Source organism: Anastrepha ludens, chromosome 4, assembly GCF_028408465.1.
Source record: "Anastrepha ludens isolate Willacy chromosome 4, idAnaLude1.1, whole genome shotgun sequence".
Classification (NCBI taxonomy): Eukaryota; Metazoa; Arthropoda; class Insecta; order Diptera; family Tephritidae; genus Anastrepha; species Anastrepha ludens.
The window spans coordinates 26004169-26148347 of record NC_071500.1 but is presented as its reverse complement, the minus strand read 5'-3'; the positions used below and the strand labels follow the sequence as shown (position 1 = coordinate 26148347).

At 37.2% G+C, this 144179-nt stretch overlaps 7 protein-coding genes across 15 annotated transcripts in view; 4 read left to right on the top strand and 3 right to left on the bottom strand.

Moving 5' to 3' along the window:
• Positions 1-25490: 25490 nt before the first annotated feature.
• On the bottom strand, positions 25491-63847 carry LOC128861290 (la-related protein Larp4B). 7 transcript variants are annotated; one of them, XM_054099320.1, is made up of 13 exons: positions 62660-63847; positions 59345-59592; positions 46460-47342; positions 46093-46342; positions 45869-46009; positions 44889-45128; positions 44183-44801; positions 43452-44119; positions 42032-42653; positions 40967-41842; positions 36713-37723; positions 35591-36585; positions 25491-30477 (listed from the first exon to the last, which is right to left on the bottom strand). In XM_054099320.1, exons 2-12 carry the CDS (start codon positions 59355-59357, stop codon positions 36371-36373), a joined length of 5538 nt encoding a protein of 1845 aa, XP_053955295.1. In that variant the 5' UTR covers positions 59358-59592; positions 62660-63847; the 3' UTR covers positions 25491-30477; positions 35591-36370. The 7 variants fall into 7 exon arrangements, with proteins under 7 accessions (XP_053955295.1, XP_053955297.1, XP_053955298.1 ...); XM_054099322.1 differs by lacking the exon at positions 59345-59592; XM_054099323.1 differs by lacking the exon at positions 59345-59592 and having other exon boundaries at positions 46460-47339.
• A 2824-nt stretch (positions 63848-66671) lies between these two features.
• LOC128861287 (chitooligosaccharidolytic beta-N-acetylglucosaminidase-like) lies at positions 66672-70778 on the top strand. The gene is made up of 3 exons (XM_054099307.1): positions 66672-66828; positions 67002-67636; positions 69449-70778. Exons 1-3 carry the CDS (start codon positions 66746-66748, stop codon positions 70543-70545), a joined length of 1815 nt encoding a protein of 604 aa, XP_053955282.1. The 5' UTR covers positions 66672-66745; the 3' UTR covers positions 70546-70778.
• A 2290-nt stretch (positions 70779-73068) lies between these two features.
• On the top strand, positions 73069-113830 carry LOC128861285 (tyrosine-protein phosphatase non-receptor type 4). 2 transcript variants are annotated; one of them, XM_054099305.1, is made up of 14 exons: positions 73069-73364; positions 73628-73903; positions 87674-88120; positions 101125-101232; positions 101314-101406; positions 101474-101615; positions 103916-104124; positions 106558-106710; positions 106812-106963; positions 107037-107387; positions 107459-108156; positions 108230-108854; positions 111733-111910; positions 111996-113830. In XM_054099305.1, exons 3-14 carry the CDS (start codon positions 87977-87979, stop codon positions 112089-112091), a joined length of 2949 nt encoding a protein of 982 aa, XP_053955280.1. In that variant the 5' UTR covers positions 73069-73364; positions 73628-73903; positions 87674-87976; the 3' UTR covers positions 112092-113830. The 2 variants fall into 2 exon arrangements, with proteins under 2 accessions (XP_053955280.1, XP_053955279.1); XM_054099304.1 differs by having other exon boundaries at positions 107013-107387.
• Positions 113796-120513, bottom strand: LOC128861286 (cell division cycle 5-like protein). The gene is made up of 6 exons (XM_054099306.1): positions 120301-120513; positions 119969-120234; positions 119779-119909; positions 118938-119715; positions 117814-118870; positions 113796-114076 (listed from the first exon to the last, which is right to left on the bottom strand). Exons 1-6 carry the CDS (start codon positions 120343-120345, stop codon positions 113930-113932), a joined length of 2424 nt encoding a protein of 807 aa, XP_053955281.1. The 5' UTR covers positions 120346-120513; the 3' UTR covers positions 113796-113929.
• A 631-nt stretch (positions 120514-121144) lies between these two features.
• LOC128861283 (uncharacterized) lies at positions 121145-133113 on the top strand. Of its 2 annotated transcripts, none has more exons than XM_054099301.1 (5): positions 121145-121313; positions 121382-122096; positions 122258-124856; positions 127873-128596; positions 132258-133113. In XM_054099301.1, exons 1-5 carry the CDS (start codon positions 121260-121262, stop codon positions 132582-132584), a joined length of 4419 nt encoding a protein of 1472 aa, XP_053955276.1. In that variant the 5' UTR covers positions 121145-121259; the 3' UTR covers positions 132585-133113. The 2 variants fall into 2 exon arrangements, with proteins under 2 accessions (XP_053955276.1, XP_053955277.1); XM_054099302.1 differs by having other exon boundaries at positions 121147-121253.
• A 15-nt stretch (positions 133114-133128) lies between these two features.
• LOC128861284 (uncharacterized) lies at positions 133129-140607 on the bottom strand. Its single transcript, XM_054099303.1, has 3 exons — positions 140426-140607; positions 140068-140334; positions 133129-135303 (listed from the first exon to the last, which is right to left on the bottom strand). Exons 2-3 carry the CDS (start codon positions 140327-140329, stop codon positions 133247-133249), a joined length of 2319 nt encoding a protein of 772 aa, XP_053955278.1. The 5' UTR covers positions 140330-140334; positions 140426-140607; the 3' UTR covers positions 133129-133246.
• A 2246-nt stretch (positions 140608-142853) lies between these two features.
• LOC128861413 (innexin inx5) overlaps positions 142854-144179 on the top strand; it is a 1906-nt gene continuing 580 nt past the window's right edge. The window contains exons 1-3 of the mRNA XM_054099542.1: positions 142854-143506; positions 143598-143737; positions 143812-144179. The exon at positions 143812-144179 is cut by the window's right edge and continues 580 nt beyond it. Of these exons, the coding sequence (XP_053955517.1) occupies positions 143029-143506; positions 143598-143737; positions 143812-144179 (986 nt within the window). The 5' untranslated portion in view covers positions 142854-143028. The remainder of the gene's footprint in view (positions 143507-143597; positions 143738-143811) is intronic.

Sequence of the window (144179 nt, the reverse complement as noted above, 5' to 3'; positions counted from 1 at the left end):
AAATTTCGTGAAATAATAAAGATTACCTAATCAATTTGAATTTTCTTTGTTTCGCTATTTCAGCCCCTGGCTTTTAGTATGGGCTTGACAACGATACGTACAGGACGCGTACGGTATTTTGGACAACTTGGGAGAAAAACTAATTAGCTTTTATTTTGAACCAAATTTAATGAAACTTCACGAACGTTTTACACAACATTAACTTATCATATATCTTCTTCTTCTTAATTGGCGCGATATCCTCTCAGATATTGGCCGAGTTTAACAAAGCTCGCCAGTCGTTTCTTTCTCGTGTTAACCGGCGCCAGTTGGGCACACCAAGTGAAATGAATACACTAGAAGCGTGTCTTCCATTTATCACAACATGATCGATCTGGTTTCGCGTTTTTCGATCAGGAGACAGCCAGATAGCTTGGTGTATCTTCTTATGCTGGAATCTGGTGCTGCAGACTATCATGTTACTGACCTCAGCGAAGTCGATCATCCTTTGTTCGTGACCGGATGTTTCGTTGTGCAGGCCCTCCTTGTCCACCCTGGCGTGGATTTTATATCATAAATCTATTTATGTATAAGTATATATCTGTCTATAGTATATCTATAAGTATAAAATATACCGGTACAAATTGCAGCCTTCAGAGAAAAAATGGTGTTATGAGGATAATTATTGGTTTCTCGCTACACTACGCTCTAACGTAGTAATCCAGGTCATTAAGGTCTGGGGAGTTAGGCGGTCATAAGTTCGGTGTGACGTGGTCATACAAATTTGCAGCCATCCAATCTTGTGAAGCCATCGCTTTTTGTGAAAGAGCAGAGCCTTGCTGAAAGATCTAAAGGCTGTCACCGCGTGCAATATCAATCCACGTTCGAAGATTTGCCACTGTCTGCCGGTATTAGAAAAAACCTTTTTCTATCATTTGTGGTTTCATGTTCGAAGTTTCGAACCGACGCACTCCCCAACCCGTTTGGCTACAGCAGTCGCCAATATTTTTATTCACAATCAGCTCCCACAGCTTTCATTATTAGTAGTTTGAGCGGGCGTTTTGAGGCCCGAGGTACAGCGGCCAAGCGTTCTGGAAGAGGGTAGGCACACCATACGATGCTGACCACCTATTCACATGCCCTCTCAAAACCACTCACCTAACACTCTTCTCACTCTGGATCCAACCTGTCGAAACAGCGCGTTTCCTGTGCTTACCGTTAGATGAGTATGTGCCCATTTACACAGGGAAATTTTTGGAAGAGAAACATTTTGTTCGTGGGAGAAGGACGAACAGGGAAGAGAGAGGGGATTTTGTCTCCCGTACTGGCGACACGCTTTTGTAGGAGAAAGTTCTGAGTTTTGTGTTCGTTTTTAATCAAACGGAAGAAATTGACGATGACAAACGTTCGAACGCTGCTTGGAGAAATGCAGGATTATTTAAATTATTATTTATTTATTTGTGTTGAATTCTAATTTTTCCGCCCATTGCTAAGTACTCAAGTTAATTTTAAGCTAATTTTTTATGTATATGTGAAGCATTTTTAATATAATTTTTTTATTCAAGTATAAAAATATTTGTATGTAGGTATATATAGGGTTTTTAATAAGGGGTGTTATTTTGATATTCAAAGAAAAATGCTATTTTTTAATATAAACGATCGGATGTTTATTTCATTATAAAGAGGAAGGTATGCCGTTAATAGTGAAAAATAGTATCAGACAAATGACCACCACGACCACGCTTACAGGACAATATCCTTTTCATGAAATTTTCCATAACCGAATTGCAAAGTGGCTGCCCTATGTCCTCGATAGCCTCACGAATTCCATCTTTGACGTCTTGAATCGACCCTGGGCTGTTGGCGTAGACCTTCTCTTTCACGTGGCCCCAAAGAAAAAAGTCACAAGGTGTTAAATCACAAGATCTCGATGGCCAATTGTGATTACCTCTTCGAGAGATAACACGGTCCGGAAACTTTTCCCGTAAAAGATCAATGGTTTCGTTGCTTGTGTGGCACGTAGCGTCGTCTTGTTGAAAATAAACGTTGTCCAGATCAATACCATCCAATTCCGGCCACAAAAAATCGTCAATCATCTCTCGATTGCGCAATCCATTCACATGTAACACCTGTTATTGGAAAACCCTTTATATATCAGGTCAGTCCATAAGTTCGTGCGTATTTTACCCATTATTTCACTTTTGTACGATTTTTGCATACAAAAAATTATTCGCGGAATATAACGGAACTATTTATATTTTCTTTGATATATTGTGCATTCAACAAGTGATTTTAATCGCGGACAGAAGCACGTGTTGTTAAAAAATAAAATGGAATCTTCGAACGCGTATAAGAGGCATATTTTGTGTTTTTTATGAAAGTGGTAAAAATGCAACAACTGCTGCTGAAGAAATAATCACTGTTCACGGAGAGGATACCGTGAGTATAAGGACTGAAAATGCTCAAAGCTTGGAAAATGGATTCCGCATAGACTTTCCGTCGCCAACCTTCAGCAGAGAGTGAATATGTGTTCTCAGCTGCTGCAACGGCTTGAAAATGAAAGTTGTTCGAACCGTATCGTTACTGGTGATGAAAAATGGGTAATTTACAATAATCCTTTTCGCAAACGCCTATGGTTTGATAAAGATGAAACACCAGAACCGACCCCTAGAGATGGTCTTCACTCCAAGAAGATTCTCCAGTCTATTTGGTGGGATATGACCGGTATTGTTTATTATGAACTTCTGGCACCAAACCAGACGATAACTGCTGATTATTATTCCCATCAGCTATCAAACCTGAATGAGGCACTTAAAAAAAATCGACCGTCTTTAATGAATAGACGCAAAGTTTTTTTTTCACCACGACAACGCAAGACCTCATACCGCAAGGCAAGCTGAACCAGCTCGGATGGGAGCTAATGCCGCATCCACCATACTGTCCGGATATTGCACCTTGTGATTATCACCTGTTCCGGGGACTTCAATCCCATATGAGTAACATGAACTACTCCTCAAAAGAAGCTATAAAAAGGGATATCGAAGCGTATTTTGGCTCCAAGGACAAACAATTTTTTTAGCAGGGAATTAAAAATGTGCCTAAACGTTGGGAAGACATTGTAAATAATGAAGGGAAATATATTATTGATTAATAAATACTTTAAACATCTTTTTTATTAATTTTAAAACCACCTTTAAAAAACGTACGAACTTATGGACTGACCTGATATATATATTGTATATTTATGTAAACCAAAAAAAATAAATAAATAAATAAAAGCAAATTTATTATTTAACCAGTTTGCATTCTTCATTGAAATATTTAAGAAACTGTTGACGAATATTCTCCGCTTTACATGTTAGCGGGCTGTGGAATATATCCGAACCAAGAATGCTAAAGATGTAAATGTCAAAATGTTGCCGAAAACAATTTTGTCCGTGTGATCGCGAATGAAGCATGAAGAGACAGTTTTCAGTGTCTGCCTTCCAGATGTCCCCGTGTGTAAATCGGCACTTAGACGATGACGATCGGTGACTACACCGAACCAAATTTACATTATTGGGCATCAAACCACCAACACGCTTACGTAGAGTGCGAACTGAAAATATCGCAGCTATATCGGTCAGTGTTAATGATGACCATCAATTATCGATTCGTCGCCGTTCGCAGCAATTGGGCCTCTGTTACTCAAAAACGTGGAAAATTTTGCGAAAGGATTTAGGTGTAAAGCGTTTTAAAATACAGCTGGTGCAAGAATTGAAGCCGAACGACCTACCGCAACGCAGAATTTTTGGTGAATAGCTCTTGGAAAGTTGGTCGAAAATCCATTTTTTTATCGAAAAATTGTGTTCAGCGATGTGTTTTGGATCAATGGGTACGTAAATAAGCAGAATTGTCGATTTTGGAGTGAATATCAGCCAGAAGAATTGCAAGAGCTACCAATGTATCCAGAAAAGGTCACAGTTTGGTGCGGTTTATGGGCTGGAGGTATCATTGGACCGTACTTCTTCAAAGACGCTGCGAATCGTAACGTAACTGTGAATGTTGAGCGCTACAGTGAAATGATATACAACTTTTTTTGCCCAAAATGCAAGAGCTTGACTTGCTTGACATGTGGTTTCAGCAAGACGATGCCAATATGCCACACAGCACGCGTAACAATGGACTTGTTGAGAGGCGAGTTCGGTGAACATTTTATTTCACGATCGGCACCTGTCAATTGGCCATCCAGATCGTGCGATATAACGCCTTTAGATTATTTTTTGTGGGGCTATGTTAAAGCTCATGTCTATTCAGACAAACCTGCTTCAATTAACGCATTGGAAGACAACATTAAAGCATTTATATGTGAGATACCGGGCGAAGCATTGGAAAGAGTATGCCAAAATTAGACTAAGCGGATGGACCATTTGAAGCGGATGAACATTTGCATGAAATAATCTACAAGCATTAAATTATATGGACTGTACTATCGATTTAGGTAAAAATTTCATGCATTTTTCTGAATTGAACGTGTGTTTTTTTGAAAAACTTTCCTATAGCTCTTAAACAATCACCCTTTATATATATAATTGGCGTGTACACCCTTTTTGGGTGTTTGGCCGAGCTCCTCCTCCTATTTGTGGTGTGCGTCTTGATGTTGTTCCACAAATGGAGGGACCTACAGTTTCAAGCCGCCTCCGAACGGCAGATATTTTTATGAGGAGCTTTTTATGACAGAAATACTCGCGGAGGTTTGCCATGGCTTGCCGAGGGGCGACCGCTATTAGAAAAATGTTTTTCTTAATTTTGGTGTTTCATCGAGATTCGAACCTACGTTCTCTCTGTGAATTCCGAATGGTAATCACGCACCAACCCATTCGGCTACGGCGGCCGCCGCATGGGAGTACTCAGCGAAATATTCGCACTGAAGACAACATGGAGAGGACGTGCAACAGAGTGTTACAACAGTTCCATCTGTCTGTACTCGTTGACGTTTCGCCGAATCGAACATTTTCAGAGCAACTTTGCGAAAAGCTTTAAAGTTGCATCTTAACGCAAGGCCACCAACAGCGACATTGGGACACACTGTAGGTGAAAACACTATAAATGAAATAAAAGATAGACATTTCTTCTTGTTTTGGTTTTTTCTGTTTTAATTTAAATTTATTTTATTAAAAACTAATCAATAATATATTAGGTATATATCTATACATTTTCTGTTTTACACATTTTCACTTCAAATAAAAATTATAGAAAAATAAACATGACTTTATTATAGTAGTTTGTTTTTATTTCATGTATATTTTCAATATTATTTTTATATGTATTTGTGTTTACATTTGTTTTATTTGATATTTATGCTGCACAAATTATTTTTTCCAACAAAAAAAAACAAAACAAAAAAGTACGGAATTCATAATAAAACGCACTGTTAGCGTTTGTGTTGTCTAATAGTGAAAATAGCTGTAATGTTAAAATTTAAAGCTGAACATACAGATGTTGGTTGTTTGGCAATGAAAAGCAAAAATATTTCAAAAATATATTAGGCTGCATATTCGCGATCACAAAGTAGACGTTGTTAATCAATTAATTTAGCATGCCCATATTTATGCAGATATGTACATATGTACATACATACACATGCACCTGTGCATTCATAAATATGTAATGCGAAGAATTAGATTTTGGTTTCATTTATCTGGCGTTTTTTTTTTGTGTTGTGTGAATTGATTTCAGTAATAACTATTAGTTTGTTTTTGTTGTTTTATTGGCTTGAATATATGCATGTATGCACGTGTTGTGTGTGTTTGTATGTTTTATTATTTGTCTCTTACATTTACCACTTTCAATCGTTTGCATGTTACTTTTAAAGTTTGCTCAATATATTGGTATTTGATTTGTTCCTCCATCCTTGTTGGGGGCCTACGAGTATTCAGATACTCTTAGTACAGCGTCTAATTTCCTTTAGATTTTAGTATTTCAGTTATTTACTAAATTTACTTTTCTATTACACTCTTCCTCTCCCATACATGCACACACACGCACCTTACGTTTGCCCATACTACATATTAATGATACATACATATTTAGGTTTGAATTCTTTAATAGACATACATATGTATGTATGTATGTGTGATTACACATACACACTTCATTTGACGCTGCATTATTTGTAACAAAATTTGTTGCATAATTGTTTTAATTTTTTTTTTATTTCATACCTACTTAAACATTATCCATACACATACATATGTATGTATGTACATATGTGCGAAGGTGTGTATTATTTATTATTATCTTTTTTTTTTGTTTTAGCTTTCGATAGGGAATTTTCAATACGTACTATAATTTCCACAATGGTGTCTAGTTCGCCTGCAGCTCTACTCGTTCTCGTACGTACATACATATGTACATATGTGTGCTCACAATGAATTTCTGTTTCAAAATTCTGTTTTCCTAAGCATTACTGTTACTGTACATTTTTGTTATTTTTATAAAGCATTATTAGAATTTTTTCAATACATAGTTTGATTTGAACGTACGATTGTGTATGTATGTATGTATGTGTGTTTACGCATTACTCAAACTATACTATACCGTTGCAAATAATGACTACCCCTTCGCCGCGCCATTTTAATTTAATTAGAATATGTAACTAAGTGTGTGTGTGTGTGTGTATACATATATCTACTTTTTATATTTATAGCAGCTTCTCACATGCTACACATACCATACATATGTATGTATATGTGTTTATATGTACATATGTATTTGATTGTGAATTGAATTTATTTATTTTACTTAATATTTGCATATTGTGAATTTTTTCCTTACATATCCCTTCTAGTTTATTAGCGTTCATTTATATTATTTTATTATATTTTATATTATAAATGTAATTTGTTTGTGTAAGTCAATATTTGAGTTACATCAAATTTTAATTTTGTATTCTAAATTTTATATTATTTTTGTTTTCTAAGTAATTTGTTGATCTATTCTAAATATAACGCCCAGTGCACACGCTCAATCATACACTCAGTATAATTTTTTATAATATTTTTTTTTTTTTGTATTTACAGCTACCACTCACACTCATTTGCTAATATCGAAATTAACAACATTTATGTAGAGAAAATAATGTACAACAATAAAAACAAATATTTTCATATGCTTACATAAATATGTATGTACATATTTTACAAATAACAAAAGGTGTTCAATTGTTGATACGAATCTAATAAAATCATAATACGAATATAAATTTGAGACTCACGCGGCCCATGTATCAGGTCAGTCCTTAAGTTCGTGCGTATTTTACCCATAATTTCACTTTTGTACGATTTTTGCATACAAAAAATTATTCGCGGAATATAACGGAACTATTTATATTTTCTTTGATATATTGTGAATTCAACAAGTGATTTTAATCACCTTGTGATTATCACCTTTTCCGTGGACTTCAATCCCATATGAGTAACAAGAACTACTCCTCAAAAGAAGCTATAAAAAGGGATATCGAAGCGTATTTTGGCTCCAAGGTCAAACAATTTTTTGAGCAGGGAATTAAAAATTTGCCTAAACGTTGGGAAGACATTGTAAATAATGAAGGAAAATATATTATTGATAAATAAATACTTTAAACACATTTTTTATTAATTTTAAAACCACCTTTAAGTTTTCGAATTCAGCTTAAATTTTTAAGAAGAACGTTTGAAAGTATACTGCCGCCACATCTAAGCTCATCATTGTACTCATTGGAGACCTACACTAATCAAACGGTGGCGCAAACTTGATTTTTCATCCCACAGTTAGAGCCTTGAATAATTTTATTTAGGTGGTCACGGCATGTCGTCTCCGCAGCTCAGATCATATTTAAAGGGTTATATACAGTTAGAATTTTGAAAAAATAGATTTCTTTTCTTAATGTACATATATTTAAGTATACACACAGAAAATTTAATATCGTTCCGCTGAATATTTTCGAAGTTACACGCAAATTTGAAAAGGCGCTCCAGAGTGCTTGAAAGTACAAGGCCGGAGCGGCAGCGCGTTTTTCTCAAAATGGTGTTTTCAAAAGTCGGTGATCAACATTACTCAAAAACAGCAAAACCGTTTAGTCTAAAATTTTAACACGAGCTTCGTAAATATATTTTTTAGTAATTAATCGAAGATTTTTTTTCACAGATAAACACGTTTTTTTATAAACAATTTAAGGCCGAAGTTTTGGTCAAAAATCGATTTTTTTTTTTTTTTGAGAAACCACCATTTTGTCAAAAAACTTTATTTTGCTTATTCCTTCGATTGGTTACTAGATTTAACATTACTTTAACGAAATCTGTTTGGTTTTTTAATTTCAGAGGATCCAATTCAGAGATATAGAGGTCACCGCAGAACGTCTTTTTTGAGAGGAGCTCCCGAGGATCAGCTATAGCTCCTTTCCAAATAAGTATTTTTTACTAATACTAAGTCTTAAATACAGTTAAAAGGTAACATTATATGTGTACAAATTTTTAGATCAATAAGTTTAAAAGTTTTCTCAGAAAAAATTGTGGAAAATTCGCTTTTTTCGGCCTTCTAGCTGTATTTAACCCCTTAAGAGAAGCATTTGCACTACAGGCGTCCGCCGTAGTCGAATGGATTTGTGCGTGACTACCATTCGGAATTCGGAGAATGTAGTTTCGAATCTCCGTGAAACACCCGAATGAGGAAAAACATTTTTTCTAATAGCGGTCGCCCCTCGTCAGGCAATGGCAAACCTCCGAGTGTATTTCTGCTACGAAAAAGCTCCTCATAAAAAGTATCTGCCGTTTGGAGTCAGCTTAAACCTGTAGGTCCCTTCATTTGTGAAACAACAGGAAACAACATCAAGACATACGCCACAAAAAGGAGGAGGAGCTCGGTCAAACTCCCAAAAAGGGTCTAAGCGCCAATTATATAAATATGTATTTGCATTACAAAAGCAGCAGTGTTTCTATTGACCAAATAGGCTAAATGTGACGCTCAGGAACAAACACAAGTGTTTACTCAATAATGTTGTTGCATACAACTTAAATTTGAAGCTTCGAAGTTATTTCAAGAACACCCTCAAGAGGAATGGAAACGAAACGATGTACCAGGGAAGACTTCGGGAGAGGAAAAGTAATGTTATCTAAAAACATGGAATTGCTGAGGCTGATATCACTAAAATCATCAAATTCGAAAAAAAGTTCAAATTGAATTCGACGGCAAATTAAACTGGAGTAAACCTGCATTTGAAAGGAAACACCAGGAATGTACCTGCACTGATACACAGATGACTCGAAGACACCAGAAGGTATAGGCGCTGGAATATATGTCCCAAAACCAAGCGTTCTGTGACGATGGGTAGCTTGCAAAGCTTCTTCCAAGCGGAAGTGTATGCCATCTGTCTATGTGCAAAGATAAACGTTGACAGAAATTTCCAGAATGAGCGAATTGCTATTCTGAGCGGCGGTCAGACGGCACTCAAGGCTCTATCATCCTGTCAGATCAAATTCTCACTGATCCTTGAGTGTATCGAGAAATTTAATCTACTAGGAACGCACCATCGCATCCGGCTGATCTGGTTCACAGGACACAGGGGTATAACTGGGAACGAAGTAGCGGACACGTTGGCGAGAGAGAGACTGCGACCGCGCCATTAATAGAAACCGGGTCCTTCCTTGCTATAAGACAACACATCATCAAGGAGAAGCTTAGGAGTGAAAAGCTAGGACTAAGGGAGGTTTGCTGGTACCATACTATGGGCATACGCCAGGCAAATTCCTTATTGGGAGAGTACAACCAAAAGAGGTTTAAAAGACTAATAACCCTACCCAAGCATAAGCTGAAAATACCCACGAGCACTCTCACAGGCCACTGCAGACTGCATAGTCATCTGCACCTGATCGGGAAACGATCCACTGATTCTTGTCGTTTGATATAGCGCATAGCACCTTAGACTTGAACGCAGCGCGAAGAAGGCTGAGACATCTTGGCCAAGGGCAAACAGAAGAAAGGCACATAAGTTTAATAAGAGAACTGGGTCTAGATGAGGATGAATAGAAGACACAAAAGGTCATGAGTCGAAGTGCAAACCTTTGTAGAAAATCCAATCTAGTATAATCTAAGACAGGGCAAGTCCATCCATCCACCGCTCAAAAGTCGAGTGTAGGTTGAACGCAGGTTTATTCAGCTCCGCGACTACTAAAATGTTTTTCTAGCTGAACTGATGGCAATAATAAAAGCCTTGGCACAAGTACAGTGTGATGCGATATCTGGAGATAAAATCTACATTTTCATTGATAGCCAGGTGGCGATTCCTTACAAAGCAGTCGACTAACTCCAAGATAGCCATGAAATACCATACATCTCTTAACGAGATGGCTGAGTCATGTCATCTAAAGGTAACATGGATTCCTGGTCATTGCGAATTGGATGAGAATTTCTGGACCGATGAAATAGCAAGACTTGGCACCAAGTTAACTGATAAGTAGAGAGACAATGACATAGGCATACCCTTAGAGACTTGTAAGCTACTTATTTTTTGGAAATTTTGGGAAAATTGGAAGAACAGCGAATGAAATATGATGTAATGAACCCACTTGCAGTATCGCCCGGCAATTGCAACCGACTCTCAATGTTAAACGCACAGAATCTCTGCTAAGCCAAAATAAGCATAGTCTTAGCTCACTGATTTATCTTAAAACGAGGCACTGCCTAATTGGCAGACACGCTCAGAGGTCTGTCCTTCAAACACACGACCTCAGCAGCTGTTTAAATGAGAAAGAGGAAGATATAATCTGCCACTTTCTGTGCCACTAACCTGCACCATCCATATGTATGTGGATGCACCACCTAAAGTAAACAATTGTTTAAAGAGTTGGAAGATCTCAGTACTGTGGAAATCAGGAATCTTCTAAACTGTTCGAAAAGCCCACACTGGTTTTAGGAGAGATAAAGACAACTTCTCCATGCAGCATCACTACGGGCTATGAGCCTGCTACCGCTACAACCTAACCTAATCTGAACTAGGTCAAGAAGGATATACAATAGGGCGGGTCGATTTAAAAATCGCTCATTGCTCTGTGAAAATCGTATTCTAGGGATCAAAATAAGAAACTTTCCCGAAGGAGCCATACCTCTAAAACGAATTCTGATATCCCCCAATTTCAAAATATCACCATTTTTGGCCTTTACATGAAAAAATCAGCTAAATGGCTATGTTTTTTCTTTATTTTTATTTATTTATAATAATATCTATTTTTTCTCTTAAAAAATTTATTTAGCCAGAACATATGTTTTGATCCCTAGAATATGATTTTCACAGAGCAATGGGCGATTTTTTTGCCTCCCCACAAAAGACACTAAAAGTTCGACCCAAATTGGGGGACATCAGAATTCGTTTTAGAGGTATGGTTCCTTCGGCAAAGTTTCTTATTTTGATCCCTAGAATATGATTTTCACAGAGCAATGGGCGATTTTTTTGCCTCCCCACAAATCGACCCGGCCTAATATACAAGTATACGTAGAGCGACATACGAGATCTTCAAGCGAAAGGTATAGAGAACGTTTCTGCGCTAAACTACTTTCGTAATCGGCTGTAATTTTCATTTGGACTTTTTTTAAAGCCCTTTATTAAATTCTTTCAAAATTGAAAACAAATGGTTGGAACAATCGCCATGAGAACCCCTTGGATCTTTTGTGAAATTGTGTAGAATCCAATAAGCAAATCATTAGAAAAAATCACCTTTGTGTAACCGCCGCCAAAATCAGCCAAGGACCAGTCGGCTGATAGCCTATCTTGCTGCCTACGCTTCTCACAATAGACATAAAATGAGCTCTCTACATCGTACAAGCGTCTAACTACAATCTTAACCCTGCATAAACAATGCGACTTTTTATTTATTATAGTTATTAGTTGTGACGACTAATATTGGGCTGGCAGAGTTAACGTTAGACGATCATTAACGTAAGACATCGGTTATATTTAAAATAAGAGCGGTTATCATCCACATGAAAAATATATATTATATTAGGGGTTTGGCCAAACTTCTTCTCCATTTTGTGGTATGCATTTCTAAAGGATCTAAAATTGTTGGCCCCCTCCGAGCGGTAGGTGGTTTTATGAGAAGCTTTTCAATAGCAGAAATGCACTTGGAATTTTTTCATTGCCGTGTCCACAGTAGGCATCGAAACCAGAAGGAATGTTCGTTATAGATAAAAGCAAACGACTACGGCGGTCGTTGAAGAAGGTCGACCACAAATTAAGACGCAAAATGTTAAAAAAATGGGCTGTATCATACCAGTGCAAGACGAAGTCGGAAGACGAGAAGTTATTCACTAGAGAATCAAACATAGAATTTAAAAAATCCTTCGGCCCCGTTTGTACTGGGAGCGGACGTGGAGGCTTCTAAGGATCTATAATAAGCAATTCTTGTTAATAGCCGGTGTCTTAAATGGACACTATCCATTTGAAATGCACTCAATAGTATTCCACATAACGTGTAGTCCCTTCTGCAGTAGCTGTGTGGAGGATATTGATGCGGAATTATCTACTCCTCAGGTGCACTGGTTTCAAAGTTCACGGCAGGACATTCACAGAGGAGGTGTTGTATCGACTCAATTTCTTTTTTATCTTCACAACTACTCCAGAAGTCTTTATGAGGTACACCCATTCTACTGGATAGGGTGCCAATAGTGCAGTGATCTGTTATAACACCTGTGAAGACGCTGATAGTTGATCTATTGAATTCAAGCAGACATTTTGTTCTTTTAAGTTTCAATTTTGGCCAGAGCGCTTTGTAGACCCTGCAGTTACTAGTCGCAGACGACCTTCTATTGGTTATCCGCGACTACGCTCAGATCAATCGCAGCGTATAACTCGTTTAGAAGAATGCTTATGTCCTCTACCACTCGCTGAAGGTCAAGCTCAGAACCTATCCTTGCACACTCATCCGTTCTTTCATTTCCCTCCACTCCAGAGTGGCCGAGAACCCAACAAAGTGTGTTGTGAGAGTGACCACCTGCATTCTTAACTGTCTCCTTTGACACTTTCCTCTTTTTTTTCTTCCCTCTTTCATGTTTAATGATACCGTAATGTACGTTATCCACTGCAAGTAGAAGTGGGGCCCCCTTCAATGTGTACTCTCTACTTACAGCCTTAAACTTTTTTCCAGCAAGGCTTTTAACAACCGATAATGGAGCGAAGCTTCAGTGAAGTCGCACCTGGGTATAGCGCTCGACACTTCCTTGGTGAAATCAAAAAAATTTCTCGGACCATTGGATGATAATCTGAAATTAGTGCCTATGAATCTTTAAATTAATTTAATGGTTAAAATTGTCACACTTAAAGGAACGTATGCTCCAAATAATCGGTTTGTATGAGAGATGATTTTTGTCATCATTCAATCGGTAAAAGTCTCCAGATTTTTGTATGTATGTACTTTTATGTACAGCTCAAAATCATACCTCAATGGCCTTACCTTAACAGTAGTTTTTGAGAGTTCTTATATATGTAGACACGGTATGCGCTGATAATGGCTTAAGCAAGGCGGGACCCTCTGTGTTCACAAAAACCAAGTGCAAAAATAATGAAGCAAAAATATTAAGAAAAATTAAAGATTCGAAAGCCAAAACTGGTTGGGTTGTTAAAACCTTCTTTAAGAGAAAGAAGCTGGAGCTTACAATTTCCTTTTTCAACGGCCTTGCAAACCATAAAAAATCAAAGTAATGAAGCAAAAGACAAAAAAAAATCAAGCCATGCGAGAAAATAATAATTTCAGTTCTATTGTAAAACTCAAATATTGTTTTGGTTTGTTTCTACATTCCAAATATCACCAAATATGTATTTTTTTTTTTGGTTTAGTCCACACTCAATTCTGCACTCACTCGCTTCTCGGGCACTCGTATATTGCAGCATTAGTAATTATTAAAAATTAATTACATAGTAGGCACTTTAGCAATTACTTTTATATTTTGTCGGTATTCGTATTCATATAAGTACTTAGATAAGTATTTAAAATAATTCTTCAAAATACATACATAAGTGGAAGATAAATTTTTGTTTTTTAATATTCTTGTATATATTACAAAATCTAAATACATTATTTGTCCATAGCCTAAAAGAAATCTGGCCGTCGATTGACCCATCATCTGACCGAAAGTGTTGATGCATTTTACCATAAAATTTCAAGGGTGATATGAAAAATCAAATATTTTATAAAAGTATATATATGCACATGTGGTTGCATAGATGTGGTTTTGCATCAGTTCATTCTCTGTTTACCATCCTTCACTCCAGTAAAGCCCAAAGTAGCGGTGGTATAACCATAACGCCATAAATTTGCTGATCAAACCAACACATGGGCAACACTGTAACCATAATTCCGTAGTCATAACCATAACCATAGAGACCAATTGAATTTTGGTTTTTCGCCGTAAACATAAGCAGTTGATTGGGTTGCAACATCATTTGCTACACTGTTGTTATCTTTTCTTTAGGTTCTGCACTTCGAAATGCACAAATGTGTGACAATATATGTAAATATCAGCTGCTTATGGCTATGACATCAATAATTGATGACATAAATATCGTTAAGGTTAATACTACGGTTAGGGTTTTTGAGTTATGGTATGGCACCTCCACTTTGAGCTTAAATTCCGGTACGGGATTGCGGCTATTGATTACTTCTGATCAGCTGTGTATTCGTATGTACGAAGCGGCAAATTTTTGCAAGTAGTTTGCGTGGATTAGTTATTCGTACGGGTTAGAGATACGAAGATGCAGTCAGTTGGAAAACATTATTTTCTTGTAAAGTACACAAAGACGCCTTATGTTTTCGATTTTAGATGCATGTATGCGTATGTGTGTATGTATACTCGTATGTATATGTTTATGTTCATGAGTAGTACTTCTGTTCAAGAGCTAAGATTTACAAACAAGCGGATGTTCATATTAAAGTAGTTGTGGATTTGATGCAAAATAAAAAAAGTAAACGCGTTTGAAAAGCTCCCTTTGACATACATACAAATGCAAGCGCTATAATTATTTACTAGTTTTTTTTCTTTCTTTATTTAATAATTAACACTAAGCTCAGTATTCATTTTATATGCACCTACTGAAACATATATTAAATTTCAAGATTTCATCTTCTTTATCGCAATTGCGAATACATTTAGGATTTATGCCTTATACCACAAATGGCATATTGTTTTTGGTTTCAAGGGAAATAGATTCTATGTATGTATGTATGCATATACTGTTACATAAGCTTTCTTATTGGCGACTTCACTAATATATCATTTTCGGATTGATGCATTATTTCAAGAAAACACAGTAATAACGCATAAAATGAATCAAACTGCTTTGAAGGTCACTTTTTCAGTGGCAATTGAACTGTGAAGAATTTTTGAACTGAGCGACGAAAACTGAACAACGAAATGGACGACTACATAAAAAAGCGAGTGGAAGCTAGGTGGACTAATCTGACCACATGCAAAACAACAACAGTTATGTGTAGAACTAACGACAAAAAACTGACTGATATGGGTTCCCGGTCATAGGAACATGAGATAGCGGATGAGCTAGCAAGAAAATTTTCGACACTAGACATAGCAGAGGCGGTGGCAGTCTCCCTCCTTCTCCCCCTCCCCCCTCCACTCAACACAATAAAAGCATCAATTGCTTCACACTATCGTGCTTTAGCCGAAAGAAAATGGAAGCAATTAATTACATGTATTACAACAAAAAACACATGGCCCTCGTACAAAATCCAAAGGACGAATCACCTGTTAGCAGGCTCTCGACCAAACTTTTCACGCATCACTGCAACCCTTGCAGGCCATTGGAAAGTAGGGGATCATGCAGCTAAACTCAACCTACCCTTGAATCCCATCTGCAGAAGCTGTTAAACGAAAGGGGTGAAGGAAAGTCTTTTCCACTACCTATGTGAATGCCCAGGGCTAGCTAAGGCACGACTCTGCTCTTTCAGTAAGCCTTTCTGTCAGATTATTAATGAGATCTCAGACATCGAGATAAAGAATTTGCTGCTATATTTAGACCTCACTAAATGGATCTGACTTAGAACAAAAAACATCATCACACGAGGACAGTGGTAGTAAAACGGTGCTGGTCACTAATTAGGATTATTTCAGTAGAAATACTCAACCACTTCAACAACAACAATAATAGGTAAGCTGACAGGTCATAATCTATTGGCCTGTCATGCGTACAAGAGAGGGATTGCCAGCACGGACAAATGCAGGAAATGCAGAGAGGATGTTGAGGAAACTTTAGAACACCTTCTGTGTGTTTGTCCGGCATTATTAAAAACACGTTTAAAATGCCTGGGAGCTCCACTGTTTGAAGGTCTCGAGGACATGTCAAAAGCGGATCTCCCAGCTCTGCTTGGATTCGCCAAAAGCGTTGACATCCTACATGATGTTTACTTTCAGTATTCATAGAGGTCGGACTGCATCTGGTATCGCTAGGGACCCAAAGGTCTATGCGTGGCTTTATGCGAACCAGGCTACTAGCCTAACCTTACCCTTGCAAAATTGAACGTTTAAATTTAGTTAAGCGAGAAAGCAGGGTTAAACTTGCACTGAAAAGTTGGCCCTGAGTGTTGTAAATCTCTAAAAATCTCTGAAATACTACGTTTTGCCTAATTGATGCTTTGTTAAAAACCGTGTGTGGGTGCGACGTATGGGCGTATGGGCACATGGATAATCTGTTAGACCTGCTTTATTTATTTATGCGACTTATGAAAAGTTATACGTGCACCAAAGCGTAAAAAGCCAATGGCTAATGAAATGCATCTAAAATTAACCCTTAAGGGCCGAGAGCTTTCTTTGTAATACTCGCTCAGAAAACAACGGAAAATTAGGTGAAATTCTAAAACGTTTATAAAGATGAAAACTAAAACTAAGCATTTAAACTGATTTATTTAGATATAAATTCGGGCTTTTCGGCCGATAAGGGTTAAGTTTAATTGTGGTGGCGGCCGCCGTAGTCGAATGGGTTGGTGCGTGACTGCCATTCGGAAGTGCATAGGTTTAAATCTCGCATAAGACAGCAAAATGATGGAACAAGTTTTTTTCTAATAGAGGTCGCCCCGCGGCAGGCAATGGCAAACCTCCGAGTGTATTTCTGCCATGATAAAGCTCCTCATAAAAAATAGCCACTCAAAACTGTAGGTCCCCCCATTTGTGGACAACATCAAGGCGCATACCACAAATAGATGTAGGAGCTCGGCCAAACACCCAAAATGGTTGTATGCGCCAATTATATATTTGTTTATTTATTTCTAATGAATTTCAAAATCAAATCAAACTGAATTGCGATCAACTAAATTGCTCCGAAGACCCAGTGCTTAATATTCAAACTAAGTGTAATTCTAATTGGGTGCTTAAACTCAATTAGGCCCGGAACAAAATTGTAGCAGGACGACGAATCCACTTCGGCCGGTTAAACACAATTACGACGGCGACAGAAAACACTATTGCGATGGGACGATTTTCAGCTGGCATTTTGTAGAACAATAAAATTAATTTTGAAGTGAAATCTTTTTGTTTGCGATATATTTTGTGGAAGCTCATTGTTAAAAAAATAGCTTCTTTTCTTCTTGCTTCAAATTATTGATAATTTGCAGGATATCTTGTGCAAATCGAATATCTTTTGCTTGCTATTTGCCTGTTGTTGCTTGTAAACAAATAAATTGTCATCAAATGATCGGAAAAGGAACCCTGAGCCTTCAACACGTCGGCGAAAATAGAAATAAATCTAATTATTTTGCCGCCGTAAAAATAACCGACGGCAAGAAATCCATCCCGCCGGAATTCTGTGCCACTTCAGGCTATAATGTATCGACCCCGTCACCCGCTGTCCGCTGCGATTCTGATCAAGTAGACAGCTGGATAGCAGATTTAATCTGAAACTGAAAAAAACATGGTAAATAGATTTTTAGAGGCGTGGGTAGGATCAGACTGTTAAACGGCTCTCAGTGATTTTGAAAAAGTTGGCTGATTGGCTAACGTAATCGGAAATGTAATCATGAAAATGGTTTGAAAAAAACCAACTGTGTTGGTGGTTGACGAAATAAATTATCACAGTGTCCGCTCATCTTACTTCACGGACAAGTGTGTGAATACGTGTGAAATGAGCGGGCAAAATTTGCTATCGAGTCCTGTGTGACGTGGCATCCGAAATTACTCTCACAACTTTGTTTTTCACCCTAGCGGATGGACAAACCTGGTAATCTAACATCCTTGTGAAAAACCAGGTTTAAGAGACAGGGGTGAATTTTTAAGCTAAACTTAACTCTGCAGAATATGACTTCTAAACTAAGTTTAGCTAGAAAGCAGGTTTATAACTACTTCATAATTTTAATTTAGGTGAATATTGTCTTAGTATCTTCCAAAAGTACCTTTGATAAGGACATCATTGAAAAAGAAATAAGGTGCATTTCCAACTTGTATTGAGGCCAAACTGCGAACGTAAGACTGCAAAACGATGTGACGAGTGATGTTTCAATCGAAAGAGGAGTTCGCCAAGAATGTATATTATGTTATCTCAAATGCTCTTCAATTTATACTCGGAATATATATTTGAGGAAGCTATAGCATCAGTGAACTTAGGAATAAAAGTCAACGGCGTTATAATAAATAACATACGATTTGTTGATGACACCACAATATTGGCTGGCAAAATTAATGACCTACAATATCTCTTTAAAGAAGTCGGCGAAAAAGTCTGCAATACGGTCTAAGTATTATCACCCAAAAACCAAATGCATGGTTGTTTCAAAAACCGCTCAACAAATCACCAATTTAAACATTTATGTATATGACAATCCGATCCAAAGAATATCCCGATTTAAGTACCTAGGATGTTGGCTTAGCGAAACATGGCAGAGAAATTTGATGTCGGATTGAAGCAGCTTTCTTCAATTATAGGAAATTTCTTTCCAATAAAATCTTGAACATGAAATTACGTCTTCGGTACCTTAAATGTTGCGTTTGGTCTGTTTTGTTGTACGGTGTGAAGGCATGGATACGAAAGGTTACGATTATACAAGGTGAAGTCCAAAATAAACAAGACTGAGCTAAAATAGTAATGACAGGAGCTTTGTTCTGATAACTTCGAGTTTATTTATTCAAAATAGTCCCCTCTGACCTCAATACACTATTTTGCGCGTTCTAAAAGCTTTTCGAAAGAGTGTTTCAGATGATTGATCGGAATGTCCTTCAGGATGTCGGTACAAGCCTTTCGGCTGACCTCTACGGACGCAAAACGTTTTCATTTCATGGCCAAAGGCAATTTTCTGAATAGATAGAAGTCACAAAGGGGTCATATGGATCAGGCGAATACGGTGAGTGATTGATGGTTAAAATGCGATTTCTAGTCAAAAAACCAGTCACAAGAGTGGATCGATGAGATGGCGCATTATCATGCAATAAATAAATTAGAGGCGTTTGAGATGTGGTGCTATCGGCAGATGATGAAAATATCGTAAACACACAAAGTTAGTAACAAAGAAGTCTTGTCTCTCGAAACTTGGAAAGGATCGAGAGCTGTTATTAACGATAAGGTGCCGCAAAACCGCATATTTCTTGTCATATTTTTCTGGGTCCTAAAAATGAGTTATTGCAAATGATTGCGCAAGGTAAAATCGAAGGCAAACGAGGAATTGGAGGGTAGCAAATGTCTGGGCTAAGTAACAAAGGCGAGTGGACAGGATTAAAGACTATTGGGCAGTTGGTTGAAGCAGCCCGAAGCAGAGACAATTACCACAATATTATATCTAATATTTTATAGTTTTGTTAAATGAAAAAAAGAAGAAAGAATTATTTATCACATTTGTATTAAAAATAATGAAGAATTTATTACTGTGATCGCTTACATTCTGTATTAAGAATTTGCAAATAAAGAAGATCTGCCAAAAACTAATGAGTCTGATATTTCTTCAAAAAATATATAGTATTATTTCACGCACAAAATCACTTTTCAGCAAAAAAAGAAAATAAAATCGAAATTTTAATTAAAAATATTTGTTAAAGAAATAATTAAAAATGCTTTGGCTATGCGCATTTGATTTTAAAAGACAAAGGCGAATATCCATCTATGAAATTCTAGACGAAAGTTTTTAAAAAGGCATAAATGGGTGTAACTTAAAAAAATTTATTTAAAAACTATTCAAAACACGGAAATTAGAATTTGAAATTAGAGATACATTTTTACTTAAAAGCGAAAGTATTCATGTTTTCAACCAACTTCGGTTCTCCAGTTTTCTGTCAGTGAATTAGATGCTTGAAATTTTCTTAGCCCTCCATTTGTGGAACAACAGCAAAATGCACGCCACAAGCTGTTCAAGTTATACAAATTTTCTCAACTCCGTGCCGCTTTTTGTACACTTTTTTTCTTGTTTTAATGAAAAAATATTTTTACTGGTCAGTTACATTAAAAAAAAATTGGATAGCTCATTTCGTTTAAGGTTTAAGGCTATGGGCTGAAGCAATCATCGGCCAATATTTCTTCAAAGACGAGGCTGGCGCCAATGTAACAGTGAATGGCGAAAGCTATTGCGCCATGAGAACCGACTTTTTGTGGCCGAAAATTGATCTCCCGTGATCTTCACAACATTTGGCTCCAACCAGATGGCGCTACTTGCTAAACAGCTCGTGAAACAACGAAATTACTGCTTCGTCGTTTGGGTGAGCAAATTAACTCTCGTCACGGATCAGTGGATTGGTCATTAGGAACGTGTGAAATCACGCCTTTAGACTTTGTGGATAAACCAGCTTCGATTGAGACATGGAAAGCCAACATTACTAAAGTTATTCACGAGATACCGACCGAAGTCCTTCAGCGAGACATTCCAAGTTAGTGTTTACGGATGACGGAATTACGGCGCAGTTGCGGCCAACATTTGAAAGAGATTAACTTTAACAAATAAATGTCATGAATGGTTCGACACAAAAAATTTGAGCTTTCGTTGTTTTATTTCAATTTAAAATTCGAAACCTCTAAATTGATCACCCTTTATTTCCATTACACAAATCATCCTTGTCTCGAAACTTTGCCTTTTCATATTTATGTTAACGATCTCCAATAATATCCGAATAAGATCCGTTTATTCGGCAGGTCAATAAAAAACTTCTATTATTTTACACTGAAGGTTGGCTCTAGACACTGTAGATGTGTGTTTGTTTCGGGTCGTTGTTCTGTTAGCATCTTTAAGTTGCATCTCTTCGTCGGCTTATGGCAACATCACATCTTTTGTTATATCAGTGGACAAGAAACGATCCTTAAATCTCTCCATGCTCAGAATTAGCCAATATTTTAGCCAGAGGAGCAATTCGCAGGATTATATAACCTTCTCCTACTGTACAGTTGTTTTGCATAACTTAGAATTCAATATTTATCTCTTTTTCGGCTCATAAGCCTTCTTCCATCCGAAGCATTCAGGTTGTCAGAGAACTACACAGTTTTCCGTTTTCGGATACTCAGATTGGGTTGAGCTTTAGCGAATGCAAATCCGGCTTTAGTTTGCCGTCCATTGTGTAAATTGTAGGATCCAAACTCTTCCACTGATTAGGTCATCGGTAATTTCCAAATTTTTAATTGTTTTTTACTTGCTTAGAAGAGTTTGTAAGTTCATTTCCACTTGCTTTTTCTGGTACTTTCTCCTTCCCTGGAACTTCAGGATTTATATATTTGTTTCTCCAGATTTGTAGAAGAACTACGACCTGTCTTGAACAACTTTGAAACATCAGTCGAAAATTATCTGCGCGCCTCTCACGCCACGCGCCGGTAAAACTTGGGCGTGTTCGAGATAGCATCACATTCTGTCACAAAATGTTTGCAGCAATGCCAACGTCACGCGGGCTGTCAGTTAAATGTTGACAATCTGACGCTCATCATTAGCTAATCAAGCGCAGTATAAAAGTTTTCTCTGCAGAATTGAAGTGGATGAGGAAAATAAGTTTCTATTCAATAAACAATAATTTGAAGTTTAATATCGTTTACTTATTGATTCTAGCGTAAAATTAAGTTCAAATGAAATGAAATTATTGATCTATATTTCCATATTTTCAAGCAACACTTTCGGCGCAAAACAGCGGCTATGGCAACTAATCTAGTGAGTATCAGCAACAGGCCATCAAAAAAGTAACAGGATCGTAATATTGCTGCAATTATTGAGTGGGGCGAACACAGCGATCTTCTGCCGAACTTGCAGATGTCTTGCCTGTCTGTAGAAATAACGAAATCTCTTAGCGCTCGAACGGGTAGAAGGCACTTGGAGCAGATTTTAAAGGCCGCAAATACCGGAAGAAGCCACGGCATTCAAAAAATAAAATAAGAAAATCTTTGAATAGACATTTTCTTTACAGCGCAAGGTTGCTAGAATATTCTATGGTCCCATAAAACGAACTTCGAGATGAGCTTAGTCGACATCTATCTCAAATATCAAACAATCAACGCATCACTTCTGTGGAATGGAGCGCCATAAGCACAACAGAATGTACAAAGCTTGCACGCAGCATGCCCCAGAGGATTGCTGCTGCTCTCAAACAAAAGTGTGGGCCGGCCTACCACAACAATACATGGGCTGAAAAGTTCCGGGCCTAGCACATAGATGGCACTAGTTTTAGTGCATTCACCTATTTTTCAGTTAATACTAACCTTAAAAAGGCAGCTTTTAAAATTTCATGATATTCTTCTATTCGTTAGTTCGTGAGTTATTGTGCTTAGAGTGACGCACCTTTTGCTATTTTCAAAATAATGGATAAAAAAAAATTTCGAGTTTTAATTTTACACTGCTTCTTGATGAGAAAAATTACAAATATCGCTCAAGTGAAGCAATGGCTTCAAAAGTGTTATGGGGACTCCATCAGAAACAACAATAAAACGTTGGTTTGCTGACTTCAAGCGTGGGGTGGTGACACCAGAAAACCTTAAAAAAATCCACAAAATCGTCTTGAATGATCGAAAAGTGAAGTTGCGTGAGTTAACAGACAGCGTAAAGATATCAAATCACTTCATTCCAGAATCAAAACGATCGTCATCTGGGTGAACACCACTTTGTGAACCTCAACCAAAGCGCCCGAAAGCACAAAAACTGCTGGAAAGGTTATGGACTCGGTATTTGGGATGTGCGTCGTGTAATATTCATAGACTATTTTGAGAAGGGAAATACTATCAACAGTGGAAAAGGGAAATAGTATTAACAATATTATTTGAGCGTTTGAAGGCCGAAATTGCACAGAACTGCCAGCATATGGCAAAGAAAAAATTTTGACAACGCACCGTCTTACAACTCAATAAAAACAATGGCAAAACTACATGAATTGAACCTCGAATAGCTCCCACATCCACCGCATTCGCCAGATTTGGCTGCCAGACACTAATGGCTGTCCGCAAACTTTAAAACAATGCTCGCCGGCAAGAAATTTCGCTCGAATTAAGAGCTTAGCGCTGAAACTGTGGCCTATTTTTAGGCAAAAGATGAACCGTTCTACAAAAGTGGTATTGAAATCTTAGAGCGACGCTGGAATGATTTCGTTGTTCTTGCAGGAAATTACGTTGATGAATAAAGCTAATTTTGAACAAACAAAAACGTATTTTCTTTATTAGGCTCGGGACTTTTTAGCCCATGTGTCATATTAATATTTTTCGTACTGTTTTATTTTAAACGACCGAGCTTGTTTTGTAATACTCGCCCATAAACGACGGAAAATTAGGGGAAATTGTAAAACGTTTATAAGGATGAAAACTAAAACTAAAAATTGAAACTGATTAATTTAGATATGAATTCAATATATATTTACTTGATTTATAGTTTTTTATGAAGTTATATTAGTTATAAAGAAAACTACAGCGATGATAAATAAATGAAATGAGAACTGAATTCTTTTCATGTCCCCGTATTGGGGTCTTTCCGCCGTTAAGGGTTAAGTTACTAAAGAGTTTTCCAATAAGAGGTGTTATTTTGAATAGCCCGCTATTTCGGTAGATGTCACTTTTGAAGCTGTCATTTTTTGATATTTGACAAGTAGAAACTACGCCATTAATAAAAATGGAACGATACACGCTTCAACAACGCATTGAAATTATTAAAATTCACTATAAAAATGGGGAAGATTTGGCAGAGACGGTTCGTAAAACTCGAACATTTTTGGGTCATCGTGAAGCACCTTGTCGGACCGTAATACAGAAATTGGAGATAAAATTCGAGCTATTGAGACAAGAAGTTAGTGATGTGAAGAATAAACCCCCTGCATGTAGCTCAAGAACAGCCGAAAATCGAAAATATTGCTGTTGTAGCCGAAAATGTTGAAGAAAACCCAAGTTTGTCCATTTCTCGTCGTTCTTTGAAATTAGGTATTCCACAAACGTCATTACACCGTATTTTGCACAAAAGATTTGGGTCTTAAGGCTTATAAAGTCCAGTTAACACAAGAACAAAAGCCGGCCGATTATCAACAACGTCGTGTCTTTGCTGATTGGGTCGTTGAAATGCATGAAAATGATCCGGAATTCCATCGAAAAATCATCTTGAGTGATGAGGCCCATTTCCACCTCGATGGCTTCGTCAACAAGCAAAATTGTCGGATCTGGGGCTCAGAAAATCCAAGAGTTATTGTTGAAAGGTTTTTCAAAGGCTTTCTCTATCCTCCCTGCGTGTGACTGTTTGGTGCGATTTGTGGTCCGGCGTAGTCATTGGACCTTACTTTTTAGAAAATGAACCTGGAGCAACAGTTACGGTGAAGGGATTGCGCTATCGAGAGATGATTAACGATTTTTTATGGCCGGAATTGTATGGTATTGACGTGAACAACGTTTATTTTTAATAAGACAAGAAGAGCCACACAAGCAACGAAACCATTGATCTTTTATCAAAATAGCACCTCTTATTGGAAAACCGTCTAATAAAAAGAAAACCCTTTAAATGTTTTAAAACAAAAAAATTCACGCCGACCCACCCAATAATAAATAATTATAAACTTAAATTCATAGTTGAGTTGGCAATCAACTTATGCAAACGCTTTATTAACTTAAATAACAACTGCAGTAGTACGATACGAGTATCAGTGTTAAATTATTACAAACTTTTTCTTCTTTTTTTGTTTTTAAACGCAAATTTTAGTCACTTATTTTTTCTTTTAAGCATGTAAGTGCGTATAACTCTATTAATCCGAAAACTAAAAGAAAGGAAATGAAATAAAAAATAATAATAATAAAAAACATACATATGCGCATAGGTACATTATTTTTCGAAAAGAAAAAAAAATAATAATAATGAATTATAGAAAAATCGGATTTACAAACAAAAATGTGTAGTGTTAAGGTATCCATTTATTTATATGTATGTATTTTTTGCTGCAATAATATTGTGATATGTAATAAGCGCATCAACCAAACAAATTAACCACATAACCAACCATATAAAATCTAATAGTTTTAGGTTTGCCTCTCGAGTCGTATCAACTACCCACCCACTCCTTTACAGCCCAATTTCTCGCCTACTTCCCTTTGTTTTTTTTTTTTGTTTTGGCTGCTTAACAGCACACTATATACAAATATTTTATTCATCAATTCATATGTATGTATATAGACTATTTTTTTTTTTTGTTCAGTTGCTGTATATCGTGTTTAACTTACTTTATTAGTTGTAGACTTTACGTGAAGGTACGTTCAAAAAAGAAAACAAAGCGAAAAAAAACCTGACTAAAAAAATTGATTTCTAATAAACTCGCATATACGACGCTCGTATGTGTGTGTGTATGTAAATGAGTGCTAAATTCATTTTCTCACGATGTCTATATTTTGTTTATATTGTATAAGAAGAGTGTGTGGTGTGTGTATGTGTGTTTCTATGGGTAAGTGTGGCATTTCTTTGCGGTGTATTAGCGCTAGTAATTTAAATAAACAAACTTCTTTTTTTTCTTTGTTGCTCTCTTTTATATACTACGCGTGAGGGTTCATTCATAAGCGCAGTATTACAATTGCACTGCAACATTCCCGTTAACAACAAAAAGGAGTGTGTGAGAAAAGTCTTATTTGAAAACAAAAGAAGCAGAGTGACAGTACTGCAACTGATTTCTGCAGTCACAATGCAGTAAATATGTACATAGTATATTGATGTTAGTGTAAGAGTCAGTCAGCCATGCAGTGCAACTATAATACTGCATTTACGCACAAGCCCTATGTGTATACGTATGTATGTATGTTGTGTAGTACAGCGCATATGCATGCGCAAGCATATAATTCTCGCAGTATTTTGTTTCATGTTTGTCGATTTTTACATTCTTTCATGTAGGTATGTATACATCAGATATATATTTCTAGTTGATACATATATTTACATGTTATAGGTATATGTATTTATATATAAATATATATATATATATACATACATATTCTATTCATTTATGTATGTATGTACATATGTGCTATGCTTATATAAATTAGTCAACTTATTGTATAGTACCACAAGTACAATTTAACTTATTCAACTACAAAATCATTTATCATCGATATTTAATACAAATTTAATTTCAATATTCAGTTATAATTTAATTTATACATATGCGTGTTGTTGTATGTATGTGTTTAGCCTGTCTGTATGCCGTCTGTCTGCTTGCAGCTTAGATCCATATACATTTCGGCTTCTTTGCTTTCGTTGAAGAAGAAATTAAATTATCAAAACCAAATTTGTGATTTGACACAAATCACACACACACACACACGAATGCGCACACAGATGATGTTTAGTGCATCTACATAGGTATATATATATACACATACATACATACATATATATATACATATATATATATACATATACATATAATTCATACATATATATATATATATATATATATATATATGTGTATGTATGCATGCATGAATGTGTGTTTTCTTGTATATGTATGTCCCATGTACAGACACGCAAATATTTACATTTACATACCATATGCGCTGTCACATATGTATGTATGTGCATCCTTTTCCATAACCAACAACTAAATATTTACAACTCCTAATATTGCTACATTTCACTCCATTTTAAGTTCCAACTGGAAACGATAAATAATTTTACGTTTAAATAAGTCATTTAAATTTCGAAGCCTTAAATAAAATTTGCATAATTTCATATGTATGTAGGTATGTATGTATGTATGTATGTATAACTGGATACGCAACTCTACATGTACATACTTATTTGTTAAGTGATACATACATACACACGTATACAGTACACATACGCGTATGCGCATGAAATTGCGCGAGAAAATATATAAATGATATGACTACTAATGCATGCTTTTTTGTTCAATGCAAAGACTATATGTAAGTATGCAGATACTTTAAACCCTCCTCCCCCTCGCCGTCTCCTGCCCATGAAAATATTCACTAATTCGCATGAATATTGAAAACTGCTCGAATATCCTCTCTTCGTTACGCACACATACGCATACCTACAAATACACTAGCAATAGAAAATTGTTTTCTATGCGAAAAGCTAATTTTAATATACCAATAAAAACTAGTGCCCCTACCCGGACTGCTAACAAATCGATTATTTAAAAATAACGGTATAAAACAAATACTAAAATTCAATATTCTAGAATTAATATATTTTTAACAACTTAACCGAATTCTTTATAAGCTAATGAGAGTGCAAACAATAAATGAAATTCGTTCAATTGCTTCGTAAATGTGACAAACAAAAACAAAAAGCAGACGATTTTAAAAAAACTTAAAAAACTTAATAGGATGTGTGTATGTAATTGTAAATTTACTGAATAATAAACAAATGATGAATTTATGACGTATACAAATGCCTAATAATGAAATATTTCATTCAGTTAATCTAATATTTAATTGCGCCTGCTCACTCACTTACTCAATGAAAATAAAGTAGAGAAATATTATAGATATATGCAGTAGCGAAAAGGAATTCAATGAAATTTACAGTTAGGCGCTAAATAATTTTAGTGTAAAAATTATATTTTGCTTAATTCTTTTTTTATTTTTTTTATTTCAATGGCTGTCAAAGCAGTTAGTAAGAGCGACAGCTAAACAAAAACGTTGATGTAAGACTTAAAATTAGAAAAAAAAAAAAACAAGTTAGTTGCCAGCCATTCATAATCACTTCAAGGATTTTGAAATACACAACTTCGCACATGTACGTGTGAATGTGTCATTATAAGAAAAGCGCCTTTTGCATGTATGCTTTAAGCATTTAGTTTGCTTTTTAAAAACAAAAAATTCATTATTTCTTAGTTGCTAAATTTGTTATAGAAGTAAAATATTTACAGAAAAAAATGTCAATCAAGAAGCAGTAACGATTTTTTTTTTCTTTGTCTTTCACCCGCATATGTAGCGAAATGCTTTAGTATTTTAGCGCAGCTTAATTTAAACATATTTAAATCTCCTTGAAAATGGCGTACATTTTTGTTTGTCCTTTAAACAAAGAAACCTTTACGTTACGAGAGCAAAAGCGGCTAGTCGCATGAAAGCAAACAATTATTTTGCTTGCAGTTAGTAGTGTTAATATGCAGTAACGGGCGATGCAGTTGCTGTATGTAGTTTCGCATTTTTAATTTATTATTATTTTTTTTTTTTTTTTTTTTTTGAATAAAAGAAACCGTAACAACTGCTGAAAATTGTAAGTTGGCTACTGCAAATTCTTGCAAAAAACAAAAAAAAAACATTATGCCCAAGGCAATAGAGCTCTCGAAAGTCGCATACTTTTACGCTTGCACATATGTACCATAAGTATGCATGTATTTAAGGTAAAAAACTAGTAAAAATTTGGTTTTGATTGCGAAAAATCGTTTTTAGGTATGGCTCAAAATAAAACAAACCAAAAATATATTAAAAAAAAATATTGTGTATGTATAGAAGTGAAACTGAAATTAGTCATCCATTTTTTGTTTACTATTTACCATTCTACTGCATTTCTTTCTTTTTTACTCGTTCGTTCATTCACACATTGTTCTGTTATGGCACATTCGATTATGTATTTTACATGGTTAGTTCTTCGTTATATAAATTTGATGTTTAATTGATTAAATATGCTGTTAATTCAGTTACCTACAAAGCCTACAACACATTTCATATATACATATATATGCATACATATATATACATATAATTTTCCACTTCCACTCTCGCTTATGTACAGTACATTTGGAATTTTTAAGGCGTGAACAAGTTTATACATACTATAAATCATGACGTTTTAAGCATAGATTACTTACAAATGTTTTATTTTTGAATTTAGTCCTACCTATCCAACCAACTACCTCGCCGCAATCTAATTCAATAACAGCGGACCTAATTCAGTGAAAAGATATCTAGCATTTAATTTTTTATTTTCTATAAAAAAAAAACAAAAACCATGATTGCTCTTTTGCAGAAAATTAATAAATATTTTCTTATAAACATTTCGTAAAAAACTCGATTTTGATTTTTGCTCATCCTTTTTAGGATGCTTATTGTGTATAGTAATAGTATTATCGAAAGTAAGTTGACTTAAAACAAAATTTCAGCCAAAATTTTCATTTCACTAACGCAAAATTCATTAAATAATTCTAATATTATATATTCTTCTTTTTTTTTTGGTCTCGATTTTTTCCAACTTTTGAAATAAATTTAAAAAATAAACTTACATTGTTTAACGGGCTTAAGGATAGCGAATTTTCAATGAGTTTTCTTCGAAACTATACTACAGACTTTCTATTTTATGGCCTTTAATATGATTTCCTATATTCGTTTGTGATTTTCGCACATTTACATTTACATTTTCTACTCACGCGTCTGGAAATAAACATAGAAATTAACTCATTCACTCGAAATTTCATATCAATCTGATCAATAACTTTCCCTCTCTAGTATTTTAGTATTCACTGTAATATGCCTAGCTACCATTTTAATATATAATTAATATCGTATTTGTGGTTGTCGATCTCATTTAATATAACACATATGTATATAGGTATGTATGTATGTATAAATAAGCCTTTTATAAAATCTTTCATAGTCGCGTATGTGTGTGTGTGTGTATGTGCAATTGCGTCATTCATGTGTATATATGTATGTGTATGTAATATATCTAATAACGCCTTTAGTTATTTATAATAATGTTTTAGTGTTCAATACGTATATTTTTAATACATATGTATGTACACCACACATAACAGTTATTTATGTGTATGTGAATAAAAATATTAATATTATAATAATATTGACAAATTAAGTTAATTTCTCTATTTACAACAATTACACATATCGCTTCGTGTTTGTCTCAAGTTTTGTTTTGCCTTTAACATTTTGACATTTCGTTTATCAATTGCTTAAAAACTAAGAATAAGTTGTATTATGTCATATATATATGTATATATATAATTTTTTATCAATAGTAGTAATAAGAATAATTTCTGAGTGGTCCATTCGTTTATACAAACACCGCGAATTGTACGCGGTTCGCCTTCCCATAACCAAAACAGCTGGAAATAAGTAAAAAAAAAACAAAGATTATTAAATAGTACATCACTGTGAGAGTTCATATAAAAGTTGTAAGCCCTTAGTATGATAAAAATTAGATTAGCAACAGAGATCCTGTTCAACTTTTAAAAGATGCCCCATTTCTTAAGGACACCGACCTACTCCGTCGTATCTGAACCAACATACATCACCAACCAGCCGAAAGCGCTACGTTTGCTTGAGTTTACTAATAATTTTATTATCATGTAAGCTTTTAAAAAATAAAAAAAATTAGATTAGATTAGATTAGATTGAATTCTTTACGAGATTTCCACTTTGACCTCATGGTCTTTTGTGCCCTGTACTCTTCACAGTACCTCATCCAGACCCAGTTCCCTTATTAAACTCAAGATGAAACTGGGTTAGATTGAGCGTATGTGCCTTTCTTCTGGCTACAGTTGGCTAAGACGTCTCAACCGTCTTCGCGCTACATTCAAGTTGAAGGGGCATCGGAGGAGTCTCCTGAGATTGGTCACAGGAACGACAAGAGTCCATATACCAAAACCCGATCATATGCAGATGACTACGCAGTCTGCAGTGGCATGTGAGAATGCCCGTGAGCAAGTTTCCTGGGCTTACCCTTTTCTAGACGAAGCCGACCGGTGAGTTACATCGCACTGACAGGGTTTAGTATTGCTGCTACAACAACAACAAGAACAGCAACAACAACAATGCCCGTGAGCATTCTCAGTTTACCTTGGCGAGGGTTATGAGTTCTTTAAACTCCTTTTGATTGCACCTTCACTACACTTGAACTCGGCGTTTTCCTTATTTATTTCGCGAATTGAAGAGCAAAGAGTGTGAAATGAAATATGAAAATATTTTTCTGCCTGTTCCTTCTTAGATATTGCACAAAGTTCAAAAGTTAAAAGCCACCATCGCTAGATAAACCTCGTTAATATGCGCATTACGAGAAAAAAAAAGCATGCCTTTAGCAATCTTTTACCTTCTCTTTGATATCATCTCTTAGACTTTCTAAAAGTATAGGGAGCCATTTGCCCGTAATGGTAATACTCTTTTTCTTTTAATAGTAGCCACAAATTGTTCACCCGATTGTGACACTTCTAAGGTGTGCTGCACTTCCTTTGCTACCGCATTGAGTTTTGTTTGGACTTAGATCCATAGTAATGTACAAAATTTTCAACTTCAGCTACTCTGCGAATCATAAATTGATCTCCTTTTCACACTACCTATATTGAAAAAATAGCCCAAAAGCTCGACAAGTGGTGGCTTTAGAGTTGTATGGACTAACGAGCCCCTTCGAGTATCAATTTTTCGACTTTTTCAAGAATGTCTGAGAACGTAGCTTTAATCGGCAGGGCTGAACGTTGCTCGTATTCAATTGACTTTCTGGCCAGGAATCCCCTCAAATAATATGCGTTTGTTGTTATAGCAACCATTCTAAAAGACATGTGACTATTGTTGTTGTAATAGCATAAATATTCTCTAGATGGCAGGGTGGTCGGGTCTTTCCGCTAACGTAGAACCGACTGTCGTATGACCTGTGCTTGTTGTCGCAATGAAGTCATCGGTCGTCATCGTCAACCTCACCTAACGGGTGGTCCAGGAAACATATTGTTTCAAAGGGATGAGTCCAGAGGGAGTTAGATATTAGATGAGTGTCAGTAAACTAACACTCTGTAGAACCTCTAGAATTTTTTCTGGCTTATTGAGGCGCTTTATCAGGCCACGGAACGTGTTTATCGGACGATATCTCGAAGGATATTACACCGATTCTATTGCAACTTAATATTTACAGATTTGTTGAGTCGCTAAGTAGTGCAAAGTAGGAACTCACCCACCGAGTATACCCCCTTCTCCTCTTGAACAGCGTCATTACATGAAAATTTTGTAGAGTTCTCGCAAAGCGATCTCTTTAAATAATAATCCAAAAAAAAAATCGGGAAATATGTCAGTCTTACTTCATGGGGAAAACTTTAAATGTGCACATATAAGTAGATTATCTTCTTTTACGTGCTTAACTCCCAGGGAAGCTGGAGCTCTTCGTCTCCAATGGGCGGTGGTTGGACTACGATAGCGGCATTCGGAGGTCGGGAGCTTAAGGGGTTAGGGGTAGTCAGAATTTTCAAAAAATCGAGTTTTTTTTTTTGCATTTTCTTAAAGTATAATGTTTTAAAAATATTGTGTAAAAATTTGAAGTGAATCCGACAAATACTTTTCAAGTTATTCAACAATTAACAAAGGGCGCTCGGCCGCTCCGGAGCCGATAGCAAAACTTTAAATGCGTTTTTCTCAAAACTATGTTTTTCAAACTGGTGAACACTGTAACTTAAAAACCGCTACGTAGATTTCAATAAAATTTATACAGCTTTTGAAAAACATAAAAAACTTGTGCCTGATCGAAGGATTTTTTTTTTCAAAAATTTCGATTTTTTTTTAACAATTAACTGTTGGTTTTTTCCCGAAAATCTGAAAAATATTTCCTGAGGCCGCCATTTTGTTCATTTTGAAAAAAAAAAAAAAAAGTTCGATCCGGCTCGAGATTGTCTATCAATAAAAATAATTTTTCTCATCCGATTGGTTTTAGATGAATCTGCAAGGACTTGTGATGTTCACCGCAAGGGACTTCTGGAGAAACGGGCTTCACACAAACAGCGATAACTTTTGCAATTACAGTGCACTCGCGATAACTCGAACTAATTAAAACAGGCGCTGTTCGATTTATCGAATTTGTTCGACTTATCAATTGAGTGTGCTATGTTAAAAAAACAGTCATCGATATCGATTTTTTTCAATTAAATTTATTTATTTATTTACATATGGATATGAACATGAATATGTTTAAAATAATTAATTCGTTTCAATATTTTTCAACAAATATTTGGCAGTCTTTGTGTCAGTTACACAAAAAAAGTCAGCTTTAACAGAAAAGTTAGGCCGAAAAGAAAGTTGTAATGTGTGTTTGTCTTTTCTTGCCTGCAGCAATGTTGAATATGACTTTTTCACGCCTCAATTGAAGAGTGTTAACCTTTGCGGGGCTTACTTGTTCAGTTGTGGCCCACTGAATTACCTTATTGAAAGAGCTAACTGCCTCCTCAGATGATATCCGCTCACATGTCTCAGTTGTGTTGTTTAACTCAGACTCAGAATCACTAGATTCAATTATTACTTCTGTGTCGGTAAATTCGGCACCATCATTCCATTTGTTAACATCATAAAGCGTAAATTCGACCTGTAAATTATGTTTTTCAAGATGAGTCCACTTATTGGGTAATTCTTTTTTCTTTGGGACAGAAACCATTTGTATAAAGCGGCTTTCATTTTAGGAAACTCAGAAGCTTTTAAAGTTCTCCTCTTCCCAGGACCCAAAAACGTGTTGTTTACTGCTTTTAAAATTGCCTTGTCTTTCTTTTTTGTAAGACTTATGGTGGACTTGGCTACCCCATATTCCTTCGCTAGAGAAGTAACACTACATCCACGTTTAATTTTGTTAAGGACTTCAGCCCTCTCTTTTAATGTTAAACACTTCAACCTTTTACGATCCATTACTCACATGCACTGATACACTACAAATGACAAATTTAAAGCAATTTGGTCAATGCAAGATGTTGTTCCCAGAAAACTAACGGGATATTAACGTCGAAATATTCATATGGACAATACACTAGTATACATATAATTTATATACATATACTAGTACATATGTATGTATGTACAAAATGTACATGTTTGAAAAGAATGTGTGTACAAATAAATTTGTTTTTTTGTTCGAGTTATAGAGCTTTAATATTGTTCGAGTTACAAACTAGTCAATAGGGAAAAAAATGTGTTCGAGTTAGCACGTCGTTCGACTTAGCGGCTATTCGAGTTACCGCGAGTGCACTGTATTAATTTTTTTTTTTTGAAATTTTGGTGAAGTCAAGTTAAAACATGATGTTTTTATGCTATGTTTTTATTTTTGTTAAATAAATTAATTAAGTAGCAAAAAAAAATTCGTGAAAATCATCATTTTTTCGGGCCTCTGACTACCCCTAACCCCTTAAGAAGGTGGTAAGTGTCTCCCGATGAATGTCGTTTATTGTCGGTCTGTACGCTGTCTGATCGATCCAGTAATTGTCGATCTGTTTTGCCCTGGATCTTTTATGAAGTAATTGAGAAGGTGCCTCCTGACATGGCTGGGAGGCGGCTCAGGCTCAAGCAGGTGACTGCATGGGTGGGACCTACGATAGCACTCTAACAGAAACTGATTGCTGAGCATCTGAACCTCGTCGTGTAGACATTGAAGTGGGGGCATCAATAGACATCCCGACGCAGTCCGAATGGCAGTGTTTTGGCAAATCTATAGCTTCGTTCACTGCGAATCACTAGTCGCTTTCGCCTGTTATCGCTTGTTATAAAGTTTTTTTCAACCGCAGTAGACCTCGTTTACAGATTTCCTCCAACTGTATATTACTAGCAACAAATTGCGCAATTCAATTAGCTATTGTTGTTGTTGTAGCAGCATAAACATTCCCCATACATACATACGGGGAATGCTGCTGGAGTGACAGTCCTTGACCGGATATAGATCCGGGTCGTTTCAGTAACGTAGAACCGACTGTCGTGGAAACGCTAGCTATTGCTTCTTGTTGTTGTTGTTTTAACAGTAATGGTAGTCCTGTCAGTGTAGGTCGTCTTCGTCTAGCCCATCTAGGGGTAAACCCAGGAAACATGCTGTTTCGACAGGTTGGGTCCAGAGGGAGAGGGGTGTTAGATGAGTCGATTTTAGGGGGCATATGAAGAGGTGGTTAGTGTCGTGCGGGGTACCTTCACATGCCGGAGCTATTGCTTCTATTTGCTTTCACTTCATGTCGTTAATAATAATTAAACAAACCAAAAACACTAAAACCACTCCACCAAACGAATTTAAATGAACAGCTTGACAGCTGATTGTCACTTTTACAGCTAATCTGCCACATGTTGCATGCCACGGATGGCTTAAATTTTGTGGATTTATTGCTAATCACTGCATATTCTTCGCGTGCTTTAAGATGTGAATTGGCTTGTTTTCTCGAAATCTTAAACTAAAATTCAAAGTTTACTATACTCATTGATTGTATGATATATTAGACTTACCATATTTCTGCATATTGTTGCTCCACAATATTTGTTTCATTTTCTTATTACAATTATTTTTTGCGAAAATATAATATCATGCATTTAATTAGATGTATAGTACAGTAGTAGTAAATTAGTAGATTTGCTGCAGCAGTAAAACTTGCGGATTGTAGCATTTCGGTTTATGTTCGTAATTTTCGTATTTCTATATAGCCGTACTAACTACTTGTAACTATAACTATATACGTAGTTGTATAGTGGTATTATAGCAGCCCAGTAGTTGCTCGTTGGACACAAAGTTGTCTCCACTTAGAGCAGTAGTAATATGAAGAATTGGTAGTGTCACTATTTCATAAAGCCAGACACAATTAATGGTTCTGAACTATAGTTAAGCAGCTTCGACGACTTTCACAATTCAAATTAGCGTACTTTGGTGCATACTACAGCATATCTTATGGAAACGTTCGCTTCTCTCACAAGCATTGGCACTTGTCACATGTTACGCTTGTGTTCCACTAGTGGTTTGCAATTGGAGTTTTACTTATTTGTTGGATTCTTATACATAAATTCCTTTAGAACTCTGGTTTAGCCGTACAACGCTTGCATTCTCGTTGCAGTTTGATGCTGCGTGCATTGTTTGTGCTACAATTCCTTTTGCGTATATGTGTGGTTTTCAATTTGCTTAGCAAGTGTGTGTGTTCATTTGCAATGCTGTGTGTCATGTATGTGTATGTGTATGTGATGCTGCTCCTAAGTGAAATATATATATGTTTCTTTCGAACGTATCTCAAATAACGACTAATTTCGTCCAGTCTTTCGCCCACTACTGCTGCTTTCGGCAGTGTCATGACGTTCTCGCACGTTCTTCTCTTTGCCGTCGTTGCCACGATTACGTGCACCCGCTGTTGGTGCGGAAGTAATTGTACCACTGTTACTAGTTGCACCACTACTACTAAAACTACTGCTACCGCTATTGTTACTACCTGTGCTTTGACGATTTTCACGTAAAACATCTGCAATGAAAAAGTTAGAGGCAAACTTAGACAAGTATTAGGGATAAATATTTTCAAGAAAAGTTTCCCACTTCAAAGCAAAGGGAATTATTTTGTAATCTGCTATATTTTTACTTGTTTTACTTGCCTTTATCTTTGGAAATATCAGTGCGTAATGTAACCACATTACATCCACTATTGTTCACAGCACCGGAATTGTTGCCGCCACCACCGCTGCCGCCGCCATTGCCCCCAGCACCAGCAACGGTGGCTGCACTCAACATCGTTTGACTTAAAACATTCGTTATGCCCCGTTGTTGTTTATCTATCAGCATTGAGGAGCTTACTGCAGAAGAGCCGATTGGCTTATCGGTCTGCTTTTCTGTGACAGACGTCACTGACGCCGCCACAATAGCTGGAGCAATTAATCCAGACGCCGCCGTGCTATTGCTATTGGCAGTCTCAATTTTATTTATACTCAACGTTGCCGCTGAGTGTTCGTTTTTATTCGGCACAGCCACGGGTGAAGCATTGCCTGAAACAGAAGCTTCTTTGCTGCTGCTGCCGCTGCCATCAGCAGCGGCTCGTTCCTTGTGGTGTTGAGCGACTTGCGCATAGCTCAACCGTGAACTATTATTGTTCGTTACTACGGCAGCAGCACCCCCCGAAACAGTTGCATTCGCCATTGGCATGCCTGCCTGCGCTGCTACTATATTTTCTATGGAAGTTGAATTTGTAGATGTTGAAGCATTCTTATGCTTTGTAGCATCTTTTGGCGTCGCCTTCTTGGCGAGTAAATCTGCAACCGCTGGCGGCTTCTTATGATTGCTTAGGCTACATTCAGCGAAATTTGTGGTCATTGTAGCTACGTTGCATGTTATAGCTGGCGTACCGGTGCTGCCGCTGACACTATTGAGCGCTCCAGCTGCGCTCAATGTTGACGATAGCACTGGGTTTCCAGGTTTCATCATACCGGCTGATGATATTTGGCTGCTGCTGCTACCACTGTTGCTGTTGCTGCGGTGATTAAATTGATGATGTTGTTCGTTGATGCTATTATCGTTGGTAGCATGTTGTTGTTGTTGTTTACACTCTGCTTCATGTGTTGACGCACAGGCAAACATATCCTCAGTCTTGTTTGTTGGTTTCTCACCAGAGACTGCAAATTGAAATGATGTTAGTACATTTAACACTACCATTTTTCGTTGAGTGGTCGAAATTCAACCAGATTTTTCTTTTATCTTTGCCTCCTTCTCTTAATCTTAATCTCTATCCCTTTATCTATCACTCGATCTCTATCTTCGCAACAAAAGCAGCTGAATTAGCTCTGGAATGAACTCCTCTTAATACCCGGGCAAACATTTTCATTGATAGCCAAGCAGCTATTAAAGCAATTATTGGTCACTGGAGTAACTCGTCTCAAGAAAAAGAAGAGCAAATCGGAATATGTGCAACAAAGCAGATACAAAATGGGTGAACTCTGCGGAAATGGGCAGATCACTATTTACTGGATACCAGCACATAAAAGTTAGAAGGAAGTGAGAGAGCCGATGAAGGTCGCTATGACAGGTATTCGCTTGCCGAGAGTGAGCACGTCAGAAATATACCTATAACGCACCTTTTTGAAAACGGAATTAAATGAGAAACTAACTCTGTAAAAGCAATCGATATGGGAACACTCAACTTCGTACAAAACTGCCAAAATTATGCTAAGGACTTGGAATACAAAAACTATAAACTTTATTTTATCACTCTCCAGGAAAGATTGCAAAATATTGGTTGGAGTACTAACGGGGCACTGCCTCACCCCATAGCAGGCAGCCAAAATGAGATTAGTCCAGAGCGAAGCGTGCAAAACATGCAACAAGGCGAATGATAAGGGTACTTTGAAACTGCTCTGCCACTGCCCTGCTCTTTGTAGGACTCAGCAATTGTGCATAGGATCAACATATTTTCTATCCTCGAAGGATATTGCTGGCAAAAGGTTGAACGGATTGTTACAACTCACGAAGACGTGCATTAAGAATTATATACATATATATAATTGGCGCATACACCCATTTTGGGTGTTTGGCCGAGCTCGTCCTCCCATTTGTGGTGTGCATCTTGATGGTGTTCCACAAATGGAGGGGCCTACAGCTTCAAGCCGTCTCCGAACGGCAGATATTTTTTATGAGGAATTTTTTCATGGCAGAAATACACTCGAAGGTTTGCCAATGCCTGCCGATGGGCGACCGCTATTAGAATTACGTAAAATAATAATGCAACTCCAAATACATAGCACCAGTAGCACAATGGACCCTAGAGATCTTAGTGAGATCTTTTTACAGATCAGCCAGCACTACCTAACCTAATCTAAACAAATTTGAAATTTTATAAATTTTCTTCCCTTCAGCATCAAAATGCCTTTCGATTGATACATAAATCTTTATACCTTAGAAATATAGTTTACCCGTAAAAGGGCCTTAAAGAAAACATGTTTGCCTGTTTATATACTCGTATAAGATGTTAAACATTCAAATTCAAATAAATCTATCAGTAAAAAAAAAATGCGATTAATCCGCTTAATAAGTTCAACTGCAACTTTTTCAAGCATCAGTCTTTGTAAATACATAATTTTTGTACATTTGCGTTCGTTTGCTGTGATGTTATGAAGGTTAGGCATTAATGCCTTGTATTAGAATGCAAATTATTCCTTTAGAACTACATGGGACTGCGTTCGGAACTCTAAAAATTTATTTGTTATGGTACGATGAGAACATATTTTTAAGAAAATTTGTGATACGTGTTAAGATTTATAGTAGTAATTATTTCTAAGGACTATATGATTTTGTGTTAAATTAATTTTAACTTGGAGCAAGTAAATAAAATGTTTACCATCATAATTTTAGATAGCAAACAAAGAAGTTTCAATATTTTCTGGGACTTAAAGAGCATATTTTCAGCACTGTAGATTTCACAAAAATTTAATTTGATAGAAATAATAAAAAGGTCACGAATGCGTTTTGTGGCGGTTGATGGAATTTTCAATTTTTTATCCGCATTAAGTCCCTATTATTTTATAACACGCGAGACTAACTATCAAATTAACTACAGAATTGCATTGGGTTGGGGAATAAGTTCATACCGTTTTTATTTTTATTTTACAACGACTTGTTTGCTGTTCAGCAAAGGGTAAGTATTCATTCGATAGAACTCTTTCTGCTCTAAAAAACTACAATATGTTAATCGTATTTTTCAGTTGTTTAATTTTTCATTAGTTTCGAGGCTTATAAATGGAAAAAAATCAACATTTTCGACACCTGCTCTTTTTTGCTTTTCATCGAGGTCAAAAAGCGGTCGAATCGGCCCGGGACAATTGCGACGTGTATGTAGAAGGTGTTATAGGAGAGTCTACAGCACGGAAATGGTTTGCAAAGTTCAAAAATAGCGACTTTGACGTCGACAACACGTCCCGCAGTGGAAGACTTTCTGAGTCCGACAAAGAGCATCTCAAACAAGTAGTGAATTGGCGCAAAAAATGAACTGCGATCATAAAACGATTCTCAATCGCCTTCATTCAATGAGATTTACCGAAAAATTGGGAGCCTGGGTGCCTCACGAGCACAACGAAAAAAACAAAGAAAGTCGCAATCGCAGCATCTCGCCCGTCATCGAGTAACACGCGGTCATAAACAGCGCTTTTGTACCCATCGTTACGGGAGATGGGAAATGGTGCCTATAAATCAATATGAAACAAAGAAAGGACTGGGTGGCTCCAGGCGATGCGCCGAAGCCGAGAGTCAAATCGGATCATCATCCAAAGAATTTGTTTGGTGGGACTGGGAGGGTATGGTGTACTGGGAGATGCTCGAAAAAAAGCCACGGTCAACAAGGAGCTCTACATTGCCCAGCTACCCCGCGTGAATGAGCCCGTTCGACTGAAAAGACCTGATCGACATGGTCAAACCTACTCCTTCACGATAACGCCAAGCCCCATGTCGCATAAGTCGTCAAAGCCGCACTCTAATAGCTCGAATGGGAGGTCCTTGAACATCCGCCGTATTCTCCGGACCTTGCACCGACCCGTTACCATCTTTTACGCTCCCTTTCAAACCATATGAAGGGCGTTACCTTCGATAACAAAGAGGTTCTTAAAAACTGGCTCAACAACTTCTTTGGCACCAGACCAGGCGATTTTTGGCGAAACGGCATCAATAAATTGGTCGAGAAGTGGGAAGAGGTAGTAAACAGCAACGATTAACTTAGTGATGTAAGTGTTTCGTTTTGTTTAAATAAAAGTCTTCGGTAAAAACGCTACGAACTTATACCCCAACCCAATATTTGCATGTTGGGTATTTAAAATAATAGCATCAAGAATTAAAATTTCAATTTCAATCGTATCACCGTCAGTATGTCTCACCAGTGTTACTGTCATATGACGTGTTGCCGCCAATCAGACTATAGGCGTTGTTGTTTTTGTTGTTATTGGATTGTGTTGGACACTTTATCACAGTGTTGTTGGATGAGGAGGCGGAGGTGGTGTAGTTATTATTCGAATTCGAATTTTGTTTACTCAGCGTCGCAGACTTATTGTTCGACTTTGTTGCAGCTGCGGCATTTGATTCATCCGCAGTAAAAGCACCTTCTGTGGTTGTGGTGGTGGTTGTGGCTATATTGCTGTTAATGGACGCTGTCGAGGTGGGACTTAGACCAGCAACACCGGCGGCACTAGAACTGGTATTACGTTGTTGATAACTTTGTTGCTGTTTACTATTATGGGCGGAATCTTTGCGGGGTTTGCTCTTATTATTACCACCAGGACCCCCACCACCAGCGCGCACAACATCTGCCAAACGGTTCTCATTGGACCAACCACCGCTGGCGCTGCTGTTATTGTTGTGGTGGTTGCTACCACCACCGACATTGGCTGTTACACCACCTACAGGCGCCGAGGAACTATTTGTTTGCTGTAAGGCATTAGAATGGCTTGAGCACTGATTGTGTTCTTGTAGTTGTGGTTGCTGATGCAGGTAGCCGGAGCTTGTCTTTTGCAGCTGCACATCATTGTTTCCACTTGCACTACCATCACTGCCGCCACCACCACCGCTACCGCCAAATGATTGCTGTTGCTGGTGTTGCTGCTGCTGCGATTGTTGGTGCTGTTGATGATGTGGAGTCAAATTGGCAGTTTGCTTATTGCTAGACGCGGAAACACTGTTGCTATTATTGCCACTACTATTTGACGATGCCGCACCAGAGGACGCTAACGAGGAGGATGCTGTTGACGATGAGGTCGCTTTTCATTTTGTGGATCATATGGAAATAAATTAGGAAACATTACATTTTTGATTAAAAAAGGTCAATGAACTTATTAAAGAACGGCCAAGTTTCACTGTCGCGTGTTTCAGTATTTCATTTAAGATCTACACCAAGGAGTAAGAAATGGCTAATACTTTGTGAAATAGTTATGGGCGAAATAACAAACCTGGCAGTGGTGGAAATGCGGCCGCTTCTAAATCGAACTGTGGGGGTTGTGGCGGCGGCACATGCTGTTGTATCTGCTGCTGGCCATGATGTCCGCCACTACGATCATTGCTGCGGTCGCCCATGCCATGACCACCATTCGCACCACCACCGCTTAACCCACCGGCACCACTCCCACCGCCACCGCCGACTTCGTGACGGTGATGGTGGTAATGATGCGTTGAGCCAGTGTGGTGCGATGACGAATGGTGGTGATGGTGCTGCTGTGATGTACCGCCGCCGCTATGGTGGTGATGATGTGATGCACCCGAATGCTGCGAGTGATGTCCCATGCCACCACCACTATTGTAGTGTGGATTATAATTATTGCCTTTGTAACCGCCCCGATGCTCGTCACGATGCGAATTGTAGCCAGTGCTTCCACCATGATGACCACCCTCAACACGCTGACTATGATGTCCACCGGCACTGCCGCCACTCGCCTGTGTTGAGAGTGCATTGCTATTATTAGATCCTAACGCAAGCGAAGTGCCAGAGTTGGACGATTGTTGTTGTTGCTGTTGCTGCTGTAGCTGTTGCGATTGATGGTGCGATGATGAGCCACCACCAATGTACGATTGCTGCTGCGAAGTAGAGGATTGAATGAATATTTTTGCTTTTTGCGTATTCACATTGTTTGTTGTGCTTGTTATTATTGATGAAGTTGTTGTTGTAGCAAAATTATTATTATGATTATTGTTAGTAGCATTAGTAGAAGTAGAAGTTTTAGTGGTAGTATTAGTGGTAGTATTGGTGGTGGTAGTACAAGAGGCAGAATTATTATTGCTAAATTTATTAATATTATTGTGATATTGGTTGTGGTGGAAGCTGTTTTGGAAGCTGTTAGACATTATTTGGGCTTGATTTGATTGGCTATGCTGCTGACTTTGGTGCTGATTTTGGCCATAATGCTTATGTTGGTTTTGGTTAAGGCTTTGGCTTTGGCTTAGTTCAGTTTTCGCATACGAGTTACGATTTGGACTCGGATTCGGGCTCTGATTTGAATTCGTGCTCAGATTCTGATTGGGACTTGCAATTACATTTAAATTTGAATTGAGATTATGGTTTGAATTCGCCGCGCTATAGCTATTGATGGCAGTGATGACGGTAGTGGTGGTGGTGGTAGTGGTGGTGATGGTGGGGTTGCTAGTAAATGACTGCAAGCCGCCGCCATGCTGCCCTCCTCCTTCCCCACCGCCAACTCCTCCTGCTCCTCCTCCAGTTTCAATGCCGCTCGTATTATCTAAGCATCCAATGTTGCTACCATTGCCTACATCGAATTCTACACCCATGTCGCTTCCACCAACTCCAACTCCACCACCCACCCCAACAACATTGTGCACGAAAGTGCTATAAGGCGTATAAAATGTCGTTATACTGACCCCACCGCTTACTCCACCGCCACCGCCAAGTCGAGTGCTTGGCGAATATGTCATAACGCTACCGTCGTCGTCACGTCTCCGACGCCGATGCCGCGGCTGCGTCCAATGCGCTGGCGGCTCCTTTCCCACCATACTGACACCGACAGATGACGACGTCGCCAACGACGATGTCGAACTTGACAAGTTACTTCTATTGTGCTGTTGCTGTTGTTGATGGGGATGCACAGACTGTTGCTGCTGCTGGGAATGCTGTAGCATCTCACCGCCAGCACCGATAACTATAACACCACCATCGTCTTGCAGCTCGGCAACATGCTGGTTGTGCAAATGTTGTTGCTGCTGCTGTTGCTGTTGATGGTGCGTTTGATGGTGGTGCTGTTGCTGCACCGACACCGTCGGCGTAGCGTGTGAATAGGAAGAATGTTGTATTGTTCCTGTTGCTGCGGCGGCTACTGCTGCAGTTGAGGAAGGCATTTGGTAGTGAGCTTGTTGTAAATGAGTGGCACCAGCAACTGCATTCGATTGTTGCTGTTGCTGGGATTGCAGTTGCACTGACGACGTGTGATGGTGAGACGACGAGGTGCCTGATTGTGTTTGCGTGCTGTAGTGTATGTGAGTTGACATACCGCCGCCGTATGACTTTTCCATTGACGATTTTGATATACCACCTGAGTTGAAGGGAAATTTTTAAAAATGGCTACTTCAACGCAAGTCGAAAAATCGAGACTTACCTCCACTACTTTTCATACTGCTGTAATGTCTTGTGGAATTAGTATTTTGAGGCTGTTGCTGTGATTGCTGTGGCTGTTGTTGCTGCTGCTGCGGTTGCACTTGACTTGAAGCCGTCTGTTGCTGTGCCATTTGATGCTGAGGCTGTTGATTTTGCGACTGCTGCGACTGTTGCTGTTGTTGGTGTGGGTCAATTATAGTTGGTACCACACTTACTAAGCTACCAACGACATTGCCAAGCGTTGCAATCATACCCGGCAAGGGCTGGTTTTGTTGTTGTTGTTGTTGCATCTGTTGCTGTGCATTATTGCTCCGCATTTTGCTGCGACCACCACCACCAGCACTGCTTGTGTTGCTACGATGGCTGTTGTAGCGACCACCGCCGCTTTGTCCCTTTGACGTCGTTGTCAAGGGAGCAGCGGCTTGCTGTGGCGCACTGGTCGCATAAGCAGCTGGCACAGTCGCTTGAGGTGCCAAACCGTTAGCGGCGAACACATTTCCTATCTCGTAAAAATTTTGACCGTGTGCTGTGGTAGCGGCGGCTGCTACAGCGGCAGCAGCCGCCGGTGGCCACGGTGTAGTGGCGACGAGACCCGGATAAAACGGCTGCTGCTGGAATGGCTGGAAGTATGATTCAAAAAGAAAATAGTAAAATTGTGTTACGCAATCGAAGCAAATACAATGATGAAAGAGATAAAAAAAACTTACAAAAAGATGCACTGGCGCATTATAAGGTACAGACGCCTGCGTCATTGCTGCGCCATTGGTTGCGTATAGGAAGCGTTGCGGTGCGGCACTGTATGCAACTGTTGCTGCGGCATTCGGATCATACACTGCAGCTGGGGGAGAGGTCAAACGAAAGCCATTCTTTATGCCCGGTGGAACCGCAGCGATAGGAAGCCGCGTCATGAAAGGTTTCGCCTTCATTCTAGCCATAACGGGTTTACCCTATGGGAAATTTAGATATAAAAAGGTATAGAAGGTTATTCGCTTAAAAAACTCTTAATGAGCGCAATATTTAAATCTACACAGGTCTAACGCCTTTTTTTATATGAGATATGGTTTCCGCTAAACTGGATTTTGCAATCAAAAAGTGCTCAACACTACAATTGGAAATATTGGGACGTAAAAATATAAAAAAACATGTCGTTATGGATTTTTACCATTCCTATTCCAAAAATCTAGAAACTTCAAATTATAAGCAAATTAAAGCTTGAGTCTTACTCTATAACAACCAGCAGAAAATAAGCAACTTTGAATAAAATGGAGTTATCGCTTTAAAGCCCAGTAAATACGATCGAATTGCAAATTATTGCGCTAAGCTCATAAAAATTAGGTACTACTTGGGTGTTTTTGGGATCGCTGACATCGCGCATTTATAAATTTTACATTTTACAAAGCCCAAAAATTAAAATGTTGAGCTTACAACTTCTCAAACTTCTCACTTTTGGACTACATGTTATTGTAGTTGTTGTAGCAGCATAAACATTCCCTATATATGCACAGGAATGCTGCTGAAGTTACAGTCGTTGACTGAATATAAATCCGGGTCGTTCCGATAACGTAGAACCGACCGTCGTGGACTACTTAGCCGTGCTGGGCGCGCAAAAACATATCGGAAACCATTTCCATATAAAACAAAAACGACTTAATTTTGTAAACCTGTGTTACCTAATCCTTGTACCCACCTGGAACAGTACAACGTCTTCTCTCAAGTATCTAAAAGCCGCTTGGGCATCCTCGTCAGACTCAAATGTAATATACCAGGAATTATTGCCCGCAAATTCACAAGAAATTACACGTGGGCAACTTTCATTATCAAAAATTTTCTGAAACAAAATTCGTGTTAATATTGATAAGTTTCAGCAAAAATGTTTTCATGCTGTCAATAAATGTTTTTTACAATATTCACCTTGACTTCTTCCAATGGAGTTTTATCAGATATTTCTCTCAAGATGATTACGCAACGTTTATGATTTGGCCGCACACGCAACCCATCCTCGTCTACTTGCACATTTGGCGACTCCCTTAGCACTTCAGTAATCAACTTAATATCCTTTGTGAGCTTCTTAACGAGATTGAAATTGGCTACGGTGATAATGGGAACATATTGGTCGCTGTCCATTTGAGTCAACAGGTATGTATCGTTTGCTAAATTTTCTCTACATTGGGAGATAAGATATTTAAGGTATATACTTTTTATGTCACATGATTCCAGACGTCAAAAAGTGGTGCATTTACAACACGATTAATGGTCATTATTCCATCAAAATATTTACCTTGAAAAATAGTAGTCTAATTGCGTTGAGAGCATCTGCTTGAGCTGGTCCAGCGGTATGCCAGAACTTTCCACTGTATTGGCCGTATGATTGTTGCTACTGGTAATAATAGTTTGCTGTTGCTGTTGTTGATGTTGTGAATGCGCCTGATGCTGCTGTTGTGCCACCACTTGTTGATGCTGATGCGGTCCATTAGCTACAACCACATGATGCTGCGCAAGGGATTGATGTGCGCCCGCCGATGTAGGCGTGCCCGCTATAGCATCCACAGTTATTAAATTCGTTCCTGCCGCCACACCAGTGGGCAGCTCCTCTTGTTGCCCATAGCAAACGGTCGTGCCGTCTTGCGCGATTGTGCCATTCATGACGGCGGCTGCGTACTCGGCACTATCAATCGTTGTGACAGTTGTACCGCCAGTAGCTACTTGAGCCATTGCCTGTGGCTGATGAGCGTATTGCAAATGTGCGGTTTGATGCGCGGCAGCTGGCACCGTTTGTAGTGTTGCAGCAGCAGTGGGAGGTTGCTGTGTGTGCGGAGCTACTGCGGCAGCGGCTGCAACAGCGGCGACAGCTGCACTATGTGTGTGTGTGTGCGCGTGTGGATGGGTGTGTGGTATAAGCTGTTGATGCTGGTGTTGGTGCTGATGTTGTGTGGGCGGTGCAGGGGCGGCTACTTGCAAGGCTTGTGGATGGGGCGGTTGCGGAGCTGTGGTCGCTATCAATGGGATGTGTGTTGCTGTTGGAGCTGCTAATTGTGTTGTCGGGCCGTACAAATTGGTCGTTGCTAGCATAGCCGTCTCAACGGGTACATGGGCATATAATGTGTTTGCAACAGGTGGTTGTAACTTCACTGCATCCCCATTCATATACACATAACCGCCTGCTGAAGGAAGAAAAAAAATTAATTAAACGAAAAAATTACTTAAAAGTCTTCAATAAATTATTTGTTTTGTGTTTGCATTTAGTATTAGCAGAAGCGAGCGTTTAAGTAGTTTGTTGTTGATTTAAATTGCGAGTGAGAACATAAAATGAAATAATGAAATTAAAAAGCAGTTTATAAAAATCGAATTCCCGGGAGATCAGTAACTTAAAATGCAAAAGGAAAACGCAATGTCCTTATTGATCACTAGGAAATACGGGTATCAAAGCTTAATACATAGACGATTGCATTCTGTCCTCACATTGCAGTAACAGCACAAAACACTCCATTTCTGCATTCAGTGCAGCCTAGGGTACAACAATAGCAGTGGCATCCCAGCACAAAACTGCTAGAAGCCGACCAACATTTCAAACATATCGGAAAAAACTGCTTGAGCTCAATGACGAGATATGAACATCATTTGAACGGCATTAATCGAACCAGATTGCGTCTCATAAAGACACAGGGATGTGTATTCTACGTACTGTAGTAGCTAGGGCTTCACTGTTGTTTCAACGATTTAACCCTAGCCACCACCTTTTGCGAAGGAAGAATTTTAGCTGCTACGTAAGTCGCGCGGAACCATTACTGTTAAAGCAACAACAACAACGCGCGGAACGACCCGGATTTATAACCGACCAAGGACTGTCACTTTAGCAGCGTTCCCCGTATATGTATGGGGAATGTTTAGGCTGTTACAACAACAACAATCCGCTCTACACTTCTAGACCCGCAGCTAGACTCCTAATTATACAAGATCTGAAACCAAGGCAAGCTTCTCCCTCATTCCCATGGCAGCCGGTTCTACGTTACCGAAATGACTCGAGTTTTTCCCGACCAAGGGCTGCCGCCCCAGTAAACTAGCCCTGTCTAGTGAATAGTATATCTCTCTTAAAATAAAAATATTCACATCTTTGATCGGATACGAATCCGATTGGTTCCTGAAACTACATCCTCCCAACGATTACTGGAAACATCTTTTCGGAAGTTGTATAGTACCTACTCTGAATGGTCGAAATCATAAATATTGGAGACCGAGCCACGTATTGACATCAAAATGTGTCGAAAAAAGTTTGTAAACCTAAAGTAATTGGCTGATATCAGCCAATAAATGATAAAGTTATAGCAGCAAATAAGTCTTACATTTCTAATTTGAAGCTGCTTAAGTCTAAATTATTGTCTCGCGAGCAAAAGTTAAGGATATATAAAACCTTTATCCGCCCCATGCTTACCTATGGCTGCGAACTATGAACGCTAAAAACTACTGACATTAATCAGCTAATGGTATTTCAAAGAAAAATATTGCGAAAAATATATGGACCTATCGAATTAGATATAATCCTGAGTTGGAACTATTAGCAAAAAATGAAACTGTAATAGGATTTTTTAAATTCTCAGAGGATAAGATTACTCGGGCACATGTTTAGAATGTCCAAAGAGAGAACAACTCGAAACGCAGTTGAATTACGCCGTTTTGGGGGCCAAAGAAGAGGGCGCCCCAAAAAGATATGACTCGAAGGCGTAAAAGTTGACCTTGAAAAGCTGCGGCTGCGTGGCGGCGGTGGAAGGAGGTAGCCTTATATAAAGACAAAGGCCCCAAGGTTGTGAATGAAGCAATGGTTCACCATGGACTGTGATGCTAAGAAGAAGAAGCAACTTTAATTAATACTCTACCATTTGTTAACACTGTCGACTGGGTTATATAACCCAGTATAGTCTATTTTCCTATTTTTAATTCTCTAACACACAAATAAATCACTTTATGATGTTAAAATATTCGCAATGTCTTTCATATTACATTTTTTTCGTTAACTTTTATAAAAATAACATAGTTAGACAACATCTAGTATTTTTCTGTGTTCCTTTATGCCTCATCTTTAATTTATCACCCTGTTGTTGCATGCATAAGGAATGCTGTTGTTCTAACAGTCCTTGGTCTGATATAAAACGGGGCCGTTCCAGTAACGTAGACCAGACTGGTTTGTTTATTAATGGATGGAAGATGACCTCAATCACTCCAGTTTTCAAATCACAGGATATAAAAATGAAGTCTCAAATTACAGGCCCATTTCTAAACTGTCTGTCGAAGCTTCTCGAAAAAGTCGTTAAAGAAAAATTGTTTATTGCAGATAGTTAAAAATATATTTAATCGCACCAACAGGGATTCGCTGCTGCTCGATCTGCGCTTACTAATTGAGCATCTTTTTCTGAGTTCTACGTATCATCTTTTAAATAGGGTTTTTTACGCTGACAACGTTTCACATTTAAAATTGCTCCATAAACTAGAGAATGCACTCGTTTTCAATTAGATTATTTAGATTATATTAGATTTTCCAATAGTTTAAGTTTTAACTTTAATAGTGTGCCAGCATTTACCCCTCCTCTTGCTTCAATTCGAAGAGCATTACTCGAATTTAATGCCATTATAAAGGGATTATAGACATATATATATAATTGTCACCTTACACCCTTTGTTGGGTGTTTGGCCGAGCTCCTATTTGTGGTGTTCGTCTTGACGTTTTCCACAAATAGAGGGGCGTACAGTTTAATGCCGCCTCCGAACCGTACATGGTTTTTATCAAGGGATTTTTTATGCCAGAAATACACTCGGAGGTTTGTCATTGCCTACCGAGTCGCGACCGCTATTAGAAAAAACTTATTGTTGTTGTTTTAACACTAATAGAAGCCCCGTCAGTGTAGGGTATATCACCGGTCGTCTTCGTCTGGCTCAACTAAAGGTAGGCCCAAGAAACATGCTGTTTCGACGGGTTGAGTCCAGAGGGAGAGGGGTGTTAAATGAGTAGGTTTGTGAAGAGGTGGTTAGTGTCGTGCGGAGTATCTTCACATGCCGGACATATGTTTGGTATGTCGGGGCAATTCTGGATAAGTAGGAGTTTAACCTGCTACAATATCCAGAACGTAGTTACGCCAGTGTTACTCTTGTCTAACGGGGAAGCTGGAGCTCTTCATCTGCAATAGGTGGTGGTTGGTCTGCGAGCTTAAGAAGGTGGTGACGGTCTCCCGGTGAATATCGGTTTATTGACTGTCTAAAACTTGTTCTATCATTTTGGTGTTTCATGCACAAGGACTCGAGCCTGCGTATTTCCGAATAGTAGCAATGCATCAGCCCATTCAGCTACGGCGGCCGCCGTGGGGTTCGATATAGGTTTTTCTTGACCCAATAATACTTTCAAATTGTCTCTTAAACATTACTTCTCATAGCATTTTGTCTTCTATTTTCCATTGTTAGTCATGAAGTATATTTCTTGTACGTTATCTCCGCAAAATATTGTACTATAGCCTGTAAGATTTTAATATAATACGTTGAAGTAATTGAATTGAACTACTTTTCTCCCCTCTGTTACTTATTTCGATTTATCTACAAAATATGGTATAATTAATATATTCGCAATATAAATCAAGAGCGTAACAAGTATCGTGTGCCTATCACAGAAATATCCAAAAAAGTTGTTACGGGTTAGGTTTGGTTGAAATGGTTGTCCGTTAGGGCGGGTCGATTTAAAAATCGCTCATTGCTCTGTGAAAATCGTATTCTAGGGATCAAAATAAGAAACTTTGCCGAAGGAACCATACCTCTAAAACGAATTCCGATGTCCCCCAATTTGGGTCGAACGAAAAATCCCACTTTGACCTATTTAGAGTGCTCCAATCGAGTCCAAATGTATGACCGACCCCCACTAACTTTGGGCGGCCGATCCACCCATGCCAGTTGCACACCCCCTGGAACTCCCCTGGGGGATTCCCCATACAATCATTTCAAAATATCACCATTTTTGGCCTTTACATCAGAAAAGAAACTTTTTAGACCCAAATTGGGGGACATGTATTCGTTTTAGAGGTATGGTTCCTTCGGCAAAGTTTCTTATTTTGATCCCTAGAATATGATTTTCATAGAGCAATGGGCGATTTTTTTGCCTCCCCACAAAAGACACTAAAAGTTCGACCCAAATTGGGGGACATCAGAATTCGTTTTAGAGGTATGGTTCCTTCGGCAAAGTTTCTTATTTTGATCCCTAGAATATGATTTTCATAGAGCAATGGGCGATTTTTTTGCCTCCCCACAAATCGACCCGGCCTATTGTCCATAGAGAGAGACCACTTGGACGAAAATCTAAAAAAAATCATCCTTTGTGATACCATTGTAAAGGCGATAAGAAGGCTGGGAAAAAAGGAAGGAGGACGAGGGGATGTGTATTTGTTGAAGACAATCGAACGATGACTTATTTATAGCGGTGTTAACCGCTTCGTGCTACTTATGAAATTCATCAGGTTTTTAATATCAATTCTTGTTATATCAGCAGTCGTGGCAAAGAGATGAGAGCCAAGCTGCTTTATTCTGGTTGTTACGGGACAAATATAAATGTTGTTTATTATTACAATATATATATTGTTTTCTTAATAAATTGAAACTGAAATCGTTGCTATGTAGGGGAGCGAAAAAATCGAATATTACAATTAAAGCAGATTGAACCAAAAAGCCATAGAAGACAGCAAAGAGCACAGAACAACCTAAATTTCACAAAAGTCAAATTAATAGATTTCGTTTACAAAAAGTGTAATCAATCGTATACTTTCGGGATCAGGCATGTGTTTTTATGAGAGATAATTATTCCAGTCTAAAATATTTCCAACTCAAAATAAATGTTTCGCTCACATCGAGCTGTCACTCTGCTCTTTTTGATCACATAATTTTGGTTACTGAACAAGGCGCATTCCTTAAAGGTAGTGCCACTTGGCCAACAACAATGTTTTGTACATTTGATTGTCACGGCAAGCTAGAGAGCGAATAATGAATTCGTCCTGTTTCATTCTGTGCTGACAGCCACATGGACACGGCGAAAAAAACAACAAATTTGCCATACCACCTTTAACAGATTCGGCTTGGTGACTGAACAATTTTTCAGTTAGTGAAATACTTAAATTTTTCGACATTTTAAGATATTTGTAAATTTTTCATACCATTTTTTGATTATTTTATTTTACAAGCTACAAATCTGATTGTCTATGAGTTAGTGTGGTTCCAAAAAATAACATGCAGTCAAAAACTGAGTGTTAATGCGCAAGTGTATATAAAGCACCGTCCGAAGCGAATCTAGCCTTCCTTACTTGTATTGCATTAACTCTATTATCTGACATGACAAATCGACAAGCAAATAATGAACAAAGGCCACGTATTCGTAACAAACGTTTTACGGCGCAATACAACCTTACGATGAAGACAAAGGTTGCAAAAAAAAAGGCGAAAACTATGTGCGGAACAACTCGGCGACACTGCAATAAAATGGAATACCGAAAACCAAATATTCAAAAGAATCATTATACTGCAGAGTACCAAGAGATCACTCTAGAAATAGGAGATGTAGTTCATACAAACTATATTTTGAGGTTCAAAATATCTTGGGAAGTGAAATTTATTTGATTTTTTTTTTGTAACTATCGAATATGATAAAAAAAAATTAATTATCTATTACGGCCTCAAAACCTAAATTATACAATTACATACATATATAAAATATAGTCGTTCAGCCATATTCCTAGATATTTCAAGTTACTGACTCTTTCTATTGTTTTATTTCTTTTGGTTTATCTAAGATTTCATTAGTTTCTATTAGTCGATAATAAATTTGATTTTATCAATATTAATACGAGCATTATATAGCCTAAAGTCTTTGCTGTAGAATAGAAACTGCTACGACGGCCTTCATGAAGACTAGTAAAATACTGCCACGCCGGGACGTAGCATTTATATTAAAGACACGATTTTTTAAATGCTACGTATGGTCGACACTTTTATTTGGATGTGATGAAGCCTGGACATTAGACATAGCATACACTGACTAGAAGCCTTTGAAATGTGGTGGTATAGAAGAATTATGTGAATAATTTGAACTGACACAGTGATAAATATAATGCAAACTTCAAGGCGCATGCTTTCGGAGATAAAAAGAAAAGTCACTTATTTCGGGCATATACGACATTTTACAACTGCTGATACAAGGAAAAATTGAGGAAGACAGCGGAATTGGCAGGAAAAAAATTACGTGGCTTAACAACATCCTAGAGTGGGCAGATCTCAAATGAATTGGCGAACTAACAGAGGCAGCGAGAAACAAACACAAATTTGAAATACGCTGCAGTTATCTGGACATTTTTTAACACTATTCATATAAATCGATTGGGAGAGTCTTGAAAATAATCCTACGTTTTGCTTTGCACTCCAATATTTTTCTGAACCGATTCCATCTTATAACTTTCGTTGCTAATGAATTGGATTATTATCATTAAATAACAGACGATATCTTTTATCTTTTTCATTTCTTCGCGACATACTTTCGGACGAAATTGAGCCAATTAATAGAGCTTTCTCAGGGTTCAATTATTTCTCGAATTTTTTAGTGCTAGACTTATCGAATTCAAAATCAATACTCTTTAATAGATTGAAGAACTATTTATTGTGTAATAAGTTAGCAATTTGGAATTTACCCTTAAGCGCATTATACTACAAAAAATGTACATACATATCTTGTAATTTACCTAAAAATAAAAAAAAAATAAAAGGATATAAAAAAATATAAAAAAACGTTAAAAAAAATTTAAAAAAATTAAAAAAAAAATTTTTTTTTAATTAAAAAAAAAACAAAATATTAAAATAATACACGAGTATAAAATTTTTTTTAAATATACAATATAAAAAAAATAAAATTAAAAAAAAAATAAAAAAAAAAAAAAATAAATAAAAAGAAATTAATTAATAAATAAATAAAAAAAATAAAAAAATTCAATTTTTATTTGAAGTCAGAGCAAGAAATTTTTACTAAGCAAAACTAACTACGGCTGTATAAAAGTGAATTGTCTTTATAACCATAAATATATGAATGCCTAGGTTCCCTTGTTTGGCAGGTAATACGAATTCTCAATAGCTTTCAGAGCATTGCCTTGCATAACCCCAAAGTAATAAATGACTGCGCAAACAGGCGAGGTACAGGAAAAAAACATTGTTGCCATGCGAAGTGACGATCCCAAATTAATGGCACTCTGCACCATTTAAAAACGTATGCCTCTTTCTATACTCTGAGGAACAACAGCAAACAAGGAACAGCATAACAAATTAAAACAAAAACGACTTAATTAAATTTTAAACGTTTCAAAAATATCTTGACCTAAGACTGTTACAGTTAAATAATTATTTTAAGCATATGATAAAGCAGAGAAAAAATTTCAAAAATTAAATGATCGAAAATGCGTAAAAAAAATATTCATAATGCGCCAACTGGAAAATTAAAAAAGTAATAGAAAAAAAAATTCCCATTTTCCACATATGAAAAGCCTCAAGATGGCCTTCAGTTGTATACACAGTGCTATCTCCGTAATGCAGACACATCTCCAATCCGGACATTGCTACAAACCGGACAATTTACATTTTTTCCTTTATACTTCGAAAACTAAATCGAATAATGCGCATTTTCGCTCTTTTTAGTGTATTTGCTAAATAACGGCATTTTTGTAAATAATTTTACATAGGTAATTTGTTCATGTTCATTAATATACGAATTTATTATTTTGCTAGTCACGGCGAATTTATAGAAAGTGGCTTCGCTAGACCAACATTTGCATGCATTTTATTTTCGCATTTTAGCAGTTTGATTGTCAAAATTTCAATGAGAATGTAAACAATCAAATAAGGCAACAACAAAGACGTAATGCAATTTGATATTCAAACCAGCAAAACGGAAGAAAACAACAAATCACTTTCTATAGCGAAGTCACCTTGCGTGGATTCGCCTTTTTACTATTTGTCATAACAGGCGGACATGAAATTAGTGATGGCGTATAATTATACATATGTATGTACCAAAATATGAATAAAAAAAAGTGGTATGCAGTCACATAAAAAAAAAACTATAAATGGAATAAACTTGTCTTACATTATTTTATATTTATATTTTTTTATTTTATAAAACTTTATGAACGATAAATTTCTTCCACAAAACTACAATATGTTCATCTTCATACTGTTATTCATAATACTGTCATCTATAATACGAACACTCCAGTAATCCGCACGGCGTCGGTATTCTGGCTGTCCGGATTACCAAGATAGCACTGTACCTTTGTTTTGAGATGAAAGAGTAACATAAAAATACTATAAGGCAGTCTTTGGAAAAATCATTAATGAATGCTGTGCATAAATGTAAACAGCCAATACAAACCCCATAGGTATTCCATTTTGTGCGATGCTTGCTAACACTTTTACTTTATTGCTGTACCGTTGCTTCGGGGCTGACCGTGTATACGCACGCACTTACGCACTAAACGTACGTTTAAGTGCGCGCTTTATAAATTTTTAAATTCAATATATTCACTTATATATCTATTTATTTTTATTCCCATTCAAAACGTTTCGTTATTTTTTATTTATACTCGTTGCTTTTGAAATTTTCCTTCAATTCATCCTCATTGAGGCGGACGACGGACAGCCACCGCCTTCGTCGTGCTGTCGGCGTCCAACTTTTCTTTTTCTCTTTAGTCGTTATTTTAACCTTTTCCACTTGATCCGCAGAAATTTGGCGTCAACGTCGCAATGCAAACGCCGCTGTTGGGGCTATAGCAGTCAAAACGCTGCCACCGCAATCGCAAGCGTTTTGCTGCGTCGACTGAATGACTTAATTCTAGTTCTCTTTTGTGCAATCGCCTATCTCTCTTCTCGCCTGTACTTTAATTTTGTCGCCTTTACCAAACTTTTGTCCTCTTTTCTCTACGTGGTATCTTTCGTAGTCTCTTCTTTTACTCGTTACGGTAATGCTGATTTCGACGTAGTGTATTGTCTTCAATTTTTCTCCTATTCATGTTACTTTACCTAATTATTATTTTAATTTGTCTTAATTTTTTCACAACATGCACTTTAGCCAAAAGCATTCAATGCGAAAAATTTAGAGCAATCTTATATTGAGCTGTAGCCGAATATTTTCATTTTTCCTATATACAAAATTTCTTTTCTTCTCTACATGGCCTTTCTGTGGTGTAGCTACCACTTTTTTCACTTCACCAATTCAGATTTCAATCGAATGCCCATACGTTTTTTCGCATGAATTACAACACAATTCTTTTATCGTTTTATGACATTTATATGTGAATTCACTTCGCTAACAACTCCGCACGATTTTCACGTGAAATATTTTATTTATTTCTGCCACAAGTTAGCGAATAAAATTTTTTGACATATCATTAAATAAGTCAGTCGCCGTTTAACAACTTTCGCCTCGTTTCAATCATCACATATTCCCCGGAACATTTGGCACGGAACAGCCAAACAGCGAAAAACGAAAAGCAGCTTTACAAATCCTGCTGCGGCATATTGAAATTGAAATAAATTAGGGTTGCCAGTGTCGCATTTCCAAAACATGTGCATATTGTAAACAGGGTTGCATGGAAGTAGACCTACAGCATACATAAATAGATTGGCATTTCGGGGAAAACCCCTACTTTACAGAACTTATAAACTGAAAGAGTTTACAAAATGCTGGTTGTTGTTAATGGGAGATCTGATTGCATTAAATACACAAGCAAACTAAATTATTCACCAACACAATTAACTGAATCTTGAAAAAAAGTTGATACAGAGCAAAATAAGATTGTAGACTAAAAAAATGCTGTATTCTTAATAACTAACAGAAAATATAAGGCTCGATATATGATCATGTTGGCAAAAGTATAATTTTTTGTTGTCTAGTGATAACATCATTTAAGCTTTCACATTGAGTAAACGAGGTTTTTAGATACTCTTCCATTCAAGACGGTGGCACTGATTTTGCGCATTGGTGTTTTGAATGTCAAAGTGACCTGCTTTGCTTCCTTGTTGTTGATTTGTTCGATTGTTTGTCAAGGAAATTTTACTAATCAAAACAAAATGCTTGTAAATGTTTTTATTCCTCTAGTGCCACTACCTTTAATAGATTCGCCTTATTAAACAGGTAGGAACTGAAAATTGGAATTTTGATATTTTTATATATTTATTTGGTATCGAAATTGTCATATTTAATTTAAATTACTCTAATTTGTCAATTTTTGTTTATAGAATTTGACATTCTAGTGAACAAAAGGAAAAAGAAAGTACATTGCTATTGTAGGTAGTTTTGCGCCTCTGTTCAATGCTCACTGGTTCCAACTTATTTCCATTGGCGTTTCTGGCAAATTTATACATACTTGAAATTCCACTATCACACATATTGGGTAATTTAGTATTTTTAATATTTCTTTACATTCGTCATTGCGTGCTCTAAAGCCAACTTTAAACGTCTTCTATTCTTTTAAAGTATTCTACTTTACTGCATTAAGAATGTGAGTAAAAGATTTTAAAATAATAAATAGTTTTGAAGACCTCTGTAAGCTAAAATCAGTACATTGAAGTTGCACAAAAATAAATCTTCAACCGATGGTATAGGATACTAAAAGTACTTCTTAAATTTAGTGAAAAAATCAACGGTTACAAGAGTGGATGGGTATGCTTCATGAAGGCATAAAGCTACAATTAGTGGTGCTGTAGCCATAATGCCATAGCCCTAACCATAGCCGTAACATTATAGCATTTGTCATGCCGTAATCATAAACAGGATTCGCATTTTACAACACTTGCATTTCGCCATAAAAACACGGAAAATTTTCCACCAAGTAAATTTTTGGTCATTCATTTCCAATATTAAAATTTTTATCGCAATTATCAAAGCAAATGTCAAGTATTTCACAGCTGTTTACGGTTACGGGGAAAACCCAAAATTGAATAGATACATACGGCTATGGTTACCTATAATCGTTTATAGCGATGTCTATATGTTTGATCAGAGCAGCTGATTGCTATGGTTACGGTTAGGGTTACGGCTAAGGTACAGCACCACTAATTGCAGCTTAAGGCAGACATATTTTAAGTTCACAAGATTTGAAAAGTAGCTAGAATACAATGTTAAGGTATGAGAAACGTATTATTAAAGATCTTGTATACTCTACTCGCATGGCAACGTGCGCACAAGAGCGAAGATAGAAGAGGTAGTTTCAGTACCTAAAAATTACTTAAAATTAATAGGACACATATTTGCCATCATTTCCTTTTGGTTGTTAAATCCAGCATTGGGATGCGCCGTTCAGGTATGTAACAGGGCGATTTTAAATATTCGCCTTAGATATGTACAAGGTTTGTATTTAGTACAAATACATAATACAATTTTAGGATTGACAACTCAGGGGGGCTCTTCTGTAAGGGACTATAATCTACAATAAATACGAATTCAAATTTGAAAGAAAATATTTTCAAATGAATTAACAACTTTTGCCTCCACTGACATTATATTTTCGATAATATATACATAAGTATTTACAGGATCGGTAATCGCAACTACCAGAAATCAAGGCAATTTCGTATATTATGGTAATTACAAAAGGATACATAAGATAATTTAAAAAACAAATATGAATACATTACTTTAGCATCTTTTTCGCGGTAAAGCTATTTATAGCATCAGCCTTATTCAGAGTTAGAACGCGAAGGTTGAAAAGCTATGGTTTGTTATACTGCGGAAATTATTAAATTAATTGCATGATATTAAGGATTGCAGTCACCGAGATTGTACGAAATGTGTATTTATTTATTTAATATTTATATATTTATTTCTAATCTAATTAGTTGATCACCTTTCGAAGTAAAGAGTTGCGGAGGTAAGTATGTAAATAAAGTTTTTTTAAGTGTTATTAGTTTTAAAAAGGATATGCAAAAAGTAAGCTTGTATGAATTATATTTACAGCGGTTATATTTGAAATAAAATAGATAAAAATTTGTGGTTAAATTTTTGTTGTGTGAGTAAGCAAATGTGACTAAATGTAAGCAAAGCACTTATTTGCAAATATAGGATAAGGAATTGATGTGACATGACCATTTAGGGGAAATGCACACTTACCACCAATATCCATTCCACATACAACGTTTTCCGACACGAACGAGTAAATGATGAAGCCTTTTTGTGAAAAGGCAAGCTTTTCACTATTTATCTCTTGATAAAAAAAAAACAACCACCAGTAACACGCGTTGATCGATGGATAAACACGAATTGTTTCCTAAACAATTTTCATTTAAATAAATTGATTTTAAACGTTATTTTGCTCATTGTATCTGGTAATCCGTTTAAAGTAGAAAAGTCGATTTAAACTTTTTCGCCGAATGTATTACGAAGAGAAAAAGAGAAAATAAATAAATAATGAATGGTCCTAGTGATTCGACTCTTTAAATATTTATGAATGTATGAAAGAGTTGCTGGTAATATTAAGTCACTAGGCTAAGTTCTATTTTGACTTTAGGTCACAATAAATTAATAATTATAGAAGTACTATAGATCTTAAAGGTGGTTATCCACTTTATTTCCCTCAACCATCAAGTGTCTCGACTGAATGAAAACAGATCTACATTTGTGAAACGATTGGGGTACAGTTTCGTTATCGTGCATATCGAAGATGTTGGGAAAAAAGTGCACAAACAAATAACTAAATGGCGGACGTACAGATTCTAGGCGCGCGTACCTTTCGTCCGATGCCCAAAGCTAGATGACGGACAGCTGAGCAGGTAGTGTATGAGTGTATAGAGATTGCAAATTTGGCAATGCATTCTTGGAACTATTTACTTTGCCGCATGGTAATATTTGCAACGAATACAAATCAGCTGTTGCACATTATGCTCGGCCGCATAGAAACGTATAGGTTGCTGCAGGCCTAACGGCGGTCTTAGGCTTGTCGCAATGAAAGGTGTTTGGAAATAAGAAAAATGGCTGTCAAACTACAAAAGACAGCTGAAAGTAAGCGAGAGAAAGCATATATGTATGTGTGTAGCACGCACATCCTTTGCTAGTGTTTCGCCGAATTTTTCCACTAATTCGTGCTAAGCGACTGGTAACTAAAATTTTATGCCGCCTCCGAACAGGCCGAAATTTGAATTTCTTGCCTTGACAGATCGCCTAATAGATACAGGATTTGACAGGTATGCCAATATATAGGCAAATATACCTTTTGGGATAAAGCAGGTAGCTTTAGTACACATATTTTTGTATGCATGGGCATACAATGTGTGGAAAATTTTGTAAAAAGATTTAACGTTCCGGGACTGAAATTTGAAGGTTTAAAGAACTCATTTTTTTTTTAATTTATAAATATTTATAATAGATATGTATATTTTACATGACATGTGGTTAGTAAAAGGATGTAGTTTGAAGGGCCGTTTTACTATATACAATTTTCACGTGGCGCTGTGGCCCGGTTCACAGCTGATATCAATACATGCGAGACAGAGAGTTGGGAGCTCTCTACTTTTCTTTGCACTGACTATCAGCTGATTTGATAAATATTTTTATTTATTATTAAACGATATGTAAGTAGTAATTTATTAGAAACAATGAATATTGTAAAGTATGCTTTTTCAATACAATTAATATTATGTATTGTATTAAGCCATTTAAGGGGGAAGTCTACTGTGAATTTTTCAAAAAATCGATTTTTTTTTTATTAGCTTAAAAAATACTTTGAACCCTCTTAAATAAGGTACAATATGTGTTACAGCTGGCTAAATTTTTCTTCGTTGAATTTTCGACCTTTTCCCGAAGCGCTCCAAAGCTTTAAACGCTGAAAACTGAAACTTTAAACGCATTTTTCTCGAAACTAAGTTTTTGTATACGGTGTACACGATATCTCGAGTTCTGATAAATGAATCAGCTTAAAAATTTAATTATATATTCTCTGTAATAGTGTCTCTCGTCTGACATAGGATTTTTTTGATATCGTTATTTGTTAAATTGTTATAAACAATAGTAACATCAATTTTAGGCAAAAAAAAAGAAAAAAATTTCAAGAATTTTTTTTTCAACGCCAAAATTTTTTATCGACATAATCCTACGTCAGACGAGAGTCAATACTATGTATATGATAACAATATTTTGTTTTTTTGTTTTAGATCACCGAAACGTAAGATTTCATGTACACCGTTTAGGCACCTAAGAAAAGCGGACCTGCGCTTGCAGAAGTGCCACAGCGGCCATTTTGAATATTTTGACTTAAAATTTTTTTTTCAAAAACTTAAATATATAATAAAGATAAGAGTTTAAATAGATTTTATGTACGAGCAATATTTTGTTAGAAATAAAATCCGGAAAATAAGCCTGTTTTTTCCCTTGTCACAGTAGACTTCCCCCTTAACAAGGCTAACTTCCTAAACGTCAGTTGCGCTGCGTAAGTACAAAAAACAAACAAAAATCTATGATGCGTAATCTGATAATTATCTACTTCGTGTAGCACGTGGAAAAATTTATAAAAAAAAAAAAACGAGAAGTCAATCGATGCATATTGACCCCAGTATTAAGAAGCTTTCACAGTTCAAAATTTATTAATAAAATACATTTTTATAAAATAAAATTAGTAATAAATTGTAACTGTATTTCCAAAAAAAATATATATATATAGTGTTAATACAAATGTAAACAATATTGGAGTGCCGAGCGAAAAATTAGTATTGCCTCTTTTTAAAATATACAGATAATTGAATATTTTTATAAGATGTTAGAAGGCCAAATTGCAGGATTTAAATATTTACTAATATATTGGCAGCCAAATTTATTATGTATGGGGTTGGCTTTGGAATGGACAAATGTTCTTTCCTTGAATTAATATTTATAAAAAATTTAATAATAATAAAATAAATCGCAGAATCTTTTCTTGCTAAAATTTGGAATTTTTTATTTCAAAATAATATTTGATCAGAGCTATACAGGTAAATCAAAATACTGAGACAACCCTGTGTGCGGCAATGACATCGATCGCTTGTGTTCAAAAATGAGCGACTACCTCCACATTTTATTAAGTTTTAAGCTAATTTTCATTGAAATAATTTTTATATAAATGTAAAAACAAGTGAAAACACGTATGAAAGTTTAAGAAAAAAATATAGTATAAAGTACCAAATTATAGTGAAATTGCTGAAGGCATTTTGAAGGCAAATAGTTTGCCCATGTGCCTCAGACAATGGATAATTACCCATAATAATTAAAAGTTGTTAAATACATGCATCAAGTTAGTGAAACGCTCCCCAAACACAGTTGCCCATCACAGAATTCGCAATGCAGCGCAAAATTGCAAAGCGACGTTTAAGAAGTCAAACACTCGCGTTGCTCTCACAAAAGCTAACGCAACATGAAAGTTGTATGTAGATTGCCCTTTAGAAGTTTTAATTTACTCACGCGATATTGTAAAAATATAAATAATGTTTCCGATTCAGGGTATTGATAGAGCTCAGCACTATTCGCAGATATTTTATAGGATTAAATGAACTAAAACTGGAAAATATCGTTTGTTGGTATAAAAATGTCGGCTTTTGACTAAAGATAAGATATTTCCATTTTACAATCACATTAATTTTCTTCTCAATGTTTTTTTTTTTTAATTTTATAGTTGCAAATATTACTTTTGTTTTTAAACAGTTTTTTTTAACATTAATATATAATTCCGGTTGTTAAATTGGCAGCCGCTTTACTTTGCACAGTACAGGATGAAAATAACTTGAAACCACTTGTTCTTTATTGTTACTTTTTTTTCTACACGACACGCAAGTCAAGAAAACAGCGAAGCACAAACATACGCACAAATAACCAATTATTTAATTTCTTGAGTCTTTCTGAACTATTTCACTTTAAAATATTTTTTTCCGAGCAACGAACTAAACGTTGTCAATGCTAAAACTGCAATGTTTATTATTTCCTTTACTTCAAGAGGAAATTCAATTTGTAAAAACGCCGCTTATTTCATTTCCTCGTTGACGCATTCGTAAAATTTTCCTAACTTTTCATTTAGCCAAATTCTCTTTCGCCTTTGTTCGCTTCTGTGAAACAATACAGTTTCAAATATTCCCTTCAGTTTTGAACTGTACCAAAGCAATGGGATGAAATGCAATAGAATTTCTTAACGCGGCAATGCACACGTCTGAACAGGTACGCGCTAGTATCGTGAGGTTCAACTGTCATATATTCAACCCGGTTGCAATAAAGAACAGCGGTGCAAGCAGGACTGAAATATACCAGATTATTTTAGTCGCACAAACCAGCAGCGAACAATGCAAAATCAAGCCTCGTTTCCCATTTTCATCAATGACTGAGCTACGAAATCGCCCAAAACTGCCTGCTCTTCTGCTTCCCTTTTTCCTTTATCTTGTTTTTCCGTATGCTGAGATGCTTTTCAAGTATGGATAATTCCTTCTTTCAGCATTCAAAATATCGTAAATATATCTCAACTCATTGCATAACGAATTCACGCATCTTTTTCACGATTTTATTTGACTTATATTTGCACAGCTCACGAATTTAAGTTGAATATTTCGGAAAAATTGCAACCGCAGTCCAGATACGAGCGACCGTAATAAAGCTGTATGTGGAAGAGAAGGCAAAATACTACCAAGAAGAATGTTGATTGAAACAGAGTTGTTATATTAAAAGCGTTTGAGATATAAATTGTTGTGTTGTGTTGTGTCTCTAATATTACGATTTAATAATCTATCAAAATTTGTTTCCTAATTTTTTCTACAAATAATTTTTTTCTAATAAATTTTTAGTTTTAGCTTAGTAAATAATTTTTAGTTTAGCGAATCCCACAGACAAAAGTTTACTGCCGCCCAGCTGTCGTTTAATCTAACAAAAAAGCGTTTTTTTATTACCCCACAACTGCACCTTTTATAGATAATGTCAAGGAAGCTCTCTTAACTAGACAATCAGATGTTCGCTTTATAACAACAATCAAATTTGATTGAATGCGATGACACTATTTTAAGTATGGGCATTGTCATGTTGCTTGTACAAAATTACTTTACATAGATCTCTACAATGATCATGATATGTTACAGTTATTTTGAAAATGATGTCAAGTAAGCAGAACTAAGAGTTCCCGCTTTTGATTGTATGAAAGCATTGTTTGATTTATGCGATGAATAGGAACGGATGACGCCCAGATTCTGGGTGAATCCTTTTTGCAAAGTCTATAAAACTAAAATTATCAAAAATGCTGCCAATGCGATGGACTTGTTTCATCAGCTGATTGGTGCCTGATTGTCAAAGTGAGGGTAAATCGATTTTTTCCCCTCTTCTTTTTTCAGGGAAGAATAGCAGACAAATTTTAAACTTTTCACCAAATTAATGTATTTTTGGAGTCAACATCATCAGGTATAGATTCGCCTTGATTATAGCCTTTTGCCTATAAAGATGTGGATTAAGATACTGAACGAAGTGTAGACGTTATTTCATTGCATGGGTTATCTGTGATCTACGAAAATTGTATTTTACTACCATAGGCGATTTCTTGATTGCTTCCATGAAGCGATTTTTAGTTAAGCATGAGTTTGTACGAAGAAAAGTATAATTTTTCAAACGATTTGTTGAATGACCCTTTGCCCCATTCAATTGTGGCATCAAATAAAGGTGAAATGAAATTTCGTCTAATAATATGTTCACATATAAGTAGACTATCTACTTTTTCGTGCTTAACTCCCAATCCGCAATTAAAAAGCGAGATTACCCATACAAAATCTGAGATTACCCATCTTCCGAAATCTGAGATTATGAAATAATCCTAGACTATTACCACACTTTTTTAAATATAACCCTGTGTTATCGATAATTATTTTTACGAATGTAAAGAGAAACGGGCGCCGGCAAAGAAGACAGGTTTGTAGACATAATTCTAATAAAATTTTTGTTAAATATTATTAATTATGCATTCAAGTTGCAGAAAAAAGGTGTGTACATTAACTCTTTGTCCTCTTATTACTGATATAAAATGTAACATCGAATTTCGCCTGGGTGTTGCTGCCATAATTTTTTGAAACCTCAGTAGGCGTCGTTTACGGATTTCCTTCAACTGTTTATTACTAGCAGCCAGTTGCGCGCTTAAATTAGCTATTCCTTCTCCGGCAGCGCCATCTGTGATGTCCGCGCACAAGTCCAGCGCAATGAGCAGTAATTTAATTTAAAGCGACAACACAACTTCGTGCGGAAAGCCCGGCGCAAATGACAACGGTTTAAAAAAGAACAATTTAGCATCGCGGAAATTGTTATCAGCAAAATGATAGAAAAGGTTATTTCTAATAGCGACTGCTCCTTGACAGGCTATGGCCTACCTCTTTGTATATTTCTGTCATGAAAAAGGTTCTCATAAAAGCCATTTGCTGTGCGGAGGTGGCATAAAACTGTAGGTCTACAATTTTTCGGAATAATATCAAGACGCGCATCATATATGAAAGGAGGAGGAGTTCGACAAACACCCAGCAATTACTATTATTATTAATGTGGCAGCATTGGCATCAGTAGTCACTGGTTATCGCACGATGAATCGAGTTTTGCCAATTCATGTCATCGCTGGTTTTTACTCCGATAACGTTTTTGATTGACAGCGAAATTCAAATTTGAATTTTTAACTTATACTTCAAGGCAAAAGAAGTTGGATAGAAGGCTAACCATTCCCCTGCGGGCTAGGGGTTAGAATATACTCGCAGTAAAGCATATTTGTTGTAAAAGACGATTAAAATCCAACCATTCACTCACATTACTCAAGAAGACCAAGGGCCTGCTTTTGGAATTCTGCTTCAGTCTCTGCCATCCTCTTGCGTGGAAGTCAGTGAAGGCAATACGTATCATATTAATGCCCAACGTTGAATACGCGGACGTTTTGTAAAATCCCGCTTTAGGAAAGCTTTAATTAAAACAAAGCAAAGAAACCAGCTTGTTATAAAAAGTAAATTGCTATCAGAAGAGTTGAGTGCTACGTATAATCTGTTAAAAAGTGTTTTTAATCGAATGCATTTTACTTTTTGATCTCATTTTCATCAAAGATAGAAAACACAAGTCAAGTTTTACATTCTGATCTCTAATTAGTAACATGAACTTACATACATATTTATATATATCTAATGCATAATACTTTTTTTAATGACTTACATATGTACATATATACATACATCACATGTGTTTTATGTTTTTGTTTTATTAAATCATAAGAAAAGTGAATTATTTTATATGCATCCATATTTTGATTTACGTTTACTCCAAAATAAAAAACGTTAAGCGCTGTTAACTAACATACTATAATTATGTTATTTTGGATACTTTTTTTTTAAATTTTGGTAAAGAAATTATTTTTGAGTGGCATTGCTGGCTCTACGTATGCAAGTGTGTACGCACATATTTCCATCACAAATAAATCTAATATCAAGTAATCAAGTCAGTCATTAGACAAACATCAGTGAGGTCGGTTGTATTAAAATCGGGTGAAGGAATGCTCCAGAAATGGAACGTTATATTGTTACAATCTTTGGTGTTGTGATTGCTTTTCTCAATTTCGGATTGTTGGCGGTTGGCGGAGAGTACAAGTAAGCATATAATTAAGTTCAAAAATACTCGTTTAGTTAAATATCAACAATAACTTTGTTAATAAAACATGTTTTGAATACTTGAATTCGTACATACAAAAATGCATTTAACTGTACACATATGTACATATGTATGTATATGTAAATGTTTTTGTATTATTATTTAATCGTAGTGTTGCATATGGTTACGAATGCCAGCAGAGCAGGTGCTTAAAAGTCGAACTTACGAATAAGACTATAGAGAGGGCCATCAGTCTGCCAGTGTGTCGGTTACTTTGCGGCGACAGTGTGGGAACTGTCTGGCCAAAACCAACGGGAATAATTCGCACTGATAATATCATATTGCATGTAGATATAAACACAATCACATTCGTGTTTCCCAAACTCACTAAACAACAACAACTGTGGGAAGCAAATAAAGAAAGATTTTTGCTGCAGTTAAAAAGTCAAGCACAAGAGATTGGCATATTCAACGCCGGCGGCTCCAATTTGAGGCTGGTAGTGGAGGTAATTTCAGAGATCGATGAGCTTCCCCGCCTGTCGCTGGACACTGATGAAAGCTACAATTTGTCGATCTCTTCAACAAAAGAGCATGGCGCAATAGCTAAAATTTCAGCAAATACTTATTTCGGTGGTCGTCATGGTTTGGAAACATTATCGCAGTTGATTGTTTTCGATGATATCCGCCGGGAATACCAACTCTTGGCTAAGGTCGAAATCGAGGACAAACCTGCTTATAAATGGCGAGGCATATTATTGGACACATCAAGACACTTCTATTCTGTGAAGTCCATTAAACGAACTTTAGGTAAGTGCAGTATGGAGCATAGATTTTTTAACTAAACACCTAATTCTATATGAAGACCGTTATTTTGCTTTTATAACCTTTCTTGGGTATTAGACATAACTCCTGGTTTTGTTTGTGCGCCTTGGTGTTTTTTCCACCACGACCGCTTTATATGATTTCGTGTTTCCTACCCAGAAATGCAGAAATGAATGGTAGTTTTGAACGCACCAATTCGAAAATGGCAGATACCGTAAAAATTATGAAGGTGAATTCACACGCTGTAAAGAATATAGAAGGTGGCGCCTTCCGAAAATCGCTACTTTATTTGTCGTGATTTTGAAAATTGAGTGATGCAAGCCCAGAGAATAAACAAACCTTTGTTTACAAGTACATGGGTTGTGAATATTCAGTGAATGTCGTGGTGAATATTGCCTTTGTTAAATTGAGATATTAATTAAGATGAAGTACTGCGTGCTAAATTATGAAAGTACCAAGGCGCATTTATTAATGGTGGTTGCACTAGACCAACAACAATATTTAGTACGTTTGATTGTCACGGCAAAGCATTGGAAAAGTAGAAAACAAAAAATTAATTCGCCTTATTTTATTCTGTGCAGACATGTGCACATGGACACAGCGAAAAAAAAACAAATCTGCTGATTTACCGACACCACCTTTAATAGATCTTTGGAAAGTACGAATGAAAACAAAACTTTCAAAGGTAGATTTTTTTGAAGTGAAACTTCTTAGACCCGATTTACACGAGGAGACATCTGGAAGGGAGACACTGGAAATTCTCTTTTCTTGTCTCATTCGCGGCCACACGGCCAAAAATGTTTCCGCGACATTTTGACATTTAATACTTTAGCATCGTCTGGTGCGGATGTATTCTAGCACGCGCTTACATGTAAAGCAGAGAGCGTTCGACAACAGTTTCTTAAATATATGAATGAAAAATGCAGACTGGTTAAATAATAAATAATTTGTTGTTTTTTTATTTAAATATATTTATAAATTATTGTACTTGAATAAAAAAAATTAAATTAAAAATACTTCATACATAAATAATTAACTTAAAATTAACTTGAGTATCTAGAAATGCGGGGAAAATTAGAGTTCAACATAAACATGCCTCATAATATATTTTAAATTATACCTATCTTTACTAGCAAAAATAATCATGCATTTCCCAAGCAGTGTTCGGATGTTTGCCATCTTTGTTATCTTCCGTTTGCTTGATAACCAACACATAACTCAGAACCTTCTCCGACAAAAGAAGAAAACAAATAAAGCAACTGTCAAAAATTGCTTTAAAATTGGAAATACGAATAAGAAGAGCAAAGTGTGTCGCCAGTACAGGAGACAAATTCCCTTCTCTCTTCCGCGGCCGTCCTTCACCCTCGAACAAAATGTTTCCCTTCCAGATGTCTCCTCGTGTAAATGGGCACTTAGGCGTCGATGGAGGAGCGAGAATGGAGAGTACAATTTCAAGGCCATGCAACGTTTTGGGCATTTTCGTTGCGCGAGAGAGAAAAGAGATATAACGCTATCCATATGGATAGCGATATTTCCAGTGTTAACTCACAAGGCGTAAATCTTCCTAAGGTGTTTATTACATCAAAAGTATATAAACTTTTGCTATTAAGGCTATAATATTTGCCAGACAATTTATTGTCAACTACTATAGATCTTATCTTAATCTAACCTAACCCTAGATCTTTATACAGGGTATATATATACATTTAACTTGACCAATCTTTTAAACGAAATCTTGTACATCATTTTCGCCACTATGAACTCGCAAGCCATAAAAACTTTAATTTAATTTTTTAGATGCCTTAGCGATGGTTAAACTCAACGTATTTCATTGGCACATCACCGATTCGCAAAGTTTCCCACTTGAAATCAAATCTCATCCAGAACTGCATAGGCTCGGTGCATATTCGCCTAGTAAGGTTTATACGCATAATCAAATTTCTGAAGTTGTACAGTATGGGCTAGTTCGTGGCATCCGGGTGATGCCAGAATTTGATGCTCCCGCCCACGTCAGTGAAGGCTGGCAACATAAGGGAATGGTTGCCTGTGAAAATTATCAACCTTGGAGAAGTTATTGTGGAGAACCACCATGCGGACAACTCGACCCCACTGTAGATGAATTGTATTCCGTACTGGAAGATATTTATCGCGAAATATTTCAACTATTCTCTCCAGACGTGTTTCACATGGGTGGTGATGAAGTACTATCTAAATGTTGGAATGCTAGTGATAGTATTCGTGATTGGATGCATCTAAGAGGATGGGATTGGAATGAGAACGATTTCCATCGACTCTGGGGTTACTTTCAAACAAAAGCACTCGAAAGAGTAGATCAAGTATCGAATAACAGTAAACCACTAATTACACTGTGGACTAGTAGTCTTACGCAAGAGCCATATCTTGATAAATATTTGGACAAATCCAGATATATCATACAAATTTGGACACGCGGCTCAAGCCCCGACATTAAATCAATCCTACAACGAGGTTATCGAGTTATTATCTCGAACAATGATGCCCTGTACTTTGATTGTGGTGGCCCTAGTTGGGTAGGCGATGGTAACAACTGGTGTTCACCGTACATTGGCTGGCAGAAAGTATACGCTAATAATCTAGATAAAATTGCTGGGGATTACAAGTCCCAGGTTTTAGGAGGCGAATCAGCAATTTGGTCTGAACAAATTGATGAGTTCACACTGGATTATCGACTATGGCCCCGTGCAAGTGCATTAGCAGAGCGTCTGTGGTCGAATCCCGTTGATAGTTGGCGTGAAGCTGAATCGCGTATATTGTATCACCGCGAACGATTGGTTGCTAATGGGATCCACGCGGAAGCTCTTCAACCGGAATGGTGTTTGCAGAATGAAAATGCATGCCCGGTGAATAAGAATTGATAAATGTGAGATCAGATATGGTAATCCAATGGGAGCGTATCATCACTTGAGGGTAACTCAGAGCTGGTAAGAATTTCGACCGAATTTGGCCTTAATTTTGGTGTTATTTAGTCATTTTTGTTAATAAGTACTTTGGTATGGTAAGAGAGAATGTATGTATATATAGTCAAAGACTAAAGTTTAAATACAAATTTGGAGTTTAAAGAAAAGTACATATTTTACCATAATTGTAAGTATGCAGTTTGATTTCATTTCATGAATGATAGAAAACAAAAACAAAAAACAGTTTCTTCCCCGTAGCCGTAGATTTTGCAAAAACAAAAAGGTTCGCCGGATCAAATATAATAAAACTGAACGCTCTAAGTAAGTCCTGGCTGGCATTTTGGAGCTTCCCGGACTGGTGGACTATGCACTCCCGCCTACACTTACCAGTACAACGTTCACTAACACGACCCTCCTACCCTCAAAGGAAGTGTGGGAGCGGGACGAGCACGGTTCCATCCATGTATGCACAGATGTAAGCTACTTATCCTTTATCCTTGAACAAATCAGAAGCACAGCGAAAAAAAAAATGGCGTAATGAAACCACTTGCAGAATCGTCCGATAATTGTGGCCGACTCTCAAAGCTAAACACACAGAAGCTCTGTTAAGCCAAAATAAGCACAGTCGTAGCACACTGATTTCAGTCATAACGGGGCTCTGCCAAAAGGGGGTAGACCCAAAGAAAAGGTGTGCAAATACATAACTTTTGTAGAAGTTGTCTAGATGAGAAGGAGGAAGAGACAATCTTCTGTGCCATTGCCTGATCTATCATTATACTCAATATGCCTGCTTTAACAACGTACGCTAATGGAAAGAATACCACCACCGATTATTTCAATTTACATACATACATATACATATATATTTAGGAAAGAAAATGTAAAATAGTTGGCGGATTTGATTTTGGAGAAAATGACGAAACAGAGGAGCATTGCTGTCTGAAATGAAAGTGAAGATTACGTTCACTTCACTCTTTTATATTGTCCATCATGTTTCGTAGTTTTTTCTTCAAATATTCTTCACATTGCAGCATTTTCTGCTGATCTTATTAAAGAAAGCTGAGATTGTTTAAATAAAACTTCCGAAAACCCATTACTTTATTTGTCGTGGTTTTGACAACCGAAGACGTCGGTACAGCAAACAAATTGTTTATGGTGCTCACACTCACCGACTTAAACGTATGCCCGTATCAGCTGACACGATGAAACTAATGAGAGCCCCAGTAAATGAATTCTTACCACCGTTCCGTTCCTTTGTATCGTAGATCGTTATTCCATCGTGGGATACGTCTACGTTGGTGAGTGTGATCACCATTAGTAGTTACTTGTTTGCCAATATTCAGTTAATGACCTGGTGAATATCGTGATTTTAAAATTTGTGATTTTTAAATTAAGCAAACTAATAAAAATGTAGGGAATGAATTGTGAATATACAAGTTATAAAAATACCCCCAAACGTAGTTTTGTTTGCCCTTGTTGTCTTAACCCTTTGAAGCACACATTTTACTTACCAACCGCTTTTATGATTGCATGTAATTTTAAGGGTTTCAGGGGTCGCTGATTACGAACCTTGAGTCAGATTTGAGAAATTCAATATGGCGGATACAAAATGGCGGACATATTTTTTGAAAACTTGTTGGATACTCACCAAGTTTGATATTAGGGAGTTTTTGGTATCCAACAAGTTTTCAAAAAATATGTCCGCCATTTTGTATCCGCCATTTTGAATTTCTCAAATCTGACCCAAAATTCGTAATCAGCGACCCCAAAAACTCCCTAATATCAAACTTGGTGAGTATCCAACAATTTTTCAAAAAATATGTCCGCCATTTTGTATCCGCCATATTGAATTTCTCAAATCTGACCTCAGATTCGTAATCAGCAACCCCAAAAACCTTATAGTATCATGTCCCATCTTTATACATTATGTACTTTGTTGAAAAATGAATTTTTTCCTGCAAATAGACGATTTTTTCAATTTGTTTATCTGTAATTGTTTATAAATTCACGCAAAACAATTTTCTTAGTTTCAGTTACATTCTTTGATATATGGATTATCATATAAATAAATTTTCTCGGTCCCATTTTCATAAATATCAAATCTGTAGAGAAAAGTTGAGAAAAAAGAAGGTGGGAACCTGGCTTCCCACCATGCTCGTAAGGGTTAAAATTGCCTGTGATTTCATAGTTTGATAACTCGATTTTCATTTTACTGCACGGTATGCATGCGCGAATACTGCGAACGGGTTTTCTGGAGGCATTTTCGAAAATGAAATGTTCGAACCGCAAGTTGGCCATATGTGAAAATGGGACGAAATGAAAAGAGACAACAAAATAATTTTTGTGGTCCATTAATGTCGCACTTTTTAGTCGATATTTACGCACATGTCAAAATTACAAGTTGACGCTTCCGTGCAACTCTGATTTGTAGCCGCCATCATAATTGCTTCGTTTGCTTTGTGGTGGACTCCGTCTGAATTTTAGCTTTCAGTTCGATTTCCGTGTTAAAGCGAAATGTCAGATTAAATATTGTTTTAGTTGGTAGACGGTATTTTGTTCGTCTAATCAGCTTTAGTTTTTATTTGATTTATTACAAGCCTAGAAATGTACGTTAGTGTTTTTTACTTGAGAAATTTATTAAGTGAAGTGCTTTTGCCAATGTTTTCGTATATATCCTCTCATCGAGTCGAAGAAATCTTGTAACTTCTCGGAATCACTTCGTCTACAATTTTAATTTTGTGATATATGTATGTATGTACATATGCGTGTGTGAATAAGTATGATTGATATTTCCGATATGCATATTCGTACCAAAAGAAATGATTTTCGTTGGGTTTGTGTAAATTTTAACAAGTGAAAAAAGTAAATTTAATGAATTGCAGAAAATATAAAAATTCCTTGCATTTGTTCATAAATAATATCTGTTTGTTTATATATATTGCGGGTACAGTTCAATAATAAATATTATGCATACAAATTCAATAGAGAAGATGTTAAATATGTGTATATAATATAATATAATATTTGTTGGTTGTTTTAGTTTTCGTTGCAAATAGTGAGTACTTAAAAATCCGCAGAGTGCTCATCTTCTTCTTTTTGCTATTAATGCCCTTCGCTCTTGCGCTCTCACTGACTTAAAATAAATTTGGTAGCTGTCTTTATGTACGTGTGTACATAGTACAAAATTGTGCACGTTACGAGGGGAGCATAAAAAATATTACAATTGTCTCTGCTCACACTGCCTTTTAGAAGGAAATAGCTTTTGAAGGAATATAAAATTCAACACTTTGCTCAAATTTTAAATATTTCGACAAAGGTAAGTGCGTAAATTTATTTGAATACATACATACATATGTAAAAATCATAATAAATCTTGAGTTTTATGGCAAGAATATAAAAAAAAGTTTAATTCTTATCTTTTTGAGCCTTGAATGTATTGTAAAATACTCACATAAAAATGGGCGATCATTGTCTGATAAGAATTAAGTTCGGTGAAAATATGAGAGGGAATGTTGTTAGTTGTAAAATAAGTTCATACATATATTGCTCTGCAAACCGAATTCGAATTGTCGCTATTGCCATTATAGAAATTAATTAATTTGTATGTATAAAATGAAATAACTTAAATGTGGTGCGTAGCCAAATACATATACATGTAAGTTTTATTGTTGAAGACGGTTGCTCAAACTACGGATATAAATCCGGGTTCTTCCGGTAACGTAGAACCGACTGTTGTGGTTATGTATAATTATGTACTCAGAAATGTAGGAGAGTTACATATGTCCTAGGGAAGTCAATTACATGATAAAAAAATGCGAACAAAATTTTCAACGCGTATTTCTAACCTCGAAACTGAGAGAGCAAATTTGATTCGTTTGGTGTTTTTGAATATTTAAATGTGCCCGATTTTCCATTAGTGTAGGCAGCTACAAAGTAGATCATTTAAATTACATTATCTTTTTTTAAGGATCCATGAATGTGTACAAACGTTTACATATGTACATCTGTTAAAAGATACGTTTTAAAAGTCCGACTGCGAAATTTTCTTTAGGCTGTAAATACATAAATTATAATTAAATTAATATAAATAAAATAATAAATAAATATAAATAAAATAGTAAATAAATACAATTAAAATATTAAATAAATATAAATTAAATATTAAATAAATAAAATATTACTTTGCTCTTCAGACCAAATTTTCCGAATTCTAATTTTCACTACTGGCATTAAAGAAATAATTTTCATCACGTCCTTGCTTAAGTTTTAATATTGCAAAATACACAAAGGTGTATAATTCAATACACACACATGTGTGCATATGTAAATATATTTGCATCCGAACGTTAACGTAGACCACATACATTTTTTTTTTTGTGCTAACAGAGGTAAAGCCCCATAAATGCTATAAAAACTAGGCGAAGCCGTAATTAATGCAACATTGCAAATTCTAAATGACAATGGGCAGCAAGACGAATCGTTCGAATTGGTAACTGCAGACAACCGTGTGCAATATCTTATAATGTTTTCCAACAAACCCTTTAGTGGTTTGAAACTCGAAAACGTAGAACTTAAGCCTTTCATGTTACGCTAAATGTGCATAATCTTCGAATTGTACAAATCATACTGAAATGTTTGTGCAACAATCAGTTTGCATTCATGCTTATAATTATTAAGACAGGGTATTTACATACATAGCAGCTTTTAAAATATGTTAACATATTTGAGTATGCATATGCAGTACATATGTACATGCACATGTATAAAGGTTTCAATGTAAATACTTCTACTAGTTATTTCAGACGTTCACCCTAATCATTATTTGTGGCTTTAACTTTACAAGCTCGAAGTGATAGATACCCTCTACAAGGGCACATGGCTATGCACAAAACATACGGCAGCATACTTGTATGTGTGTGTACATACGCCGTAAACATATATCAGCGGCTAAATTTAGAGTTCTGAGTGTCACCATCTAGGGCATATGCCAAATGAATCGGCATCCTACCTACACTTTTGCATTGTTGGTATGCCATTACATTATAAACCAAAGAGGAGACTTGTGAACTGGGTTGAGATGTTCTCAAATACGATCGCCGTTATTGATGTCATGAATGTAGCACTGATTGTGTTAAAAGAGATATGGATGTATACATGAATAAATGTAAGGATGTGTGTACAGTACGTATGTATATGTGATAATAAAAAAAATTATTAACCTGAAGTGCTTGGCATGGTTTGTATCAAATTGAGAAACAAGTAACGAAGTGCAAATTCGGTTCGGGTCTTTGGGTCTCGTATGTCGAAATGTAATAAGTTGAAACTAAAAATAAGGGGAAAAATGTCGAGAAAAAAGTTAGAAAACCAAGAATATCGAAAAAAATCGATATATTGTAAGGAATGATATGCAAATTAAGCATCGCGTTTCATTGAAACTAAATCAAGTGTTTCCACGTGACCTTTTCTAAACGTTCCAATATCATTGACACCATGTCACATCTCCATTTCGCCCCTAAGGCGTGTAAATGAAATTAAGGATTTGGGCGAAATCTTTAATTAAAAATTCACTTTCGTTTATCATATTAATTTAATTATAACGAAGTTGTTGTTGTAACTGTATAAAAAAAATAAAAAAAATAATTGGCGCGTACACTTCTGTTAGGTGTTTGGCCGAGCTCCTCCTCCTATTTGTGGTGTGCGTCTTGATGTTGTTTCACAAATGGAGGGACCTACAGTTTCAAGCCGACTCCGAACGGCAGATATTTTTATGAGGAGCTTTTTCACGGCGACCGCTATTAGAAAAATGTTTTTCTTTTTTTTTATTAATTTTGCTTTCACCGAGATTCGAACCAACGACCTCTCTGTGAATTCTGAATGGTAATCACGTACCAACCCATTCGGCTACGGCGGCCGCTGTATAAACATTACCCAAATATGACTCAATAGACCCATAATGAACCCAACTGTCGTTGAAACTGAGTTGACAACTCCATATTCATTCAATCCTGCGGGACAGTAAATATTAAGAAATATTATTTTACATTTTTACACGAAATATTAATTTACAAAAAGTGAAGAAGCGACTTGAGCGAAATCCCCGACGAAGGGCCAATCAAATGGCGAAATAACTGAAAGTATCTGACCGTAGCATCCGCCGCAAACTTAAAAATGATCTCAAAGTCAAGTCTTACGAGATTCAAAAGGCGCATGATCTCACACCAAAGCAGCAAGAAGTCAGACTTGAGAGAGCGAAGGAGTTCTTCGCTTGGCCGAAAGCGGTAAATTGCCGAACATTAGGTTTTCTGACGTAAACTCCCAAAACAATCCGGTTTATTTTACCGACCGTTCATACGAGAATTTTAGTCATCGATTGGCCTGTAACCGCAAATGGGCGCTCTCCAGGCGTTTTCATCGAGCCTGGCGTCAAGATAAATGCGAATTATTACCGGGAAAGTATTCTGGAGGTTGCTTTGAAGCCATGGGCAGACAAACATTTCGGTGGCAGACCATGAACTTTTTAACAGGACTCAGCACCGTCTCCCAAAGCTCGAGCAAACCAATAATGGGTAAAAAACAACGTTCCGAGCTTCATAACGTCCACATAATGGCTCTCAAATTCACAAGACGGGAATCCGATGGATTATTCTCTTTGGACCAGTTTGGAGAGGAAGGTCCGAACTAAAAGATTCACCAGCTTTTAGGCGCTGAAAAAAAGTCATTGTCCGCAAGTGGGCCAAAATACCTCCAAGTCTCATTCGGGCAGTTTGCGATTCGTTTCTGGACCGTCGCAAGGCCATAGTCAAGGCAAAAGGTGGTCGTATCGAGCAAAAGTAAAATGATTCTTAATTTTGTATTATTTTCACACATTTTTTACTTTGAATTGAATAAAAGTAATTTTCCAAACTAAATGTATGACCTTTTTAATTGGTGTGTAACCGGACGTGTGCCGGACCCTGTAACATCTTCGGTGAATAAAAAAAACGAGTCAATGTTTTTGATGGGCATTGAATTAACAAAAAAAGTAGTCGGAAGTTCACCACTTTCATATACTGCTCGGAAGAATGCAGCAAATACATTCTATTAAGGGGACAGATACCTATAAACGGCCATATTTTCCCTGATTTTCATTAAAATTATTTAAAATGAAGAAGTCAATATGTTTTTTTCAAAATTGTCAGACAGGGAGATCGGTTAATAACTTTTCGAGTTATCGTGTACGCCAATTCGAAAAATATAGTTTTGAGAAAAACGCGTCTAAATTCGGCAACGTAACTATAGCTCTCCCAGCGCTCGAACGCAAAGAATACAGGGTGAACGATGTGAAGTGTTAACTATTCCAAACACCATGGCCCTTATTATGAGCAACATTCGATCTTCGACTATAGTCGAAAGTGCTGATCGAACGAATTTTCATTTGGTATTATGGTGCTCATTCGTTGAAGAATAGGACTATTGTGAATTTCGATCGCTCGACGCATTTACAATAGATAATTTTTCTCAGCTGATACAGCAAATCAAAATAAAAGAAAAACCGATTGTGTTGAAATTCTTTGCTAACAACAATTTTAAAAGTTAAAAAAAAGTATTTTTTGTGAAAATGAGTACAACGGAGTTGTGGTTCGACGATTCAACGCTCGATGAAAGATTAGTGGAACTAGCTAGATGTAGAAAACAGCTGAGGGGCGCATCCAACCCCCTTGAAATGGCTTCCACTGAGTAAGTTTAGTATTTTCAAAATGTGTTGACGTACATAATATTACAGAAATTTCCTTACAGTTTTTTAAAGAACTTTAGATTATCTAAAGAGCCGTTTATGAACCTACTGTCCAGTACAACAAACCAGTTGCAGCAGTGCACCCGAGCCAAGAGCTCTTCACTATTCTCCAAAAAAAGCAACACAAATTATTAATGTGTGTGCAGCTTTGCACAACATTTGCTTGTTTTATAATGTTCGACTTCCGGATGAAGAGTTATCCGATGAGACCCTCAACGATGATGCTGAAGATATTGAAGTGGAGCCAAATAACGGAGAAGCAGAAAACATAAGAAATGAAATTCTTAGAATATTATAGAAAAATCTAAAAAGTATTAAATAGAAACCTTTACGCCACAGTTTCTGTTTTATTTTTGTTATAAATTTTCTTTATTCAATTATTCGTCATTCGAAAAAAATATGTATTTCAGTTCCTCTACGTATTTCAGCCCATACCTGCCAAGGGAAAATAATAAAAAAATAAAAATGTATTTCTATAAACATCACAAAAAAAAAACATTATTAACCTTAATCCATTTTGCTGCCGCTCTAACTGGTGGTCCCAAGCAATTCAGCTCCGTTGTAAATTCCTCGCAAAATATTAACATATATTAACATATTCCTGCATAATATTAACAAAATTAGTATATATTTATTATTTGGTTACTATAAAACAATAAATAATCGCAAACAACTTACATTTTAACAAGTTTTCCCACAATACGCTACACAATCGAAAGCAAAATTGCATTCGACTCTAAATTCGGTATACAACGAAAATTTCGACAGCGTTGCACCGCTCATAATACCAAATTGACATTCGATTTTCGATCTTCGACAACCAACGAATATCGAAGATCGAATGCAACTCATAATAGGGGCCCATAACTTTTTTGTGTGAAATTAGTTTTTATTGATTTCAAAGACAAAATTGTTCAAAAATGACGGTGAAACGGTCAAAAAATGAGTTGCATGCTGCCCGAATGTGATCTTGAGGTATTTTGGCCCATTCTCGTATAATCGCTTTTTTCAGCGCATACTGACATATTTTTTAGTCCTCACCTTGCTCTCCAAAATGGACCAGATGGAAGAGTCCATCGGATTTGCGTCTGGCGAATTCGAAAGCCATTGTGTGGACGAAATGAAGTGTGGAACATGATTTTTTAACCATTCTTGGTTCACATGAGCTTTATGAGACGGTGCCGAGTCCTGTTGGAACGTCCATGGTCTACGACCGAAATGTTTGCGTGTCCACGGCTCTAAAGCAGCTTCTAAAACATTTTCCCGATAACAAGTCGCATTCACTTTGACACCAGGCTGCATAAAAACGATTGGAGAGCGTCCATCAGCGGTCACTCCGGCCCAAACCATTACTTGCGATGGGAAATTGCTTCGAGTGGCCATACGTAGGCTCAAATTCTCGTATGAGCGTTCGGTGAAGTAAACAGGATCGTTTTGAGTGTTTATGCACTGCTCAATTGGGAAATTTTTTTCATCAGAAAACACAATGTTAGGAAATTCGTCACGTTCGTGCAAGCGCAACAACTCCTTTACTCTTTCGCACCGAACTTTGTTTTGAACTTTTGAAAGATCGTGTGCTTTTTGGAACTTGTAAGCCTTGAAATTGAGCTCATTTTTCAATACGCGTCGAATGCTGTCTTGCGATATTTTCAGTTCTTTGGCCATTTTTCTTTGATGTCATGAGCTGTTTTACAGATACAAGCAGTGTGAAGTTGGTAACACTTCATATCGTTCACCCTGTAGAGTCGTGACGGTTGCCGATCTATAATATAAGAAATACTTAAATTTACGTTCTAAAAATTGTTTGACATATTCTTAAGGGAATAATGTTAACATTTTATGAAAAAAAAAAATTCGAAATTTTACAGGTATCTGTCCTCTTAACTGATGATCAGCACGTCAATAAAATTCCCATGACAGCCGGTTCTACGTTACCGGAATGACTCGGGTTTTTCTCCACTAAGGGCTGCCGCTCCAGTAAACTAGCTCTGTCTAGTGAACCGTTTATCACCCCGTTTATCACGTCAATAAAAACAAAGGATTTGTGCTCAATAATCGTCGATGCACCATTAGAGACTTGATCAATACTGCTAACATTTAATATAAATCTTATAACTGAAAAAAATGAAATCTTGTTTGGTGCCAAATACACTAGGATATTCCTCATTTGTTCTGCGCAAGCATTTCCCTAAAACTTCAAACAAATATGGTATTCCACAACTGCTGGTATTCACTAACTTAGCGCCGAGTGAGTTCTGCTATTTCCCAATATCCAGTGGTAGCTTCGAAGGCACCGTTTCGCCGCAGTTGAAGAGATAAACCCGAATTGTTAAGTGCTTGTAGGCAGTTCCTCAAATCGACTCCAACAATTGTTTGAGGATTGAACGCATGCCTGTTGTAGCCTGGGAAGCACTTTGAAAGTGATAAAGTGATTTAGAAAAACAAATACAAATTTTAAAATTCGCAAAAAATTTCATTTTACTTTTGGATTACAGTCGTCTCATCGGAATCAACATTTGGTGTATTAAATTCGCATTACACTTGCGAAAGCTGTATCAACAACTTGTCAAAGCGTGTTAACATCCATACAGATTTACATAAAAAACACAAATTATAGTATACATTAAGTGTTTTTGTTGCTGTCAGCGAATAATTTGCAGTTCGTTAACCGCAGTTTGTCTATTTTCGCGTTTTGACTTAGTCGCCGTTAGAGACGGTGTTGCCGCTTGACATGTACTGAATTTCCGGTAGAATTGCGGCTTGTGACAAAACTTCGTTGATGCTGCTATATTAGGGGTCAAACGATGTTCTACTTTGCATGCATTTTATAATGCGAATGTCAAACTTTCACCAACGAAATCGAGTCAGCTTGAAAAATAAATAAAATTTCAATGTTTAAAATTTTAAATTTTATGTCTGCTCGAAATTCGGCAAAGCTAAATTTTAATTTGTGCTCTGATTTCTAGTAGCTTTCTGAACTTTTTCATTTTCCCCTGTTTAATATGTAAGAGAGTGGAAGTATATAGAAGTAGGAAAGCTCCTCTTAGATCTCATCTGCCATTCGTACGGCTTGCCGAGAGAATAAAAAGATGCACGCGAATTGGAGAAGATGGCGTCAAGATTAAAAGCCTCATATTATCATGATAATTAATTTATTATATACATATTGTAGAATTTCGTAAGCATTTAATCGTCGAAATGTATTCATTTTGTCAGAATAAAATATGTTTATTATTTTGCTTGAATGTCTTTCGTCATTCTCATTTGCAACCGCTGCGAAATATTGTACAAAGTTGACGTTCTTGTTTTCACAGCTGTTTTTGTTGTTGGTTCATCGCTTACGTTTATACAATATTAAAATAAAATATCATTTAGGTCATCTCGGCTAGATGCCAACAGGAAATTATATTTACATAAGTAGGTACTTTGTTTTTAACATACAATTCGGAATGCCTACACGCTCAACGTCACACACCGACTAACAGATTGTCATACCAACATAAACCCCGTGGAGGTACTGACTAGTTCCGAACTGGTACTCTACCTAGTGGCTTTAGAAGCATGTCTAGTTTGCCTTTTTTTAACTGAAGCGTAACATTAAGGGGGAATTAGCGTTTTTAAACGCGTTTAAAGTTTTTTTAATATAAAATTGAAAAAAAAAATCTTGCCTGGACTCAATCAGCAATGGACTCAATCAGCAACGTAGGGAACACCTTCTGCACTCTCCATTTCATCATTCTTCTTCGAAAAATGTAAAAAAAAAAATGATTTTTTGAAAGTTCTAAACTAGACGGTCCCCTTAAAAAACATATTAGGGGTGTTCGTCTAAAATTTTAAGTTTATGAATTGCGTTGCAAACGCACCTGAGAAATATTTATGAAAGTTTTGCTTTAAAAAGTTACAAAGTTTGCTTGCAAAGTTACATTCTGTTTTCGCATTTTCACGGATGACTCCAAGACCGAGCACGGCTCCGGCTCTGAGGTCTACGTGAAATCCAGCTGGACAAGACTGCACTTTGCTCTTGGAATGCATGCATCTGTGTTTCAAGCGGAGGTGTATGTTGTTCAAGAAGCGATGAACTTTGTTGTGGAAATCGGATGGAGAAGCAGATCTATATGTGTCTGTAGCGACAGCCAAGCTGCGTTCATGGCCTTAGACAACCCCCCAAACACATCAGGGGTAGTCGAGTTCAGTAAATCCAGGCTGAACTATGCCGGTACACATAATAGCCTAATGCTAACATGGCTCCCGAGACACGTGGGTATCGTGGGTAACAATACCTCTGACCCCTTAGCTAAGATGCCCGTTTTGCCACTCCCTTCTGCAGCCATCAAAGCGACGGTTAGCAAATGGTTTCCTACAACCCACAAGCGAGCTTGGCAGGCTAAGAGGGGCTGCAGATGGACTAAACTGATGTTACCTGTTATGTCCGATCGACTGTCGCATTAAGCAGAAGGGATTACAGACAGCTGGTTGGACTGATGACTGGCCACTTTCTGTGGGCGAAGCACATGGAAAAGCTAGGCATCTCAGACAGTGTACTCTACCCAGCCTCCGTTCGAATCAGATTTGAGGTCTTTGGCACTGATGTGTTAAGAAGCGACCACCTTGGCTTCTTGGCACCATAAGATCTACTCAGATTTCATCGGAGATTGGGTAGATTTAAAGAAAATTATAAGGGAGTCCAAGTGTAGTACAATAGACTTAATTAATGTTTGAGTGCTGCACTTGCTAGTTGTCCTGACAAAAAACAAAAAAAACATTCTGTTACTCATAATATTACCAGATCATTTACGAGCCAAAATCCACGCATAAACTTACGTAGACTACGTAAAGCCAGGTCTTGCGATAGCAATTTGCATTTTGTATGCGAAACTTAAGGAAATGCCCACTTGGCTGGAACAATGATGAATTGAGATAGATGGATCTTTTGCAACAGTCTGCCTCCACATTGTTTTCAGTGCGAATATTTCGCTGAGCTCCCGTTCCAGAACGGTCGGCTGCTGTTCACCGTTCCTCCAAAAAAAAAAAAACAGCCGATCAAACTTATAATTGCGAAGGCTGTGGGGGCGGATCCTGAATTAAAATATTGACAATAACTTCGCTGTGTCATAATAATTGATCATTGACATGGATAGAAAAAGTCGATAAGGCGTTGTTGTGTACTGATGTATTCATTATAAATTTCCAAAACTTCAACTATAATAGTCAAAAAAAGACAAACAATTATATAGATACATAGATAGATATTCTACGAGGTTTGCACTTCGGCCTCACGGTCTTTTGTGCCCATTATATTAGAAAATAAAAAAGTTATTCTTGTTTAACATTAGTTGGCCTTATTTGGCCAACCTTGTGTTATTTTTACAGCATCTCAGGGGGGTACGCGCCAAATATACAAGGTGAAGTCCAAAATAAACAAGACTAGCATCATAAAATCGTTTTTATGCCGCCATCTTTTTAATGTGTTAGTGCATTGGAAGTTACAAACCTAGCTGACTTCCAGTGAAAGCTTGGTGACATTCGGTGCAGTGGAAGCGAAGTTATTGCGTCTAAAGTGTCAGTATGTTTGTGTCATCGGTACAAAAATGAGTTTCGAACAAAGAGCTAATAACAAATTTTGTCTTAAAATCGGTAAAACGCGATTACGGAAACATTTGAATTGATGAAAAAAGTTTATGGCGATGATTGTCTATTTCGTGCCAGAGTTCATGAGTGTTGTTCACGTTTTAGAGATGGTTGTGAGAACATAAATGACAATGAACATACGGGCCATTCAAAATTAGTAATCACCGAAAACTCCATCGAAATTGTTTGTAAATTTGCCAAAAATGAACCGAAATCATTGTTGAAATTCATGAAAGGTCTGTGCACGTTTCATTCCGGCAACTCCAAATTGCCGAATGGAAGGCCCCACACGAGCCACCACCCAAAAAATCGCGTTTGGAAAAGTCAAAAATCAAGTCGATACTCATTTGTTTTACGATTCCAAGGGAATTGTTCACAGGGATTTTTTGACTAGAAATCGCATATTAACCATCACTCACTCACCGTATTCGCCTGATATGGCTTCCTGTGACTTCTACCTATTCGGAAAATTACATTTGGCTATGAAAGGAAAACGTTTTGCGTCCGTAGAGACCATCCAAAAGGTTTGTACCGACATCCTGAAGGACATTCCGGATTCCGGTCAATGACCTGAAACAGAGGGGATTATTTTAAATAAATAAACTCAAAGTTATCAGAACAAAGCTGCTGTCGTTTCTACTTAAGCTCAGTCACCTTGTATATTTGGCTGGAAAATCCAACAAGCGATTGTCCGTGAGCTCGAGCACCTTAAAGTTAATAAAGTTTCTGTTTATCGCATCATTAATCGTTACACTGATACTGGTAGTATCGCGAAACGTCATGGAGGTGGTCATCAAAAGACTGCAACGTCACGTGAAATGGTTCAGAAAGTGAAGAAGCGACTTGAGCGAAATCCCCGACGAAGTGCCAATCAAATGGCGAAAGAACTGAAAGTATCTGACCGCATACTAAAAAATGATCTCAAAGTAAAGCCTTATAAGATCCAAAAGGCGCATGATCTCACACCGAAGCAGCAACAAGTCAGACTTGATAGAGCGAAGGAGTTGCTTCGCTGGCCGTAAGCGATCAATTTCCGAACATTGTGTTTTCTGAGGAGAAAATTTTTCAAATTGAGCAATTCGTAAATTTCCTAAACTATAGGGTTTATTTGACCGACCGTTCATACGAGAATTTGAGTAATCGATTGGCCACCAGGAGTCAGTACTCGCTGAAAGTAATGGCTTGGGCCGCTGTAACCGCAAATGGGCGCTCTGCAATCATTTTCATCAAGCCTGGCGTCAAGAGAAATGCGAAATATTATCAAACAAACATTTCGGTGGCATACCATGGACGTTTCAACAGGACTCGGCACCATCTCACAAAGCTCGAGTGAACCAAGAATGGTTAAAAAACAACGTTCCGAACTTCATAACATCCACCATTTTGGAGAGCAAGGTCCGAACTAAAAGATTCACCAGCCTCGAGGCGCTGAAAAAAGCTATTGCCCACGAGTGGGCCAAAATACCTATAAGTCACATTCGGGCAGCTTGTGATTCGTTTCTGGACCGTCTCAAGACCATAGTCAAGGCAAATGCAGAACATAACGAGCAAAAGTAAATTAATTCTTAATTTTGTATTATTTTCACACATTTTTTACTTTGAATCGAATAAAAGTAATTGCCCAAACAAAATTGATGGCCTTCTTAATTGGTTACACTTCGAGTGCCGCACCCTGTAATAAGAAAGATTTATGGCAAAAAGTCTAAGAACTATGATATTCTACTCACACAGAAACCTGCCGTAGGATTATAAATTCTATGCTAAATCGAATAAATCAAAATCAAAAAGTAATAAAAATAAAATAATCACTAAGTTTTTTTTGTATCTGGTCTATGTCTATTTCGTACCTATTTTACTGGCCACAAGAATATTTTCTTTTTTTTCCTATTGTTACTAGTTTAAGTCTTAAAAGATCCTTGAATTTTTATTTTTATTTTTTGTATTAATCTATGAAATAAAAGTCACATACAATTGAATATCTGTTATTAATAATTAAAAAAAAACTTGCATTTTCGTGGGGGTACTTATTTTAATGACCATAAGTGTATGCAGAACGTGGATGCCCGCATAATTCATATTGGCAAAGTTTAACTTTGCTCATCACTGCCAGCCGGAAGTGATGAAATGTTTTTTTTATTTTCGACGCATACTGACCGAGACGATTGCCAGCTAGCGGCTACATGCATACATAGATACATATGTACATATATACGAGTACAAGCGTATCAACAAATATAGGGGAACACAATGACGACATGGAATATTAATTAATATTCACTTACTCGTAATATAACTACATAGATCTACGCACCTTTGGCAAAGCCACTTATTTGAATTTTACAAGTTTTGGCTTCTAGATGATTACATCTCTTCTTTATAAAGGGTGTTTTTTTTAGAGGCTAGGTTTTCAAGATGAAATAAAACGTATATAATTTAATGTTATGGCCAAGAATTTAGCTTTATTATAAAGATAAGGGTTTGCCATTATGTTTTAAAAGTGATTTCGGGCAAGTGGCCGCCGCGGCTGGCTCGAATAAATTCCAGCCGAGAGGCCCAATTTTCGACCACTTTTTGCAGCAATTGGTGCCGTATGTCAGCAATAACGCGCCGAATATTCTCTTCCAAGACGTCAATCGTCTCGGGCTTATCTGCGTAGACAAGCGACTTCACATAGCCCCACAAGAAATAGTCCAGCGGTGTTATATCGCACGATCTTGGAGGCCACGCCACAGGTCCACGGCGCGAGATAATGCGCTCACCAAAAGTTTCCTTCAATAAATCGATTGTTGCGTTGGCTGTATGGCATGTAACGCCGTCTTGTTGGAACCAAAGGTCGTCCACATCAACATCGTCCAATTCAGGCACGAAAAAGTCATTAATCATGGCTCTGTAGCACTCTCCATTGACTGTAACATTATGGCCGGCTTCATTTTTAAAGAAATATGGACCAATGATTCCCTCTGCCCATAGAGCACACCAAACAGTGACTTTTTGAGGATGTAACGGCGTCTCAGCAATGGCTTGTGGATTATGTTCACTCCAAATGCGACAATTTTGCTTATTGACATACCCATTCAACCAAAAGTGAGCTTCATCGCTGAACAAAATTTTCTTGTGAAAATCGGGATCGGTGGCCATCTCGTTTTGGGCCCAAATTTGCACGATTTGCAAACGTTGTTCAGGTGTAAGTCTATTCATTATGGCAAACCAAACTGAGCATAAATCAAGTGACAGCTGTCAAAAAGACCATCTACGAAAAAAGTAGTGACAACTTGAAAACCTAACCTCTAAAAAAAACACCCTTTAAAAGAGAAAAAACGTGTATCTATTTTTATTATTGTAAATTTTTATTAAGATAGCTTTTTAAACCCTAACTGTGGATGACTAAGAGTCTAAATATTGCGTTCGAACGCGCCAATTTAGTAGATATACACGCAAAAAGTGCCAAGTCCACTTAAGTTGTTTTGCCAAAAGTTCGAAGATACGTTCTGGCGCAGACACTAAACAAGAGCAAAACTCAAGGGCTTTTGTAAAGCAAACGTGATGTAAAATGCACGGGAAAAAATTTATTAAATTAAATAAAAAAATGCTTAGAAAGTATAAATAAATCTTATGAAAAAGATTAAACTCTTTAATTGAAAATGTTAAGCAATACCTTTTAATTATGAAAATCTTTCATTACAGAAAACACAATCCATCACATGAATCCATCCATTCAGCGATCAACAACAACGTCCATCATAATTAACGTTGATCAACGCAAAGGAGGTACATTAAAAATCGCAAAAGAGAGATACAAACAAATCGAATATACCTCCTGTCAATGAAATTATAAGCCAGCCAAGTAAATAGCGACTGACCACTTGTTTTGCAGACAACACTTGCATACATACATAATTGTAGGAAATACTTAAGACGTAGTCATAGATTTAATTTTTTAGAGAAAAGCAAAAGAAAATTAACTTTACATTGCCATGGACAATTGCAATGCTTGAACGTTTTCGTTTGAGTAATTTGAGTGCAAATTGTCGTTTACGAAGTGAAGAACTGGCGCGCGATAAGAAACAACAACGTCAACAATGTGTCACTGTCCTGCTCTTAGATGACACAACCCACACCTTTCGGATAGAGGTAAGCGTGTAATTTAAAGTAAAAAAAAAGTTATATATACAAAATTATGTTATGCTTTATATCCAAATGCAGTTAGTTGAAAAATCATACCTAATGCTTCAAACGGTATTTGAACCATACGGTAGCCGGCACAGTTGGTCGACAATCAGCGAACCAACCAACCATAACATCCATTTCATTTAAAGAGTCTACTAACATAAAAAAATCCATATTTCAACAGTGCAATTGTATTTTCGCTCCAGCCTACCACTTTGCTACATAAATACTTATCTGCTGTCAATGATTAAATAGAAAGTACTTACGCATGTAGATATCCATCACGTTGTAGCAGACAGACAGCGTTGCTCATTTATGTTTTTATATGTTTAAATGCTTTACGTTTTGTCTGTTTATTGTTTCGTTGACTGGTAAGCGCACTCGTCCGAGCATTCGCGCGGCTCACAGAAAAAATGCAAAGAAAAGCGAGTAAGGAAATTCTAAATTCGGTCCGTACCAAACTTTTTATACCCACGCACGTTTCATTAAAACTTAATTTGAGCTGGCTGTTAATTTTTGGCATCAAATAAGCGCATAGGCAAAGTTAATTATGGGGTTAGGGATAGTCAGAAGTCCGAAAAATTTACGATTTTCAATCATTTTTTTGCTAGTAATTGCTTTATTTTACAATACAAAAATAAAAGCATAGCATTAATACCATACATCATGTTTCGACTTGACTTTAGCAAAATTTCAAAAAAAAAAAAAAGAATGATTGTAAAAGTTATCGCTATTTGTGTGGAGCAGATTTCTCCAGAAGTGGTGATCATCACAAGTCCCTGGAGATTCATCTAAAATCAATTGGATAAGAGAAATTAGTTTTAATCTTGTGACTAATCGAAGATTTTTTTTTCAAAATTAACTAATGGCGTCCTCAGGAAATATTTTTCAGATTTTCGAGAAAAAAACCGACAATTAATTGAATTGATTTTCGAAAAAAATCCCCTGATCAGGCATGAGTTTTTTATGTCTTTTAAAAGCAGTCTAAATTTTATTGAAGTCTACCAAGCGGTTTTTAAGTTACAGCGATCACCAGTTCAAAAAACATAGCATTGAGAAAAACGCATTTAAAGTTTTGCTATCGATTTAGGAGCGCCCGAGCGCCCTTTGTTAATTGTTGGATTACTCGAAAAGTATTTGTCGGATTCACTTCAAATTTTCACACAATATTTTTAAGATGTTATACTTTAAGAAAATGCAAAAAAAGAAAATCCAATTTTTTGAAAATTCTGACTACTCCTAATACCTTGTAGCTTGTAACCGCAGGCAGAGGGACGGAAATTTAGTCTTATCATTTAAAAAATGGGCGCGGTTTTTATCCGATCTCAACAACATTTTTGTTAAAAGTTACTCAACTAGTACGCCGGGGCATAAAACATACACTCAATAATGATTATATTGACTCGAACTTATCTACTATTGTAAAGGGTGATCAATTTAGAGGTAACGCATTTTAAATTAATATAAAACAACGAATTTTCAAATTTATTGGACAATCTTTATTACTTTTGCGTAGAACCATTCATGACTTTAAGTTCTTAAAGATAATCTCTTTCAAATGTTGGCCGCAAAGGTGCCGTAATTCGGCCATCCGTAAACACCAATTTTGAATGACTCGCTGGGGTACTTCGGGCGGTACCCTCTGGCGTTTGGCCCTCTGGAAGGAACTCAGAGTGCACCACGCCTTGGTAATCAAAGAAAACCGTGAGCATAACCTTCACTTTTGACCGGCTTTGGCGTGGTTTTTTTGGATACGGCTCGTTCTCGAAGCGCCATTCAGACGATTGCTGACTGGTTTGCATATCGTACTCGTAGACCCATGTCTCATCACCAGTTATTATGCGTTTCATGAACGTAGGGTCCGTATTAGCTCGGGAAACCATGTCTTCAGAGACCTCCTTCCGATGCTCTTTTTGCAAAAAATTGAGTAAAATTCGCCAAGTAAACAAAAGATCAACTCACTTTGACTGCAGAATAAAACACACTAAGTAATAGATCCCGTTCTAATAAGGCTTGTGCATTCAAGGACATGTGTACCAACATGAAAAAACCAAATTTGAAGTGTCAGGTATTCCCGGGAGAGTTTAAATTATAAATTCCGGGTACTTATTTTACACAATGTATGGCAAGTAGCGCCGTCTGCTTGGAGCCAAATGTTGTGTGGGCATCACGGGCTTCGATTTCCGGCATCGAAAAGTCGTTTATCATGGCGCGCTAGCGTTCGCCAATCACTGTTACATTGGCGCTGGCCTCGTCTTTGAAGAAATATGAGCTGATGATTCCTTCGGCCCATAGGACGCACCAAACGATTGTTTTCAATGGATTTGCTGTTCTTGATTGGGTTCTGCTTGCTCTTCAGCCTAAATACGGCAATTTTGCTTATTGATGTAGGCATTAAGCTAAAAATGGGTCTCAGCGCGCGATGAACCCTTTTTACAGAGCGTCGATTTTCGTAATACAATTGCATGATTTGTAAACGCAGTTCAGGCGTAAGTCTTTCCATGATGAAATGTCACTGAATATTAAAAATAATGATATATTTAGTTTGACAGTAGTCACGCGTGATCTGTCGAAAAACCCTATTGGAAAAAGTATCTCCAATCTGATCATCCTTTATGTACAAATATCAGTTAATTTTCTAAGAGACCAATTCATATGGAGGACTCTATCAGTGCGCTATTTCTCTGGCCATTACTGTACTATATATTATATGTAAGTACACTCGTATATCCATTGCTCATCCCACGCAGTACCATCGATGACTTTCCATTTCAAGCTCTTTGCTTTCTTTCGCTAATTATTTGTCTAACGTTTTCATATTTATTTCTGTTTTAATTGCTTTGTAATTTACAAAATACATACTAAAGTATAAGTGCACTGTAATGAAACCGATCAATGTTGGCCAACAAATGCACTTAAAACAAAGTGCAAGTAACTAATGAACACTAAAAATATGTTGCATTCCAATACATAAGTACCAACATATCTATGTACATATATGTATACACACATGGGTATGGATATGGTTTTCTAATAAAGTGGGGGTTGAAATAAAACAAAATAAGTTGCGCATGAGATATTCAAATTTTTTTATTGGCTGATCGTGGTCTGCGATTTCGGAAGGTATGCGTTAGATCATTCGCGTGTTGAAATTGCCTTTTTACTGGTAAATAATCTCCAGCACATGGAAGCTTTACGTTTTGGAGTATCTCAATATACTTGGGTAACACTGTTCTTTCGAAAAGTGGCTCGTTCCAAACTATTATTAAATCATCTCCGACAGTGTTGGTCGACGCACGTATGTACATCCCACCATATGATCACGCTCCATTTATCTCTATAAAATATATTGACATTCTAGGTAGGTAGGTTAGATGGCAAGAGTACCCCAGGTACACTACAAGTAGCACTTACGTGCCGTTTTGATACCATAATGTGGACCACTACCTGCGAAAAAAAAATTATGGAAGAGAAAAACGTCTATAGCCATTCAGTTATGTTGTTGTAGTGGAGGAGAGAAAAGGGATCTAGGCTGCAGAATTTCTTTAAGCCATTCCCAAAAGGCACGCTAAGGAATCTCAAGCGCCTAGCCGCCAAGGCCGGGCATTTGCAGAGAAAGTGCTCAACAGTCGCCTTCTCTGCAGGATCCCCACATCTTCTTCATTGACCAATGAACACCGCTATGAGTTTGGAAATTGAATGGCGGGGGATTCCCATAACTGTAAGCGTTCTGGCAAGCTCATCAGCAATTTCATTTCCCTCTATATTTCTGTGCCCAGAAACCCAGATAAGGGAAATGTTTCCTCCTCCTTACAGGAGCTTACCAGAAGAGAACGGCAATACTGCGACGACAGGGCTTTGATCGCAGCTTAATTATCGCAAAAAATATGTCTCCTCCCTCTCAACAGCGATCCCTAAGCATTTTGCATGCTTGCAGTATCGCGAAGACCTCTGCTTGAAAAACGCTGCTCATTTCCGGCAGTTTAAAGGATACCGAATTATTGGCTGATTTGGAGAAAACCCCCGCTCCTACTCCAGATTTCATCTTGAATCCGTCAGTGAAAACAAAAGTATCTATATCCCTGCCGACTCTCCCCTCTTTCCAATCTTGCCTGCTCGGAAAGATAGCCCAAGCACAATTCTCAAAACCCAGTTTGCGGATGGAGACATCAGTGCGAAGTACAGAGAAGGAATGGGAGATCTGTTTCAAAATGCTACTATGCCTTACAGGAAGTTGCCTCCAGAGGCCAATCTCCTTCAACCTAATAGCGCTCTGAGCAGAAATGGAATTAACTGGAAGATACGCGGGAAGTAAGTGCAGAATGAGGTTGAGGGCAGCAGTGGGACATGTTCTATATGCCCCAGTGATGCCCACACATGCAGTTCTCTGCACTCTCTCCATATTAGTGGTGTTGTAGCCCTCTGAAGAGCTACCCACCAAACTAGGCAACCATGTGTCAAAATTGGCAGAACCACTAAGTTGTACATCCAGAATACGACACGTGACTTGATACCCTATTTTTTGGGGAACATAGATTTACAGGCTTAGAAGGCTATATTGGCCTTCTTAACTCGATTTACTATGGTGCAGCTTCCAGTAGATCTTGGGGCCAAGTATTACACCAAGATACTTGACTTCCGATAAGAGTGTAAGACACTGGGTGTTTAGTCTTGGAAGCTTAAAAGGGGAAGGCTTGTATTTCCTGGTGAATAGCATCAACTCCGTTTGTTAGAATTGACTCTGAGACCCCAACTGGCAGCCCAACTACTGAGTGTAGCCAGTGACACTCTACTCTTGAACAAATTTTGTTGGCGATGTTACTTAAGTGCTTGTGTTGAGTAGAATTTGTACGAAAAACAAAAATAGATCTACTGAAATTAAGAAAAAATTTAAACAAGCAAAACCTAAGGGTCTCTTAATAAATTGAGAATGCAAATAAATATGCTCTTTTAGTATTCTGACAACTCTAGTTGAGTTGTTTTTATAAATAACAATATTGTTGAAGTTAAGTTGTTTTAAATCTTGCAATATTTATCAAGATGCCTTAAGATATTTTTAAAGCCTTGTACCTTTGTGTTAGTTACTACTAGACAAAAATACAAGTCGAAGTCGGAGTCCAAGTCGGCTTTCCTCAAAAGAGAAACACTATAATAACGCAAAAAATTGTAATAGTTATTCTGAATTTCTGTAAGTAGGCGGTCTCCAATGCCATGAAATTATTCACAACTCAAAAATTTAGCGCACAAAGTAAAGGGATTGTTCGATGTAGAAGAGACGTTCATATGGTGCTGGAGAAATTTTAGCCAGCAAAAATTACCATCATAAAAACGTTTGATCTTCAAACATATGATTTTGATATCTTGCCTGTGATGCTTCAGAAAACAAGTACCTTGGTGGTTTCTGACCTGCAAGAAATCTACGTGGCGTGTATCGCTCTCAATCACGTCCCCACCAACTGGAAGAAAGCCAGGGTTGTTTTCATACCCAATGCAGGGAGGAGGGGTCATGACTCGGCCAAGAACTTCAGGACTATGAGTCTTACCTCATTTATCTTAAAGGTATTTGAAAGACCGACTGATTATCATATCCGAGAGTACATCGAATGCAAATTATCTCCAGCGCAACATGCTTACCTGAAGGGGAAATCCACGGAAACGGTCTTATACGAGGGCACATAACCCATTAAGATAGTCGAGGGGTGGAAAGACCTATCTGTCACTTAATCTCCTCCCTGCTTAGCTGCAAGAATGTTAATGCGGTAGTAAGAGGGCCTAAAGTCACTAGATACATGCGTAGGAGGACTCTGCAGGGTGGTGTCCTTTCATTCCTACTTTGGCTAGTTGCTACGTTGACGAAGTTCTGACAATTTTGAATAAGGATGGGATTAAGGTATACTACCTAGCCCACGACTTGGTCCTAATTGTATCGGGACCGTTTCTCTCAGTTATGGCTAAGATTTTGGAAAGGCTGTACTCAGTCGCTGGGCAGCCAGTTGCGGCCTCAGAGTCAACTCTGACAAAACGGAGTTAGTTATATTTATCAGAAAATATAAACCTCCACACTTTAGACTCCCCAAAATTACACAACCACGTTCTCCCGCTCTCATCGTAAGTTAGGTATCTTGGAGTGATAGTTGACTCCAAACTCCATTGGAAGCTACACATTGAAAATCGGGTAAAGAAGGCCAGTATAGCCTTCTACTCCTGCAAATCTATGTTCGGCAGAAAATGGGGACTCAAGCCTCGCTAAACTGGTGAGGGTGCAAAGGACTGAATGTATTGGCGTCACCGTAGCATGTAGAACTTGCCCAGTGCTGCCCTGAATCTCTTTTTGCACTTGCTGCCCATCGACTTTAACATTATTTCCATCGGTGCTCAAAGTGCAATCAAGTTCAAGGAGGTTGGTCAGAGAGATTGTCTCCAGAGAATGTCTCAAGGGACATGGTAGCATTTTTGGGTACCTAACACCATATTTTCCAAACTTCCTACAGATCTCTCTATCCGCAAAGGGGCGTTTGACAGTCATGCTAGGGCAATATTTCCAAACAGGCAGGATTGAAATGAAGGGAAAATTTGTACCGAAGCATGCACCACTGTCTTCACTTACGGCTCCAAGATGGAATCGGCTGTAAATCAGCCAATTTATCTATTTCCTTAAAATTGCTGAATATAATAGCAAAAATGACAACAAAAAACCTGCGTAAATGAAATATGTTAGTCATCATTTTTTTGACAACACAAAAATTTTTAAGTAATCGTGGCTGATGTCTTCTTCTACCGGTTTTTGCAAGTGATAAGTAATTTTGTGTTAGTTAACTTTTTTGACTTTTCTTCACTTTGGAAGAGAATTTTCGCTAATTTTGTTATCGAGCACAACTTTTATTTTGGAATACAATACATTCTAATTAAAAAAAATTTTTTTTTTTCGTTGAAAATTGGACACTTCTGTAAGAAATGTTTATTTTTGCGGCTCTTTGTTGCAGTCTTCTTTTTCAGTGTCCAATTGTTGATAAAAGCTTACATAAATGTTTAACAAATAATATAAGGTGGCGCAAAATAATCATCCAATATTGTTTTTAAATAGCTTTTTTACTCAAAAAAAAACAAAAAAAAAAAAAAGATTTCGAGTGATGGAAATCTTTATTCTGCCCTTGAGGCGCTCCATTGCATGTCTGCTTTTATACTGCACCTCTCTACTTCACAAGTGCTAAATATGATTGAAGTATAGGGTTTTCCAAACAGAGGTGTTATTTTGATATTCAAAGAAAAAATGCTGTTTTTTTATTATAAATGATCGGATGTTCATTTCATTATAAAGAGGAAGGTGTGCCGTTAATAGTGGAAAATAACATCAGGCAAATGACCACCACGACCACGCTTACAGGACAATATCCTTTTCATGAAATTTTACATAACCGAATTGCAAAGTGGCAGCCCTATGTCCTCGATAGCCTCACGAATTCCATCTTTCAGGTCTTGGATCGACCCTGGGCTGTTGGCGTAGACTTTCACTTTCACGTAGGCCCAAAGAATAAAGTCACCAGGTGTTAAATCACAAGATCTCGGTGGCCAATTGTGATCACCTCTTCGAGAGATAACACGGTCCGGAAACTTTTCCCGTAAAAGAGAAATGGTTTCGTTGCTCGTGTGGCACGTAGCGCCATCTGGTTGAAAATAAACGTTGTCCAGATCAATATCGTCCAATTCCGGCCATAAAAAATCGTTTATCATCTCTCGATAGCGCAATCTATTCATTCATAACACTTTTTATTGGAAACCCCTTTACAACGCTATTTGCAAAAAGAATAAATTTTCCAAAAGCGTGATTAATTTTGCGCCACCTTGTGTTATCTTAAAATTGTTGTGCAAGGTTATAGAAATCTTGCGCGAGTAATAAATATTATCACAAGGGTTCCATTTTGATTTTTCTACCGATTGCTGCAGTAGTCTTTTGCTATAGATTTTCAACGATTTTTCTTTGATAACAATATTCTCAAGTCATTCGGTCTTTTGGGAAGTGACGCACTTCAATCCACAACACATTATCAATGCAAACTCAACTTGCGTCGTACTCGAGCTATGAAGCGATTAGCTCGTAGCAACTCGGCTGTGCATTCACAGCACAAATGGAGTCTAGCGCATACATATAAGTATGTATTAAAATACATATTTCTGCGTGGATCTACACATTCATACTAAATGTATTTTCGAACACCGACCATCAATGTGTACTTTTTCTGAATCACTTGGTCGAAAACGATAGTCAGCCATGCTCAAAATTCTTCACGAAAGACATGCGTAAATAAAGCTTATCAATAATTTTATATGTATATTGCAAAAAGTATAGATATTAGCAAATACGAGTGAACCGGAAATATGGTATTTTTTATCAGTCTCAGCCTAAGCTCTTCTGCGCAGAAAAGTGAAGCAAAAACTTCGTAAAATCGAATACAACTTCATGCTAAGAAAAATTATTTTGTTACATTCTCAGCTCACAAGAAGCAAAAAATATTGTTCGGATATGGATACAACAAACAAATGCTGATTAAAAGCAAGTTACGGAAAGAGTTGTTTGTAAGGTGTAGGTCAGGATAGAATAGCCAACTCACTTAGACGATGTAGGTTCGTTGTGGTACTACTGTGCCACACGGGAAGCTCAGTATTTATTCATCATAGAACCATTTAGACGCTCTTATGAAGCGTAGGATAGGTTTCATCACCACACCGGATAGTTCCGTAAGAGAGTCAAAAGTGTATTTTCCTAACAACCTTCTAGTTAAGGCTGGACAATTACAGAGGAAGTGTTCTACCGTTTCTTCTTCTTCCGCGTTTCTAGACCTTCTACAGTATTCATGAGAAAAAACTCCTGGCCTAGAAGAGTGCTTACCTAACGGCCAATGATCGGTGACACAAGTCACGACTCATTGTGGTTAAAAATTATATGAGGAAGTTTTTCATATAGTGGAATCGGATTTTTATAAGTTACGATGTACATTATTTTATTAAATTATTTTAAGTGACACTAATACCCTAGACAGACGGTGGAGTTAATTGGTATTACCGGCGCAGTTAAGGGGTTAGGGGTAGTCAGAATTAAAAAAAATTGGATTTTGTTTTGCATTTTCTTAAAGTAAATGGTTTTCCAATAACAGGTGTTATGAATGAATAGATTGCGCTATCGAGAGATGATAAACGAATTTTTATGGCCGGAATTGGATGGTCTTGATCTGGACAACGTTTATTTTTAACAAGACGGCGCTACGTGCCACACAAGCAACGAAACCATTGATCTTTTACGGGAAAAGTTTCCGACCGTGTTAGGTGATCACAATTGGCCACCGAGATCTTGTGATTTGAAACCTTGTGACTTTTTTCTCAGGGGCCACGTGAAAGAGAAAGTCTACGCCAACAGCCCAGGGTCGATCCAAGACCTGAAAGATGGAATTTTCGAGGCAATTGAGGACATAGGGCAGCCACTTTGCAATTCGGTTATGGAAAATTTCATGAAATTTATTTGCCTGATGTTATTTTCCACTTTTAACGGCATACCTTCCTCTTTATAATGAAATAAACATCCGATCATTTATAATAAAAAGTATCATTTTCCTTTGAATATCAAAATAACACCTCTTATTGGAAAACCCTTTGTATCTTAAAAATATTGTGTGAAAATTTTAAGTGAATCCGACAAATACTTTTCGAGTTATTCAACAATTAACAAAGCACGCTCCGGCGCTCGATAGCAAAACTTTGAATGCGTTTTTCTCAAAACTATGTTTTTTGAACTGGTGACCACTGTAACTTAAAAACCGCTAGGTAGATTTCAATAAAATTTGTACAGCTTTTGAAAACATGAAAAACTCGTTCCTGACGGAAGATTTTTTTTTCAAAAATTTCGATTTTTTTAAACAATTAATTGTCGCTTTTTTCTCGAAAATCTGAAAAATATTTCCTGAGGCCGCCATATTGTTAATTATGAAAAAAAAGAGGTTGTCTGTAAAGTCGGTTTACTGACGATAGTTTAACGTGATAACGTCATAAGAAAATACTGATTGAATGGTTGCATTTTTCAAAAGAAAATTTTAATTTTATTTGTTTGATAGATATTTTGTATGGATATAGAGAATGAGTTAACATTAACATAACATAATATACTTTATAATAACATAACATAACATAACATAACATAACATAACATAACATAACATAACATAACATAACATAACATAACGTAACATAACATAACATAACATAACATAACATAACACAACAGAACATAACATAACATAACATAACATAACATAAAATAACATAACATAACATAACATAACACAACAAATTACCCCGTATTAAAGCACTTATCAACAGCTTTCATTTGATACCCATATTGTACATACACAACCAAAGGTTACCCGGGTCCACGTTTTGACCTATATCTCGAGACCCCAGTCACGGAGCGGCATGAAAAATACTCTGTACTAAAGCATTCACCAACAGCTTTCATTTGATACCCATATTGTACATACACGTCCGAAGGTTACCCGGGTCCACGTTTTGACCTATATCTTGAGACCCTATCTACCAATAGGTATTCAAACTATACGGAAATCATCTTCAATACCTACTTAACAATGTGTGTAAGTTTGGTTTAATTCGGTGCAAAGACACGGCGGGTCCACGTTTTGGCATATATTTCCAGACCCTAGTCATCAATAGGTATGAAAATTACCCCGTATTAAAGCACTTATCAACAGCTTTCATTTGATATCCATATTGTACAAACACATTCTAGGGTCCACGTTTTGGTCTCTATCTCGAGACCCTAGTCACGGAGCGGATGGAAATACTCTGAATTAAAGCATTCACCAACAGCTTCCATTTGATACCCATATTGTACATACACATCCGAAGGTTACTCGGGTCCACGTTTTGACCTATATCTCGAGACCCTATCTACCAATAGGTATCCAAACTATACGGAAACCATCTTCAATACCTCCTTAACAATGTGTGTAAGTTTGGTTTAATTCGGTGCAAAGACACGGCGGGTCCACGTTTTGGCATATATTTCCAGACCCTAGTCATCAATAGGTATGAAAATTACCCCGTATTAAAGCACTTATCAACAGCTTTCATTTGATACCCATATTGTACATACACAGCCAAAGGTTACCCGGGTCCACGTTTTGACCTATATCTCGAGACCCCAGTCACGGAGCGGCATGAAAAATTATCTGTACTAAAGCATTCACCAACAGCTTCAATTTGATATCCATATTGTACAAACACATTCTAGGGTCCACGTTTTGGTCTCTATCTCGAGACCCTAGTCACGGAGCGGCATGAAAAATACTCTGGACTAAAGCATTCACCAGCAGCTTCCATTTGATACCCATATTGTACATACACATCCGAAGGTTACCCGGGTCCACGTTTTGACCTATATCTCGAGCCCTATTTCCAAAATAAAATATAATCCATGTTACTCTTGGAGGATGTAGCTTTCGAATGGTGAAAGAATTTGCAGTTCATTCAATGCAATGAGCAAGGTAACTACATATGAGCAAGGTAACACTAAAGAGCAAGGTAACACTAAAGAGCAAGGTAACACTAATGAGCAAGGTAACGACACATTTTTTCGTGCGTGCAGCCTGTTAAATCGAATTATAAGACGTTATCACGTCAAAAAAACTTCGATCAGGATCTTTTAATAAAACTAATTTCTCTTGTCCGATCGATTTTAGATGAATCTCCTAGGACTTGTGATCATTACCGCAAAGGACTTCTGGCCTCCACACAAACAGCGATAACTTTTAAAATTATTAATTTTTTTTCTCTTTAAATTTTGCTAAAGTAAAGTCGAAACATGATGTATTAATGCTATGCTTTTATTTTTGTAAAATAAAGCAATTGACTAACAAAACAAAATTCTTTAAAATCATAGTTTTTTCGGGCCTCTGACTACTCCTAACCCCTTAATTCTGATTGAAATTGTAGTGTGACAGATGGTTGTTACGCGGATTAGTGAACAGCTGATTTCCTTATTGGATAGTTATTTCAGTAAAATATGGATGGGAGGCAGCAAATCCGGGTTAGCTGCCCTGATACTAAAAAATATATATTTATTAAAAAAAATCTTGAAATGCTATTTCTCAATCCGATCCGTAATATAAAAATATTGTAATTAATGTAATTTCGAATGTGTTAGTGCAAACTAGCCTTGCATCCAATCATTCTTTTTCTTCTTTTTATAAGTTTCACTATTTTTCATTCACAATATATATTAACTGTCATTTTTCGGCAATGTTGCCATCGGGAATTCCCCTAATCCGCTTAAATTATGAGAATTAAGTCTAGTTGTCAATCCGCATTAGTAGCACTTAATTCCTGCACTTAACGCCATTGTCTGACTAGCCTAACGTTGGATGCAATTTGATGCTCGTATTGGCTTTTTTCACAAAATAATAACTCGAAACGAGAAGAAGAATGTTTCCAAAGGAATAATGTTGAGGTCTCCTATAGAGAACTTGTGGGGAGAGTTAAAAGTCGATCTAAGAAATAAAAGTACATTCATTTGCAAAGGCGGCAAGTGAGAATATTTTCAAAAAGTTTTAAAAACTATTGAATTTTGTGGTTGGCTGTTATGAAAAATAACTAACACTCCAACTAAGTATTGGGGTATTGACAATGGCGGCTATGGCAATTAATTTGGGTCGCACACGCTAAATTTGTTTTTAGAGCACAAAACTCTATTGACTATTTGATTCCATTTTATTTCATAGTTAAACAAGACGGTCTGACGAAATTTTTAGTAAATTTGTTTATTTTCCAAAAATATTTGAGATTAGTACTCTATAAAACAAAAACTGAAATCCATATTAACATAAAATAATCGTAAAATGTTTGTGTGTTTCATACACATATTCATAGACCTTTTTTCAGTATTAATTTTTAAATTTTCTTTGCAGAAACGTGCTAAAGGATCTGAATTACTAGATCATGTTTTTCAATTCTTGGAGCTATCCGAAAGGGACTATTTTGGTTTGCTGTTTCCCCAAAAGCCCGGTGATGTTGTTGTAAGCACTTTTTACAAAGCCTTTTTTACTAATTAAAATATAATAATATTATTTACATACTTTTTTTTTGTTCTCTTCCAGCGATGGGTGGATGCGCATAAGCAATTTAAAAAGCAATGCAGTAACCTCGCTCTAGAAAATGACGCTACTCAAACGTTGGAATTTAGAGTTAAGGTAAAAATATTCGAGTAAATATAAATATTTACTTGGGCTTAACATTTTGTTGTTGTTGATTTTACAGTTTTATGTAAGTGATCCCAGTCGTTTGCAAGAGGAATATACTCGATATCAGTTTTACCTGCAAATAAAACGAAATATTATACTGGGAAGATTGCCATGCTCCATCAACACGCAATGTTTACTTGCCAGCTATACTGTGCAATGTAAGTACCGAGTAGTATTGAGTGCAAGACTATGTCCAAACAGGCATCTAAGTGACAATTAAGTACATTTAGTCTTTATTTGCAACCCAATTTACCATACCAAAATTTAAATTATTAATTGACAATTAATTCATAATCAATATTGAATTGTCAATAAATGTTGTAAGATTCTCTATGCAACCCTGTGAAGTCTGTTTAGTGAGAAAACGAAATAGCGTTAAAATCGGCTAAACTTTCAATTACTACCACGATATATTTGGAGGTGGGGGCGGAGGGGTAGGGGTCGTTTCTCCGCCCAATAGAAAGAGCAAGGTCACACCATCATAACGATGAAAGTCTCAACCTCTTAGGATCCCTATAAATCCGCAGGAAAAGCTTAAAAATTAGGTTTTTACGACCGTATTTGTATCTTGTACTGAAATATCGTTGAAGAGAAATGTATAAAGCAATTGTTAACCCATTTAATCCAGGTTTTGTAATTCGTACTATTTATAAAAATGTTGTATTATTGCAAAATTTATAAGTATATATATATATATAATTGGCGCGTACATCCTTTTTGGGTGTTTGGCCGAGCTCCTCCTCCTATTTGTGGTGTGCGTCTTGATGTTGTTCCACAAATGGAGGGGCCTACTGTTTCAAGCCGACTCCGAACGGCAGATATTTTTATGAGGAGCTTTTTCATAGCAGAAATACACTCGGAGGTTTGCCATTGCCTGCCAAGGGGCGACCGCTATTAGAAAAATGTTTTTCTTAATTTTAGTGTTTCACCGAGATTCGAACCTACGTTCTCTCTTTAAATTCCGAATGGTAGTCACGCACCAACCCATTCGGCTACGGCGGCCGCCTAAAATTTATAAGTACCCTGGCGAAAAATTTAGTATTTTTATAATCAGTATATGTAAAAATATATATTTAAAACTAAAAAAAGTGCCTTTTTATAAAAATATTTCTTTTTGTAACATGATGTTTTGTTCCAAATTTTCACTATTTGTAAAAAATATTTTTGTTTTTGTAACATGTATACATATATGTATGTACATTTTCAAACAAAAAAGCGCAGCAGGCGAAAATTTGGATTAAAAATCGCGCGGTTTTTTATTCCAAATTTTCACATTTTATTAAAAAAATCGCGCGAACGTTTAGAAGAACATTTGTAATAATAGATTTTTTATAAAATTCGTAGTATTATTGAGAAAAAATAGCTTTAAATCAAAACTTGAATTAATAAAAAGCGTTTATAAGTGAATATTGTTACTTTTCTTTGTTTGTATTTAAGTAAGATCAGCGTCTGTAGTAGCTTATGCAAAAATTAAGAATTCTTATCCTTAAATATTGCTATTAATTCTTAATGGTAATTTATAAAATGTACTATAAATCAAAAGGCTGATATAGTGACTATATTTGTGTGTTATAATTTTTCAATTCGATCAACGTACTTAGACATTAGAAGCAAATAGAGGAAAATATAACGACGAATTTTCAATGAAAATATGTTTTACTAATCAATATCCGTGCATGAAACGCGAAATGATAGAAAACGTTTGTTCTAATAGCGGTCACCCCTCGGTAGGCAATGGTGAACCTTTAAGTGCCATGAAAAAGTCCCTCACAAAAAATCAACTGCTTTTCGGAGTCGGCTTAAAACTGTAGGTCCCTCCATTTATGGAAAAACATCAAGACGCACACCATAAATTGGAGGAGGAGCTTGACGAAACAACAATTAAAGGTTGCAAGCGCCAAAACCCAAAGGGAAGACACTGGCATGGAGTGAGTGGTATACAGTTGCTGTTCTCGGCTTACGGGAAGACTGAGTGGAATAGGTCCGTGGGCTGCGAGAGTAGGCCGTTGCAATTGATTTCAGATTCTATAGTAAAAGAAACGCTATTGAACTTTATTGGTTGAAATAAAACTTATTTTAATTTCATTTACAAGCTTCCACAACGATCTTTGAGTTGCATGTTGTTTTAATGCTGCCTGCTTAAACTTTGAAGAATTAGCAAATTGAACCGATTGGATTGGCTAAGAAAGTTGAATGCATTTATTATAAACTATTAAAATTCGTTCTAAAGTTAAGTTATTCTCCTTTATCCTCACACTCAATTTTTCACCAATAAAATCAAAACACCTTCAGCTGTCAAATAGTATTTGTGTAAGCTGAATTGTATTTGTGTGAACACAAAACTCAGTGACGCAATTTAAAATGGATTGCCTCAGCGAATTGGTCTGTTTGAACATAGAGTCTTAGATAGCAAAGTAATAGCACTAAAAATAAAATTTTCTGACTTATTATTTTTTAGCCGAGTTGGGCGATTTCAACCCATCAGAACATCAGCCAGGATATTTGAATGGGATGCAACTGTTGCTGGAACAAACACCAGATGCCGAGCGAAAAATATCCGAGTTACATAAATTGCATCGCGGTCAATTGCCGGCGGATGCAGAGTATAATTATTTGGAACACGCGAAACGACTTGATTTATATGGCATTGATTTACACAAAGCTACGGTACGTAACAAACTTTCATTATTTGAGCGGATATAATCTGCAAAGTGTCGAAGTATGTAGAAAGTTCTCATAAATACTTACTTATATTCATATGGATCGATACTTAAGGGGTCCCGGTGCACTAGAGCTCGAAAATTTAGGGTATTTTCAGGATTTTTTTTTTATAACAAAAAAAAATTAAAAACGATATTCTAATTCTTTAAGCTTTTTATTTAACTTCTTTTACATACAAAAATGAAATTTTTTTTAAATTTTAATAATTTAAAAAATGGCGCTGAAGTTGACCCTCCCGAAAAATTGGACTGGAAGGTGTTGTCCATTTTGGCTCTTCTATTTATATAAAACACAAAAACCAAAAAAATTATTAATCAGTATGACTGTAGCTATGTCCCGTACTAGAATAAAAAAAATTGACAAAATGGCGCGGTTTCGAATTTGACACTCAAAAAATCGGGGGTTTTCAGTTCTTTAATCAAAAAAATACGAAATAATTGAAATAATAATATGATTCTAGTACTTGCGATAGCCATTGATGTTGTGAACAACATATTAAAATGTCAGACGATGTCAGTTGAATGATTTGTTTTTGAAGTGAAAACTTCTATAGAATCGTTGAGAGTGATTTGAGACTCGATGAAACGAAAAAGCGACACTAAAAAGAGACATACATATAGATCTTATAGTATATAGCCTGCGAGAGAATGAGATAGAACACAGTTATACAGCGTTCCCTATTCTCCGTCTCCTCTTTGTGCGGTGCTTCGTAGCCTCCCCACTCTTGGCTACGAAGCGTTATATGTTGATATAAATATATGTGTGTGGCTGCGTACTGCTGAGCCACGCTAATATAGTGGGTATTGTAGTATGTATACAACACTGCCTATTACTTGCTTTGGTGTTTTGTTCAAGCGTCATACGTATGTATGTTTGTATGTATGCTAGTACGGATGTGTGCGCGCCTGCGTATTACGGAGCCACGGTGAGCGAGAAGGCATTATGTATACCTATACTACACTACCTAATACTTGCTTAGACCAAGCGTCCTACGAATGTTTGTGTGTATGTTAGCACGTCTATGTAATATACGCGTTACGACGCTCATAATAGCAACCGCGTGTGCTGTATTGCGTCCGTATTTTTATATTCGTAAATATTTTCATTTTTAAATATTTACCGCAATTATGCCGAAAAATAATGCAGAAAAGTGTCGTGAATATCGACAGAAAAAATAAATAGCATCACGGAATTCATTCACGAAAATTTAATAAAGTATACACCAGAAGTATTGCGGATACTTAGAAAAGATTACGATAAAGTTCCAATGATTTTAAGTGGCGATTTTAACGTAAATTTTGCATTGGACACAGCGGTTCCTTTAATTGACTTTCTCAATACAACATTCAATTTAAAAAATGTGTAACAATCGCACTGAATCGACAACACGATCAAAAACAACAATTGACGCGGTATTTCAAAGATATGTTGACAACATCGAAACCAAAGCATTTGTATCATATTTTAGCTATCATAAGCCACTCGTATCATTTGTTGAAATTGAAAACATTGAGGATGAATAATAATAAAATGAAGAAAATAAAATATGAACTTTATAGCAATATTATAATGAACCTATAATTATCCCGCTCCTAATGCTGCTTTCGTCTCATTCTCTCTCAGTTTGTTTTACGGAAGATTTCACTTCTATCGCGTCTAACCGTTAGACTGGTATTTTTTTTTTTTCACAACACCAGGCCGAAACAAGTAGTTTGAGATAATTGAGTTTAATGTTTTGAGAGTCGATATTTTTCATTGATGCCAGCGCGGGACGAATCTGACTCTATCTGCTAAAACGGCTGTAAAATCAAAAATACTGGGAATATTCTTCCAAAAATTTTATTGGGAATATCCTTCCAAAAATTTATACTTTCCAAATATCAAAAAAAAAAAGGAATCGATTTTTTGAAAATTCTAGACCACCGGGATTCCTTAAAGTAAGTATTCGATTAAAAAGAGTCCGCAGTACCCGATTTATAAAAGTTGCTATACTGAGTGCCAAGGCAAATGCATAAAAGGTGACTCCCATAGAGCAACAACAGCATTTACATGTATTGTTTTTTTTTTTTTTGCAATTTGATGGTGTCATGAATTGAATGACAAAATTTCAATGTGGATATAAATAAAACCGAAGAAGTAGATCGCATTGGCATTCAAACCACCAAATCGCAAGGAAAAAAAACCATCACCTGCTATATCGAAGTCATCTTGTGTTCGTCTTGCAGAGTACTGAAAAGTACTCTGAATACTCAGAACTAGACAAACTGGAAATTGTACTCAGTATGCATTCATAGCACTAAGTATCAATGCTCGAACAGGCATTAGTTGGCGTACAGTACTCAAAAGAAATCAGGATTGAAGCTAACCCATTTTTTACAGGACTCTAATGGTAAAGAACTTCAGCTGGGAGTATCAGCGATTGGCTTATTAGTTTTCCAAAACGGGTTACGTATAAATACTTTTTCCTGGTCGAAAATGGTGAAAGTTTCATTCAAACGCAAAGACTTCTTCATCCAGCTACGCAGAGAACCGGTAAGCTAAAGTCAAATATATTTGCGATTCCTCAAGACTAATGAAAAAACTTAAATCAAATAATGTATATACATACGGTTGTTTTGTTTTTTAATAATCAGTCAGAAAGTTATGATACCTTGCTTGGCTTCAGCATGAGTTCGCATAAGCACGCGAAAGCTTTATGGAAATCCTGTGTGGAACACCATTCCTTCTTCCGTCTAAAACGACCACATCGGCTTCCACGTTTTTTAAACATCAGCCTGGGTTCGAAGTGAGTACCCGCACAACTTCTTATTTATGATTTCTCAATGTATATTCAGTACTTTTATATTTCACCAAAACAGATTCTATTATTCCGGGCGCACAGAGTTGCAGGCTGTGCAGGAGTCAAAGCAGCGCGGTACGGTACACAAGGCATTTGTCCGTTCGCCGAGCAAACGACTCATAACCGCTGGCTCCACAGTTGCCACATCTCCGTTAACGCTGGCACTGGTCAACGGTACCAGCGGTTCGGATAGCAACGGCAGCTTCTCACATAATGGTAAAATCACGTCTTCCGCTTTGGTAACTCATACGTCCATTTTAACCATTACTAAAACGAGCCGTCCACACGACAATAAAGTGACTTCGAAGCAGACTGAGACAATGCCGCGTAAGGCCTGGGAACAGCAGAGCGACGAATACGATATACAACTGTAAGTGTTACGTCCTAAGTGCCTCGTCCTTTGAGTCGAATTTGAAAATGTGCCTACATATTTGTTTTCAGTGGCACTGGAATTATAACTAGACGTTTTGATTCCCCAATACCGCCAGCCTATAGCTCGGACGCTCACAGTCCGATGTTAACCTCAAATAACGCTGCCACACGTCTCGGCCCAGCAATCACAACTCTTATAAATGGCAATACGTCAACAGCATTGGAAAGTGGCAGTGATTTGGTGACTATACGTCTGCAATCCGATGAACAGGGCCGTTTCGGTTTCAATGTTAAGGGTGGCGTAGATCTCGGACTGCCTGTTCAGGTATCCAAGGTGGTACCAAACACGCCGGCAGATCGTTGCACGCCACGCGTGTGTGAAGGCGACGAAGTGGTTATGATAAATGGTTGCGATGTTGTGGGATTACAACATGACCAGGTTGTGACGATGATACGAGACAGCCGCAGCCAACAGAATGGTGAGCTTTTGCTCACTGTACGCCCAAAGGCGACGCGTACTATAATGTCGGAGGAGGAGCCACTATATCAGTACGTACCGGAAAATGATGAAATTGGATCTCACTCAAATCTACTGGATGGTGATGCATTATTTACGCAAAGTTTATTGTTGTTGAGCGATGGTTTGGCATCTGGTGCGCTGTTGGCACAGTACGAGTTGATGTATCGCAAAAATGCCGAACTAGCGATTACAGAGGCGCGCAAACCAGAGAATATCATCAAGAATCGGTATCGTGACATATCACCATGTAAGTTCAAGTTATGCGCAAAGCATGAAACCAAAAGCAAAAATGTAACAACGATTTCTTACCACTCTTTTAGATGACTGCACACGCGTTTCGCTAGTGAATTCCATTACCGGCGATTATATCAATGCAAACTACGTAAATATGGAAATACCTGGGGGAGTGGTAAACCGTTACATCGCCACGCAAGGACCCCTGGCAAACACCACAACAGATTTTTGGCGCATGGTGCAGCAAGAGAGTAGCCATTTGATTGTAATGCTAACCACAGTTATGGAGGCTGGACGACAAAAGTGTCACCAATATTGGCCAGTTACGGGCGATGAATTGCACTTAGGAGATGGTTTCTCAGTGAAATGCCTTAGTGAGCAACCGGATGAGACGGGTAGCTTCGTGTTTCGTGAATTTGTTTTGTGTGACAAACGTACTGGCGAACAACGACACATTCAGCATATGCAGTACCTTGCTTGGCCCGATCACTGTGTGCCATCTGATCCGAATCTCTTCATCGAATTCACGGAGCGTGTGCGAGTGGCACGTAATAAAACTTTGCTGCAAGAAATCGAAGAAAGTCTAAAGCAAGTGCGAATGCTGGACGCCGATGCCGATGAAAATGGTGGGTTGATGAGCGAACGCAAATGTGCTGCCAGCAATGGAGTTACGCCGGAGGATGAGAACCCAGTTGCGACAAGTGTGCATCAGTGAGTATGAAATAAAAACGGGGGACACCCCCCGTCTATTTTCCTAGTGATTTTAGCTCTAGTCCAGGTTATATAGGAATTTACAGTATATAACATAGATAAGTTTCCACCATCTCACAATATTTATATTAGCCTACAATATTTAAAATATGCAAAACATAGAGTACTAACGCTATTCCATGTTTCCACGGTTGTCTGTAATCATATTGTTATTTATTCACACATTTCGCCATAAAGCACTTTCACCACAAACTATTCGTGAAAGGTTGTATGTAAAAGGCAAACATGGGTGGGTCGCAATGAAGATTCCGTCCATGTGTGCCATAGCAAACTAAATAGGAAAAAAAGAATGGAGTTTTACCAAAATCATGGCTCTGAAACGACAAGAAATCTGGAACAAAATACTATACTTTGGACAAATGAATCTATGATTCAGTGGAAATATTCATTTGGCAGAGTCTATGTGTGGAGGAAGAAAGGAGAACCACTGTCTTATAAATGCGCTCATATTTATGGCGGTTGAAATTGGTATTATAGTTTGGGGATGCATTTGCGACCAGGGAAATCAGCAATCTAGAAGGAAAATTGAGTGCCGATATTTACTTAAATATCCTTAAAGAGGTTTTGCAATATCTTTCCTTCAGAGATAGCTTTTTATACTGCTAAAGGGTATGGCTCCGATCCACACCGACATAGACATTTTGAAATGGCCACTGGAAAGTTCAGATCTATCTTTTATTGAAAACGCTTTAGTATAGGATCCCTGAACATCAATATTGTGTCAACTGGATTCCATCCCTAAAGTGAGAATTTGGAAGATGAAAGTCGCTAGGGGACAAATCTGATAAATACGGTGGATGCTCCAACAATTCGAACTTTAAGTCATGGATTTTAGACATTGTCAAAATGCTTGTTATTGTTGTAGCAGCATAAATATTCCCCATACATGGACGGGGAGTGCTGCTGGAGTGACAGTCCTTGGCCGGATATAAATCCGGGTCGTTCCGGTAACGTAGAACCGACAGTCAAGGGAACGTTTGTCAAATTGCTCTTGTGACTCGGTGCATTGTCCTGATGATAAAAGAATTTATTCCTTTTGCAAACTGGAATTTTCGGACCACGAATTTTTTCCTTCAGCTGGTCTAAAAAGATACAATAATGTTCAGAATTTATTATTTTACCAGTTTGTAAGTAATCCATACAAACAAAACTCCTCTCACATACCAAAAACTGATGCTAACACCGCTTGACCGATTTCTGGACACGAACTCGTTTCGGAGCCGAAGAACCAGGTTCACACCACTCTTTAGCCTCATGTTTCGATTTAGAATTGTGGTAATGGACCCAAGTCTCGTCCGTAGTGATGGTCGACGCACAAACTCTACGTTATTCTTTCGAAAATGCTCTAAATGTTGATGTTGATGCTGACAAAGTCGCATTCGAACGTGTTTTTGTTCCATTGTTAGCGAGCGCACAGCTTTCTGAAACCCACTACTTCAGTCAAAATATTGCTTACACTGCCTAATGAGATGCCTCGGCTTCTACTAAATCTCTTTAAGTCACTCGACGATTTTCAATACGATTTCCTCTATCTTTTCCACGATTTTGGGTGTTGTGCGTCTTTGACGTGGATCGTCTTCAAGGTTTGTACGAGCACGTTTAAATTCAGCAACCCATCTTTCTACTGTACTAATTGATGGCGAAACGTTGTTGTACACTCTCAATATTCCTTCATATGTAAATTTACTTTGTATTTAAACCTTCCGAAAACCCAAAACTAAAAATTCAGTCACCGCACAATACTTGATTTTTTCATAGTAGAAAATACTGTGACACGTCGATACTAACTGGCTTGTAAACAAATAATGAATTGACAGATCGTAATGAAACTTCACATATGTACGTTCATATGAAGAGTGGGTCAATATAAGAAAAAAAAAAAAAAAGTGCGTGTAACGTAGTACACATAACAGAAGTGAAACTTTCAAGGCAGACAAAGAAAGAGGAAGAGACCCGAGAGAGAATGAGAGAGAGAGAAAGAATATATATCTAAATAAATTCACAACATTTTGCAGAGAATACAAATAGACAAAATTTACAAAACACGGAGAAGGGTCGACCGGTGTTGGTAAACGCCGGACACAAACCGTGGCAGCAACGCGCACTACTCCGAGCGTTTATCACCCGCACAAACGCAGCGATTCCAGGACCGCAGCAACGGCACAAATTACCGCAAGGCAATACTGCTAAATCCAACGCCGTAATAGATAGCACTTTATAGTACGCACAAGAAGCACTAGCCCGGAAACGGAAATAAGCGCCAAAAAGTAGGCATAAAAACCCCCAAAAAAGATTGGGACTAAAAAACGCCCCAAACAGTGGGCACCAAAGGAAATATAACGCCAAAAAGTAGGCACTAAAAATATATTTCCTACAATTTTGCACCAACAAACAAGCGCCTAAAAGCAGGCAGTGTTATTTCTCACTAGAAATTAGCAACCACAAGGAAAAACTCAGGAAAAATAGCCTAAAGTGTATCTAAGATATATATAAGGTATTCTCTCTCTTTCCTTTTCCTCTACGTTATATCTCTTTTCTCTCTCGCGCAACGAAAATGCCCTAAACGTTGCATGGCTTTGAAATTTTACTCTCCATTCTCGCTCGTCCATCGACGCCTAAGATGTTTCACTTTAAAAACAAAAAAAAAAAAAATGAGGCATAGCAAACGCCCTCTTATCGAATCGCAAAACTTATTGAAAAACCTAGTACGTGATTGCGACCCATACAATTTCAAAATGTTTTGTTGTTTCCTTTTTACTGTTACTCTATTATAATTAGTATTCATATTTACATTGAACTTCACTTTTAACTATTACAGATGTATCAGTGCGGCAAATCCACCCGTCATAGTGCATTGTTCAGCTGGTATTGGACGTACAGGTGTTCTGATATTAATGGACACAGCTTTGGCGCTAATGGAAATCAGAGAGCCCGTCTATCCTCTAGACATTGTGCGCACAATGCGCGATCAGCGTGCCTGCATGGTGCAGAATGTGGTAAGCATAATATTTCAAAAACAAAAAAAAAGGACACTCTTTGAAACCCGAATTGAATTTTTATTAATTTTTATTCCATTTTCAGAGCCAATATCGTTTTGTGTGTGAATGCATTTGTGCTGCGTACATGAAACTCTCACGCTCAAGTGCCGCCCTCGATGATGTTGATGACGACGATTAACAATAATTATTGAAATAGCATACATGCATACATACATACGATACATTACCTACCCACATTTATACATACATATACATATGTATTGTTAGAACATTTTTCTCTATTTACATGTGCTGCTTACAAGCAAACAAACAAAAACAAAAAAACATTATATTATATATACATATGTAAATATATATTACTTTACATAAATATACACGCATACATATGTACATATATGTTGTCCAGCCATTAAATATTATATGTAATTTAGATTTTTGTTTTGTCAATTTGAGTCTGCTATCCATGTGCACTCTATTGTATAAATATTTTTCTTTATTTAGAGCGAGCTTTAGAGCATCAATTATATTAAATATATTAGTTCGACATTTCCTATTTCGCATCATATACACACACACACACACACACACACACATTTTCAGAAAGAAATATAAAGGGTTTTCCAATAAAAGGTGTTATGAATGAATGGATTGCGCTAACGAGAGATGATTAATGATTTTTTATGGCCGGAGTTGGATGGTATTGACCTGGAAAACGTTTATTTTCAACAAGACGGCGCTATCTGAAACACAAGCAACGACACCATTGATCTTTTACGGGAAAAGTTTCCGGACCGTCTTACCTCTCGAAGAGGTGATCACAATTGGCCACCGAGATCTTGTAATTTAACACCTTGTGACTTTTTTTCTTTTCTACGCCAACATCCCAGGGTCGATTCAAGACCTCAAAAATGGAATTCGTGAGGCTATCGAGGACATAGGGAAATTTCATGAAAAGGATATTGTCCTGTAAGCGTGGTCGTGGTGGTCATTTGCTTGATGTTATTTTCCACTATTAACGGCACACCTTCCTCTTTATAATGAAATAAACATCCGATTATTTATATTAAAAAATAGCATTTTCCTTTGAATATCAAAATAACACCTCTATTTGGAAAATCCTATACTTGAAATTTACTTATAAAATTTGCGACTTTGTTGTATGTAGTATGTACATATGTGCATATGTATGTAATTGCATTCAAGTGGAGTACTTTTGATCGCACCTACCTATACATGTTGTTTAGTTCATTGAGTTCGTGCATTTTTCCATTAAAATATTAAGAATTCGTTACCAATTTATGATAAATAATTATATTATAGAACTTTTGTCTAATCTTTTGCTTTGCTTCGGCCGTTTCCGTATACGTTAAAGACAGCTCATTTAGGTATTATTGCGTTATTGGCCAAAATATCACCAAGACAATTGAGAGAAAAAATGAATTTACACGTAAGTGCTGCAACGCAATTCTAAATTTTTATTGTACGATGCGCATGCAATTGATCAGATACATGCAATTATGGGTATACGCAATATCGATAGTGTATAAAAATATATAAGTCTTATGTATTTTAAGAGTAAAACTTCATACGAAATTTAAGTAAGTTACGCATACCACGAAAGTGAAATGTTGTTGTTGCGATATTTTAAAATTTAATCATTTAGAGATTTGAATATCCACGAAGTGTGTGGTTGTCGATTGCAAAATAATAGGCATAATTTAGTTATAATAAGAAATTTATCAACTTACTAGTATTGTAGCACCAAATAAAATATTTATTGTACCCTCGTATTCACAACTAAATATTACACAGCTATTACGCATTCATGTAAACACCTGAATGATCTTATTTTAATATAAAAGAAAATAATAAAAAAATCCGCTTAGATTGAAAGTAATCTGAAGTATTTCAATTTTATTTAAATTTGGAAATTATTATTTTTACTTAGACATGAAAGTTCGCAATTCACTTTTAGTATTCACACTAAAGCTTCCAGCTTTGGTTCTTGTACAGAATTTATGTTGAAATTCCATTACTTCCTTCATTGATTTTGTATGCGTCTAATTCCTGATGCATCTGTTCAAGTTCTTCAAGCAGTTTAGCATATTTCTGTTGTAATTCCTTTTCACGCTCCATTTGGCGCCGCACATCCTCTTGCAATGACTGTAGAAGAGAAAAGCAAAAATTAAATTAAAACATAAGAAGTACTAAATTCGTTCTTCTGTTTGGGTGGAGTAGGTTGAGACATCTCAGCCAACTGCAGCTAGAAAAAAGGCACTTACGCTCAATCCAGCCCAGCTCTATCGTGAGTTGAATAAGGGAACTGGGTCTGGATGAGGTAATGTGATGAGTAGAGGGCACAAAAGACCACAAGGTCGAAGCGCAAACCTCGTAGCAAATCTAAATCTTTGTGTTCTGTATGCGTGGACAAACATGCAGACATGGCTAGATTGACTTTCCTCATCATTCTGAACAAAATTGTTATAGACTTGTCCTTACCACTATTAATTCGTACACCTATTATTTCTTCTAATACAGGGCCCGCCATCTATCGTTACGGATTCCACTAGGTATTATTTGAAGAATGGTAACACTTAGCTGTCATCTGATTTGACAGAAAATTAGTTTTATTCTTCCGCTGAACGAAAATGGTTGTGTATACGCTCCAAGAACGCTGGGAAATATTGCGATTTTACTTTGAAAATCATGGTAATGTTGCAGAATGTGTACGAAAATTACGTACGGCAATGGGAAGAAGAAAAGCACCGAATGAAGCGTATTTGCGTTACTTTGCGAAAAAAGTAAGAGAAACTGGGTTGCTTATTGACAAACCAACGCGTGACCGACCAAAAACCGTGCGTACACCCGAAAATATTGCTGCTGTGGCCGAGAGTGTTCGTGAATCATCAGGAACATCAGTTCATCGTAGTTCTCAACAATTGGGCATTTCGGAGACATCATTGAGACGAATTTTGCGTAAAGATCTTGGTATGACGCCGTACAAAGTCCAATTGGCAGCCATATGAATGAAGTTGTGTTCCATCATTAACCGGAAGGATTGTACTTCAAAACAAAAAAACAAAAACACGGACCCTTTATATACCTCGTTGCAAAATTATAAACACACTACTATTTTTTTTTTTTTTTATAAAAATAAATTTCGTACTACAATTACAACTTTTTTTCATATCTCTCAAAATTTCATAAAAACTTTCAACTTTTTATCCAGAAGTTTTAGAATTTTTCTGGGCATGCAGTTTTGCAGCGCATTAGATTTTAGTGTAGGTTAGGTTAGGTTATGGTGGTAGTCGGTTTCTACGAGGTATCACTGTGTGCCACGAAAACCTAATTTATTTTTCTTCATGGAACCATTTTGTGGCTCTCATGAAGCGCACGATTGATCCAATCCCCACGCCGGACAGTGCCGTAAGAGAATTGAAAAAGTATCTACCTAGAAAACCTGTTCGGATTTTAACTAAGGCTGGACAACCGGAGAGCAAGTGCTCAACTGTTTCTCATATTCCTCATCTCTGCAAATTCTACAATATTCATGGGGCAATACTCCTAGTCTTAAACCAAATAGCCAATGACCGGTTATACAAGCCGCGACCTTCGAGATATCCTCTCTTGAACTGATAAGCCGTTCCTTTGTGTTTTTCTTATTGGGTATGGAAATAAGTTTCCATCCTCGTGAAAGCTGAGTCGCTGCAGATACTAATTTTGTGTTCGCTCTAGTAATATACTGGTGATTTGAAGGTGTACATCTGAGGTCTCGATCGCAGTAGTTGACATTCGTTCGAAGCGTAAAGAGCCTTTTTTATCTGACGTCAAAAATGTCTACGTTCTTTTCGAAAAATCAGCATTAGCGGGAAGTCATGCTTCAATATTACCTTTTAAAGAAAAGTGCAGCTGAAACGTGTCGTATATTGATCAATATTTACGGTAATCACGTTCCATCAAACACGACTTGTAAAGGGTGGTGTCGATGCTTCCAAAGTGGCAATTTCGACGTGAGTGATAAAATCGCGAAAGGACAACGAAAATATTCGAAGATACTCGAACCCTTAATGATATGTTTAAAGAGTTGGATGTTGACAGATCAACCGTCCGTAAACGTTTGCAAGCGATGGGAATGGTCCAGAAAGCAGGTAACTGGGAGCCACATCAATTGAAGTAAAGGGATATCGAGGAACGTTTGGTGACGTGTGAGATGCTTCTTGAACGACGAAACAGAAATGCTTTTCTGCATCGCATCGTCACTGACGATGAAAAACGGATATATTATGATAACCCTAAGCGTCGAAAATGTTGCAATCTGCCAGGTGAACCAGGTCCATCGACAACGAAAAAAAATATTCATGCTTCAAAGGTTATGTTGTGCATCTGGTGGAATCAGAGGATGTCATCTATTATGAACTCCTTAAACCATCTGAAACCACCACTGCAGCTAATGCGTTTGAATCGAGTTCTCAAGGAAAAGCGGCCGGAATGGGACGATAGACATGTCAAACTGATTTTGCTGCATGACAACGCCGGGCCACACGTTGCTAAATCGGTCCAGAAAAATTTAGAGGGACTGAATTGGGAAATCTTGTCCCACCCGTTGTCTTACCCCGACATTACACCTTCGGATTACCATCTGTTCCGATCAATACAGTTAGCCCTTATTGGAGAGCGGTGCACTTCTTACGAGAGCATCGCAAACTGGCTCAATGAATAGATCAAGTCAAAAGAACTCGAATTTTTTGTCAGAGGAATCCGTATGCTGCCTGAAAGATGGAGTAAAGTTGTAGCTTCCAATGGCACATACTTCACATTATCTCATCTAATATTTAATTGTTTAAATAATTCGTAACTTTGGCTAACAAAGGACAGAAACTTATTCCCATAAGTAAATTTTTATTTGCGGTCACAGTAGCCTAGCTGTTACGCATGTGCATCTTCATCTTTTCATGGCCCATTGGCCACTTGAATAATGCCGTTTTTGTCTATTAGTTTGCTCGTGGCCATAGGTATTCCAATTGTACTTCTATCACTAAGCAGTTAAAGAGTTGTACCTTTCCTGGCTAGCTAATCGACTTTGCAATTTCCCTCAATATCTTTGTGCCCCGGTACCCAAATGAGGCTGACCTTGAATACGACATTAATATCATTTAGGGCTGCCCGGCAATCCTGTGCAACCTTTGATCTTAGTATAGCCGCATTCATAGATTTAATGGCTGTCTGGCTATCCGAGAATATATTTCTTGTAGTTTTTGTTACGGTTTGTGTATTTAGATACGTAGCCACTTCTGCCTGTAGTCTGATAAACACTATAGTAATCGAACGGATAGTTCGTTTCCACGACAGTTGGTTCTACGTTACCGAAACGACCAGGATTTATATCCGGTCAAGGATTGTCACTCCAGCAGCATTCCCATATGTAAGTATGGGGAATGTTTATGCTGCTACAACAACAACAACAACGGATAGTTCAAGTCCTAATTCCTTCGAAAATACTCCATAGCCAACCCTCTCGTCTAGCTTAGAACCATCTGCATACAAATTTAATTCCTCTCTTCTCCATGACCTGGGTGTTTGCCACTCTCTTCTTGACAGTATACTCGTGATTAGTGTAACGAAATGCAAGTTTCAAGTGATTTTCGCTGACGCTTCTAGACTTTTTTCTTTCATATAAAAGAATTCCAGCATGCACTTTCAATGGGCTTTAACTGTATACTGTGCACGAATTAATATTAGTTAGGGCAAGAGTATACCAAGTATTTGCCTATATCTACTATATATCGATTCCTTTACGCTGTTACACACAATCGATATGAGAACAAAACTAGAATACCCTTGTGCACTAGCGTGCGGATATAATAATGGTTACGAAAGTATTATATACCAAATTTTTGTACCTCTAAACGTCTCGGTATGGCGACTGCTTCTTGTTCAGCCAGAAATTTAAATGTTGACAGAGCCAATGAATTTTGTTCGATTTGATCGTACGTGTCTTGCAATTGTTTGATCATTGCTTGCGCCCTTGCTTGATAACCGCCAGTTAGAATTTTCAGTTTCTTCTCGATTTTGGCGCAACGTTTCGCTTCCTTAGCCATATGGCGTCGATTTTGCTCCAATTGTTTCTCGGCCGATTCCAAACGGTCTTTTTTGCTCGCCAAATTGGCGCGTGTATAGCGGTTTTGTGATGGTAAGTAGAGCACTTGACCCAAACATTCTTGCCACACTTGAGAATATACATCCATCGGCAAATCTCCGTGTCCCATACCCTCTTTAACAACTTCCATTTCATCCTTGATTAGGTTTGCTGACTTCTCTAAATCGGGTTTCTTGAATTCTTCATATGGATTTGCTTTGAAGTAATTTTGTAGCTGTTCAATTTTATTTTGCGATTGTCCCGGCACTGGATCTTTTACTGAGTCATATAAAAGCATTGTGATCATTTCATGTTTGATCAGCTCTTCGGACTTTTGCATATCGGTAAGATTTTGTTTCTCAGATTGAGGTCGTAAAATCTTTGTGTTAACTTCAGTTGGGCGCGGCAGTTGGCGTTGAATTGCCTGTGAACGTTTTTCCAATTCACGCTGGCGCCGGGCATTCTCTTCGGCGATTTCACGTGCGTCGACATCAGCTTGATCCTCGACTACGTTTACTGAAGTCGTTTCAGCGGGTTCCTGATTGTCATGCTCTGGTACAACAATTTCGTAATCATTGCGTGGTGTAGGCAGTGTTGCCAAACCTTCGCGTAGTGTGCTTTTCAATTGCTTTTGATAGTTCTTATAAATTGCTGGGGTATCGCCGACATTTAAATTTTCCTCCGGGTTGATGCTTAATTTATCACGCACTAATGTGGGTGTTTGTCCTACGCCAACATGTGGCGTTTTGCCCAGAGGCACAAGTGCACTAGATGCTGGTGTTGCAAATCCAGGTGTTCCGGCTTCGCCTCCTCGTTGTGTTCTAAGTAAAGGAAAACAACATTAAACTTTATAATAGACCCTAGCGTATTCTTGTTTCATGTACTGACCTAAATGGTGTTGCAATTACTGTGTTGGGTGTTGCAATTGTTGCAGACTTTGGTAGAACTCCCGAGAAATCCGATTCGTGCAGAGGAGTATTAACTCCACCTTTTAATGGGGTATCCACGTGCGTGAGTGCCATCATGTTTTGTGCCTCCTGCATAATGCGGTCAGTAAAAGGTGCGGGAGTGCGTGGTGTCGATGTAACTTGCGGTGTTATGGAGTAATCGGCTAAGAGCGCATCTGTCGTCTCGACTCCACTTTCACCTGCCACCTCTTTAGCTATTTCACTAGCACGTCCTAGTTTGACAACCTGTTGCAATTCCTGATCCGAAATTTGTGGCTGAGGTAGAACCAATTTCGAGCGTTTCCTTTCGGGTTCTAAATTTTGCAGCATGGCCAATGGCATATCGCTATCTTTTCGCTCCTTCAACTTTTGCTTATCTTTTTTTCGTTCGCGTTCTTCTTTTTCCGAACGCAATTCACCATCAAGATCTTGTTGACGCATCTTATTAAAGTCCGGTCCAAGTTTCTCCACATTCTCGTCCGCTGTATCATAGAAACCAATAGCCGGACGCTTTTCGAATGGAATCTCCGCATTGTAATCTATGCCTTTGATACGTTTCCGGTTGCCGCTGCCAATACCCGCAGCACGCAGTTCTCTACGCTTCTGCAAAGCTGCTAAACGTCGAGCCTCCTCTAATTGCTTTTCTCGTGCTTTACGCTTAGCCTTTTTACCTTGGGTATTGGCAAGACGTGCACGCGCTTCGGACAGCATTTCCAATTCTAAATGAAAAATTACGCATATGTAGTATTTTTAATTTAAAAAAATATATTTTCTGAACAAACCATCTTCATCCATGTCTTTCGGATCCGGACGCGCTGGTTTTGTTTCTGGATTCGGATCAATTTCGCCTGGTTTTAATTTACGTGGATCGTCACCGCCATCCTCCCCATCTTCCTTGCGTTGAGCTTGGTCACTGTGGGATACAATAAAAGTAATTGCACTAATCTTCTTTAGATTTTTTTCTTGACTTACAGCAGATATTCATAGCGCTCCAAGCACTGGGCCGCAGTTCGACCAATAATTGGCGCAATTGTACGCCATTGAGTCGGCATTAATTTGGCCAAGTGTAATAACTTTTCATCTTCTTCCCGTGACCATTCCGTCTTTTTAATACTGGGGTCTAGCCACTCGTACCAACGGGCTTTACATTGCTTGGCGGATTTACGATGCAAAAGTGACGCAATACGTGACCACTGATTTTTGCCATATTTCATAACCGCCGCTTTAAGAATTTCATCCTGAAAATCAGGACATGTTACAACCGTCAATAGTAATCCATAAAAAAAGCTATAAGTAAAACTTACCTCGGTGTTTCTCCATACACCTCCTTTTATCATTATCCGCGGCATTTTGTTGTATTATAGTCGCGAGTAACACTACTTAATTGAAATAATTGCCACAATATAAAGGGTTTGGGCAAAATGTTTAATTTATTTTTACTTGAAAATCGAAGAGTAATTTACCTAAACGTAAATTAGACGCGATTTTACATCACGTCGAGTAAAAGCGAATTGAATACTAAGGGTGGCGCCTTCCCTAGACAGTTACTTTATTTTGGGCGATTTTGACAAGTCAAATATCAGGTCCCTTACCAATACCAAATAAGGGAACGAAACAGACAAAAGAAGAGAACATACATGCTTGAGAAAATTCAGTGAATAACTTGGTAATATTGTGGTTTATGACATTTAAACTAAACAAACTAATGAAAACGAAATACCGCATATTAAATTGTGAAAGCACGAAAGTGTGTATGTGCGTATAATTTCTTGTATTTGATTGTTTCTATTGCTTTCACCTACTTCTACTCTTTCTCTTCACAAAAAAGTAATTCTCTTTCATTTTATTTGTTTATTCATGGCCTCTGCCGAAACATGGGATTCGGAAGACGAACCTTGTTTATCTAAATTCAAGTAGTGCTGGATACCTTCGGTAGAATATTAGTTTAGATACTAAAATTTACGAGAATTCGCACAAAGGTGGGAATTTAAGTTTAACTTAAATTTCGTGCGTAATACCGACCCCTAAAAATTTAGTTCCAGAAAAAATAAAATTATGAACACCCTTCAACTGAAAAAAACAGGGTTGATTACCGGGTACCTGCCCACCTTTTTTATTATGTTTTGGTAGAGTTTCGATGCTCAGCTGTTTATTGTGTTTGTATTACGTTTTTCTTACTTGCTATCGCAAGTTATTGTATATTGTTTCCTTTATTTTTCATACAAAAAATTTTATTCAGGCAGGAAATAAAATAGTGGTAACTATGAACGAAGGAGTAATCTCCGGTTACGAGAACTTTTTTAGTGGTTCTGGTTTGGTGAGCCGCTCTAAAGATTATTTAAACAACAATACAATATTATTGTTATCCCTTTGACCATATTGTAGCCATCGGACTTGGCAGTGGAAATGGCGTCGTCAACCTCGATACATCCAGTTGTTGAGTCAGATTATCATAAAGACACTGCACCTCTGACACAATTACAACATCAACATGTACGCCGTTTCCATCATCAATCGGTGTATAACAGTTCATTTGCGTCCACAAATGATATGACACAAACGGTGACCTCTGTACCCGGGAATGGAAATAGTGGCAATGTCAATGCTTTTACACAAATTCCTTTTGTACAAATTCATACAACGGATGTGCAGCCACAGAGTGCATTTAACAGTACTCGATTTAGACGCAGTGCCACCAGCAGTCATGAAGAAATAAAGGCAGAGCCAATTAAGTCTGAAAATGCCGAAGGTGCCAAAGAGCGGATAAACGCGACACCAACGCCACCAGGCTCAGCGCAACAGACCAGTGAAAATAACACCAATAAAAGTTTGATTCAAAATGAGAAGGACATTTGTGCGAAAAAAAAGAAGGCAAATTTAGACGCCAGGAGTGAAAACGCAAATGTGTCAAATATTGAAGACTCAACGATATGCTCTTCGGAAGACACTTCGCATGCACTTCCCGCCATTCATAAATGCCACCATTGTGCTTTTATAAGTTTATGTGAAAGTGGGTTACAGCTTCATGTCGATGCCATGCATCAAGTTAACTTTCAAATGTGTGCAAATTCTGTAAAACGTCCATCAATTCAATGTCCAGGTAAGCAACTACTACTTGTTATCGTGCGTTAAAAGTCTGTCGATAAATGTTTTTAGACTCCAACAGGTTAATTTAACAACAAAAAACAAATAACCAACAGCATTTTTCGCACATTGGCTCTTGAAATAAAATATATTTTAATTTACTTTTTCCGGAACTAGGTTGTGAGAATCTGTTCTACGCTTTCACAGTTATGGAAATTCATTTGCGAGAAGATCATTTAATGGCAGAGCAGGATATAATAGTACTGCTACGAGCTCTTAAAAATAAAAGCCAGGTTACAGAACATACATCCTCAACTAATGACTTAAAAACCACGGATGAAGCATCTCCAACAGAAATGTCCTTGAACGGTATGAACGGAACACAACGACGCAGTAGAATCTATTTGAAGAATGTGGAATGCTTGCGAGAACCGCATCGAGATCCTATCGAGCAGCAGGATAATCTCATTACTGATAGTCTCTTTCATTTTGAAAACGACGATTGCAATACATTAGTCAACATTGGTAGTATAAGCATGGAGGAGCAAGATCTTATAGGTATGCTCACAAACTCCGAACCGACATATCATAACAAAAGCGGCAATAGTGATGCTGAAAGGATGAGCCCTACCGTAGATGAAAATAAGTCAAGGAATCCACCGAAACAAAAGATTTCCATTAAGAGTGTTGATGTACTCCGGGAACCTGCGCTAGTGCGACGTGATTATGAGATGCAATCCTTTGATGATTTTATTAACGTCTGCAGCGATTTGAATCTGCATGTTGCTAACAACAGCGAAACGAACAACGGCGAAGTAAATGATGCAAGAGATAATGACGACAATGTACAATTTAATAATTATCCAGTAGTGTCGAATAGAGAGCCTCTGTTGGGTACCACCAGCGATACTGTCATCGCTGATTTTGCAAATGATTACGACAAACCTAGGAGACCTAAAATATATATAAAAAACGTAGATATATTGAAAGAGCCGATGACATTTTCGAGCAATATAAATGCTCCTAACCTAACGGATTCGACGAGCAACGTAATGAATTTCAATTTTATGCAACCGACATTGCCACAAATCGCCACCTCCTATCTAGAAACGGTGGACAACCTGAATGCAACAGTACCGACATTTAATGGTGGAATGTCGCAAATACCACTTGGCACCATATCAGACCAATATCTCTTTGACAGTGCGGGTAGTAACTTCTTGGTCAATCCGACATCATCTGCCTCCGCCGACAGCTACGCTTACGGCAATGAACCAAATTCAGAAAGTTTTCTAATGGAATCGAGTCGTTTCTCGATAACACCGAACACGATAACACCGCTAATAACTGAACCTACACCGCCTCCCCCTCCAATGGGCACATCTATGGTCAACACATCGAACTGTACGGGCGAAACACCACCAGCACATCACTCTACTGTACAAAAACAGAAAATTTTTATCAAAAACGTTGATATATTAAAAGAACCGCAGTTTCAGGAACCTCGAGGCTTGTTGCACCTGCGTACAGTCGATGAATTGAACCTAATGAACCGAAGAGAGGTTGAGAACTTAATAGCGCCTAATTTGGAGGGTAATCAGAGTAATATGGCTGAAGAGGATATCAGCGATAGTTTTACGAAATTAAAAAAAGCAAATGGTGAATCGCAGTCGACAGTTGAAAATTGCAGTGATAGCAATGTAATTGAAGCAATATCGTACGGATGCGAAGGTTTTAAGCTGAACGAATTTTCCACTCCAAATAGTTGGCATGATGACTACGATCTTGGTGAGGATATCAGGGAAATCATAACTAGCACAATGGCACCAAATTTACCAACATCACAGAAGATAATACATGACTTGGATACACCCCAGGTGTCACTTATTTCCATACCGGATATGGAGGAGCTCACAGTGGCAAATATTGGAGTAAATGGCGGGTCAGTGTTAGCAGAAGGTGAAGAAACTGCATTGGCAACGGGTGTTGTACAGCAACAAAGCAATACGAATTTCACCTTCGAATGTGAAGCTTCTACTGTGGATATAATTCAAGAACCCGTTTGCAGCGCTGATAATCCATCTGCTGATCCCGTTACGGTTTGTAATGCTACCTTGCCTGAGGTGCAAAAAGAACTCGAGCCAATGGGCGTATGCCAGTCTACAAGCACTCCGGAAGTATTAAAACAGGAACGCCTAAATCCAGCCCCGCCTGTAGAAAAATCTGATAAAGTGCCTTCTCAAAAAAATTACTTAATCAACTTCGGCGACATTCCGCCACTCACACCAATGAGCACGGCAACATGCACAATAAATACTTCGGCGAATACGGCAACATCCATTGTTGCTACAAGTGGTTTACCGGTACCGCCACTTGTGCCAATGTTATCAACGATTCAAATGTCAAAAACTGTAACGGCTACCAATACAGGTAGCACTACATCAACGCCTGCGGAACGAGGTCGAATTTATGTGGCGAATAATCTAATGCAAGCACCAAGTGCCACCTTGTTGCAGACTTCAACAGCCTCATCGATAGCTACAACAAATCAACAAGGAAAACAGCAAACCAAAACTCCAATTGCCGTGTCGGTAATGGGAGGAACTTCGGTGCGTGGTCGACCGTTCGGTTCGAATCGTACAGGCATAACAAAGCTTCGCAAGCAACCGCTAAACGGAGATGGAGCTGGCGTCTACCTCAAGTGCACAGTTGCGGGATGTGTTTTTCGATTTAAGAAGTCGAGCACACTAGAGTATCACATGAGGTGCCATAGCAAGTATGTCAAACATAAATATTAAATTTAATGAACTTCCTAGTGCAAATAGTTCACAACGATTCACATAACAGTTATTTCTTAGAGCATTAGGCCATTGCCTAATAGGTAACCCTGCTAGAAGGCTGGGAGTTCCATACTACGATTATTGTAGAAGCTGCTATAATACAGAAGAGGAGGAAACTATAAATCATCTCCTTGTCAGTGTGAGGGATTAGCTAGAACAATATTTTACACACTAAGTAGTGCATTTTTAACAGATGTAGCGGATATGGCGCATCATAAACTAAAGAAGTTAAGCTCGTTCATAAAAATCGCAAAATGGTTTAAAAGAGATCCCATAGTGTAAGGAAGAAGTTCCAATAGCATCACAACGGACCTACGATAGGCCTTTTTTTACTCCTTGTTCACTCCTCTGGGGAGCATAGGGCCTCTACAAGACTTGTCTTTTGTTGGTTTCGATAATGTATTTGATTTCTGACAGGGTAGGTGATTAGCTTGCCGCTACGATTGGTCTAAGTGTGTCATATTGGCAGCCACCAGACATACCTACCTACCTAGATCATTAGACAATCTGGTTAAATATAATCATATATAACACATGGGCTAAAAAGTCCCAGGCCTAACAAAGAAAACACGTTTTTTTTGTTCATCACCGTAATTTCCATCGAGAACAACGCTATCATTCCAGCGCCGCTCTAATACTTCAATACCACTTTTGTAGTACGATTCATCTTTTGCCTCAAAATAGGCCACGGTTTCAGCGCTAAGCTCTTCGTTCGAGCGAAATTTCTCACCGGCGAGCAGTTTTTTAGGTCTGCGAACAGCCAGTAGTCGCTGGGAGTCAAATCTAGCGAATACGGCGATAATATGGGAGCAATTCGAACTTCAATTCATCATCAATTTTGCCATTGTTTTGATTGACTTGTGGTACGATACGTTGTCTTGATGAAACAAAAACAAGGGGGTAAACGAGGCACCCACTTTGAACAGAGCTTTTCCACAGTCAAATTGTCATGCAATATAAGGCCAGGACGTTCTTTTGATATCTTTACGATGCCACCTAACTCACGCAACTTCACTTTTCGATCATTCAAAACCATTTTGTGGATTTTTTTGATGTTTTCTGGTGTTACCACCTCATTTTACTATCGTTTTATTGTTGTTTCCCCCGTAACACTATTCAAGCCATTGCTTCGCTTGAACGTCATTTTCCCCCTATCAAAAAGCAGTGTAAAATTAAAACACAAAACTTTTTTTGATTCGTTGTCTTGAAAATAACAAAAGTTATTCTTCTTCTTAGCACAAATAACTCACGAGCTAACGAATAGAATATCATGAAATTTTAACAGCTATATTTTTAAGGTTAGTACTAACTGAAAAAAGGTGAATGCAATAAAACTAGTGCCATCTATGTTTTAGGCCCGGGTTGTTGTTGTTGTTGTAGCAGCATAAACATTCCCCATACTTACATACGGGGAATGCTGCTGGAGTGACAGTCCTTGGCCGGATATAAATCCGGGTCGTTTCGGTAACGTAGAGCCGACTGTCGTGGAAACGGGTCTTTTCAGCCCATGTGTTATTAACACCCAAATAGATGAGAAGAATCGATTTAGCCATGTCTGTCTCATCGCTTGTCCTTGCTTGAAACTGTGCGGCCTTGTTGTAACAACAGATATTCCCAAAATTATTTAGGGATGCTGCTATAGTGACTATAGTCCTTGGCCGGATACAAATCCAGTACATTCAGGCAACATAAGGTAGTAGTCCGGTGTAACGACCGAAATTTCGACGTTTTTCATGAATCTTTTTTAAAAAGAAAATAAAATGCGATCGTTTTACAGTTTTTACATGTTTTTATTGGTGTTTTGAAGTATATAAAAAAATTGTTTAAAGTTAATTTTATATTAATTGGTTTAAAACTTGTGACGTCAAAGTTGAGTCCTTAAAAAACAGATGAGTTGGTTCGGGGAAATACACAGCCTTCCAAAGTCATCTGAAATAAAAAATTCAAAGAGTGAAAAGAGACTTGTGAAAAAAGTTCTTAAAATCTAAATTGTTTTCTTCATAAATTGTTTAAATTAAATTTATTATTATTAATTAAATTATTAAAAATTATTATTATTAAATTATTAAATGTTTTAAAAATCCGGGATCTAGATATGTGTGTCTAGGTTAAATTTTTAGCCAAATCGGTTGAATAGTTTTGAGTCAGTGATTCCCCAAAATTTCGAAAACATGGTTTTGAGAAAAACGCGTTTAAAGACGGTCAGAGCACCTGCTGCTGGCGTGTCCCACGCTTTCAGACACACTACGGCGCGCTCTCTTATTTTAGCTATAACTTTAAAAATAATTAAAATTTCTGTCAGAAATTTGTATAGTACCTGTATTTTTAGATGTTTTTCTTCCGAAAAATGTAAAAACAAAAATTAAATTTTTTGAACCCGTCACACTGGGCTACTACCATAAAACCTATTGTTATATAGTAGAAATTTTCCCCCATTATTGTAAAGGGAATGATGCTGATGGGACAGTTCTTGGTCGGATAGTGAGAACATAGACCCCACTTAGGGCTGCCAGACGTACGGATTTTAGCAACACATTTGCTGCTCTTTAATGACCAACATTTAAATGTACAAATTTATCGTAAATTTGTAATAAGTTCTGATTTTTTGTGTTAGTGTCTAAAAATTAATAAAATAGGACGAACTCAATAGGATGAACTCAATATAATGTACGCTTTAAATAATAAATATATACTAAATAATAAATAAATACTAAAATTTTAATGAGCTAAAGTTAGGAATATGTGCTTTACATGATTCTGCCCCAACATTTTGCTAAAAGCCTGCATCGGGTTAACAAATTTCTTCATTGAAATGTTTTAATATCGCATAAAGTCGTTTCAAAATTTGAAAGCTGGTGTTGGTTTATTTAAGTTCATCTAAACCTTTCAAATCTAATTTTTCATGTTTCTGGAATTGTCATTTACTTTAAAGAAATCTATATTCTATTGCAGCGATTCGTCGCCGCCGTCAAAGGCATGTCCCGAGTGCAAAGGTTCATTCACGAACTGGAATTCATTGCATACACATCTCTGGCGTACGCATAAAATCGACATGGAATTATATAGCTGTGAATTGTGCAGCTTCAAAACTCCCATATATTCACGCCTATTGAATACACATTCCAAAATTCATTACGATGAACGCAACTATAAATGTGATCAGTGCGACAAAGCTTTTAAGAATACCAAACAGTTGAAAAACCATCGTCGTTGGCATCGAAATCATAACAAAGCAACATCAACATCAGCAACAACAAAACGTGATCACCCTAGAAAGGATGATGCTATTACTTCGGAAAGTCAAGATCCAGCGTTGGCAGCAGCTGGATCCACGCTTTCGTCTGCAACTACATCGGTGCCTACTCGAAATTTTCATCGTTGTAAGGACTGCGATGCAGTTTTTTCACATCAGAAAACGTTGCGCGAACACTTATGCAAAAACGCCGCCGCAGCTGTGCAGTGCGAAGTGTGCGACCGCGTACTTACTTCGCGCTCCTCCTTAAAGTTGCACATGCAGTCACACGAGCCCGCACGACGTTTCAAATGCAATGCCTGTGACTATTCGACTAGTGATCATAACGCATTTCGGCGCCACAAAATGACTCACAACTCAAATGCAAAGATGTACGCCTGCGTCCACTGTGACTACAAATCAATACAAAGTGTAGCCTATCAGGTGAGCATGCAATTTTCATTTATTCAAATACGCAGATTATTTCATAGCTGGAAAAATATGTTTTCTTACGTAATCAATACATTCGCAAAGGGAAAATTAAAAAAAAGCCTTTAAAAATATTCCAGGGCAGTAGATATACGAGGTGTGTTCAAAAAGTATCGCGAATTTTGAATTTTCGCAGGTTACGTATATTCGAATTTCGATTTTTTTGTGGCGATATGCTGGTACTCATGTCTCTCACTCATGTTTCGGCTCGTCTTCGATTTTTACCTATTTAAAAAGGCGAATCAAAGAACCTGTATCAAATTTTGTGTGAAAAACGAAATTAAGTGCGCGAATGCATTCCGAATGTTGACTGTGTTAGACGGAGGAGCTACTTTGAACAAAAGCAACGTTTATCGGTGGTACAAAATGTTCTCAGAAAGCCGAGAAGATGTGAACGGCGAAAAGCGTGCCGGACGCCCGAGCACTTCAACAACAGACAAAAAAATTGATGAAGAGAAGAATATGGTATTGGCCAATAGTCGAATCACCCTTGCTGAGGACCTAGACATATCGATTGGCTCGTGCCGTTCTATTTTTTCAATGATTTGGGCATGAGACGGGTCGCCGCAAAATCAGTACAAAAACTGCTCAATTTCGACCAAAAGCAGCATCGCATGAACATTGCTTATGAGATGTTGGACTCTGTCCGCGACGACTCAAATTTGCTCCAGAGTGTCATAACTGGTGACGAATCGTCGGTTTATGGTTATAACATGGAAACCAAAGCTCAATCATCTCAATGGAAGCTGTCGCACGAATCAAGACCGAAAATAGCGCGCCAAGTTCGGTCGAATGTAAAAGTTTTGCTTACCGTTTTCTTCGATTGCAGGGGCGTTGTGCATCATGAGTTCTTGCCACTGGGTTAAACGGTCAATAAAGAATATTACCTGCGAGTTATGCGCAGTTTGCGCGAAGCAATCCGCCAGAAACGCCCGGGATTTGTGGAAGAACAAAAATTGGCTCTTGCATCACGATAAGGCCCCTGCTTACACATCGTTGCTTGTGCGCGACTTTTTGGCCAAAAACAATGCACTAACTATGCCACAGCCACCGCATTCCCCAGATCTGGCCCGCTGTGATTTTTTCTTTTTCCCGAAACTGAAGAGGCTAATGAAAAGATGACGGATGAGCGGATACGCTACGATTGGCGAGATAAATACGGCATCGAAGGAAAAGCTGAACAATATAAAAAAAAATATTTTTTGAAGTGCTACGAAGATTGGAAAAAACGTTGGCACAAGTGCATAATATCTCATGGGGATTACTTTGAATGGGACAAAATAGAGATTAATGAATAAATAAATATTTTTGAAAAAAAAAAAACACAAAATTCGCGATACTTTTTGAACACACCTCGTATGTTACATATACATATGTATATAGATAAAGAAAAAATATTTCTCATCCAATACCTCTTACGAAGTAGTTTTTTTCTTAAATTCCAGAATCCGTGCAACCTTTCCAATTCGTAAATTCGAGATAACTGTTATTTTTGGTCAGGTTTAAAAACATTGTGCCAAATTTCCATCAATTTTTATATCTTTGCTTATTTTTTCACTTCCTCTACAACTCTTCTACATAACACACCCTTTTTCTCCCATCCAGCAGTGAACTCTTCCACCATTTTGAGTCCTACTCTGATGAGAAGCTTCACCCTTATTTTCAAACCTTCATTCATAGATAGGATTTTTTTCAATGCGCATTCATTAAAGGTGGTGACACTAGACCAACAACAATGTTTTGTACGTTAAATTGTCAAAGCAAACGCAAAAAGAAACACATCAGCTGATTTACCGATACCATCTTTAATAGATTGACCTAGGTTTTGCTAAAAAAATTAAATTGTAAACTTAAATTGTTTTACAATTCTCTCACTATAAAATTTTTTTTTTAATATTATCTACACAACCTTCAAAAACGTAGCGATAATAAAATTAGCCGTTACCAGCCAAGGATGTTAGATTACCAGGTTTGGCCATCCGAAGCAAAATTGTGGGAGTAACTTCGGCTGCCGCCTCACAGGGATTTGGCAACAGACTTCTGCCCGCTCATCATCGTCACACGTATTCACTCACTTGTCCAATCATTCGTTTCTCAGACGGCAACGAGGCAACGTGAGTGTAAACTGGTCTGGTTTTTTTTTTTATATCACCAACATAATCTCTTTTTTTCGTAAGCAAACCTTGTACTGCAAAAGCAGTTTACGCATCTTGATGGATTTCTAAAGATACCTTAGTTTAAATCACGGCAAATATTGCCTTGATTGTGTTTTGTAGGAATTACATTCTTTCAAAAAAGTACCGGGAATAATAAATAATAAAACGCAAAATAATTGTTCAATCGAAGCAATAAACATATGCCAACGATTAGTTCAGTCATCAAAGTACTTTTTAAACGCGTTTGAAGATATCTTCTTCAGCTCTTTCAGCGAATTCTCATTAATGGCCTCTATCGACTCAAAGCGGCGTCCGCGGAGTGGCAATTTAAGTTTTGAGAAAAGGAAAAAGTCAGAGGTGGTTAAATCCGGTGAATACGGTGGTTGTTCGATGATATTTGTTGAGTTTTTGGTCAAAAAAGTGTTAGCAATATGAGCCTTGTGAGCCGGTGCGTTACCATGGGCAAGATCCATGAGTTTTTTTTTCCACATTCTCTCAAACGTCGCATAACTTCCAAATAATAATCTTTTGTTTATCGTAGCACCATTTGAAAGGAATTCCGAGTGCACAACACCATGATCAAAGAAAACGAGTAGCATGACTTTCACTTTTGACCGACTTTGACATGGTTTTTTGGGTTTAGCCTCATGGATAGCGCCGCCTGTTGACTGGTTTGCATGTCAAACTCATATACCCACGTCTCATCTCCTGTTATGATGTGCTGAATGAACGTTGGGTCCGAATTCACTTGCTCAAGCATGTCTTCAGCCACATTCTTCCGGTTTTGAAAGAAAGTCAACTCTCTTGGAACGAGTCGAGCAGCCACGCGTTTCCTGCCCTATTGATGGTGTAAAATGTTGCGAATTGATTCGTGAGGCACGCTAAGGTCACGAACTACCTACCTCAAACATAAATAATGCTTTTCCAGCACCATTTCCTTGACTTTGTCGATGTTTTCATCCGTTGAGGGGCAAATCTTCCACGACGTCTCGGTCCTCTGCAAAAGCCTTATACCACTCGTAGACCCGTGTTTTCGATAAAGCACACTCGCCATAGGCTTTCTGCAACATTTTCAACGATTCGGCATACGAAATCCCGTTCAAAACACAAAATTTAAGACAAATGAAAATCGCAGAGCACATCTACGGTCGACTGATATAATTATATGCCATAAACAAGCTAATGGACAGATCACGCTAAAACTCAGCGACTCTATGGAGGACAGTTGTACCAACATTCCAGCACAGAAAATTAGACATATGTGTAACGCGCGCTTTTTAACTGAACAATTCCCGATATTTTTTTAACAGAATGTATGCATAGTCGTGGCTTGGCGGTATCTGAATTATCTCTGGTCGGGACTGTGAATGTCATAATACAACCATTCATCATACAACCATAAGAACAAAATGGTATAGATCCATCGATTAACAATCAGTACTTTTTTTACTTTCTTACAGAAACACATTCAACAAAAGCATCCACAAGTAGCTGATTCGTATGTATATAAGTGCAAAATCTGTCCATACTCCACCATAAATAAAGCTCTGTTCGACATACATCAAGTGAAACATGAGAATAAGAATGACAAAAGTGAAACGGCAGTGGAAAACATTGCGATTGAAACGCAAAAGTCGTGTGGCAAGAAAAACACCCAAATTACCGAAAATGAGCCTGCGACAAAAACAAAGATTAAAGTTAAGAGCCATTTATTACTAACGACTCCAGCCGAGCCGTCGATGGAATTAAATGACATATGTTTTGATGCTATAACTGTACCGGCGTAGTAACTACAGAAGGTGGTAGCTTAAAGCGTGGATTTGTAATGCCATAAATGAAACAAATGAATTTTTAACTTTGAAGTTACGTTTATTTGAAAAATTCGATTAATTAGGTTTAATTAACTATTAATGTAGTTCTGTAATTATGTAAATACAATAGTTTAGATTAATTTTTTTACGCTCGACGACAATGCTAAACTAAGTTACCATTATTTGAATTTATTGCGAGCTTTTTCTTCCAACGAATAGCGTTATGAGCTAACAAATCATAGCACTTTCGTACGATACCACGCGTAAAACAAATTAAAGAAAATATTTACACATATCAATGCTTTTATTAATAAAAATTATTTGCCTAGGCTCGACTTGTCATTAGCATTGTCGTTGAATGGTGCTGAAATCAGCCTTGGGGCTCATTTGCAAATATGTATATACTCGTATGTGAATTTTTTAAGTATATAGCTATATACATATATAGCATCTTGTAGATTTCCAATGTGTACATAATGTAATATATAGATTTTTAAATTGATATACTTATACAATATATGAGAACAATTTGATATACTACATATGTATGTATGTATGAATGAGTATTTTTAACATTTGGCTACAAAATGTCGCTTCCTCATTTATCATCATCATCATCCATGCGCTTCTATTCTATTTTAATCGATTTGCTTCTCTCCATATATACCAGGTAACTCCGCTTGCATTCGCAACAATCGCACATAGGTTACCAACCTCCAATCTTCCGGATCATCGCCATGCTGTGTGAAAGTTGATGAATATGATACCAATTCTTGTGAACCATCCATATCAAAATCGGCAATTAGCATCGAGTTCTCCTGATTGTTCAGATCCGGTTGGCATATAACCTCGTTATGATCATTACGACAGAATTGCACGATGTTGCTCTGCGAGGTATTTTCAATGCTATACTCGGCGCCAACGAAAATCACCAGCATTACAGTTTCTGTAATCATTTGCATTTTGTAATTGTTGAGCAGTAAATTACTGCTACTGCTGCGCCGCAGGCGGGTAACATTCTGCTCCCCTAGCGGTAAAGTATACGTGCGCCTTTTCTTTATTAGATGATCGAATGCGCTGAACGGTTTGGTGGGAAAGTCGTGCACCAACTCTTCACTGCGTGATTTCTCATTCACACTTTGTCGCTTGGTTTTATTTGATGTAATATGGTTTTGCTTTGTTGTTTTTGTTGTATTTTCTTTGGCAATGTGGGACTTGGCCTTTTTATTTGCGAATGTCGCTGAGTTGCGCGCATTGTTCGCATTATTAGCTGAGGCCATGGTGTTATTCTCTTTGAATGCCTCATTAAGTGCTTCTTTGGGGTTATTCCATTTCCAAAATTTGATTATAAAGCCCGATTTTTCTTTTTCTCTGTTTTTGAAATGCCATTGTGCCGGTACCATGCCATACATTGCCGATTCGGTGAAATTTCGCAATATAAAAGTTTTGTTATTGCGCGTTTCGCGTAGCACGAATGTAACGTTGCAATCGTCGGGGCATTTACCACGATTTTCCACCACTAGTTCGCGTCCACTAAGTGAGTAAATATTGCGTTGCGCGTCAATTTCCTTGCGTTGGCCGTAATGACGATGCTGTGCAATTTTGGATGCCGGCAATAGCTTTTGTCCTGTTGCTATTGATTTGTTAGTTATGAGTGCAAATAAGTCTGCTAAGTTTTTCGATCGTTGAGCCTCGGTATTGTTCAGCCAACAGTTAAATGTTATTTTTTGCGAATTTTCCAATTGTAGCTTATGAACTATATCGCAGTCTTGCACCTTAAAGCCATCGCCCATTGGCTTGCCGTTGCGGCCAGAGAGTATGCGCAAAAAATTCCTTTCCTCAACTCTATGGTTACCAGCTCGTAGTTCACCCTTGTACACAAGATTGCGTGTGCGCATTTCGAAGGGCATACTGGTTACCATCAATATCTCTAGCACACCATCACCATCTAAGTCCGGCAGTATGACTGGAAAGTCTAATGCATCTACTCTATGCGGCGAACGTTCTTTGTAATGCCAGTGCCATTGACCTGAAATTGGATCGATTGAACGCAATTCACCAAATTCATCGAGCACCAAACAATCCGAACGCCCATTGCGATCTACATCAATGAGTGTACAATCAATGGCCACAGGCTCATCAACCATTTCATCGTACCATGCCACTGCGCCGGAATTTCCTATTAATGAGATAATTCCATTACGTTTTGCATTATTGCTATTCGGGAAGAAAGCATCGCCACGATACAAGAATATTAAATTATTCTCCCAATTTCGCAATCCGCTGACAATGTGAACGCCTCCCTTGAGCTCGATTTTCGTATAGTTGTTGAGCCAATTGTGTGTTCGTACTTGATCCACAAAGGCGGGGCATGTATTATTGCAGGGCACCAACCAAACGAAACCAAAAACAGCAAGTACGCACAAGAACAATGAAGATATAAAGCAACAGCGACGTGCAGGTGACATGGGCTCATGACTACTGAGATCTTTTGAACTGCCACGCCCTAAAATAGCTACGTTATCTGCGTCAATATGATGACGTTCGTCGTAGTCGCTGTTAAAACTGGAAAAACTACTGGCACGGTCATTCAAGCCTATGTCGGACATCATGACGGATCGGAATGAGTTTTGCATATTCGTGGTGTAGCTGCTGGGCCGTGACTCTGGTCTTTGCTTATTAATCGAGTGGTTGACTGCAAAAGAAAAATGTGCAAATTTACATACATAATCTTTCAAAGTCTGCAATTGTGTTAAATTAGTGATATCAAGAATGATCATCATAATAATAATGCCAAAATTATATATGTAAAAATATTGCTTTTACTATTATAGGATAGGTTAGGATAAATGGCTGCCGAAGCGAGGGCCCACTTGGACAAAGAATCAAATTCGTCCATTGCGATGCCATACAGAGGAAAAACAGAAGAGGGGTAACAAAAACTGAACAGGGGGAAAGGGAAAGAAGAGGCTTTGGATTGAAGATTGACGATCAAACGATGGCTAATTACATTAAGTTAACCGCTTTAAGCTGCTCATAAAATTCATCAGGAATGTAATATGTAAACCTGCTACCACGTGTAGCGAAAAAGTGAGAGCCCAGGTGTCTGAATCTTAGCCCGTCGAGAACTGGGTAGCTGAGAAAAAGGTGCTGAGACGATTCCACCTCATCCTCCAGACAGGTTCTGCAGAAAGGGCTTGAGGCAATCCCAAGTCTCACCGCCTGGATACCTAACGGGAAATACCCGGTAAGAACACACACCAAATTCGAGAGTTGTGGCTTTATTAACCTTAGAAGCTACCTTGAGCGCCCCCGATTTACCCGTGACCAGAAGGATTTCGCGACTTTGCACGTTTGCGCACTAACCCAGCGCTCGCTGTGTTGACGCTGATTACATAAATAGAAATAATTTACGCATATATCCTTTGTTAGGCTTTTGGCCGAGGTGCGTGTCTAAGGAGTCTGTTTGAAGAAGAGAGGATCAACTCTTCAGCCTGTCAAAATCTAGATGATTCGTTAACTTTGCCCATACTATTGCCATCAGTATGCTTACACGAAAGCTACAAGTAGAGAAAGCCCTGCATTATACAGAATAAGCGATGGGAGTCTTCCTTAATATATCTAGAGCCTTTTAGAATATGACCACGGAAGCCTTGATGGAAGGCCTAGAGTCAACTAGTATAGAACGTGCTATCCGACGATAGTGACGGCCGAGAGACTCCACAGGAGGAGTGCTCTCCCCTCTTCTGCGGTATCTAGTGAAGAATCAGATTCTCATCAAACTGTGAGGATAGCGAGCCAAAACTGACTGCGGACGTTTTGGCTGTTATCATCTCAGGTAGGTGTGCTCGAAATTGGTCGGTCTGGAAGTAAATCCACATAAGACAGACTTAACACTATTCACAAGAAAGTACAAGATTCCCAATAGGTCATCATCGATACTTGGAGAAGTTGAATATGTGACCGGCGCTATGAGCACAACCCCAACAGCGGCAATAGAAAGATTTGTCGACTGGTATCCAATCAAATTAGTAGTAAAATTCTGCCAAAAGACGCTGGCCAAAACTGGACAATTCTCACAAAGATTTTTTTGTCACAGTAATATAAAGGACATACACCGAAGATCAGACTACGTTATTTTACCAGTAAACTCTGAAAAGAAGCCTGGTCGCATAGCATTTGTCCTTAACGGCTCCCCACAAAAAATAGTCCAACGGGCTTAAATCATAGCTCCGAGGCGTCCAATTGATATCGGAATTTCGGCTGATTATTCGGTCTTCAAAAACGGTAGCCAAAAGTTCGAGTGTAACTTTGGCAGTGTGACAAGTTGCACCGTCCTGTTGAAACCAAATGTCGTCCATGTCATCCTCTTCAATTTTTAGAAACAACTCGTTGAGCATGTCACGGTAACGCTCGCCATTTACTGTAACCGCGGAAGAAGAAGAAGACTCACGACTTTGGAAATAGGTTTTCAATATTTCCCAATTTTGTTCAAGCGTCCCATTTCGTAAATGTCAAACCTTTAAGTAAATTATGAACACATTTGACATGTCATTTGTGTTACCATTCTCAAAAAAATAGGTGGTTCAAAAAGCAAACGCTATATGGCCCACCCTGAAGAACATAATGGCTGGCGGAAGGGTTTAGAATCCGATTACCACGCAGTAGTTTGATCTCCAAAAGTATTTCGAGCTTCCCCATTACTGTAGCATATCTCAAGCTGATATCTATACTGCAACCAAAGCTTTGGAATTTCCTTTATTTCAAGTCTAAAACATAATTATTGTTTTTACAGACCACTTAGCTTAAATTACTAAAGATAATTATTAAATAAATTAGAAAAAGAGTTTAGAAATTTATAAAATTCATTCTTTGAAACCGAAAAGTTAAGTGGAATAGAACTTGAGATCTCATTGAATTCCCTTAGAGCGCACCAAATTGGAGCATTACGCGCATAATTCGTGTTAAAAAATTTAAGATTAAATGGGTAAGTATTGCGTAGAGATCTCGTAGGAAAATGAAAGTGAATGCTACGTAATGAGGATGAACAATTAAATTTTCTTTTAATTACACTAAAAACAAAAGATAGTGAGTGTATGGACCTTCTACGCTCTAGAGACTTTAAGTTAATTAAAATCAAAGGGGAATTGTAGAAAGATATAGGATTTGAGAATTTTAACGACCCTCGACTCTCGCACAAATATTTTCATCGATAGTCAAGCTGCTATTAAAGCAATTATTGCTGCAATGACTAGCTCGGAATGCGTGCAACGCTGTAGATCCAAAATCTACGAGAATAGACATATCACAATTGGGTGCTGGGTACCAGTAAATGACATTTTGCTAATTGGTTTAGTAACAGATTTTCGTTACTCTAACTTTAACGCGAACTCGAAGCGAAAGGCCGGATCTAAGACGGCTATGACTAAGATATAGTATACAAAATAAGTTGGAGCATACTATGACAATGGACCATTAAGTTTAGAAACTATTGTATTTATCACGTAAATGGGGCCAAACTAAGGGTTCATTTATGAATTCCACTGAATTAAAAAAATATATATGTATATAACATATTTAAATGTTTTTGCTTTCACATTCACTTTTTTATAAATGTTAGTTCAAGGGTCCGATTTTTTTTTTCGCTTTCAGTTAACAGATATGTACCTATGTCAATTAATAAAAATCAGCAATAAAATTTGAGCTAAAAGTGACTACTTGTTTAAGTTCTGAATTTACGATTTCTATGACGTCTCCTAGTCCACATCATTCAAAAATTTGTTTACGTGGAATCTATTTTCCAAAATATTTTACATATTTTAAAAACTAGTATGCCGTTTTAGCTATCTAATAAAAAATAGTTTAAAAAACTAAAAAACACGCTTTTATTGCTAATCGAACTAAAAAGTAGAAAATAAATTTTAATGACAAAGAGACCTATAATGAAGTAATAGCAAATCGAACGAACAGTCATAGTCAACTACCTCAGAACAGAATTATAACAAAAATTAAGATACAAATAGAATAATTCAAATTAGAGTTAAAAGCGTGGGATGCATTTTGCTTCACTTTCATAACCTTCTGTACATAGGTAGTTGCCAATAGAATGATTGTAATATTTACTATATCCAGCATCCCACGCTTTTAACTCTAATTTGAATTATTCTATTTGTATCTTAATTTTTGTTATAATTCTGTTCTGAGGTAGTTGACTATGACTGTTCGTTCGATTTGCTATTACTTCATTATAGGTCTCTTTGTCATTAAAATTTATTTTCTACTTTTTAGTTCGATTAGCAATAAAAGCGTGTTTTTTAGTTTTTTAAACTATTTTTTATTTTCTACTTTTTAGTTCGATTAGCAAAAAAGCGTGTTTTTTAGTTTTTTTTTAAACTATTTTTTATTATGAATGAAAATTATTGTTATCATTGCAGTCAGTGAATTAATGATTCGATATATTCGTGTTATATAATATTTAATTCCTTTCTTATCGACTGTGAGTCTAAAGCGATGCAGTTATTGGCCGTGATAAAGAAGTAATCGGGATGAAGAACTTATTTCGTGGAGGGAGCCTGAGAAACTGATTTACAAGAATAAAAAAAGATTTTTCATTTTACAACCAAATTCACCTTACTTTTTGCCCACAGGTAAAAAAAAGAAAATATTAATCCTGGCAATCCTAATAAGGATAATGGAAAACTTTTATCAAATTATTGCATTGTCATCGGTCCTTGATAGGTGTGCAAAATTTCAAGTCGATCAGATTTTTAGAAGCCAGTGAAAATTAAGCTCAAAGATTCCGTTACATGCATACATACATACATACATACATACATACATACATACAACCCGACCTAATAAAAGTGTGTTAAAAAAAGATTCAAAGATTCAAATTCACCTTACTTTTTGCCCACAGGTAAAAAAAGAAAATATTAATCCTGGCAATCCTAATAAGGATAATGGAAAACTTTTATCAAATTATTGCATTGTCATCGGTCCTTGATAGGTGTGCAAAATTTCAAGTCGATCAGATGTTTAGAAGCCAGTGAAAATTAAGCTCAAAGATTCCGTTACATACATACATACATACATAGATACATACATACATACATACATACATACATACATACAACCCGACCTAATAAAAGTGTGTTAAAAAGGTGAATTTTTGTTAGAGTAATGTACGAAAAAAAAATACAAAGAAACAGCTAGGAAGATGCTAGGAACGCTGTCGAGAATAATCGTTCCATACAAATTAATCCACTCTAATGTGCGTTCATAGTAAAATATAAAACATTTTCGGGCTTATAAAAAATTTGTTTACTTCAGCATAACATAATATGTATGTGTAGATGTACATATGTTTGTGTACACTGGTATTATAAGAAATTTGCCGCGGATTATCAATAATCCGATAGCAAAGTTTTCCCATACAAACTATGTCGGTTTGTCCACTTACCTACAATTGTTGCTGGAAGCGAATGATTACTCGTGATATGTGCCGTATTTAAGTTGCTTTGCAGCTGTTGTAGGGCGAGACTTTTTGGGGGCTCTTTTTTACAAGCACTTCCGTTCTGATTCACTTGATTTTGGTGGTATATTTGATGCTTTGGATGCTTTGTGCTGTTATGAATCTCTTCCTCAGAGTCCTCGTCGGAATCAGTAATCACCTGATTTAACGGTGCATAGATAGCTTGGTGTGGATATTCCATATGAAGCATTGTAGCTACATTGTTGCAGAAACGAAATGAAGAGCCAACGGGGCGCATGAGAAAAATCAATAAGTAAGTAATGAATTATGTTTCACTTTTGTTTACCTGAGTTGGTTTTTTTACTTTTTCATTTGTCAACCACATAGTTTAACGATTTAATGCATTTGATTTTAACAATTTTTTATAATCAAATTTAAGAGTGATTTAAACTAATTTTCACCATTCGATGAGATCTAACTGCACTTTAACGGTAATGTATGCTAATGCAATGAGGGGTCGGCCACTTCCGTGTGTAGTGTTGCTTTGCCGCATCACAACAGCTGTGTGGAGCAGGGTGTATAAAATGCAAAATAGTATGTAAAATAGTACCTACTTAAAGGAAATGGGAGTGTTCACAACCATATGGTAAATGGATAAGGCGTCTGCAGACGAAGTGCGATAAAATTAAATAAAATACTACACAAACCAACAAGAAAAACTGCAAACAATACAACTAACTGTCGTGTCGGTAACAGTGGGTGGTACAGTTCGAATTGTACAGGCATAATGAAGCTGCGAAATAAAGTTTTTTGAATATAAATAAAATAATGAGAAAGTGCACAATTTGTTTCAAATAAATAAATTACTTCTTTGTTTTCTGCTTTGATGTGATATTCTATTGTATCATACAAGATGTTGTTGTTAGCCTAGTGCCACCCCTTTTAATGAGCTCGCCTTGGAATCAGTCGTCGGCAAAAAAATGTGGACAAATGCTTTACCCATTAGAGGTATAGTTTTCGCAATTTCTTGAAAGGCTATCGATGTTATCACTGTAGAGAATACGACTCATTCATGTGATAGATCTTGACCTTAACACAATAGCCAAAAGTAAACATGTAAAATTTTTCAAGTAAATTGCCGAAACAACATAAAAAAAGATAGCAATTTAATAGACTTTATCTTGATTTCTCGTCCAAGCAATAGCCACAGCGTTCTGAGTGGTTTGTTTTAGAATTGCAGCATTATGCATTTAAAGGTTAAGAGATGCTAAAAATATTCCAGTGTAAGGATAGTAATATAGAATTTACTACGAAAAGTAACCATAGATGGTTTTTTTAAACTATGCCGGAAAATTAATGATAATACCATTGATAGTTTTGCACCTCTATTGCATATCATAAATGTGATATTTCAAACTTGGATAATGTGAATTAATCGAAAAATTTGGGGATACATTTTTTCGCTTTTGTTTATTCTTTAGTACTCAACCTGCTGGTGGGAATTTCACTTTGGTTTCGTCTTATTGGACAAAATGTAGCGATGACCCGATCACAGTTAAATAAACCACAAATATAATCGACCTTGACATTTTCACGGCCAACGTTTTGATAGATACCAAAAGGTACTGATAACGTTATGAAAGTTTACGGGCTTTATTGGTTTTAATGCGTTTATTTACATTTTTAACTTTTGTAATTAATAAACTGAAGCTGTTACTGAAATTCTTTCAGTAGTACGGAACAAAGCTGTAAGCATAAGTGTTATGTTTTTTATAATACATACATTTACCCCATTGACCTACAGATAATGTTAAAACACTCTGTTAAACAGAAATATCCCTGTTAAAGAAAATCTGTCTTAAAGAATTTCTTGCCATCACTGTATTAACTTCAGCTGCCATTTCGTAGTTTAACAAATACATTTGCTTTTATGAGCGAAAACGTCGATTCGATTTGCTTTACGGTATATTTTTAGCCCTTAAACAATGCAGTACACTTCGGCACTATACCGCAGCAAGCATGATTAACCGCATGTTATGAGTGACGTTTTCATTGTAGAGTTGTATCTGTTTAGAAAATATATTGCTTAACAGGATCATTTGAGCATGTTTTTACTAAGATCTTGAGAAACTTTCAAAAAAATTACTAATAATTATTAATATGATATTTTTACCAACCAACAATTCATGCTTTGTTAGATAGTATATATGCAATAATCTTGTTTTCAGCTTTGCAGCATTTTTTGGACAATATTTAACATCTAGAAGATTCAAAGAATTAGAGCGGTATCCTAACAAACGCCAGGTATTTTTTTCATAACTTTTCCAGTTGTTTTAATTTATTAGATAAAAATTATAAAATTTACTTAAATTTAAGTTAGCGTTGTCAGAATTAGAAGAAAAAACGAAACAACGGATGAAATAGAAATGTTAAAGGGCAACAACCAGCGCTGCTAAAGGGAACATTGCAATTTAAAGCGCTTTAAGCGAGTGATGCAATGCTACCATTTGGCCTGTTCGCCTGTACAAGGCGAAACCTGTGGAATAACCATCACATTTACATGTATTGTGTTTCTCCAATTTGGTTTTAATGTAAAAATCTTATTCAAAATGTCAACAAACAAATAAAGCAAAAACAAAAAAACTGATTCAAAAAGAAAAAAGAAAACAAATCGGCTGATCTAATAACAGCACCTTGCATGAATTCGCTTTGACTGGTATTGTAATAGATCATAACTTGTACACAAAAGAAAATGCATTTCTTGAAAGCGCAAAATATCCGTTATTTGAAGAAAACCAAGAAATTTTCGTTTGAAGCGCGTGTTGAAGAGGTTTTTTGCGAAGAAGATCCAAGTTTCATCTTCGTATGTTTGTTGTACTTTGAAATCAGTACAAAATTTCCGATCTCGTGTCCGATATTTTGGAAATTTTCGTTCCACAAACGGTAACCATGTATGCCGCTGTGAAGCCGCTGTCTAAATATCTGCAATTTAAATCAGTTCGAATATACGATGTGGTATTTACATTGCACTCCAAATGTACGGTGGTCATCTTGTTGACTTGCTCATTTCTGCTATCGGCCAAACAGTATTTCGGGGAGCCTATACAATGTATGGGTGATGATAAATACAGCGAATTCGTAAATTCCTTCTGTTGGACAATGGGCACCTATGTGCTCAATGTGTACGATGTTCAAGATCAAATTCCACATGGTGATAAATTGTTAAGCACACAGACTGGAGTCGAATCGCCTTATATAGCTGAGGGCATATCCTCGGAGATACCAGGTGTTACTGAGAGAGTTTATTTGCGTTACTATCAGTGGGTCATCATGTTACTCTTGCTGCAGTCGGTTATCTTCTACTTTCCATCTTTTCTTTGGAAGATGTGGGAAGGGCAACGCCTTAAGCAGTTATGCTCCGAAGTCGGTGAGTATCAAAAATGTATATGATATAAAAAACTGTACGTTTTGAAATTATAAATGAATTATTTTGTATGCACGCTTGTGTTTATATGTAGGTGATGCTCTAGTACCGGAAAACACTTATTTGGAACGTCTTAAATTGTTAGTAAAGTACTTTACATCGGATTATAAGGACATACACTTTTGTTACATGGTAAAATGCCTATCATGTGAGGTATTAAATTTTTTTATCAGTGTGAGTATTTAAGTTCATTTGTACATACACACAATACATATTTATTGGCAGAAACAGTAACAATTGAATTTCAGGTAATAAATATACTGTTGCTTAACGTATTCTTAAACGACTATTGGACGAAATACATCAAAGCTTTGGCTACCATACACCGTTATGATTGGGACACCTGGAATCGGATGACTTCGCGAATTTTTCCGAAAATCGCCAAATGTGACTACTATGCATTTGGTCCAAGTGGCTCTCAAAACAAACGCGATGTTCTTTGCATTCTTCCGCTCAATATATTAAATGAGAAAATTTTTGCTTTTCTGTGGTGTTGGTTCATCATAATGGCTATAATTGCTGGTTTAAATTTGCTCTATCGCTTATTTCTCATATCTAGTAGAACATTTCGAATGAAAATGATCAGTACGCAGTTGCGATCAATGCCTGCGTCACA

What these genes read in the sequence shown, in the direction of transcription:
- LOC128861286 (XM_054099306.1), bottom strand. Translation starts at nt 120,345, where the DNA reads ATGCCGCGGATAATGATAAAAGGAGGTGTATGGAGAAACACCGAG. An exon ending in GAAAGACATGGATGAAGATG is followed by an intron (nt 119,716 to 119,778) that starts GTTTGTTCAGAA and finishes TTTTTCATTTAG; the next exon opens with AATTGGAAATGCTGTCCGAA. An exon ending in GTAATTGCAACACCATTTAG is followed by an intron (nt 118,871 to 118,937) that starts GTCAGTACATGA and finishes TCCTTTACTTAG; the next exon opens with AACACAACGAGGAGGCGAAG.
- LOC128861290 (XM_054099317.1), bottom strand. An exon ending in GCGGTGGAGTAAGCGGTGGG is followed by an intron (nt 42,654 to 43,451) that starts GTCAGTATAACG and finishes TCTACTTCGCAG; the next exon opens with CAGCAATCGTACATTGGTGG. An exon ending in GTCATATGACAGTAACACTG is followed by an intron (nt 37,724 to 40,966) that starts GTGAGACATACT and finishes TTCAATTTGCAG; the next exon opens with TCTCTGGTGAGAAACCAACA.
- LOC128861285 (XM_054099304.1), top strand. Translation starts at nt 87,977, where the DNA reads ATGCTTGAACGTTTTCGTTTGAGTAATTTGAGTGCAAATTGTCGTTTA. An exon ending in CCCACACCTTTCGGATAGAG is followed by an intron (nt 88,121 to 101,124) that starts GTAAGCGTGTAA and finishes TTTTCTTTGCAG; the next exon opens with AAACGTGCTAAAGGATCTGA. An exon ending in GACGAATACGATATACAACT is followed by an intron (nt 107,388 to 107,458) that starts GTAAGTGTTACG and finishes ATTTGTTTTCAG; the next exon opens with TGGCACTGGAATTATAACTA.
- LOC128861283 (XM_054099301.1), top strand. Translation starts at nt 121,260, where the DNA reads ATGAACGAAGGAGTAATCTCCGGTTACGAGAACTTTTTTAGTGGTTCT. An exon ending in TCCATCAATTCAATGTCCAG is followed by an intron (nt 122,097 to 122,257) that starts GTAAGCAACTAC and finishes TTCCGGAACTAG; the next exon opens with GTTGTGAGAATCTGTTCTAC. An exon ending in TACAAAGTGTAGCCTATCAG is followed by an intron (nt 128,597 to 132,257) that starts GTGAGCATGCAA and finishes ACTTTCTTACAG; the next exon opens with AAACACATTCAACAAAAGCA.
- LOC128861284 (XM_054099303.1), bottom strand. Translation starts at nt 140,329, where the DNA reads ATGCTTCATATGGAATATCCACACCAAGCTATCTATGCACCGTTAAAT. An exon ending in GCTTCCAGCAACAATTGTAG is followed by an intron (nt 135,304 to 140,067) that starts GTAAGTGGACAA and finishes TTTCTTTTGCAG; the next exon opens with TCAACCACTCGATTAATAAG.
- LOC128861287 (XM_054099307.1), top strand. Translation starts at nt 66,746, where the DNA reads ATGGAACGTTATATTGTTACAATCTTTGGTGTTGTGATTGCTTTTCTC. An exon ending in GCGGTTGGCGGAGAGTACAA is followed by an intron (nt 66,829 to 67,001) that starts GTAAGCATATAA and finishes ATTTAATCGTAG; the next exon opens with TGTTGCATATGGTTACGAAT. An exon ending in GTCCATTAAACGAACTTTAG is followed by an intron (nt 67,637 to 69,448) that starts GTAAGTGCAGTA and finishes TTAATTTTTTAG; the next exon opens with ATGCCTTAGCGATGGTTAAA.